This window comes from Pseudoliparis swirei, chromosome 7, assembly GCF_029220125.1.
Source record: "Pseudoliparis swirei isolate HS2019 ecotype Mariana Trench chromosome 7, NWPU_hadal_v1, whole genome shotgun sequence".
Taxonomy (NCBI): domain Eukaryota; kingdom Metazoa; phylum Chordata; class Actinopteri; order Perciformes; family Liparidae; genus Pseudoliparis; species Pseudoliparis swirei.
In genome coordinates this window covers 17,316,625-17,460,803 of record NC_079394.1, presented here as the reverse complement: position 1 = coordinate 17,460,803, position 144,179 = coordinate 17,316,625, and the positions used below count along the sequence as shown (strand labels likewise).

The window sequence follows — 144,179 nt, the reverse complement described above, 5'->3', positions numbered from 1 at the left end:
ACTGGAGTCTACTACTCCACCAGCACCGGCTCTGTAAGCCCCTCCCACTCTGTAAGCCTCTCCCACACGACTCCTTCATGTCCTTCCTGCTCGACCCCTGTTGTCATCGCCCAGCTCGGCCCAACACCGCGTCTCTCCAGCCCCCCTGGACCCTGATCAGGGTGGGGGGGAGGGGGGGGGAGCTGCCGGGGAGTCGTGCTGCGGGTGTAAACCACATAAATGAGCCAGAGGAGCAGATAGGATCAGGCGAGGCCGTGGCGCGCTCGGCGCAGCTCCACGCGCTCACATCAAAGGCAGCGCTGAAGGGGGGGAGGGAGGGAGGGAGGGGGGGGGGAGGAGGACTGGGCCAAACTCTTCAAAGGCTCTCTGAGCGACGCTGATATGCGGCTGCACAACTGAACGATGATGTAATTGCAGACCTTCGAGCTAAATCCACCGCTGAGCAAATAAAGGTGGAGGTGTTCCCTTTATGCACGAGCACGGAGAGAGAAGTTTTATTTACACTTTTTTGGGGACATGGAGGACCTGGACCGGGAATGTTTTGTGTTTTTTCTTCTTAAAATCTGATCTCAGCAGATGTGTTAATCCCCCCTGGGCCTAAAGTACAGTGTGTGTGTGTGTGTGTGTGGGTGGGTGGGTGTGTGTGTGTGGACCACGGAGTCTTTCAAAAACGCCCCCTGATCATCAGGCTGAAAACTCATTGACAGCTCCCATGACACACACACACACATATATACACACACACACTCGCTGCAGGTATCTGTCGCCGATAACTCGGTTGTTGTTTCGGTGTATTTGAGGTTATTTGCCTCCTGATTGAAGTCCTCGTCTTATTTTTGTGATCCTCCTACTCATCTCAGAGGATGTAAAACGTGGATTATTGTCCCTCTACAAATGCTTGGCATATGAATGACTGATCGAGATGAGGTGTGTGGGGGGGGGGGGGGGGATTAACATTAGGGATGCGCCGATCCATATCGGCCGATATTCCCATTATCGGTTTTGATCGGCTTTCTCAAAACGGCCGATCAGATGACATAAAATCTGCAAGAACTATCAGAGACGTTTCAATCGCGGCGCACCGCAACGGAGACGATGCGCCCGGCGAGGGCCGGCAGAGGTCAGAGGTCCACGAGGGGATCCTCACCACCGAGCGGCGTCCCCGTCCCCCGAGTTGAATCTCTGGGTCAACTCAGCCGACTCTCACATGTCTGAGCCCCTAGAGACTGATGCTCACGGTAAACACATTGGATCGGGAGCGCGAGGGTTTTGATAAAGTTAGCGGAAGGATTTAAGTGACAACATCCGGTTTTGCAAAGTTAGCGGAAAGAACCACGTGAAACAACATCCGTTTTTCAAAATAAGATGTCGACAAATCAAACACTAACATATAAAATTAACAATGAACTGATTTTGTATCTTTATAGATCGTTTCTGAGATTTAGCTTAAATTATGCTAACATTAAAACATTTTTACTGTACCAAGGAAGAGTTTATAAAAATAAGTCTGACTTTTGTATGTTAAAAAAAGTCCTGTAAATAGATTTCCCCAAGAGTTCCAGGAAATGAATAATGTAGATGTGTTCCATACATATCTGAAATCCCCTAAAATAGCAATCAATCAATTTTTATGTATCAATAAGGAAATTTTTCAAAGTAAAAGTCCTAAATGTTTAAAGAAATCGGTAATTTCTTTAATGTTTGAGGTGCTTTATGGATGTATTTCCTCATAGTCCTAGGCAATAATGCTACACAATAAATAGAATGCTTCAATCGACACCGTGATCGGTGATCGGTATTATCGGATCGGCAGATACTGATTTAAGTGATCGGTGATCGGCACCAAAAAACCTGATCGGTGCATCTCTAATTAATATCCTTCTCACCTTTTTCACCCCTGACCCGTTTTCATGCCTGATTATATTTATATATATATATATATATAGCGTTATATATGTTTGTGGGTGTGTGTATATATATTTATTTATTATATATACTGTATATATTTGTATTTATTATACATATAATATATATATATATTATATATATATATATACTGTATATATATATTTATTATATAAATATATACTATGTATTTATATTTATATATATATATATATATTCACAATAAATGTAGATTGGTCTGATTATGAAAGCTTACAGCGTGGAGGATGTTAGCTTAGCATGAAGCTTAGATCTGCTTAGAAAGGACTTTTTATGGGAAGTCGCTTTCGGCGACATTTCTTTCGGCCACTAAGTTCGCCGGCGGCACCGTCTCTACGTGATTCCCCACCGCAGAGTCCTCGTGCCCGACCCTTTTAAGCCGTTTCCTTCTGGCAACCGCACGCCGCACATATTTAGGGTGAGCGTTCTTATTTATTTATTTTTCCTCAGCGTTGCCTCGAGGAGTCTGGTGAGCTGCTGATAATTATTGTTTTGCAAAAAGCCCGAGTTAGGAGCGCCCCGGCAACAGGGGAAGCGGGGGGGGGTCAGCTTCAGAATTCTAAATTAGAGTGTGAGATTGAGTCTAGAGTTGTGGCAGTTTAACTTTTTTCTTTCTTTTTTTATTATTCGCGTCCAAGGAAGAAAGAAAAATGGCCGGTCGGCCTCGGGTCGCAGCACATTTTTAAAATAAGCTCCAGTTGGCATGGACGCAGTTTGTTCTCTCGCGAGTTGAAACGGGCACGGGAAAAAAGCTGAGGGGAACCGCCCCCCCTCCCCCCCACAAAAACAAAGCCTCTCAGTGCAGCTTAAAGCACATCTCACTTATAATTGCGTCATAATGAGTTCGAGTACATGTCTTTGTCTCATCGGCCTTTCACCAGTTCTCTCTCTCTCTTGTTAAGCATGGGGGGGGGGGGGGGGGGGTTATAAATGTGAGACCACACATGCTGTGTCAATGTTTGCGGGAATAATTAGAGACGATGTGGGCCGATAACGGAGGAGAGCAGTAACCTGAACTCACTTTGTTCTGCTGGAACCGGCAGCAACACAAAAAGCCTTTCAAGGACGCACACAGAGCGTAGTGCGCAGAGACACACAGAGCGACAACACACAGAGCGACGCACACAGAGCGACACACACACAGAGCGACACACACACAGAGCGACGCACACAGAGCGACACACACACAGAGCGACGCACACACACAGATATAAGTAGCGACGCACACACAGCGGCCCAAAGTGATGCCCGATGTCACTCCGAAGGCCCTTTTTTTTTTTTAGAGCTACCCGTCGTATGCACCCCACCCCTGCCCCTCGCCGACCCCACTCTCCCTCCCTCCCTCCCTCCGACACATGGCCCCTGGCTTAGAGGGGCCATTTCTTTTTTTGCTATTTTAACGAGAGGATATCCGGCCCACTCCTCGGCATGCTGGGGATTCCTGACGCGAGTGCGAGAGGTCGGATCCCAGAGGTGACTTTCAGCCAGCCGTCGGACAACTGTTGGATTAGCGGGCGACACTTTGACTCTCATCCAATGGGAGGGAGCCATTATTTTGAGCTATATATATATATATATATATATATATATATACTTAGTTTACATTATAAGCATTCCAATGCTGCTTGTATCCAGCATGACTTTATATTTATTTATATTTATATATTTTATATATTTATATATATATATTATATATATTTATAAATACAATATATAAAAATATATATATTTATAAATAATATATATATATATATTATATAAAATAAATATTTGTATGTATATTATATATATATATATATTATATATTATATAAAATATATATGTATATATATATATATAAATACATACATATAATATATTAATATATATATTTTATATACATATACATGCACATGACTGACATTTTTTTTCTTTAGCGCAGTGGGGAAGAGATGTGATGAATGTCCTAAAGATGGCCGTTAAGTCTGAGCCGCAGTCTTCTTCTTCTTCTTCTTCTTCCTCCTCCTCCACCTCTCTGGTCTATTCATGTGCTGTGTACTTATAATCTGACCCTCTTGTTGTATTTACGGCTCCTCGTCTGTGGTCGTGATTGCAGACTTTTTTTTTTTTTTTTGCTTTCTTTTTTTTCCGACAAAACCAAATTGCCCCCTAAGAGTCTCGCTGGGGGCCAGGGGCCAGAACCGGGGGCCAGAGCCGGGGGCTGGAAACACGCCGCGTAGCATCACGAGCGGTTTGCTCCTCTTTATTATGATTTTATTCATTTAGGTTTTTTTACCTGTGGATTAGACCTAGTGTCAATTTCGGATTTTCCTCCTCGTCGTGTCCAGAACGGACATCATCCTCCAGGGGGACGGGGGGGATGGGGGGGGGGCAGAAGGGGGGGTACAGACTCCTCCCCCCAAAACATAATTGCGCAGCCTAAAGCGATGTCGCTGGTTGATATCTGGATGCCGGGGATGCCAGAGGCCTGTGGCGGTGTCTCGGGGGATGAATGGAGGCCTCTGTGGGGCTGGTGACAGGCTCCTCCGGGGCCGGGGCCCTTCACGAGGTGCTGGAGGTCGGGGAGACTTCAGGTTCTCTCTCATCTTCTTCTCCTCCCTCCTGTATTCTGGATGTTTCTGACCTCCCAGAGCAGCGTTCTGTTTTTTGTTTTTTCTCTGAACTGTTTGAAGGTCACGTCCACGAGAAGGAAACAAAAGGAACAACACAGAACCGCTTGTTCCTCTAGAGGGTCATTAAATACAGAACTGGTAATTAAATATGGGCATTAAGATGAAAATCGATACCGGCCTCGACCAGCAGGGCAACGAGAGGACGAGTTCATGATCGATGCTTTTTATTTATTATAGATGAGTCACGTTAGAGGAGTCAAGTCTGAGAACAACGGGAGGAGAACGCGTTGTGTCTCCAAAGGAGGAGGAGGGAGAGGAGGAGGAGGAGGAAGATGAGGAGGAGGAGGAAGAAGAGGAGGAAGATGAGGACAATGATAAAGATGAGGAGGAACATGAGGAAGAAGAGGAGACGAGCGGCTCTGTGTTACTAGTGAAATGAGGAGAGGCTGTAAACGGGCCGAGGAGGGGGAGGAGGGGAGGGGGGGGCTTCACATGCCCTCCAAGTTCATCCCATGCCCCTCCCTCCGCCCCTTCTTGAAGATTCACAGAGCCTCTTTGATCCACATGCTGTCCTCCCAGCTGGGGGGGGGGGGGATCTCCCGTTTCAAGTCACAACATTCCTTCCCTGAGGACCCGGAGGTCACGACCTCTGAGCTGCAAACGGAATTTCATCTGCAGAAATAGACCGGGGCTATTTGAATATGTGTTATTCGTCTTTCACCATCCTCCGAAATCTAGATGTTCATCTTCACAGAGGGCCCCCCCCCCCCGAGACCCTCTGTGCTTTTTAATATTCTCTTCACGACGATTTCTGAGTTCAAAGAGACAAGGCGGGTTGTCACGACGATGACGCAGTAGTCACACACGGTGCCGGCTTCCTGCTTCTTTTTTGTTGTTGTTGTTTTTGATGTTTTTGTTGTTGTTCTGGCCTCCAAAGACCATATTTTCCACGGCAAAAAAAAAGAAAATAAAGTGTGTGTGTGTGTGGGGGGGGGGGGCAGCATGCAACCTGCAATCCACTTTAGATGTGTAGATGCCCCCGGAGGTCACAGCCGGCAGTGCCTCCTTGTTTCCAATAAAACAGATGTCATCACATCACATGAACCTGTAGGTTTCATAACATGGAGTCATGAACTCCAGGCACACACACATGGATGTGGGAGGGGCTCGCTGGCTCTGATGTGTGTGTGTGTGTGGGGGGGGGGGGGGGGCTCTGACCACTCAGCGATGGAACGGCTCTGAACTGTAAAATAATTTTTCTTTTTCCCGAAGCGTCGGTCCCGGTAGCTCATGGCAGGAAGTGCTTGTTTAACCCTTGAGTGTGTGTGTGTGTATGGGGGGGTTATCCCCAGGGTCTGCTTATACTCTCTCTCTCTCTCTCTCTCTCTCTCCGGCCCTGACCTCTGGCGAGCGCCCGGCGAGGCCGTGGAGGAACAATACGCCGTTTGTCCGCTCTGCACTCGGCCTGCTGCTAAACAAATGTTTCGGAGGAATTCTGGTGGCTTGCCCCCCCCCCCTCCCCTCCACCCCCCCTGATCCCACGGTGACTTCATAAACTCTCTGGGAGCAATCAACAAGAAACAATCAGCTATGTAGCGTGGGAGCTACACGGCTATCCGGGGATTGTTTCCACAACAGCTCCAGTTTACTCTTCTCTCCTCTTGCCCCTCTTGTTCCTCTTGCCTCTCTTGTTCCTCTTGTTCCTCTTGTTCCTCTTGCCCCTCTTGTTCATCTTGTTCCTCTTGTTCCTCTTGTTCCTCTTGTTCATCTTGTTTTGATCGCTGTGTATTTATTTGTATGTGTGTGTGTGTTTGTGTGTTATTCGCATAACTCAAAAAGTATTAAACCGAATCGCATGAAATTTGGTGGGATGATTGGTTATTATCCGGGGACCATTAGATTATATTTTGGGATCGATCGGGTCAAAGGTCAAGGTCATGAAAAGGTCAAAATCTTCTTTTTACCATAGCACGGTCAATTTTTATCCAATTGGCATGCAACTAATGCCAACATGTTCACATGACATCAAGCTCCCCACACTCTCATGCCAAGTACCAAAAAAAGTGGCTGCGGCGAAGGTATGTCAGGGTTTTTCCTGGGTCAAAATGGGTCTTCGGTGCTCCCAAAAAAAAAATCTTTTTTCTTTTCCCCCCATAAATTATGGAAGCAATGCTTGAGGAAATCATTTTGCTAAAATAGATAGGCTAATAAATTGACAATTAGAGATGCACCGATCAGGTTTTTTGGTGCCGATCACTGAAATCAGTATCTGCCGATCCGATAATACCGATCACGGTGTTGATTGAAGCATTCTATTTATTGTGTAGCATTATTGCCTAGGACTATGAGGAAATACATATATAAAGCACCTCAAACATTTAAAAAATTACAGATTTCTTTAAACTTTTAGGACTTTTACTTTGAAAAATTTCAAATTGATACATAAAAATTGTTTGATTGCTATTGTAGGGGATTTCAGATATGTATGGAACACATCTGCATTATTCATTTCCTGGAACTCTTGGGGAAATCTATTTACATGACTTTTTTTAACATACAAAAGTCTGACTTATTTTTATAAACTCTTCCTTGGTACAGTAAAAAAAATTTAATGTTAGCATAATTTAAGCTAAATCTCAGAAACGATCTCTAAAGATACAAAATCAGTTCATTGTTTACTTTTATATGTTCGTGTATGATTTGTCGACATCTTATTTTGACAAACGGATGTTGTTTCACGTGGTTCTTTCCGCTAACTTTGCAAAACCGGAGTTGTCACATAAATCCTTCCGCTAACGTTATCAAAACCCTCGCGCGCTCCTGATCGAATGTGTTTACCGTGAGCATCAGTCTATAGGGGCTCAGACATGTGAGAGTCGGCTGAGTCGACCCAGAGATTCAACTCGGGGGACGGGACGCCGCCGGTGGTGAGGATCCTCGTGGACCTCTCACTCTGCGGCCCTCGCCGGGCATCGTCTCGCTTGGTGCGGCGATTGAAACGTCTCTGATAGTAGTTCTCGCAGATGTTACGTCATCTGATCGGCCAAGTTTGATACGCCGTTTTGAGAGCGCCGATCAAAACCGATAATGGGAATATTGGCCGATATGGATCGGCGCCGATCAGATCGGTGCATCCCTATATAGTCCAGGTGTATTGGTGCACGTCGGGCTGTTTAGTGACCAGCAGCTGGCCGCTCTGTCCATTCACCTCACAGTTGCGTATTGACCAGACAAGAAGACACGCTTATTAACTCGATTACTATTGATCAAAACAGAACGAGGGTTCGGCTGTAGCCTACTTGAAACATACTATTGAGAACATATTCGCTGACATGCACGTGATGAACACATTTTTTTTTTTTTTTTCCATCGCGGACTTTTTTTGCCTTAGGCGCTCGGGATTTGTCATAGGCGCTCGGGAAAACGGCGTAGGCGCGCGCCCAAATGTTCTCTATGCAGGAAAAACCCTGTATGTGCTCTACCGAGTGCCCGTTCTAGTTTTTCTTGCGTTTACTCTTTTCACCCTCTGCAATGCTCATACAAGATTGCTCTTTGTAAAACTGGAACAGACAAAACAAAGAGAAACATGCCACATAAAGCAATGTGGTACAAGGATAGCAATCATAGTTTAGCTGCAATTCTCTAGCTGTGAATTCTTGTGACATTTATAAAATGAATTAATAAGTTCAACATACTTTCGAAATAGTCTCAATAGCATTTATACAACACAAATAAGATACCTGCCTGGATATCTCTCCCTCTCTCTGTTCACATGACGTCAGTAAACAGGACAAGGCTGTGAAACCACGGATTTCGTGAGTTTTTTGTTTATTTTCTTCGGACCAGTTGCGACGTCATGTTTTTAGCAGCGCTAATGTCGACGTGGTTAATTTATCACCAAACAACGTCAGGGGACAAACACCGTCATGACCTGTGTGTCTGATGCTGCGGGTCAGAGGAGAAGGAGGTGCACCCGTTTAGCGTGGCGCGAGGAGCACTGCGCGAGCACTGAGTGGAGGAGGAGGAGGGAGGCGGGGGCTCGTGAGCGACGCGGAGCATGTCGGGGTGAAATTCTCACAAGAACTCAAATAAATGCCCCGTCGGATATCAAAACACATTTGGGGGGACTTGATGACAGAGAGTCATTGTTATTCTTAAATACTGATGAATGAAAATAAAAGTGGGCTCCAGCAAAAAGGGCCCTTTTCTCATCCAGGGCAAAAGGGCTGGTGCTTGAGCACCACTAGGGCTCTATCTGGTCACGTGCCTGACTCACATCCACCACCGAGGTGCGAAAGAACCTGTATCCGGGGGAGGCATGTTATTGTTTTGGGGGACCCAAAGTATAGTTTACCTACTCATTCGCATGCGCCCCCCCTTCACCTGCTCACACCTGCCGCTGCGAGTACTTTCCCTCCAAATCGTTTTTTCTCTTAAATTCCTGGCGCCTCCGCCAGGCCTCAACTTGGCCCGGCACCTTTTTTCTTCTTCTGCCTTTTATCTCCGCTGATGGAACCAGCCATTGAAGGCCCCCCCCCCCCAAAAAAAACATTCTCTCCGTCTCTTTACTGCGCGCCTACACAATAGCCTCGGCTGAGCTTGAAGCTGGATATGTGGGAGGAGTTATGTTGAGCATCCTAGAATCTGCCCGTGAAAGCCGGCGTATGAAACCCAACCACTGTGACCCATGAAATTTAAAGATGGTCGTCGATTTGAATCCGGCCTCTTCGGCATCGCGGGGGGGGGGGGGGGGACAATTCTTCCTCGGATATATATATCGTACAGCGTTTCGTTTTCGAGAACAATGACGTTGAAGGTGTTGAGAACCTCTCTGCCGGCTGGATCCTCTCCATAGCAACCAGGGCGCTGAGGCTCATGGGTAATGTAGTTGTGGAAGTGCACTTGCTTTCTCTCATTTACCCCTTCATCCTCTCCACACACACCTTTCCCAGGCCCTAAGCCCCTCCCCCCCCCCCCCCCCCCGCTGAGCCCAGCTGCTCTGCCAGGCTCTCCATTCCCTTTTGTCCGTGCCACTGACCCCCGAGCGGCGCTGCCTCTAGGGGGCCCCGGACGCTTGATGTTGGACATTTTTGGAGCGCCGGGCCCCCCTCACCCAGGCAACCAGGCCCCTTTTTCTGAGCCCCCTTTACCCCTCGCTGTTTGCCCAACCGCTCCTTCTTCCCCACTCCACTTCATCCTCCTCTTCTTCTTCTCCTGCTTGCTTGTGCTGCTGGTGGCCCGGCTTCCTACGGTGCACCAAAGCCTCCTTTTCTCTTTCTCTCTCTTGCTCCCATTTCTTTTGAGGGAGGGGGGGGGGGAAGCCCCCCCGTTTGATCACATTAGGGAGAAGAGAGAGAGAGATCAGTGTTGTGCTTTTGACATTCCTCTCTAGTTTCTGACGGCGCCACCGATCAGCTTGGCCTCTTTTTTAATTCATCCTTTTTTTTCTTCTTCTCTTTTATGTTTTTTTTCTCAGGCCGACCGTTGTGAATCCTTTTGATTCGACTGAGTGGGCGGAGCTTCGGTCCTTATTTCACACTTCACTCTTGATGTCGCTCTGCCGACAAAAAAGAAGAAGAAGAAACAGAAGTGTGTGTCAACTTAGGCGATCATAGATGTAGAAAAACATGCTCTTAAGTGAGAGAGAGAGAGAGAGAGAGAGGGAGAGAAGCTTCATTCAGAGGAGGCCAATGAAGAAGAAGAAGGAGAAGGAGGAGGCCTCTGGAATCTTGTTTTATTTACATGCCACAATTAACCACCACAGCCGTGAATGTAGGTTTAGGTCATTTCTCCCTCACAAAGGTTCTGGACTGAGAGCCGTGAAGCAGAAAGCAGCTGATGTAATGGGTTTAAGAAACATCTCCAAGGGGAGTCAACCCCTCCCCCCTCCCTCCCCCCCCCCCTAAACCCCTTCAACTCCTCTGAAGCCGTCGCCACCTTTTTGGTCGCCGTTCAAATAATCCGGCCACTTTGATCCCGACAGCCTGGAAGCTTCTCTACTTCTCTTCTTCAAGAAGAGATTGTGCTTTAAAGCAGCAAGAACAACAACAACAACAACAAAGAGGATCTACACACACACACAGAACGATATATAAATACATGAAATGAAAGACGAGAGAAAAGGTTTGTGATTCACTGATTTAGTGTTTTTTGGGGGGGGGGGAGGAGAGCGAGGGGGGGGGGGGTGAAGGCAAAGGGGACGAGGGAGGGAGGGAAGGAGGGAGAGGAGGGGGGGGTGTAAAGAAAAGAAATCCCATCCTTGACACACACATACACACACACTGAGTCTCTGTGCAGCGTGAAGCACAAAAGAAACCTGTAATGCCTCCAGATTCGTTCTAGACGAGTATCAAAGACTTCTTCTCCTTCTCCCTCTTCTTCTTCTTTTCTTCTTCTCCTCCCTTTTTCTTCTTCTTCTTCTCCCTCCTTCCTCTTCTCCCTTCTTCTTCTTCTTCTTCTGCTTCTTCTTCTTCTCCTTCTTCTTTTTAGCTCAAACTCAGGGTTTTTCCTCCATAGAGAAAATTTGGGCGCGCGCCTAAGCCGTTTTCCCGAACGCTTATGACAAATCCCGAGCGCCTAAGGCAAAAAAAAGTCTGCGATGGAAAAAAAACAACAACAAAAAAACTGTTCATCACGTGCATGTCAGCGAATATGTTCTCAATAGTATGTTTCAAGGAGGCTACAGCCGAACCCTCGTTCTGTTCTGATCAATAGGAATCGAGTTGATAAGCGTGTCTTCTTGTCTGATCAATACGCAACTGTGAGGTGAATGGACAGAGCGGCCAGCTGCTGGTCACTCAACAGCCCGACGTGCACGAATACACCTGGACTATTGTCAATCTATTAGCCTATCTATTGTAATCTAAAGTGGAAGCAAAATGATTTCCTCAAGCATAGCCTCCATTATTTATGGAAAAAATTAATTAATAAATACATAGATGTCTGCTAATTACGGTGACATGACAACACAGACAAGACCCATTTTGACCCAGGAATAACCCTGAAACTACAGCTGTGGCTTCTCTTTCTTTCAATCATTTTATTTTAAGTTTTTACAAGTTACAAGTTACACCAGACAACCAAAAACTACAACTAATAAATAAAAATTACATAACAACCAACTATTCGAACAATCAGACAAGGACAAAAATAAAAACACAATCACAAATCATTACTACTACATTACTATAACCATTCATTCACAGAGTCACTTGGGTCCCAAGATTGCAAAGCCTCTTCTTAAGCCGTGGCTTCTCTGTAATATCGTTTATTATTTTGTGTCATCAAATAAACGATCAGAACCAATGGCACGGTACCGGTCGGTCTAATAAGACTCTTTTACGAAGACTACGGGCGTTTGCAGAGGGCACCCTAAAAAGCTTCAGGTCTCCGATTCTTGCCATCCAAGATCGTCCCTTTGAGGAATTAGAGTAGGAGGCCAGGTAAAGAACCCGAATTCCAGCTCGATCCACCTTGTACTCCGAGGAAGGGAAACGTAAGGCGGGAAACGCAAAGCGGGAAACGGAAGGCGGGAAATGTAAGCATGTAGGGGCGGATCCTTCCACACCTCCTCCCCACTCATTGTCTCTAAAGGTGCGTTTGAGACCAAAATTATGAACGACCGATTTCAAATTGGTACCGAACACATTCAACGCGTAGTTCACCGGTCCGTCTCTCTTCCCCCCCCGCCCCCCCGCTATGGAGTGCAGCGTGACCTTTTAGCCGTCCGACCCGGAAGCGGCGGAGGTGAGCACTTCCTCCCAGGGGTGTATTTGGAGCCCCCAGTAAGTGTTTCCTAAAGAAAACAATTCAGGAGGCGGCCGTAATCTGAAACCAGCGCAAATCCCCCCCCCCCCCCCCCCCCGTGGCCGGATTGGGGTGGTGGGTGGGGTGGGGGGGAAGGAGAGAAGGGGGGAGTCGCCGTTCCTGTAAGAAAACCCCACCGCCTGCGCTCATTCATTTTAAAAACGTGTGAACATGTGCAGGAACCGCGAGTCCCGTTCACATTCCTCTCGGGTTTAGCTCCGCCCCCGGCCACGCCCCCCTGGCCACGCCCCCGACACCGGCACGCATGGCCAAAAAGGTGTGTGTGTGTGCGTGTGTATGAGTGTGTGAGAGAGACAGCTACAGTGGGAGACTAGTGTTGTCATCCAGCCGCTCCTCAGAGGAGAAACATTCTGTAAAGGTCAGGTTCATATTGTCCACACATACACACAAACATACACAAACATACACACACATATACACACACACACCTTTGTGAGAGTCCACAGTCTCTGATTTCATGTTGCGGCTCCCTCTTTGATCGGCCGGCCCCGCTGTGCATATTTGGCGAGCGCCTTGGTGGCGTCTGAAGTGTTTGCCCATTCCCTTTTCATCTAACGTCTCAAAGCGCCGGGCTTGAGGCGGCGTACCGGGCTTGAGGTGGCACTCCGGGCCCTTATGATGGCGCTCCGGGCCCTTTTGATGGCGGGCCAGCCCCGCTTGCCTCGGAGCCATTTCATCTCCCGCGAGGCCGCGCTCTCTTCTTCTGTGTCGGAGTTGAAGGGTGACCGAGCCGAAGGGCGAGAGCGCCGGTTATATTTGGGCCGCGTGGTACTGAGCACCGTGAGGTTTAATGCGGGCCTCGAGTTCTGTGGCCTGAAAGACACACGTCACCTTTTCTTCAAGAAATGTAAGAAAGATATCTCGTGCTTTTATTTTGAAGGTTTCGAATTAAATGTATTTATGTTATAATATTAGAGAAATTTTCTTATGTAGGTGGTTTGATGACTCGAGAATGATCCTCGTGAGGTTTCCGTGGTGACCAGCTAAACCCTGCCGCCATGTTGTCCACTGGGGGGGGGGGACATGCTCTAATCCCATTCCAGCGGGCCGAGCAGCAGCTTGCGTCGCATTCCACAACTCCGGGGGCTTTTTGGGGAGAGGGGGGGGGGGGGAGAAGAGAGCGAGCAGCATTCCTCGGGGGGGGGGGGGGGCATCAAAGACGCCGCCACGACATCAAAGGCCCCTCAGAGCCGAGGTGTTGATGACTGCAACCCTCCCCTCAGTCCACTTTTAGCAACCTCAAGCCCTCTAAGACACACACAGACACACACACACACACAGATACACACACACACACATACACGCACTGAGTAGCCAGTATCCCCCCCCCCCCCGGCTCACCCGCCGTTCTGTAGCAGCTATTAATCATAGCTCATTAAGTATAGTGACTTCTTTTAGTTGTTTTTACGGTGAGGGGGGGTGTGTCACACATGGGAGGTTTTATTTCTTCTTTATTCAAATAATTCCTGCTCTCGTTCGCCTCCTCGTGTAAATGTCCTCGCCGTACCTTTACTTTAGACAAGGGGGGGGGGGGGGTGGGCGTCAGTTGTTTCCCCATCCCCCCCTCCTCCTCTTTTCCAAGATGGTGGCACCCCAGCCCAGCGTTGACTCCCTGTCTTTTGTTCCGCGTCACTCCGGGGTTTAGAGACTAGAGAGCTGAAAGTGACACCAGAGACACACACACGCACACGCACGCACACACACACACGCCATTGACGGGTTCGGGACTCTCAGAGTTAACGGAGTCACCGGCTCGGCGTCCTGCTGGTAGCTGTCAGACATGGACATGATCTCAGGTGTCGTCGCTCCACTGGAATCCCGACACTTGTTTGCTTTGCCCGTTGCTATGGGGATGGCGTGGAGGTGATTTTCAGGGGGTGGGGGGTGGGGGGGGGGGGCGGCAGGTGATGACAGCACTGAGGCCTTTTCCTCGAGGCGTCCTTGACTCGAGGAAAAGTCATCCTGCCCGCGTTGACATGGGAAGGCGGATATCGTACATCCGGGGCTTTTATTGTGAAAGGTCAGATTCCGGTGTGCGCTTCCTTGTTGGAGTTGAAAGGAGTGATAGAGGCTGTTGTTGTTGTTGTTGTTTTTGTCCCATGAATGTGTGCACAGCTCAACTCTTCTTCCAAAACAACAACAACAATCTTTTTTGAAAATCGAAATTTCATGTTGATTTTATTTTGACATGCAAATGCATTGGCCTTTTTTTCAAAATAAAAGCTTTTTGTCTGAGAGGAGTGATATAGGCTGTTGTTATTGCTGCTGTTGTTCCATAAATTTGGGCACACCTCAAGCTTTTATTTTGAAAGGCAGCTGGATTTGCATGTTAAAATAAAAGTCAACATGAAATTTCGACCCCCGTTCTCCGCACAAAAAATGTTTTGGAAGAAGGTCGATTTTTCAACCAATCACGTTCCGTGTGCCGCGTTGACAAATTCAGCGTGAATGGTGGCATAAAAAAATCTACGTTTCCACAACGAGAACATTGACATTCACAAATGTATCTGCCTTTTTTTTTCAAAATAAAAGCTTTCCATCTGCCATCTCTTGACACACATGGCTCCTAACAACATGACAACATTACCGCAGATTAATTTTATTTTTGACGGTGTGTGTGTGTGTGTGGGGGGGGAGACAAAAGGGAGGAAGTCTTCATTATCTGAGCGTAGGAGCACAGGGATCCCTTTACGGCACTCGTGTTACAGGAGGCGGAGGCTCGGCCACCTGTAGGGCCCTCCCAGCTGCTCCCCTGTAACTGGACCCCCCCCCCCCCCCTCCTCAAGGCTACCGCCGCTTTGAAGTTATTTACAGTGGTGGAGAGGGAGAAAGAGAGAGAAAGGGAGAGAGAGAGAGAATGCTTTTAGGTTAGTGAGTTATTTGCTATACATAGAAGGCTGCAACTCAAACCTCCGGCTCTTTTCTTCTGCCCCCCCCCCCCCCCCTGTTCACTCTGACATTGAGCCCTGAGCAGGAGAACAGTCGTGGTCGACACATGGTGGGCGATGTGACGCAAATACCTCCATAAGCCAGAGATTTGTTATTTCTGGACTACAAAAGAGCCGCTCGACGTTCTGAAGGCCAGACCTTCAAAGTAAGAGTCTTGACCCCGTCAAGCTTTTTCTTCTGTCGTGGATTTCTTTCTCTCTTGAAAGAAGAGGGCGATAGTTCATGTCTTCTGTTTTCATCTCTGCCAACAGAGTGAGTTATGATGCTCATAGAGACTCTTATTCTGACATGATCACAGGGACGGAGCATTCTGCCGCTTTCATCTGTCCGGGTTGTGAAATCAGAATGACACAAGAACGATGATGATGATGCTGATGATGATGCAACAGGAGAGTGACACAGTGCACACGTTCAAGGTCAAGATGAATGTCGTGGCTTTTCTCTTTAAAATCACAGAAAACCTTGCTGGACAGGGGGGGGGGGGGTCGAGATAAAAGAGACGCGAGCAGGGTGAAAGCCGGAGGGGTCATTCCTACGACCTTTTGACCTGCGGCTTTCAATCAATCGGGACTTCCCCCCGTACTTCTTGCGATTACGTGTGTATCGAAATAGGAAACGGCTGTGAATGAGGTGTGTGTGTGTGACAGCTACAAAGGAGGTCAAAGGGGAGGAGTCTCGGTTCTGGGTTCACATATTTGGGCTTGAGGTGTCTGTACAGGTGGGGGTGGCTCGTTGGTGTTCTGAGCTCCCCGGTGTGAAGCGGCGAGGATGCCTAGATGTTGGGTAGCGCGTTGGATCGATTCCCATCGTCAAAAATAGTTTTAAAAAATAGTAAAAATAGTTCAAAAAAAATAAAAGCTCAACAAACTTACTGATACATCTTTTTTCATGTGCAAATACAGACTTTAGTAATAGCAAAAAAGTATTTATAGTATAAGAAATAGTAAAAATAGTGATAATAAAAAAATATCAACAAACTTGCTGATAATTACTGTTTCATGTGCAAATACAGAGTAATAGTTAAAAAAAAATTATTTAAGATTTTTGTTGTTGTTGAAATAGTAGAAAATATTTTTTTATAGTAAAATCTTTTCTTTTTTATAGTAAAGAAATTAAGTTTTTATAGTAAAACAAAATGTAATTAAAAAAAAAGATCAACAGACTTGCTGATGGTTACTTTTTAATGTGAAAGTGAGGATTTGTAACACACACACACTGCATGCAAGGGCAATATGGCGCGGTGAGGGCAGGGAAGGGCGACTGGATGAAGGAGGTAAATGGGGGAGGGGCTGTTACCACGGCCACCAACAATTTAGAGGGGATAAGAGAGAGAGAGAGGAGGAGGGGGTCGGCGGGGTAGAAGTGGCCGTGGTGTGATCAAAGGCTCGGCGAGTTGTGTCACACACAGAAGGAGAAGAATGGCATTGATGGTGTGACTCGCATTCTGATTTCCTTTGAGAGCTGTGTGTGTGGGGGGGGGGGGGTGTTGATCCCACTACAAAGGAGAGGGGGAGTTAAAGTATCTACTTTATTTAGTTTTTAAATGACATTTATTTGAGTTCAGTTTTCAAAAACATCGTAAAAAATCGGACTTGTTAGAAATGACAATGAAATATCGTCTTGACCACTAGGAGGACGGCGTCACGTTAGAGGAGCATCCCACATGAGGAGGAACCTGCTCTACAGGTGTGCTTTAAGGGGGGGGGGGGGTGCATAAGTGGGCGTGGCCTACTTGAGTGACAGATGGAGTTCAAATCCCCCAACCAGGATTTCATTGAGAGTGTGGCCTCTGTAAGGGGATATTCATGTGAAAGCCCCCCCCCCCCCCACACACACACACACACACACCCTCAGAGGGCAGGACCGGGCCGAGGTAGAACCGAGAGCCGCCGCCCCCTTGTGGTCGCTTCAGGGGGCGCAAGGAGAGTGTATGTGTGTGTGTCTGTGTGTGTGTGTGTGTGTGTATGTGTGGCTTTGACCAACTTCACCGGATCGCCGACTCTCTCACTCCTTTTTCCATTTCGCTCCCCATCAAACGCCACGCAGACATCAAAGATTAAAGAAAAGAAGAAACAAAATCCCCCAAAATAACAACATGGTCCACAACAACAACAACAACACAATGGCCCCTGTTTCGAGCTCCAAAACGTTCCCCGTTGGATGTTGTTGTGTAACGGAACTCTGGCGGCTGATGACAGTTCCCCGTGAGCCCGTCAGACTGCGTGGTTATCCTCCTCCCCTCCTTCTCTTCCTCCTCCTCCCCCTCCTCAGTCAGGCTTCCTGAAGGCCGGGTATCAGTTGTGTGACGATGCGTTCAGGTTCTGCTCAGTGAAAATGAGTTTCTTCACATGTCGTTGTGTGCTGGCTGACTGGGGGTGAGTGGCCATCGGGTTAACAGGATAAGTGGCCTGACGGGCAGCGACGTCTCTCATTCCCAGGAGACTTGAACGCACCTTTCTCTTGATCGTGTGGCGGGACGCGGTACTGCACGCACTCAATTTTCATTTTTAATTTCTGCCGCGCTCAGCGAATACTGTGGCGAGGCGTTTAAAGCTCTTCAGCGCTTGTGTTTCTCGTTATGGAGAAAAGGTGATGAGTGGATTATGAATGCAGTCCCTCGTAAAGAAAGAGATAGAGAGGGGGGTAGACCAAGTCTGTAAGCCGCTGATGCCGGGACCCTCTTCTATTCTATTCTTCATGTGGGCCCTTGAAACGCTGTGCATGCTCTTTTTATTATTTTTGGGAGGGGGGGGGATGTCACACGTCTTTTCAAAACCTTTTGCATCAGTGGTTTAACGCCGAGAAGCTGGCAACACATTATTGACCTTTTTTTGCAGCGGCCATCTTTTTTTATTTTTACATATAAAACATAGAGACAGTAAAACCCAATGGATGTTTTTATTATTTCCGACAGCGCTGCATTCCAGCTGCATCGTATCAAAGGACTTAAAAACATATTTACAGATTATTTGTGGTGTTTTTAAGTTGGTGCTGAGCCCTGGAGGAGTGCCGCTCACCTGTCATCTCCTCCACAGATGCATCCTCTGGGCCTGTGCAACAACAACGACGAGGAGGACCTGTACGAGTACGGCTGGGTCGGCGTGGTGAAGCTGGAGCAGCCCGAGCTGGACCCCAGCTGTCTCACCGTGCTGGGGAAGGTAAAGAAACCAGCGCCTCCGACCACCGGGGGGGGGGGGTTGGATGATGTGATGCATTCAGGTGCCACTGTCGGTGAGTCATGCAATGAAATGAGAGAAAATGCTGATGTTCTGGGGATTGAAGGCTGTGCCTCTGATGAGGAGCTTCATGCTGAAGGATTGAAATACAGGGTACGCTTTATTTATTTATGTATATGCTGAAGTGATGATAATTGCTTTCAATATATATATTTATATATATGTCTATATATATATTTATATTCATGTCTATATATATTTATATATATATATATTCAATTCAATTTATTTGTAGAGCCCATTTTCTCAAATTACTAATTTGCCTCAGAGTGCTTTACAATCTGTACACATAGACGTCCCAGAACCTCACATTGGATCAGGAAAAACTCCCAAACAACCCTTCAGGGGGAAAAAGGGAAGAAACCTTCAGGAGAGCAACAGGATGGACAGGTGCAATAGATGTAATGTGTACAGAATGAATCATTACACACAAATTAAAACACAGTAACGACACAATCAATGAATATGACAGAGTGTATGAATAGTTGGTCGTAGGCATATTCCATGATCCAGACCTCGATGATCCATCAGGCAGATGGAGGTAGAGAGGAGGAGTGGGCGGAGTCTCAGCAGGGCCATGGCATAGTTGGTAGTCGGCATATTCCACGATCCATACCTCGATGACGTCTCACAGAGTCCATCGGGTAGTCAAAAGGACTCCGGGGAGGAAGCAGAGTTAGTAATGTGCAATAGAGAGATGAAACTTTATCCATAAGGAGAGAGAAAAGAGGAGATAGGTGCTCAGTGCATCCTAAAACGTCCCACAGCAGCCTATAAGCCTATAGCAGCATATCAAGGGGCTAGACCAGGTGAACCTGATTCAGCCCTAACTATAAGCTCTGTCAAAGAGGAAAGTCTTCAGTCTACTCTGAAATGAGGTGACTGTGTCTGCCTCCCGGACTGAAGGTGGAAGCTGGTTCCAAAAGAGAGGAGCTTGATAACTGAAGGCTCTGGCTCCCATCCTACTTTTTAAGACTCCAGGACAGGGGTCGAGAACCTATGGCTCTTCCGGTGATGGCATATGGCTCCCAGACAATTTTGAGTTTGAAAAAAAAAATCTCCGCCCACCCCCCTGTAATTTTCTCTATCGCGCCAGATTACAGCAGAAGTAATTTAAGGTCCCTTTCTTAAAGAGCACGTCTTTGTTCTTTTATTAAACTAAACATCTGTTATTGATCGTATCTACACAACAGCATGTCATTTCTGTCTACATGTCGCGTTAACACTTCTCGGCTCGCCGTCTTGCGCGCCGCAGAGCACCGATTCCCCCCCCCCCCCCCCCCCCGTAGCATCATGCAAGATTCAAGATTCAAGATTCAAGATGTTTTATTTGTCACATACACACACAGGGTGTGCAGTGAAATGAAAGTGGCAATGCTCAGCAGGAATGTGCAAGGGCAACAAGTACACACTATTTACAATAAAAAACAACACAATATTTACAGTAAGTGTGTGTGTGTGTGTGTGTGTGCCTAAGAGGGGCAGTTGTGTGGGTCTATGGGGGTCCTGGTGAGGTCGGAGTTCACAGTCCTGATGGCCTGAGGAAAGAAACTCCGCTCAGTCTCACTGTTCTTGCAGCGTGACTACGGAGGCGACTGCCTGACCGCAGCAGCTGAAACAGTCTGTTGTTGGGGTGGTGAGGATCCTTCATGATCCTGCCGGCTCTGGTTCTGCACCTCCTGGTGTACAAGTCCTGCAGGGTGGGGAGTGCGCTCAGCCGAACGCACTACTCTCTGCAGAGCCTTCCTGTCCTGAGCGGAGCAGTTGCCAAACCAGGCTGTGATGCTTCCTGTCAGGACGCTCTCTACAGCTCCAGAGTAGAAGGACTGAAGGATCCTCTGGGAAACTTTAAATTTCCTCAGCTGCCTGAGGTGGTAGAGGCGCTGCCTTGCCTTTCTCACCAGAGTGTCTGTGTTTGTTGACCATGTCAGATCCTCGGTGATGCGGACTCCCATATACCCGCTCACCCTCTCCACAGTAGTCCCCTTAATCCCCAGTGGTGAGTACGTCCTCTGTTGTTGTAACCTCCTAAAGTCCACAATCAGCTCCTTAGTTTTGGTGACATTCATGATGAGGCTGTTGTCCTGGCACCAGAGTGACAGATCAGCAACTTCCTCCAGGTAGGCCTTCTCGCCGTTGTCGGAGATCAGGCCCACCACCACTGTGTCATCCGCAAACTTGATGATGGTGTTGAGCTGAACCTGGCCACACAGTCATGTGTGTACAGGGAGTACAGTAGGGGCTGAGGACGCAACCCTGGGGGATCCTGTGTTCAGGGTGAGGGATTTGAGGTGTGTCTGCCCACCCTGACCACCTGTGGCCTGGCGGTCAGGAAGTCCAGGATCCAAGCACACAGGGGGTGTTCAGTCCCAGCTCAATCAGCTTGCCGGCCTGAGGGGACTATGGTGTTGAAAGCTGAACTATAATCAATGAACAGCAGTCTCACATAGCCCCCCTTCTGGCTGTCCAGATGAGAGAGTGTGGTGTGCAGTACCTGGGAGACAGCATCATCTGTGGATCTGTTTGGGCGATAAGCAAACTGCAGCGGGTCCATGGAGGAAGGGAGGAAGGCGCAGATGTAGTCCTTTATCAGCCTCTCAAAGCATTTCATGACCACCGAGGTGAGGGCCACCGGTCGGTAGTCATTCATACATGCTGGAGAAGCATTCTTGGGCACAGGGACCAGAAGTCGCATTCTTGGGCACAGGGACCAGAAGTCGCATTAAAAGCAAGATATATTTAATTTATTATATGTTAAAAATACTAAATGGCTCTCAATGAAATATATTTAGAAATATTTGGCTTTTATGGCTCTCCCAGTCAAAAAGGTTCCTGACCCCTGCTCTAGGAACTACAAGTAGCCCCACATTTAGTGAGCGTAGCTCTCTAGTGGGGCAATATGGTACTACAAGCTCCTTAAGATATGATGGTGCATCACCAATCAAGGCTTTGTAGGTTAATAGAAGAATTTTAAAGTGATTCTTGATTTTATAGGGAGCCAGAGCAGAGCAGCTAATGCAGGAGTGATGTGATCTCTTTTCTTAGTTTTAGTGAGAACACGAGCTGCAGCATTCTGGATCAACTGGAGGGACCTAAGAGACTTATTAGAGCAGCCTGATAATAAGGAGTTGCAGTAATCCAGTCTCCAAGTAATGAACGCGCGAACCAATTTTCTGCATCTTTTTGAGACAAGATGTGCCTGATTTTTGAAATATTACGTAGATGAACATAGACATATATATATATTTATATATATGTCTATATATATACTTATATATATATGTCTATATATGTATATATACACTACCGTTCAAAAGTTTGGGGTCATCCAGACAATTTCGTGTCTTCCATGAAAACTCACTTTTATTTATCAAATGAATTGAAAATTGAATAGAAAATATAGTCAAGACATTGACAAGGTTAGAAATAATGATTAATATTTGAAGTATTAATTTTGTTCTTCAAACTTCAAGCTCAAAGGAAGGCCAGTTGTATAGCTTATATCACCAGCATAACTGTTTTCAGCTGTGCTAACATAATTGCACAAGGGTTTTCTAATCAGATATTAGCCTTCTAAGGCGATTAGCAAACACAATGTACCATTAGAACACTGGAGTGATAGTTGATGGAAATGGGCCTCTATACACCTATGGAGATATTTCATTAGAAACCAGATGTTTCCACCTAGAATAGTCATTTACCACATTAACAATGTATAGTGTGTATTTTTGATTAATGTTATCTTCATTGAAAAAACAGTGCTTTTCTTTGAAAAATAAAGACATTTCTAAGTGACCCCAAACTTTTGAACGGTAGTGTATATATATATACAAACATATATATCTATATGTTTATATATATATATATTTATATATATGTATATATTTATATATATTTATATATATATACACATATATAAATATATATATATATGTATATTTATATATGTGTATATTTATTTATTTTTATATATATACATATATATATATATATATATATCTTTTGATCTCTTGGCTCCCAGAGACAATTAACGGAAGGACGATTTGGTTTTTAATTTTGTTTCTCACTTCCCATCGCCCGGCTGGGGGTGGGGGTGGAGGGTCGGGGGGGATGTAGCTGAGTTGAATCCCCTCCCTTGTCTCCCCCCCACCCTCTCTCCGAGTGGTGTTCTATCATGCTTTAATTAAGTGTTCCTCTTAATGGAATGTACCAACATTCCCCGGAGGTTTGGGGGGGGCGTCTCATTTATCCTGATGACAGAAAGAGAGCAGCCATTCCTAATTTCAGGAGGCCTCGTGCTCATGGTGCCTGGCTCACGCATACTTCTGCCCGAGACACTGAAAGACAGCCAAATTACATCGCTGTGTTCGGGGGGGGGGGGGGGTCGTTTTTAGGTGGCGCGCGCTCCGAAAGGGGAACTCCGCGGGTTTGTTGTCGGTTCCCGGGGAGGAGCGCCAGTGTGCACACAGCACGTGGAAACAGAAGCCGTTTCTCAATTCAAAGTCCACTGAGTACAGACTTGTGTTCTTTTGGAGTCTGGACTTGGGAGTCTGGTCTTGGGAGTCCAGACTCCGGAGAACGGGAGGACGGTCTTTCTGCGATTGGAACAGCGGCTTACTTGATGACGTCACCACATCAGCTGTTCTTGCTCCTGAGTTTACTCCAATTATTCACTGTGAATTATTTTTTACAGTCAAACAAAATATGACAACCCTGCTTTTTTCATTATTCTTTAAATATAATTATTTTATTTTGAATCGTGTGTGTGGATATATGTTTTTATATTTATTTATATACACACAATTCTAAATAAATTAATCATACATATATGATTGTATATATATATTGTGTAAAAAATAAATATATAAATATATAGTTTATAAATATTTAGATTATATATAAATATGTCTATATATATATTTATAATAAATTTGTTATATACATATTTTTATAGATATATATTTTTTTGTGTATATATAGCTATATTACACATGTAATTGCAAACAATTCGGTCAAAAGTACAAAGACAGCACTATAGTTCAACGTTAAAGTTTAATTAAAATATTAAGTTATGAATCTTAACCCTCAGTCAAACTGATGTAACGTTATCTGTGAATAAATAATAAGCTCTTTGTGCTCGTTAGATCCTCCAAACCGAATTATATCTCATGTTAAACCGCTACGGAGACGTCAGAGCCAGCGGAGCATTTAAAAAAGTCCTGCCGAGATCAGGCTGCTGTCAACGGCCACACAGCGCGCTGACCGCCCGGCGCTCCGGAGCTCAGTGGTCCAGCGAGCAGAACCTCAAATCTACGGCGCAGATCTTTATTAGGCTGAATCATAACAAATCGTCCACAGATTTGATTTTTAAACTACTAACTTCTCGCCTGAAAACATCCTAACATTACATTTCTGACTCAACAACAGTAGTATTTATAAAAAGTCAACTGTCAGTAGTTTATTTTCTCCTCCGCTATTGTTTCCGGTTGCTGGTGAAATGCATTCTGGGATATATGGTGGCCAGAGTACGCACAAGTCTCCTCTGATGCATCCTCCGGAAAGTGGGAGGATCAAGTCACATCCGGGTATTTTGACCGTGCTTTGCGAGAAGCGAACTTTGAATGTGAACATGTACCCGGGCTGCGACTGATGACGTTTCACGAGCCCACGAGAACACAAGTAGAGGAAAGTACGCACAAGTACGCATATTGAGAAACGCCGAAAGCCTTTTGTCCACTTGAAGTCTGTTTGAAGCCCGAGTTGCATTGTGGGTAATGGAGGCACCCGTGAAGAAGAATGAGCAGGGGTAAAAATAAATAAAAGGGGGGGCCAGACGGTGTTTACCCACCGCGGTCCACTTACTCTGCCCACCACCACCATGCCTGGTCGCTATGCCCACTTGCCCCGCCTCATGCTCGGCAAATCCCCCCAAGAGCCCAACAGGGTCTCGTCTGGTCAGTTTAGACTCCATTCACTCCAGGATCACGCAGAAAGAAAAAAGTAGAACAATTGTGTTTATGCCCCCCCCCCCTCCTAGAGGAAAAGGAAATATATACATAAAATAGAAACAAAGACTTTCTTCTTATTTTTTGGGGATTGTCCTCATTGATTGATCGGATTTATAATCAATATATATATATATATTTTTTAACTTAATGCTGCTTGGTGACTCCAGGGTTTGTTTATTGTTGGTTCACCCACCATCATCTCCTCAAGAAGCCCCCCCCCCCCCCGAGTAGAGGTGGGAGGTCCACGTTGGGTTTGTCACTTATTTCCGTGACGCCTCTTCACACACACGCACTGACATCTTTTAGCAGCTCCTCTGGAACATGAAATCATGCCACTGGCCCTCGGTGGTGGTGGTGGGGGGGGATATCTCATCTTCTAAGTGCCCCGCAGTGTCAGTCCGATGGCCTCGCGGGGCCTTTAGCTTGCGGCTTCTTTTCCCTCCCTTTCATCCTCCTCGGGCTCCCATGACATCATGGGGGGGGGGGGGGGAGTGAGGGGGGAGAGGGGGAGGGGGGCTTCTTGAGGAGATGATGGTGGGTGGTTGTGATTTGTGTCTCGCAGTCACAAATTTTTTTCTACGTGTGTGGGTATGCGTGTGTGTGTGTGTGCATGTGTGTGTGTGTGTGTGCGCGTGTGTGTGTGTGTGTGCGCGTGTGTGTGCCCCTGACCTCCGTTCGGTTCTACCTGAAGTCTTTTCCCTGACTCCTCCCAGAAAGTTTTCGCAGCTCAGGCGACCGTAGAAAAAGAAGAAGTGCATTCTGGGTAGAAAGTGGCCGCGTGTCTCTTTTCTACCGTGGAGCCAACAGCTGCTGCATCTCAGTGCTAAGTGGCTGCTGGACCGTGTCTGGCATCTCACAGAGTGTGTGTGTGTTTGTGTGTGCGTGTGTGTTGTTGGCGGGCCGATTCTCCGTCCTACACACCGGGGTGTGTGCTGCAGGTCGCCCCGGGGCCATGGCGGTGCCGGGTGGGTGTCAAGCCGCAGGGCGTGTTGTAGAGGAGCTTCAAGGCCGAGGACCGGCTGCTTTTTTTTGAGGGGGGGGGGGGAATTGCCAGTGTTTTTCTTTCCCCTCCAGAGTGTTTTGTTAAATTGCAGCGAAGCCACAGTGGCTTTCAGATTTTCTTTTGGGATTTTAATAACAGTCATCGCTGTCCCCCCTCCTCCCGCCTCACTTCCTTTCAGCTGGAGAACGGCAAATAGAAAAAGTTGATTATTATCTTTGAGGTTGTTTAAATGGACTATGAAGGAGGCTGAGGATGACGATGATGTCATCTCGCTCTTCTTCCTCATTTAATAACTTTGATGCTTCCAGAAAGTTTCTTTTTTAATTTGATGGCCTCACTTCCTCCTCATTTCATCTCCACACACACTCATCGTGAACCTGCAGGACATTCGCATCCACAGTATATTTCAGTATGTATATTTTCTATATATATATTTATTATATATATAGATATATGCACGGTGGTGTAGTGGCTAGCACTGTCGCCTCACAGCAAGAGGGCCGTGGGTTAAATTCCCGGTCTGGGCGGTCCTTCTGTGTGGAGTTTGCATGTTCTCCCCGTGGCAGCGTGGGTTCCCTCTGGGTTCCCTCTGGCTTCCTCCCACAGTCCAAAGACATGCAGTCAGGTTAATTGATGTCTAAATTGCCCATAGGTGTGAATGTGAGAGTGAATGGTTGTGTGTCTCTCTGTGAGCCCTGGATGGACTGGCGGCCTGTCCATTGTGTCCCCTGCCTTCGCCCTATGTCAGCTGGGATCGGCTCCAGCGCCCCGCGACCCTAATGAGGATGAAGCGGTATGGATGGATGGATGGATTTATTATTATATTTAAATATATATTCGATATATTTTTTTTGGAACAAACGTTAAATTAAAATGTAAAAAATGTGATTATATATTTTATTATATATATTGTATTTAATATATATATATATATATTTATTTATTACATTTAAATATATATTCTATTTTTGGGGGATCAAATGTTAAATCACAATGTAAAACATCTAAATATATATTTCATTTTGGATATCTTATTATATATATTATATATTATATAATATTTATATTTATATATTTATTATATTTAAATATATATTCTTTTTTGGGGGGGATCAAAATGTTAAATCAAAATGTTAAAAAATATATATATTTTATTAAGTATATTTTATTATATATTATATATATATAATATAGCCATGGTCACTGGAAAGCTCCTTGTGTCATGTGGCTTAAAGTGAGCCGTCCCTGGGCCGAATTACCCGGCTCTCAATGGGGGGGGGGATCTTATGATGAGGGAGTCCTCTCTCTCTCTCTCTCTCTCTCTCAGTTCACGCTGAGCGTCAGAGCGACAGGGTGTGCGTGTGAGGGCTGCGGAGCGTTGTCTGTGTGTTTCTCTCTTTTCTGTTCTTTCATAGTTGTGTGTATTTAGTTTATGTGGTTTATTAGTTGGGTTTCACAGTAGTTTAATTTGTTTGGTGATTAGTTGGGTTTTTCTCTGGGTGTCTTCCCGCTGCCGGTGCCTCACCGGGCTCGGGGCGAGGCGGAAATGTTTGCCCCGGTTCCCCCCCCCGCTGCTCACGAGGAGACACAGGATTAAAATCTCCGGTGACTCCTCGTGCAGCGTGGAGGAATTGGCTCGGGCAGTCGGGAAGAAAGTCGGGTTCAGCAGCGTGAAGTCCGCCGGCAAGATGAACGGCTCGGTCGTGATCTTCCTGGATCAGGTGGGGAAGGTGAGCCGAGTGGTAGAGGAGGGTCTCTCGGTGGGAGATTTGTTTGTGCAGGTGTTTCCGCTGGATCAGCCGTCCACCAGAGTCCTCGTTTCAAACGTCCCTCCGCTCATCTCCGATGAGTTTCTCAGCAGAGAGCTCTCCCGGCACGGAAAACTGGTCTCCCCGATGAGAGAGATCTCATCGGGGTTCAAGGAGAGCGAGATGAAGCACATCATGAGTCACCGTAGATCGGTTTATATGATACTCAACGACCGGAGCGCGGAGTTAAACCTGCGCTTCAGCGTCAGAGTAGATGATTTCAACTATAACGTCTACGCGTCTTCATCGGCGATGAAGTGCTTTCATTGCGGAGAGGAGGGGCACACCGCGAGGGTCTGCTCGAAGCGCGGCGACCCGGCGCCAGCTGGTCCGGGCGGCTCGGGTCCGTCCGGAGCGCCGCGTCGCGCTACACCAGCGTGGGGCGCCGCGAGTGCGGCGGCTGCCGCAGCTGCGGCAGCGGGGATTGCGACCGCGGCGTCTCTGAGAGGAGACGCTGCCGGAGCGCCGGCTGGCGCTGCGGCTGCGGAGCCGCCGATTCCAGCGGAGAGCGCGGCGAGCGGCGTCACTGCTGCTGTATCTGACACACATGTGGTGAGTATGAATGAGGGAGTGAGTGATGGGGGTGATGGTGGTGATGGTGGCGATGGGGGTAAGGGTGGCGAGGGTGGGGAAGAGGGTGGGGAGGCTGGACAGGGCAGTGAGAAGCAGGCTGTGGGTGGGGTCGGGAGCGACGAGAGGAAAGGGAAAAAAGGAAAAGCGGACCAAGAAAATGGAGGGGATGTGGGTGGATCTGCCAAGAGCAGTGGGGTAGAGGCTGTGGGTGAGGTGGGAAGTGGGGAGGAGGAAGGAAAACAAGAAAAAGAAGGGGAAAACAAACAAAAAAAGATTTAAAAAACAAAACAAAAAAATATTGGTGATGGTGGTGATGGTGGCACGGGCTTAGAGGTGGAAGTGGGAAGTGGGGTGGAGAATAATGAGGAAAGTGAAAAAGAGGAGGAAAAGGGAAAAAAAGATGAGGGCAATGGTGGTGAGAAGCCCATAGAGGGGGTAGGACAGGTGGGTGGAGTCGAAGAGGTGGAGGAGGACGGTGCAGGGGAGGAGGGGGCGGAGCAGGTAGAGATGGACGAGGAGGAAGCAGGGGGCAGAAAGGGGCCCCAAAAAGGAAAAAGAGCGGCCAGAGCGCCGGCAGCGAGGCCAAAGCCAGCAGGGTGGAGGGGAGGAGGAGCAGTCAGGGGGCGAGGCCGGTGGAGGATAGCAGTGATGAGGAGGGGTCAGAGGACAGCGACTCTCCTCTGATTTTAACAAATAGTCAGGAACAAAAGCTGTATACAGCCGACGAAATAAGTTTGTTTCTACATAAAACAAAAAACAACAAAAAAGTAGAGGTCAGGGATCACTTCCTGACCTCGTGGCTTTTGTACAGTCGTGCCACTTCCACATGAGAAAAAATAAATTAGACAAACAAGAGGTTTTTAGAATTAAAAAGTTTTTACCCAAAGTAAAGGAGTGCATCCAGCAGGGGGAGGTGGAGAGCTCCAATGTGTGTTTTAATTAATTTGTTGATTTTAAGTTTTATTTGTTTTTTAAGCTCTTTTCTTTTAATGAACACATTCAGAGTCGGAGTTTTAAACGTAAATGGAGCGAGGGACAGTAAGAAGAGAACATCAATTTATGAATTTAACAAGATGAAAGCCAACGATGTTCTCTTCTTACAAGAGACGCACAGCGACAGCACCAACGAGGCGGACTGGAGGAGGGAGTGGGGGGGGGAAGTCCTCCTGAGCCACAACACCAACCTCAGCGGAGGAGTGGGCTTCCTCTTCTCCAGGGCCTTCAGCCCGCGGTCACTGGAGGTCAGACACATCGTGGAGGGGAGGCTGTTCTTTGTGAAAGCACGGTTCGACCTTTTTAATGTTGTTTTAATTAATGTCTATGCTCCAACAACTGGGACAGAGAGGAAGCTGTTTTTATCCAAAGTTAATGATGTTTTAAATGACTGTGCCTCGGAGGATTTTGTATTCTTGGGGGGGGATTTTAACTGCACAGAGGATGATTTTAATGACAGAAACCACACAGAGCCACATCCAGCTTCACAGCAGGTGCTGAGGAGGCTGGTCCATTCTCATGGCCTGGTGGACGTGTGGAGAAGGATGCATCCGGACTGCCGACAGTACACATGGTCCCACGTTAGGGAGGGAAGGATCTCCTCAGCCAGGTTAGACCGTATTTATGTTTTTAAGCACCATTTTAATATTTTTAAAATGTGCAGCATTGTTCCGGCTGGTTTTACTGATCACTCTTTGGTTTTATGTCATGTTTTTATTAGGAATTTTTTACCCAGGAGCGCATATTGGCATTTTAATACAGTTTTAACTTTCGATAGGATTTTTAGGGAGGTGTTGTTTTATTTTTGGGGCATTTTTAGGCTGAGGAAGAGTGAGTTTAATAATCTTAGGCAGTGGTGGGACCGTGGTAAGGTAGAAATTAAGCTCCTTTGTCAGCAGCACACTTTCAACGTCACTTTCAACGTCACCAGATCTATGAAGGACCTGGAGACTGAGATAGTGGACCTAGAAAGTTTAAGCGAGTCCACAGGAGATCGAGGACATATTGAAGTCCTCAAAAGTAAAAAGGCGGCTCTCGCCGACCTGTTCGAAGTTAAAGTACAAGGCGCACTGGTCAGGTCCCGATTCGAGACCATCGCGGAGATGGACACTCCCTCTAGCTTCTTCTTCGGCCTGGAGAAGAGGAGTGGGCAGGGGCGAGTGATCCACTCACTGCTGACGGAAGCAGGGCAGCCGGTTGTGGAGCCAAGCCAGATCCGGAAGCGAGCGGTGGGGTTTTACTCCTCCCTTTATGCCACTGAGTATAGGGAGGAGGGAGAGTCGACGGAGGGGCTCTGTGGGGAGCTGCCTCAGGTCTCCGAGGAGACTAATGAGGAGCTCGACAGACCCATAACCCCCCAAGAGCTGAAAGCTGCCCTGCAGGCAATGCAGGGAGCGCGCCCGGAATCGACGGCCTCCCGCTGAATTTTACAAGAAATACTGGGATGTCCTCGGAGGGGACATCCTAGACGTCTTCAACGAGAGTCTGGCCTCTGGTTCCATGCCGATGTCCTGCCGGAGGGCAGTACTAACGCTACTGCCAAAAAAAGGAAACCCGCAGGACATCGGTAACTGGCGCCCTGTGTCTCTGCTGTGTGTGGATTACAAGCTTCTGTCCAGGGTCCTCGCCTCCAGGCTGAGGGGAGCTATGGAGCAGGTCCTCCATCGGGACCAGACCTACTGTGTGCCCGGCAGGTCCATGGTGGACAACGCCCACCTCATTCGGGACGTTTTGGAGGTCTCCAGCTCGTTGGGTATGGACACTGGTCTGATTTCTCTAGATCAGGAAAAGGCTTTTGACCGCGTTGAACACGGCTTCCTCTGGAAAGTTCTGGGGAAGTTTGGGTTCAGCGCTGGCTTCATAGCTAAGATCAAGGTGTTGTACAGTAATGTTGAGAGTGTGCTGAAGATAAATGGCAGGCTGTGTGCTCCTTTTAGAGTGGGTAGAGGGGTCCGGCAGGGCTGTGCTCTGTCCGGGATGCTCTACGCACTCTCCCTCGAGCCCTCCTCATTAAAATACGCTCTAGCCTACATGGTTTGGTTTTACCTGGTTTTAGTAAGAGAATGATTTTATCGGCATATGCCGACGACGTTGTTGTTTTTATTAAGAATCAAAATGATGTAAACCTTTTAAATCAAATAGTACATGATTTTAGCACGGCATCATCAGCGAGGGTGAACTGGAAGAAAAGCGAAGCCCTCGCTGTGGGGAGTGGCGTGACCTCCCGGTTCTTCCACAAAAGCTCATATGGAAAAAGGACGGTTTTAAATATTTAGGAATATATCTGGGGAAACCGAGCATGGTCCAGAAGAACTGGGAGGGCGTCACAGAGAAGATAGAGGGAAACTTTCCAAATGGAAGTGGCTGCTCCCCAGATGTCTTTTAAGGGTAGAGTACTGGTTTTAAACAATCTTATTGCATCCCAACTGTGGCACAGGTTGACCGTTTTAGACCCTCCCTCTGGCTTCTTAGCCAACATACAAAAGAAGATGGTGGATTTCTTTTGGGAGGGTCTACACTGGGTGCCACAGGGGGTGCTGTTTTAGCCAGAGAGGAGGGGGGACAGGGCCTTGTCCACCTGGCCAGCCGGACGGCCACTTTTAGATTACAGTTTGTTCAGAAGTTTTTAACGAGTCCGGGGTTTTTAGTGTGGCGAGACGTGGCCAGCTGCATCCTCAGACGTGCTGACAACCTGGGGCTGGATACTGCTCTGTTTTTAATAGACTCCAGCATTTTAAAGTTAAGTGGGCTGCCTCCTTTTTATCAGGGTGTTTTTAAGTCGTGGGCCCTTTTTAAGCACGAAAGGTGCCCACAGTCTGACTCTCTGTTCTGGTTGTTGAGAGAACCATTAATTTATAATGCAAAACTGGACATTAGCAGCAGCGTCACCCCTGGACTAACGGGGGCGCTGCTGCGAACAAAGACCCTTTCCCTGCAGCAGTTGGTGGATGCAGTGGGGCCGACGCTGAGCAACCCCCCGGCCCTGGGCTCCCTGCTGGGGATGCATTCCGACCGGGTGGCGAGGAGGCTCCTGGAGCTGTGGAGGCAGAGGCTGACCGGGTTGGAGAGGAGCCTCCTCAACGACTACAGCCAGCAGAGAGCAGAGCCGGACCCTGCAGACCCCTTCCCAAACATCTCCCTCAGCCCGGGGCTAGGGGGACTCACCGGCCCCCTGCTAAGAACGAGCCACCCAGAAAACTGCACACTGAACAAGGCAGACAAGAAGACTTTGTATTTTAACCTCGTGAAGAGTATCAACAGGTCCAGACTGTGCAACAGACCGCCCACTGTGTGGTCAGAGAGACTTGGGCATGGAGGCCCTGGCCCGCAGTGGGGGGTCCTATACAAGCCTCCCCTGAAGAAAAGGACCGCTGACCTCCAGTGGCGGATTTTACACGGTGCTGTCGCGTCCAACGCTTTTATTTCAGTCATTAATCCCGCTGTCCTGAGCCAGTGCCCCTTCTGTGACCTCCGGGAGACTATTTACCATGTTTTTAATGAGTGTAAGAGACTTTTGAGTTTCTTCGCTCTTTTAACATTGGTTTTTAGTCATTTTAATGTGGCTTTTACAGAGAAGGTTTTTATCATGGGAGCTGCCTACAAAAAGACGGAAAAAGAAAAATGGCAGCTCCTTAATTTTTTATCCGGCGAAGCCAAAATGGCCATATATTTGACAAGAAAGTCCCGGGTGGAAAACAGAGAGGGGCAGGAAGCCAGGGCAGTGTGGCTCTGCAACATCAGAGCCAGACTCTGGCTGGAGTTCAGATTTTATAAACACATTGGAGACCTGGATGCTTTTAAACAACGCTGGTGTTTTAAAGATATTGTTTGCTCTGTGGTGGAAGAGGAGCTGGAGTTTGCACCACTTTTTATGAGGTAAAACATGTTTTATTTGTTTTTAAAGTTTTGTTTTTTAGTTGTGGTGTTTTTTTATTTTATTTTTTTATTTTAATTTTAAACAACCTAATTTTTTTAAGCACTTTATTTTTAAGAAGCTATGTAAAAGCTGAGAAAATGTGAAATAAAGTGTTTTTCAAAAATCAAAAAATCTCTCTCTCTCTCTCTCTCTCTCTCTCTCCCAGTACCCGGCTGTTTGCCAAGGTCCGCAGGCCCCCTCAGAGATGCCCCCTCACACACACACACACACACACACACACAGACAGACACACATTTTGATAGCACAGTCCCTCTTGTATATTACCGGTTATGCAATGGGTGGTGAATGGCCGCCCGCATTGTGCGCTGAAGCAGAGACACAAACGGGGGGGGGGGGGGGGTCGCTGGTGGTTACTGGTCGCGGGAAGATGAGGTGAGGAAGAGGAGGCACACTGGTCAGAAACACATAGCGTCGTCTAGACGGGTTCTCCGGTTCTCTGCTGCGGTTCGTCTTCCTTTTTCTTCTTTTTTTCTTCTGTTGTTCACTCGGGGAAGTTTGTACCCTAAATTCTCTCTCATGCCTGGGAATCAGCGGGAAGTTTGTTTAACCAGAAGTCTCCCCCTCCCCCTCCTCATTGCACATGGACTAGTCCAGCGCAACATACGGGGGTCTTATATTTTATTCATATTATATTTTATGTTGCACTTTTTGTTGTTGTTGTTCGAATCTTTCATTCTCGATTCTTTCTTCCTCTTCGTCACAAGAATGTTAAAACGTGCATTTAGAAAACCACTGTTGCATAATCATCACCATCACCACAATCTTCATCATCATCACCTTCATCATCATCAACATGCTCATCACCATCATCTTCATCATCATGTGTTGAATCATCACCATCATCATCATCATCAACGTGCTCTATCATTCTGCATTAAAGGCTTCTGGTGAATTTGCATAATTAAAACAAATAATAAATACAACAACAACAACATCAACACAACTCACACATCTGTTGGTGTCCGTTAAAACTTTTTTCCAAATCTTTGCTGTTTTGTGAAATATATCAGCTAAACCATTTAAAGGGACAGTACATGATTAATTGAAGTGCACTGTGACTTAAACTCAAAGTTTAAGATTTGGACGCTTGTTTTTTATTTATTTCATTGTGGTAACGGGTCGGGGGGAGGCTGTGTCATGTCCTTCTAAATATATATATTTTTTAAGAGGGCCATTTTGCCCATCAGGCAAGTCGCTGCACCGTGTCGCCCAGAGGAGATTCTTCAGGAGGGAGATCTCCTCCAAGAGCCTCATGAGAGACTTCAATTATTAACTGAGAGAACATCAAAGAGGAAGACTAGCACAGTTACATGAGAGAGAGAGGGGGGTAGAAGGGGAGGGAGAAGGGGGAGAGAGGAGGGAGAGAGTGGGGGGGAGAGGGGATAGCTCTTCTTGCCTCTCTCTTTCCTCCCTCCTTCTCCTCTTCCCTACCTCCTTCTCCTCTCCTTGTCTCTCTTTCCTCCCTCCTTCTCCTCTTCCCTACCTCCTTCTCCTCTCCTTGCCTCCTCACTAATTTGTTAATCTATCACAGATTAAGCTTGTCTTTGTCGTACGAGAACGGGTTCTAGTTCAGATAAAGACCCCCCACACACACACACGCGCACACACACACACACACACACACACACACACTGGATTCAGCAGGAGACAGTTGTCTTCCTTTTTTCATTCCTTCAGATGGAGACTTCACAGACCTCAGAAGATCCATTTCTCTTTTTCTTTTTCACCTTTTGTTCTTCTGTCTCCTGAGCGCGACTTCTCACACGCGCAGGCGCATTAATGCACCGTCAGCTCCTGTCACGCGCATATGCAGCCATCACGCTTCTTTTTAGTTGTTGTTGTTTGTTGTTTGTTGCGTAATGCAGTGCAGGTTCACGTTGAGTATGACATCAGTGGCTTGTTTACTTCTGCCGGGACTCCTTTTTTCCCCCTCGTTTCCCAACTTTCATTCGGGCAGAGAGCTCCCTCTGGTGGCCGGCATGTGAACGTGCGGTTGACGTTTGTTCTTGTTGTTGTTCTTATTGTTCTTCTTCTTTTGTATAATATATGTTTTTCTAACTGTGTATTCTTCTGTGTGCAGGCGAGGAGAGCCGTGCAGCGGGGCGCCACCGCCGTCATCTTCGACGTGTCGGAGAACCCGGATGCCATCGACCAGGTTGGTGCAGACTGTTTGGCTGTGTCTACTACCGGACACTTGAGCACTTGGAGCACTGACTTTCAGTGCTTAGGGCGCCACACTGACAAAACCAGCAGAATTCAGTGCACTGAAAGTACCCGGATGGCGCACTGCAAACGGGCAAAAGATGCAGTGTCAAACGATGGACACTACTGGCCCTAAACGGGCGCCATCTTGGCTCCGTAGCGGAAGAGGAGGAGCCCTTTCGCCAGCTTTTCATTTTATTTCTAAAACAATGGCGGACGAGATGGCTACGGTAGCACAAGCGGTCGACCACGGAGACTCCTGCCGCGATTGTGGAGGTATCACAGTTTCCACATGGGGTGGAGAAAGGGGTAAACAAGGGACACAAAGAGGGCAAGAAGTGCATTCATTTTGTCAGTTTAAGTTTCGCGGGTATCGCAAGCAGATTTGCGTACGTCACTCCCGGCTTAATTTTGCGGGTGCCGTGAACAGATTTGCGTCCGTCACTTCCGCCAAGTGGTTAACCTAAGTGTTCCATTTGATACAGCACTTATCAGACGGAGTGCACTACAGATGTCAGTGCACTGTATTGCAGTGCACTTCGTAAAGTGTCCGGTCGTAGACACAGCCTTGGTCTCCTCACTCTTGGAGGAGCAGTGCGCATGCGCCTCTCACACGGGACTGAAAATGGATATCCGAGGGTTCAGCTTTCACTCGAGTGGCCAACAACTCTTGTTAAGCCCATAATTGCACAGGTAGCACACATCACCTCAACCCACGCCCTCGGCAGACACTCTGTGAATGTGTCTGCGACTGCATGTTTTTTTTGGGGGGGGGGGGGGGCAGTACATTCATCGGCGCGCGCATCCTACGTTCAAAGAGACACAAAGTTGGGCCTTTTGTCGCAAGAATTCTCCCGCGGTATTCACCCCGCACCCAGGTCTGGACCTGCAGCTTTATTTGGTGTGTGTGTGTGTGTGTGTGTGTGGAGGGGGGGTCGGGGGGGGTTGCTTCTCTGCCGCTGAGTCGTAAAGCGCCTCGCTGAGAGATAAAAGGGAGAGCGCTCGCACAGAGCGACCACATGAAAGGCGGTGCGAGGGCGGCTGTGTTCAAATTCCCCCGAGAGGCTTTTCCAGTCAGAGCGGCAGAGACACGACCCACAAGGCCGAGGGGCAAAGGGGGAGGAGCCTAGCGAGAATTGAGCTTTCGTGAAGTTATGCACTCCACCTTGTTGTTGTTGTATTTATACTCGTGGCTCCTCTTGGGTTTTGGTTTTGGGAAAGAAGTTGAGTTTCACTTTCTTCAAACGGTGATACAATAAAGTTTATTTTTGTTCTTAAAATGGACTTTCTTCTTCTTCCTCCTCCGGATGCCGTTGTTGTTCGTCAGAGATGTCGACTCGACAGATGAAGGGGGGGGGGGGGGGATAAATTCCAAAGAGCAGACAAGTCGAGTGACTGAAAAGCTAGGGTGACCAGATTTGAGTTTGTGAAAAAGAGGACACTTCGTCTCGGGGGGGGGGGGGGGGGGTATAGACTGAAATAATATCGGCATCATAATTATTATAACTATGAGGATTTTGTTTATTATTTATTTTATTTAGTTGCCTATTTTGTGGAGCCCCTCAGGACTTGGTGTCCTACGCACAGCGCGTAGTGCGCGTTATGGGAGCGTCGGCGCTGGTTGTAGTGTACAGCATGCCGCACAAACAACAATGAACTAGTGGAGGCGGCAAGGTGCTCCGTGTTGCCAGATTGGAAATGGTGACGTATCGTACCAAAGGCTCAACATGGTTGTATTTGGAGGATAATTATCGTGTATCTGGCAACCCTGAGATCGGTCGACCAATGACTGTTCTCTATACCGTCAGAGCTCGCGCAAGAAGGTGGAACGTAAGGGAGATACCATTTCCAAAACTTGTAAGGGGTAAATAGTAGTTTGTGAAAGACCCAGAGAAACACAAATATCCGACGAAGCAAAATCCCGGACGTTTTTGGAATCCCTGCCGGATGCATTTTTTAGGTCTCAAAAAGAAGACATGTCCGGGGAAAACCGGACGTTTGGTCACCCTAGAAAAGCGGGAACACGCCCTCCTCTACTGGCAAACGGTGACCGCAGCTCCATGTCTGGAGCCTAGAGGTCATTTCCTCTCGAGAGGTCACGCCTTGTCTTGTTTCACGTCTCATGAACAACGCTGTACAGACTTTATATCATTCGGAGGACTCTGCGTCACTGCTTGTGGTTTCATCTCCATATTTCAAGGTACGGCGCGGTTGCGTTTTGGCAAAGTTGGAACGTGATTCCACTAGGGGGCGCCACCCGCCTCGAACCAGGAGGCGCTGAGATCTACCTGATGCTCCACGGGACATTCTATTCTATAGAAGCTCGGGAACTCACTTTTGTGTGTGTGTGTGTGTGTGTGTGTGTGTGTGTGTGTGTGTGTGTGTGTGTGTGTGTGTGTGTGTGTGTGTGTGTGTGTGTGTGTGTGTGTGTGTGTGTGTGTGTGTGTGTGTGTGTGTGTGTGTGTGTGTGTGTGTGTGTGTGTGTGTGTGTGTCAGCCACCGTAGTTGGAGAAGTTTCAGTTGGATGTAATCCCTAACCTCGCCACTAGGTGTCGGTTAAATCCTTCAACCATGAATGTTACATTTTTAAAGAGATACTCCACTGGTTTTAGTTTTGTACATCCATTTAAGTTGTTTTTTGGGGGGGAAGGGGGGCTCACAAGTATATATTAAGAAGCATATAACAAAATATAAAAATAACAGATATTCTGCTCAATCTAACCAGAACAAAAATACCCTCAGAGATCCTAGACTTCCCACAATGCCACATGTTTTCCTTGACCCCTCTCCCCCTCTCCCCCTCAGCTCAACCAGCTGGGCGAGGACCCTCTGAAGCGGCCGGTGGTTTACGTGAAGGGCAACGACGCCGTGAAGCTCATGAACATCGTCAACAAGCAGAAAGTGGCTCGCGCTCGCATCCAGCACCGCCCGCCGAGGGTGAGCCTCCACCCGCTGTGTGTGTGTGTCTGTGTGTGTGTGTGTGTGAGACTAATCTAAGGCATATGGGAGGACCCCAAGCACCGAACACTTTTTTTTTAGACGTGAAGACAAACGAAAAAGTCCATCTGTGAAATGTGACCCTATTCCTTTCTTCTCCACTGCCCTCGAGGCCGAGGACCTTCTTCTTCTTCTTCTTCTTCTTGTTACTTGTTCTTCTTCTTGTTCCTCCTCCTTCTTCTTCTTTTTGTTCTTCTTTCTTCTTTTTGTTGTTGTTCTTCTTCTTCTTCGTCTTCATCTTTCGTCTTCTTGTTACTTGTTCTTCTTCTTCTTCTTGTTCCTCCTCCTTGTTCTTCTTCTTCTTTTTGTTCTTCTTTCTTCTTTTTGTTGTTCTTCTTCTTCTTCTTCTGCAGGAGATTGATATCAGCCATTCAAAGAGGTGTTTGTTTGCTCTGAATATTTGATAAGAGGAGCCGAGCATACTCTGAGGTCAAATAACTTGACATAATGAAAAGCTCCGAGAGAAAGGACGGGTCCGCTAAGAGGCGTGTTTCTCTCTCTCTTTTTTTCTCTCTTTCTTTCTCTCTCTTTTACTGATATAGAATAAAACAATCTAGGCTATTCTCAATGAGGTCACCGCCCCCTTAAAGGGGAGGTCGGGGTGCTTCATAGTCGGTGTGTTACGGATGAAGGTCCGCGCGCCCCCTGGGGGAGATAAGGAGTACTGACGCAGGAGTAATGCACCTCTAGAAAACATATTTTAGACGCCTGAAAGACTTTATCTATTTTTGTTTAGCTGGAGGTGAAAGCTCGATGCTGTTTTCGGGTCGTAGATACGTTTATTATTATAATTATTATTATCATCATTAATATTATTATTATTATCATTATTAATGTTATTATTATCATCATCATTAATATTATTATCATTATTAATATTATTATTTTCATCATTAATATTAATATCATCATTATTAATATTAATATTATTATTATTATAACAAACATAGAACAATAATGAACAGTCCAGGATAAGACGCACTAGAACAGTAAATGCGGTCAGAAGAACACAAGATACACACAATGTGAAGCTACAGCACATTAAAAGTAATGCATACTATTAAAAGTAAGTAATACAAATAAACAAGAGTAATACATTTAAGATAAAGCAGTGAAGATATTCTAAATATTAAAAAAAAATTCAACTGCTTTCCTTTTGTTTCTCCAGCAGCCTCTTTTCTTTTTTAACAAATCGTCTTCCGGAGATTATTTGACAAAATATGTATCGTTTCTGCCCCTCCCCTCTCCCCCTCCCCCCCTTCTCCACAGCAGCCTACGGAGTATTTCGACATGGGCATCTTCCTGGCGTTCTTCGTGGTCGTGTCGCTCGTCTGCCTCGTCCTGCTCATCAAGATCAAGCTCAAGCAGAGGAGGAGCCAGGTCAGTGGTCTGCTCGCCATGGGGGGGGGGGGGGGCTCTGACACAGGAACACACACAGACGATGCAAACCCTCGCTTGTTGCTGTTGTTTTTGTTGTTCCGGGCGTTGGGCAGTAGCGCCGCTGCTGTTGATTGATTTCCTCTTGGCGGAGGTGTGTGTGTGTGTGTGTGTGTGTGTGTGTGTGTGTGTGTGTGTGTGTGTGTGTGTGTGTGTGTGTGTGTGTGTGTGTGTGTGTGTGTGTGTGTGTGTGTGTGTGTGTGTGTGTGTGTGAAGCCTTCATGGCGCTTCCTCTCCGGTCTCACTGTAAACAATAGGAACTTCTGGGTTCAATGAAGGTGGATTACGAACTGGAAGGACTGCTGTGGTGCGTGGCGCGTGGCTCAAGGGTTCCTGTTGTTGTTGTTGACCCTCTTCTCCCCCCCCCCCCCCCCCACACACACACACACAGAGCTCGATGAACAGAATGGCCATCCAGGCGTTGGAGAAGATGGAGACGAGGAAGTTCAAGGCCAAGGGGAAGGTGCAGCGCGAGAGCGGAGGCTCTGATTCGCTGAGCAGCAGCTCCACCGCCGACTGCGCCATCTGTCTGGAGCGCTACGTCGACGGGGAGGTGAGCGGCCAGCCGGCACCTGTTGCTTCAGTTAGTTACATTTAATGATGACAAACTACAGACATTCGGCCTCGATTGTTCGACGTGTCCGTGTGTACGGGAATTATTGCGAAATTCCTTTTTAACGGCAGCTGCTGGATGACGTGGAGTATCGACAGCTCTGGAGCGCTGAGGTTATGTTATGAAAAGTGCTATTTGTATTATTATTAAAGTGTCATGGCCATATTACCACTGATTCAACAATACAAGTGAGTATCACTTGTATTGTTGAATCAGTGGTAATATTTCTGTTTAAAAAAGAATACAAGAAATAAAAGTAAAAATGATAAATAACATAAAAATACTATTTACATCCCAGACATCCGCAGCTCGCTTGCATTTTCTTCCTTATTATTATTATTATTATTATTATTATTATTACTCTTCTACTTTTGTTTAAAGTAATGTACAAATAGTTTGAGGGTAGAGAGTTGACAACGAGCCGAGGCGTTTTGTTTGTGGCGTGATGTGAAGGGAGTTTCTTTTGTCTCTGGTCTCTGGTCTCTAGTTTCTAGTCTCTAGTTTCTAGTCTCTGGTCTCTAGTTTCTAGTTTCTGCTCTCTGGTCTCTAGTCTCTAGTTTCTAGTCTCTAGTTTCTGCTCTCTGGTCTCTGGTCTCTAGTCTCTAGTTTCTGGTCTCTAGTTTCTGGTCTCTAGTCTCTAGTTTCTGGTCTCTAGTTTCTAGTCTCTAGTTTCTGATCTATAGTTTCTAGTCTCCGGTCTCTGGTTCCTAGTATCCGGTCTCTACTTTCTGGTCTCTAGTTTCTAGTCTCTAGTCTCTGGTCTCTAGTTTCTGGTCTCTAGTTTCTAGTCTCTAGTTTCTGGTCTCTAGTTTCTAGTTTCTGCTCTCTGGTCTCTAGTCTCTAGTTTCTAGTCTCTAGTTTCGGGTCTCTAGTTTCTGGTCTCTAGTTTCTGGTCTCTAGTTTCTAGTCTCTAGTTTCTGGTCTCTAGTTTCTAGTCTCTAGTTTCTGATCTATAGTTTCTAGTCTCTGGTCTCTGGTTCCTAGTATCCGGTCTCTACTTTCTGGTCTCTAGTTTCTAGTCTCTGGTCTCTAGTTTCTGGTCTCTAGTTTCTAGTCTCTGGTCTCTAGTTTCTAGTCTCTAGTTTCTGGTCTCTAGTTTCTAGTCTCTAGTTTCTGGTCTCTAGTTTCTAGTTTCTAGTTTCTGGTCTCTAGTTTCTAGTCTCTAGTTTCTGGTCTCTAGTTTCTAGTTTCTAGTCTCTGGTCTCTGGTCTCTGGTCTCTGGTTTCTAGTCTCTGGTCTCTGGTTTCTAGTTTCTGGTGTCTAGTTTCTGGGCGGCGGTAGGAACCTGATGAGGGTTCACCGGGGTCGCCCTGATGACGGTTCTCTGCCCCCTTGTGGACATTCAGTCGACCCTCCTTCTCTCTTTGTTGTTCCTCATCTCCAGTTTGAGTTCTGAGCCGTGACAGCAACCAACATAGTATGAAAAAAAGGTAAAATATGCCTGAAAATGTAATTATAATGTAGCTTATAATGAATAATAAGTCACAGAATATTAAAATAACTTAATAATTAAAGGTAATCATAGCTCAGTGTCACGTATCAACTTGTATCATATGTTTCACAAAAATACTTTTAATGCATTAAAATCATCGCGCTCCACTTTATTTCCTCTTTAAATTACATCGATGAACAGTTAATAAAATAATAAAATAAAACGTCTCAAACATTTGACATTTTAAACAGATCCATCGTGATCGTCTCTGTTCCTGAAGACTTATCGATACGTCGCCTCCTCGTCTCGTTCTAAGCTGCTGGTTGTTCATAGTGGAGTCTGACCTTTTGACCCCCCCCCCAACAGGAGATGCGTGTGATCCCCTGTGCTCACAGGTTTCATAAGAAGTGTGTCGACCCCTGGCTGCTGCAGCACCACACCTGCCCCCACTGCCGGCACAACATCATCGGTGAGTCGGTGCTCGGCCACAGGAAGTGGTCTCTGGTTCTGGTCTCTGGTCTCTAGATTCTGGTTTCTGGGCTCTGGTCTCTAGATTTTTGATTCTGGTCTCTGATTCTGGTTCTGGGTCTGGTTCTAGTTCTGGTCTCTGGTATATAGTCTCTGGTTTCTGGTCTCTGGGTCTGGTTCTAGATTCTGGTTTCTGGTTCTGGTCTCTAGATTCTGGTTCTGGTCTCTGGTTCTGGTCTCTAGATTCTGGTCTTTGGTCTCTAGATTCTGGTTCTGGGTCTGGTCTCTGGTTTCTGGTCTCTAGATTCTGGTTTCTAGTTCTGGTCCTTGGTTCTGGTCTCTGGTTTCTAGTTCTGGTCTCTGGTATATAGTCTCTGGTTTCTGGTCTCTGGGTCTGGTTCTAGATTCTGGTTTCTGGTTCTGGTCTCTAGATTCTGGTTCTGGTCTCTGGTTCTGGTCTCTAGATTCTGGTCTTTGGTCTCTAGATTCTGGTTCTGGGTCTGGTCTCTGGTTTCTGGTCTCTAGATTCTGGTTTCTAGTTCTGGTCCTTGGTTCTGGTCTCTGGTTTCTAGTTCTGGTCTCTGGTTCTGGTCTCTAGTTCTGGTCTCTGGTTCTGGTCTCTGGTTCTGACTCTTCCTTGTTTCTCCTTCTCAGAGCAGAAGAAGGGGAACCCCAGCCCGGAGTGCATGGACCCCGGCAACCTGGCGCACGGCCGCCAGCGTGTGGTGCTGCCGGTCCATTACCCCGGCCGGGTGCACCGCGCCGGCCAGGTGACGGCCTACCCCACCCGGACCAGCATGGACCCCCACGGCAACCCCATCACCATGCTCACCATGGACCAGCACGCGGCGGATCCGCAGGTCCTGTACCCGCCCCAATCGGCGTCCGCCTTCCTCCGGAGCTACCACCCGGCGCTCCACCTGGACCACGCGCTCAACCCCCACCACTGCGGCCTGGAGCACCGCGGCCCCCCCGCCTACCCGGCGCCGCCGCACCACGCGGCTTTCAAGCGGCCCAAGTTCCAGGGACGCAGCTTTTCCCGCGCCGCCTGCTTCTCGCAGTACGAGACGATGTACCAGCACTACTACTTCCAGGGATTGACTTTCCCCCAACCGCCGGGCGGCGATGCCGGCCAAGGGCCCGCCGGCGCCGGGCAGCTTGGCGTCGGGGCCCACAAGGGCCACCACGGCCGGGCCTTCCAGCAGGGTCTGCTGTACCCTACGGTGGTCCACATGGCTCCCGCCTCTTCGTCGCGGATCGCCGGCGGCGACGGCGCTTCCGGCCTGAGCTGCTACCACGGCCACCGCTCGGCGTGCAGCGGCTACCTCGCCGACTGCCCCGGCAGCGACAGCAGCAGCAGCAGCTCGGGCCAGTGCCGCTGCTCCTCCAGCGACTCCATGCTGGACTGCACCGAGGTCAGCAACCAGGGCGTCTACGGCAGCTGCTCCACCTTCCGCAGCTCGCTGAGCAGCGACTACGACCCGTACGTCTACCGGAGTAAGAGCCCGTGTCGGGGCTCCGCTGGGGAGGCGGCGGCGGCTCTCACCGCAGTTCCCGCCGAGGAACCGTCGCCGTCCCCCGGCTGCCTCCAGCTGCCTCCGAGGGCGTCGGGGTTCAGCTCGGGGGACCGCCTCTCCAACTGCAGCAGTCGCTCATCACTGGAACACAGGGACAATGGCAACACGAGCACTACCTCAGGCCGGGGGGGGAAAGGGGCCCTGGAGGAGTCGGGGGACCCTGGGGGGGCGGCGGCCTGCAGGTGTTGCTTCGAGGCGCTGCCTCCCAGCGTGGAGTGCAACAGAGGGCAGGACTCGGACCACGTGGGGCCGATGGCCACGGGGCGCTTCCACCGGGCGGTTGACTTTCAGAGCTCCGCCTCCAAGAACTACTTTGCCCCCGAGCGCCTCATGCGGCCGTCCTCGGAGCAGGCGAGCTACGAAGGGCTGCCCTGCTGCTTCTACAAGGAGATGAAGGCTCACCGGGCGGCGGCGGCGGCGGCGGGCCGCTACGTCGAGGACTACGCCATCAACGTGCAGTACGCACACGCCGACTCGGAGGCCTGCTGCGAACCCAACCAGAGGATACCCATAATCCCCGAGGACACGGACTGTGAACTGGGCGCGGCGGCGGAGACCCCGAGCGGTCTGCCGCCCGGCGGTGTCGCGGCGGAGGCCGATGTGCGGACACGGGAGGGTTGCTTCGCCTCGGGGGCGTCGGGAGGTCAGGCAGCGCACCCTCAGGAGGAGGCAGCGGCGCCGGTCGAGGCAGCGGTGGCCCGGGATTTGTTTTCCGCGAGCGCCGCCGCATCGGGAAGCAGCACTTCGCAGACGATGGGGGTCCGGGTCTGTGAACTTGAAGGGACTTGAGAGTCTGTGTTTGGTAGCCGCCGATCAGCCATTGAAACCCTCAGCTGCCTCGTCTCACCTCTTCTCTCCGAGCGCTGAATGTTAGCATCTTCGATTTGTGTGGATTTCTACTGAGACAGCGTATCACGGTCATTCCTGTGGGGGCCGCCAGTGTCTTCAGGCACCAAGCGGTACTGCACGCGTGGATGGAAGGTTGTCAACTGAACCTTTTGTTGTTGTTTTTTTTTAAGTAGGTCGTGACAGGCTGCCGGTACTTCGGCGCTACTCAGCGTGGGGCCCATTTCTTGTGAGAATTGTTTTTAAAATATTTTTATCAAGAAAAAAAAAAAGATATCTCTAATACTCCCGTCTTTTTTAGATTTCTTTTTCTTTTTCTACCCCCCCCCCCCCCCCCCCAAAAAAACTTTTAATTCACAAACATCTACATGTATGCACACATGAACACTGACTGCCTATAAATTCTCAACCACACACTCTAATGGGTTGTATGGACTTAGCTACACCACAACAGAAAGACATGATTGTTTTTTTATTTTATTTTATTTTTAAAGCAGGGAAATGGGTCTTTCTAAAGGTGTCTGTGACTCTGAGGAGAAGAAGCTATACATATATAGATATATTTATATATATCTATATATATACATACAGTATATATAGATATATATATGTATATATATTACAGAAGAAGAAAAAATGCATAGAAATGTGAATGCAAGGCTGACACTGGTCTATTCAATGTAATACAGAATTTGTTTTATGCATTGCATTTCTGTCCAGAGGGAAAGCTGACGGTGTCTCGGGGTCACTACATTTCTCCTCTAAAAAGTGTTTTCTTCTTTTTGTTGCTGTCATACACCCAATTGTTCCTCAATGAGGCATTCTCTAAGAAATATCTAGAACACAATAATAATAATAAAGGTTCAAGCATGTAAAGGCCAAAGGAAAGTAGCTGGTAAAGACTCATATTTCATATTTCATAAGGTTTTCTTATTGTACTGTGACTTCTTTTTTTTTAACGATCACAGCGTATCCGTTTGAATCATATCGTGCTGTAAATAATACACAATGCTTTTTTTTCATTCATGCCTTTCTGTTTGTCCTGCAGACTGTTGTTATACTGTTTCTATGAAATATTCACATTCTGAAATAACAATATTTATAAGTTAACCCAGTGCTGTAATCAAGTGAGAATCTAATCTTGCCTTTTGCATAGAGAGATCTGTACCTTACTGCAAATATAACATTTTGGGGTACTTGAGTCACTATTTAATTTTTTTAATTGTTTCTAGCACTTAAGAAGATTTTTAAAAAATGTGTAAGAAAATTAATATTTTTTAATTTTTTAAGAATATAATTATTTTTTCCGTAATTTTACCATTTTACAAATGTTTAAACAAAAAAGAAAAAGGAACGAAAAAGAGGCTAGAAATCAATCCGTGTATATTTCTGTACCTGTATAGCAAAACACATTTCATGAATGGAAATATGTTCTCTGAATATTTATTTACTAATATATTTATCTTTGAAGCCATGTCTGATGTTCAGTGTATGAACATTTGAGTTATTGGGTTGCTTTTTATTTTTTGAGAAAAAAAATCACTAACATGACTTTGTATATACATGGTAATTGCACACAAGACGATTAAATCTTCTCTGACCAAAAAACTGATTTAAAAAAACTTTAGTACCATACAGTTTTGTAATTAAAGTGTACAAAGATCTGTAAAATATACAGTTTTATTCAAGTAACTCATGTTGTCGTCTCTTTTTCTTGTTATGGCTAGACTTTGTATAGTTTTGTTTCTTTTTATAGGTGCTATGAAAGATCTCGGCTTGAAACCAGAGCGAGGAGCATCTACTCCGCCGTCCTGCGTCATTCAAAATAAGAATTTGCGAACAATCCAGGAAGTGACGCAACTGCGCAGTCGTACGAGGCACGGCTGATAAATTTGTAAAGCACATTTCAACGAGGCAAATATAAAAAAATAATGCAAAAGAAAACAAGATATAAAAACAATTCATTAAAACATTTTAAAAGTCAAAAAGTAAGAAATAGAATAAGTGTCAGGTAAATAAATAAAATAGTCGTGAGATCCAGAAATGTATTTATATGAGGGCTGTCAGCGTTAACGCGTTATTCTATGCGATTAATTTGGCCGCGTTAACGCACTAAAATATTTTAACGCAATAATTTTTATTTTTTTTTTTTTTAACCGCGGCAGTACGGTTTGACACTGTTTCCGTTTTTAAAACAATTATTTCTCCGCGAAAATAAGGAGCAGAAATCAGTTTAACTCGTGGATGAATCAGTCGGGTTTCCTCCTGCTCCTCCTTCCTCCCGTCTCCCCCTCTGATGCACAGAGGAACGAAGGGGCGACGTGTCGGGGGACGCGGCGCGGAAAGAACTCGTCACACGAAACCTTCAACGTGATTTGTCAATCCGTTTGTCTGTCAACATTTCGGGAAAAAAACAACCAATGAACACTCAGTAAATCACAAAGGACCTCCCACCTCACAGGTTAGGCTCATTTAGCAGCCTGTCAGTCAGAGAACCAGAGAACACGGCGCGAGGACAATGAGCCTTATTACAGAGCTGAGATTGTTCTGGAATGTTTGATGTATAACACGTGGGGGGGGTGTCACATGCAAAAGACTTTAAACGGTGAATTTAATTTATTTTGTAAAATGTATAAAATGAGCCCAGCCTCCAGAGGGTGAACGTGACATATTTGAATGTCAGTCAATTTACCAAGGCCACTGGTTCTGCTGTTCAGTGTTAAAGATGACAGGACCAATGGGGTCTCAATATACTTCTTTTTTTTTACTAATCTGATGTTTCACTGAAGAAACAATTTATCATCCACGATATTAAATACCTCACTGGCACTGTATATGTAGGAGCCTCTTTGAAAACACAGCTCTGTGTGAAGTTTTGTCTTTAAAAAGAAGGAAACAACTTTTAAGCGCGATTAATCGCAATTTCAAAATGTGCGATTAATTAGTTAATTTTTTTTAATCGATTGACAGCCCTAATTTATATACTTTAATCTGGTTCAATTAAAGGCAAACAGGAAAGTATTCAACCTGTCTTAAGAGGATCTGGGGGTCTGGGGGGTCTCAGCAGACCTGCAGCTTTCAGGGACCTGGTTCCAGAGATGTGGAGCAGAAGACCCGAACGCTGCTGCTCCATGTTGAGTTCTGACTCTTGGACCAGGAAGTAGACACGTCCCAGCGCACCTGAGGGGCGGGGTTTCATAAGGTCGTAGCTTATGATTTAGTGTTCGGCATCAAATCATTCAAATTGAATCTAGAATGTGTAAAATGTATCTGGAATCATTAATCAATCAATGGACACAAATGTGCAATGATTTTAATAAATTCTGTATTTAAAAATAAAAAAAACGATAGTGACTTTTTTCCATAACACTCAGGCATCAGTGACATGTTCTGATATTCATTACACTTTTATGGCAACATTTTTTTTCAAACATTTGAATGTCCATTCTCACAAACAATACAACTTATATAATAATAATGTTTGCCCTTTGTAGCTTTAAAAAACAATAAGTTCAGATACTGAGAAATTGTTTCAATTTATATTCTTTTGAAACCAAGTGCACTTAAATAGTTTCCCTCACTCACCAACAGTCACAACATATGTTTATTTATTTGTTCTCATTTACACACATTGCTCTACTTTAGATGAAATAAAAAGACAAAAAACCCACAAAGGGACTGAACCAGCAGGGGGCGCTGTTCGTCCAAATCACATTGAAAAAAGGACAAATCTGCAGGAAATAAACCAGTAAGCCATTCAGTCATTGAGGCGCTCTGGGTCTTTTCACGCGGGCATCAGAGCGGGCAGCCCTGAGGTCCGGCGGGCGCCCCACAGCTTGAAGCCAGAGTGAAGCGCCACGACTCCGCCGGTGAAGTTTTGGTGCTTCACGCAGCAGAAACCGGCGTCCTCGATCAGGTGGTGGAACTCCTCCTACAGAGGAAGTTCTATTATTATCACATTAGAAACAAATAAAATAAGATTGTACCAGTTTCTAAATGATGATTTGCTGCTTTCCTCTGCAGGAATTAATTAATTTATTATTAATTGTATACAAACACTTGAAGACATTTTGGACTTTCCTGTCCGTTTATGTCCATTACAGTCCCAAAATAATACATTTATCTTTTTTATTTATAGCACTTATCTTTGAAGTGCTTCACAAGAATATTAATTAGTTAAACCATAAAAACCAAAGTTTTTGAACTTTTCAAAGTTCAACATCTACAAATACAGATTGAAATTCTTATGAGTCCAATTCCCTGAATTGTGCCATAATATAATAAATATTAAGATAATAAAACAAAGAATAGCTTGTGGTCGCCTGATAGCCAAGAACAGCTTATGTGCGTGATGAAAAATATTGTGTTGCAGCTCTTGTGTAAATTAAATAGTCCGAACTTGTAATGTATAATATAAACAAATCTGAGAGTGGCAACGTTAGAAATTAAATTAAATATGTATTCCTGCTCACCTGGTCGGGGAACTTGCGGATGCTTTCCACCAGGTACTGGTACGACTTCCAGTCTCCAGCGATCACTTCCCCCAGGACGGGGATCACCTTGAAGCTGTACTCGTCATAAAGTCTGTGAACACAGCAGAGCACGTTGTCATAGCGACGAGTCAAACCTGGAACTCCCAAGACCAAGGAAACGGTTCGTTTAGAAAGATCTGATGACGTGCTATGAGGGACCGAACCAGCAGAGGGCGCTGTTCACCCACAAAGGCTGTCGAGTTTCTTAAATTTAAAGTTTATGGAAGGAAACCCATTCACACCAATCTAATTATATAGAGATCTATACACACACACACATATATATTTGTGTATATATATATACACACACACATAATATATATATATATATTAGTGCTGTGAAAAATAACGCGTTAACTCAGTTAATTCAATTACAGGTTTAACTATTTTATTTTTTTTAACGCATTTAACGCATGCGCAGAATGAGCTTCCAATCCGTCTGTTGTTGGTCGTCTCTCCAGCAGCATGTCATTCTGTCTCTTCGTGTCACGTTAACACGACTCCGATCTCCGTCTCGCGCGCCGCAGAGCTCGGATGCCGGCGTGTGCGCACACATCGGGACGAAAAAAAGTCACTTGCACCCCCCCCCCCCCCCCGTCAACAACTCTTCTCTCGGCTCGCGGGGCAGAGCTCCGATGCTGGCGCGCGCACTGGTGAGCAATGCAGGGCTCTCAAGTGTCACGCATTGAGTGTGAGACTCACGCATTTCGGTCTTAACTCACGCACTCCCGCCACACATCGTATTTCTCACGCTGAAAAAAAACCTCTCGGCTCTTTAATGTTTTAATGCAGGGGTGCTCAATATGTCGATCGCGGTCGATCGTGGTCGCCGCAGAGCTTCGATGTCGGCGCGCGCATCGCTCTGTCGCGCGAGCCGAGAATTGTTGACAGGGGGGGGGGGGGGGTAGACGAAAATTACAGGGTGACGGGTGGAGATTTCCCCTGTTATAATAGGGGAAACACTGGAGTTGATAAGCGTGTCTTCTTGTCTGATCAATACGCAACTGTGAGGTGCGCGAATGGACCGAGCGGACAGCTGCTGATCACTCACTCAACGAACAGACGGTGCGCGCGCAGCGCAAAAAATTTTTGGAGCACCGAAGACCCATTTTGACCCAGGAAAAACCCTGAATGTATACATGTGATTAATCATGATTAATCCACAGAAACCTGTGATTAATCTGATTAAAATTTGTAATCATTTCACAGCCCTAATATATATCTTTTAATATTTTGTTGAGCATTTTTTCAACAGCATACTTCTAAAAAAAATTTAAAAAATAATAAATATCCCCGCTCCTAGAATTTGGTGAAACCGGACTCTTATTTTGAAGAGCTCATGTATAAGCTCTTCTCATTGGCTGCTCACCTGGACAACACAGGATTGGTCACCTTGCTGAACTCTAAGCACATGAACCTACCGCCGGGCTTCAGGACCCGGAGGGCCTCCTGCAGCGCCTGAAGAGAAACACCAATCAGGATTAAGTATTATTTAATCACGTCTGTTGTCGGGCAGAAATACCTGATCTATTGATCGATGAGGTTAACTATTCTATTGATCTATAAGGTTACCTGATCTATTGATCTATAAGGTTACCTGATCTATTGATCGATGAGGTTACCTGATCTATTGATCTATAAGGTTACCTGATCTATTGATCGATGAGGTTAACTATTCTATTGATCTATAAGGTTACCTGATCTATTGATCTATAAGGTTACCTGATCTATTGATCGATGAGGTTACCTGATCAATGCGGGTGACGTTTCGAATGCCAAAGGCGATGGTGTAAACATCGAACTGGTCGTCCCCAAAGGGAAGCTCCTCGGCGTCGCCCGCCACCCACGACAGACCTGGTGCAAAGAAACGGAGAAGGGTTAGACCTTAACCCCCCCCAAACCACCGTGAGCGTTGTCATGGAAACCCACAAAGCCATCCCACATCCAAACCGCTCACCGGCGCCGATGCCCGCGCCGTCGGCCTTCCGCTTGCCCACCCGGAGCATCTCTTTGTTGATGTCGCAGACCACGGCCCGGGACTCCGGGGGGCCGGCCTCGCCCCCCGCGGCGGCGTAGTCGTCGGTAACGTGGCGCCACAACAGCGTCTGCGTGGACAGCGCCGCCCGCCGCTCACGCCGAGCGCGAACGTATTCCAGGAAGCGGAAGGCGATGTCACCTGCGAGGGAGGCGGACGGGGTGATCATCGAAAATATATATATGTTTTTTTATGTGTTGGTGTTTTTGCAGACAGGCACGTTTACCTGTTCCGCCCGCCACGTCCAGGAGCTGCACGCCGGGCTGCGGGTGCATGGCGTGCAGCAGCATGTCCTTCCACAGGCGATGGATCCCCAGACTCATGGCGTCGTTCATGGTGTCGTACTTCTGCGCCACGTTCTCAAACACCTTGTACACTGAAAGGGTCGAGAGAGAGAGAAGTGAGAAGTGAGAGAGAGAGAGGGGGGAGAGGGAGAAGGGAGAGAGAGACTGACTATTTCACGTGCCAATATATTTCTGAGGTTTTACTTCTGATGTCACTTTTCGTGCTCTTATTGTGAAATTCTCTGTGTTCTCTGCTTAAAACATCATAATTTAAAAATAAAAACCACTTAAGACAATATTGTATATGTATATATATATATATTAATATATATATATATATTAATATTAGATAATATATAACCTCAGTAAAAACATATATTAAATTGAATTCTTGACAAATTACTACAAGCTATTTTTATGTTGTGCTCTTATTGTAAAATTCTCTGCTAAAAACATCATAATTTAAGAATAAAAAACAGTTTCCCACACTTAAGACAATATTATATATATATATTATATATATATCCTCAGTAAAAACATACATTAAATTGAATGTTTGATAAATTACTGTCATTTTTATGTTTAGAGCCACTTGAGTGCACCCATTTCCAAGCAGTAACTTCCGTTGACAAATATGTGATCACGTGACGTCCGGAGCTTTACCTTTCTTCGCCTTCTCGCTCTCCGGCACCGTTTCGTAACCGAAGTGTGTGCTTCTGTCTCCGGCCACATCGCTGGAACAGCGACAGGTCGTCGGTGGCCGGCAGCAACCGGACGGACCGGCAGCTCCGGCGGCGGCGATACCGACGTTCCTGTGAGAAGAACGGATCGCCCTCCGCAGCAGCGCTCTCATGGATGCGGCCATGTTGGCTGCTTGAAGACGTCAGAGAGACTGCGCGCCGCCTTGACGTCATTCACACGCGACGCGCTGCCGCGCAGCAGGAGTTTCGGGTTATTGCGGTGTACATTAACGAGCGATTTTTGGGCAATACAAATATATTATATATATCACATGCTCCCTAAGAATGCTCAAATAAACATGTAGGCATAAAATAATAATAAACACATGCACTGAGAAATTATTATAAAACACAAAAGTAGTGCAAAAATAAAAGATTATGGGACAAAATATATAACATTTAGCCTCTAAAATATAAAAGTTACAATAACATGAATATTTGTGATCGACAGGTGTAGTGTGTAGTTTACAGCATATATATATATATAACATATATATAAATGATATATATAAAAAATAATATGATATATAGCATATATATATATAAATTAAAAAAGTATGTCATATATAATAATAACATATATAGCCTATTAATATATATATTAATAGTCTATATATATTATTATATATTATATATATAACATGTATATATATTAATATGCTATATATATGTTATATATATAGTTTATTTATATATATATATACATAAATAATACACTCCCAATATATTAACAAACAAAAATACACCCTATATATAAAAAAAACATATACATGGATAAATATACACCATATATGTTGTATATTTATCCATGTATATGTCTTTTTTTAATATATTGGCGGTGTATTTTGAACATTGAATTTTTGTACATATATTGTTCCTCAGTATAACTTCAGTTTAACATGTTCTGCCACTTTGTTTGTACCAATGCTGCCAATTTTTAACTTTTTACTGCGCTACATTTATTTTAGAACTTGATTCAGATGAATAAAACAAAACATAGTGAACTAATAACCGGTAAAATCACAAACTACCGAGCAGCAAATAAAACAATTAGTAAGTTTCACTTTTACCTGCTGCAACAATTTAATTGATGAACTAATAATGCATCAATAATTAGAAATTGTGAACATTTTCTGTACTCTTCTTTCATTTTAGAGGTACGTGGAACTATAAGTAACTATATTATAACTATATTACATAATTAATTTACTTATAAAGGCAATGAGACTAAGAGGCCTCAACTGAGTTATTCTTCTAACTGAAGAGAGGCAACTATGCCCATTTTGTGTTTAAATCATTTATAAATATAGTGTATAAAATGTCAACTAATGTTGTTGAACTCCCCTTTTTTTACCATAAATCGAATATATTACTATCGTACAATTAATTTGCATTGATTCTTATATAACATTCATATGGGGAGCAGTTTAGGGCTGAGTGCTTTCCTCAGGTTCACTTTGGCCCAAAGTCCTCATGTTCCAGGAAGAAGGAGCCGGTAACGATTACAGAGCATTTGAATGTTTATGATCCAGCTTTAATCCGCTGTGAAACAGCACGAAGCTCCAGATAGAAGCATCAAACCAGCCTGCACACATGCATGGAGGGGCATCTGGAACTGAATATGGTGCTTCAGAGTGACGCCATAGAAGGACCATTTCTGGTTCCCTGTAGCACCTCTCAAACCAGGATTCTTTAAAGAATCATTTCCTTAAATAGTTATTTAAAGGACCTATAAAGGTGTCTCAAAGAACATTTAAAATGGTTCTTTAAGGCACCATATCTGGTTCCTCAAAGAACCTTCAAACCAGGGTTCTTTAGAGAACCATTCCCATGAATAGTTCTTCAAAGAACCTATAAAGATGTCTCAGAACCTTCAAAAATGATTATTTAAGGCACCATTTATGGTTCCTAAAGAACCATTCAAACCAGGGTTATTTGAGGAACCATGTTCTGAAAGAGTTCTTCAAAGAACCTATAAAGGTGCCTCAAATGAAAGAATGGTTCTTCGTAGAACCACAAAGCCTCTTAAGAACCCTTTCGTAACCCTGATGTTCTGTGTGCTCTAAACAAGGATCCACACCGTCCCTGCACACAGTGAGTCTCTTTCTCACGACTCCATGAGGCCTCTCCTCCTCCACCTGACTGCAGCTCCCTGAGTGCAGAGGCGGATATCGTCCTCCATTCTTCTCTCTGTCTCGGCCGCCAGTAACCGGACCCGGCTGGGCTTTGTCCCCTTGTCCTCTTTAATGGTGGCCTCAGGTTCACAGGGGTCCGGTTACATCGCCTCTTCCTTGTGGGAGAGAAAACGGTCTTTTCTTTCTCACTCGGGGACCCAGAGGTAGATGAGGAGGATGAGAAGGTCTCCGTGTCTCGCTGCTGGGTTCATGTTTCAGCTTCACAATAAAAAAGAAAAGACATGTTGAGGTCAGTGGGAGGAGCCACAGAGACGTGATCGGCGTTTCTCAATTCAAAGTAAACGAGTACAGACTTGTGTTCTTTTGGAGTCTGGACTTGGGAGTCTGGTCTTGGGAGTCCAGACTCCGGAGGACGGGAGAACAGGAGAACGGGAGGACGGTCTTTCTGCAATTGGAACAGCAGCTTACTTGATGACGTCACCACATCAGCTGTTCTTGCTCCTGAGTTTACTCTAATTATTCACTGTAAATTATTTGTTTGTCCAAAAAAATATGACAACCCTGCTTTTTTCATTATTCTTTAAATATAATTATTTTATTTTGAATTATGTGTGTGTAGTGAATGTGATAACATAATTCACCCTTGTTCCTGGTGTAGTTCGTTACACAGTGATTAATGTAATGAGGCACACACATCAGTGTGACTGTTCCGGGATCGCGGTCCCTTTAAGTGTTGTGTTGCTGTTGTGACGTTGAGCCCCATGCGGGTTTGGTACCTGGGCAGCGCCATCGTGTATTCATTCGTTTTTGTGTTACGGAATAAACGAGACACACACTTGTGTGCTCAACTTGAGGAATTGTGTTTTGCCTTTTAATGCAACTTCCACACTGGTGACCCCGACGCCTGTTTGCTGGACGTATTCGCAAACACGACTCGACCATGGCCGCGACCGCTGTTACCCTCAAACTCCCCGAATTCTGGGAATCTTCAGCGTCGTCATGGTTCGCTCAGACGGAAGCGCAGTTCGCGCTGCGGGACATTACCACGGATACAACACGGTACTACTACGTTGTGTCAGCTCTCGGTAACTCAACGGCGACCAGTGGTGAGTCTCCTGAAGCATCCTCCAGCTACGGAGAAATATGCGCGCTCAAAGCCCACCTGCTAAAGACTTTTGAACTGTCCGACGCTGAGAGAGCTAGCAGGCTGTTCTCCCTTCAAGGGCTAGGTGACGGCAAACCGTCCGAGCTCATGGACCGCATGCTGGATCTCCTGGGTGAGCACAGACCCGATTTTCTTTTCACCCAACTTTTCCTGCGTCAGCTGCCTTCCCAAGTCAGAGCTGCACTGGCCAACACCGCCATCACTGACTGTCGAACACTGGCTGAAGAGGCTGATACATTTTTTCTGGCGAGTCAAGAGCACTGCGTCATGGCCGCGCTTCTCCCCACGCACGGCGCTCCGGTGACAATGGCGGATTCCACACTTGTCGCAGCAACCTCTTCTCGTCGGCAGCAGTCTTCCGGCCCACAGCAGTCTTTTTCAGGCTTGTGCTTCTATCACGAGAAGTTTGGACCGAAGGCTCTTAAATGCCGCTCGCCATGCAGCTTCGGCGGGTTGGGAAACGCCAGGGCCGGCGCTCAGTAGTGGCCATGAGCGTCGGCCGCGTAGGCAAGCTGCTTTTTATCCGTGACAGCATCTCCGGACGACGGTTCCTTTGCGACACGGGTGCACAGAGGAGCGTCCTGCCTGCTTCCCGTTTGGACATGGTGACCGACAGCCATGGCCCCCCGATGGAAGCGGCTAACGGGACCCCCATCCGCACGTATGGAACGAGGTACATTGACTTGTGTTTCGAAGGGCGTCGATTTGGCTGGGATTTTGTCACGGCAAAAATCGCCATTCCCCTCCTTGGTGCTGATTTTTTGTGTGCGCATGGACTGTTGGTGGATGTTAAGAACCGCCGTTTGATCGACGCTGTCACGTTCTGCTCGTATACGTGCACGCTCAGCGGTGCTAACTCCATACAACTGTCTAGCATGCTCTCACCATCGGATGACTTCCACCGTTTACTGGCTAGTTTTCCGGCACTCACTCAGCCCACTTTCTGCGTCGGCCGTGAAGCATGGTGTGGAGCACCATATCGCCACTACTGGTCCACCCGTCTACGCCCGTGCTCGGCGCCTCGACCCGACCAAGCTTGCCGTTGCTAAGGCTGAGTTTTCCAACATGGAACGCCTCGGCATAGTCCGCCGATCCGACAGCCCGTGGGCGTCACCCCTTCACATCGTCCCCAAATCTGGTGGCGGCTGGCGCCCATGTGGCGACTACCGGAGGCTTAATGAGGCAACGACACCTGACCGATACCCAGTCCCGAACATACAGGATTTTTCAGCACACCTGGCCGGTATGGTGATTTTTTCTAAAGTGGACCTCGTCCGGGGCTATCATCAGGTACCCATGCACTCACTGGACATTTCGAAAACAGCAGTGATTACGCCGTTTGGTCTTTTTGAGTTCTTGAGGATGCCATTCGGCCTTAAAAACTCAGCCCAATCTTTCCAGCGCCTCATGGACTCTGTTTTACGTGACCTGCCTTTTCTTTTTGTGTATTTGGACGACATTCTGGTCGCGAGCACGTCCAAAGCTCAGCACCTGTCGCACCTCCGAACACTTTTCGAGCGGCTCAACCAACATGGCCTGATTGTTAACCCTGCCAAGTGCCAGTTTGGTCTCTCCACCATCGACTTCCTGGGACACAGTCACCAAGGACGGTGCAGTCCCTCTCCCATCAAAGGTGGAGGCGGTCACACAGTTTCCACGCCCGCTCACCGTGAAAGCCCTGCAGGAGTTCCTCGGCATGGTCAACTTTTACCACTGTTTCATCCCTCGAGCCGCTCAGCTCATGCAGCCCTTGCACGAGGCCTTGAAAGGTAAACCCACGCACGCTGTGGACTGGACTGAGGGCTGGGACAAGGCATTTGCTGACACTAAGGCAGCCCTGGCGCAGGCCACCATGCTGGCACATCCTTCAGCCACAGCCTCCATCGCCATCACCTCGGACGCCTCTGACTACGCTGTCGGTGCTGTCTACGAGCAGTGGGTAGGCGGGGCCTGGCAGCCCCTTGCCTTCTTCAGCCGCCAGCTGCGCGCTAACGAGCGTAAGTACAGCACTTTCGACCGGGAGCTGCTGGGTCTCTACCTCGCCATCAGACACTTTTGTTTCCTGCTGGAAGATCGACACGTCACCGCCTTTGTCGACCACAAGCCACTGGTTTTCGCCATGGCCAAAGTGGCCGAGCCGTGGTCCGCCCGCCAGCAACGTCATCTGTCCTACATTTCCGAGTTCACCACGGATTTACAGCACGTGGCCGGTAAGGACAACCAGGTGGCGGACTGCCTGTCACGGGCGGTGGCAGGGGCAGTCCATCTTGGTTTGGATTACAGCCACATGGCAGCGGACCAGACCACAGACCCAGACGTGCACATCCTGAAGACCTCGACTACAGGTCTGAAAATAGAGGATGTGGTTTTTGGAGAAGCCGGCACCACGCTCATGTGTGATGTCTCCACAGGCAGTCCTCGGCCGATCGTTCCCACGGGGGGGAGACAACGCGTCTTTGATGCCATCCACGGTCTCTCCCACCCCGGTTCGAAAGCGTCGCAGAGGCTGGTGGCGGCGAAATTTGTTTGGCGCGGCCTCAAAAAGGACGTAAGAGACTGGGCTACCACTTGCCTTGAGTGCCAACGGGCCAAAATACATCGCCACACTAAAGCCCCGCTAGAGTTGTTCCCAGTGCCAGAGAGGCGTTTTGACCATGTTAACGTGGATCTGGTTGGCCCTCTGCCCTCCTCTCAGGGTTTCACCTACCTGTTGACCATGGTTGACAGGACCACCCGTTGGCCCGAGGCTGTGCCACTGACATCGTTAGCATCGGTCGAGATGACACGGGCATTTATCGGCACCTGGGTTGCCCGTTTCGGCACCCCTTCGGACATATCCTCTGACAGGGGCGCGCAGTTCACGTCTGAGCTGTGGAACGCGGTGGCCCAGAGCCTCGGAGCGAAACTCCACCGCACGACCGCATACCACCCGCAGGCTAACGGACTCTGTGAACGATTTCACAGGTCAATGAAAGCTTCTCTTCGTGCCGGCCTCAAAGACAGCAACTGGGTCGACAAGCTCCCGTGGGTGATGCTCGGCATCAGGACTGCACCGAAGGAAGACCTACAGTCCTCATCCGCGGAGCTCGTCTATGGCCAGCCACTGCGGGTTCCAGGGGATTTTGTTCCCCCCTCCACCGTTCCCTGGTCTGCCACTCTCCAGCGGGCCACGCTACGGGACAATGCGAGGCTTTTCGCACCGGTCCCTACTTCCCATCACGGCCTCCCTCAGTCGCACATCCCCGCTGGGCTTCAGACGGCTGAATACGTTTTTATTCGCCACAACGCTCACAGGGGACCGCTACGGCCGCCCTACGAGGGTCCATTCCGTGTTTTGGAGACGGGTGACAAACATTTTATGGTGGACATGGGTGGTAAACCGGAGCGACTCTCCATTGACCGCCTCAAACCAGCTCATTTGGACGTTGCTAGGCCCATTGAATTGGCCCAGCCCCCACGACGCGGGCGTCCTCCAGCTCTGCACCCACCCGCTGCTCTCCTCCCTCCCAAAACTCCCACACTCCAGTCCCCACACTCATGTCATGGTGGTACACCTGCCACAGTAGTGTCTCCTCGACCCCCTGTGAAGCACAGCCGTGCTGGCCGGTTACTACGACCACCTCGCCGATGACCTTTTTCTTATTTGGTGAATTCTGGGGGGACGTGTGTAGTGAATGTGATAACATAATTCACCCTTGTTCCTGGTGTAGTTCATTACACAGTGATTAATGTAATGAGGCACACACATCAGTGTGACTGTTCCGGGATCGCGGTCCCTTTAAGTGTTGTGTTGCTGTTGTGACGTTGAGCCCCATGCGGGTTTGGTACCTGGGCAGCGCCATCGTGTATTCATTCGTTTTTGTGTTACGGAATAAACGAGACACACACTTGTGTGCTCAACTTGAGGAATTGTGTTTTGCCTTTTAATGCAACTTCCACATGTGTGTATATATATATATATATACACACACAATCAAAAATAAAATAATCATACACATATAATTGTATTAATATTGTGTACAAAATAAAAACATGTATTTATATTGTTTATACATATTTAGATTATATATAAATATGTATTTATATAATAAATATGTTATATACATACATATATATTTATATATATATATACATATATGTGTATATATAGTTATATTACACATGTAATTGCAAACAATTCGGTCGAAAGTAAAAAGACACCATGAGTTCAACGTTAAAGTTTAATTAAAATATTAAGTTATGAATCTTAACCCTCAGTCAAACTGATGTATACTGAATAAACTCTTTGTGCTCGTTAGATCCTCCAGACCGAATTATATCTCATGTTTAACCGCTACGGAGACGTCAGAGCCAGCGGAGCATTTAAAAAAGTCCTGCCGAGATCAGACTGCGGTCAACTCAGCCGACACTCGGATCTCCTTGGTCAACTCAGCCGACATTTACATTTCTGTGCACCTATAGACTGATGTTGACGGTAAACGCATTCGATCGGGAGCGCGCGAGGGTTTTGATAAAGTTAGCGGAAGGATTCACGTGACACAACATCCGTTTTTCAAAATAAGATGTCGACAAATCGTACACTAGCATATACAAGTAAACAATTAACTGATTTTGAATCTTTATAGATCGTTTCTGTGATTTAGCTTAAATTATGCTAACATTAAAACGTTTTACTGTACCAAGGAAGAGTTTATAAAAATAAAACTCAGACTTTTGAATGTTAACAAATTCCTGTATATAGATTTCCCCTACAGTTCCAGGAAATGAATAATGGAGCTGTGTTCAAGACAGTCCTGACTTCCATTATCCTGGGAATCAGACACATCTACGGTCCCAATTGGGAGATATTTCAAATTAAAAGTCCTAAATATTTAAAGAAATCGGTCATTTCTTTCATGTTTGAAGTGCTTTATATATGTTTTTTCTCAAAATGCCCGGCATTGACTGACGCAGCTGTGTTTAGGACAATCCAGACTTCCATTATCCTGGGAATCAGACATATTTACTGTCCCAATTGGGAGATATCTCAAATTAAAAGTCCTAAATGTTTAAAGAAATCGGTCATTTCTTTCATGTTTGAAGTTCTATATATATGTTTTTCCTCATAATGCCCGGCATTGACTGATGCAGCTGTGTTCAGGACAATCCATACTTCCATTATCCTGGGAATCAGACATAATTACTGTCCCAATTGGGATATATTTCAAATTAAAAGTCCTACATGTTTAAAGAAATCGGTCATTTCTTTCATGTTTAAAGAAATCGGTCATTTCTTTCATGTTTGAAGTGCTTTATCTATGTTTTTCCTCATAATGCCCGGCATTGACTGATGCAGCTGTGTTCAGGACAATCCAGACTTCCATTATCCTGGGAATCAGACATATTTACTGTCCCAATTGGGAGATATCTCAAATTAAATGTCCTAAATGTTTAAAGAAATCGGTCATTTCTGTTTAAGAAAATGTCATTTTTCTTTCATTTGAAGTGCTTTATTATGTTTTTTTCCTCATATGCCGGCATTGACTGATGCAATGCTGTTCAGGAACATTCAGACTCATTATCCTGGGAATCAGACATATTTACTGTCCCCCAATTGGATATCTATCAAAAAAAATCCTAAAATGTTTACGAGTAATTTAGTTAATGTTTGAGGTGCTTTATATATGTTTACCCGGAAAAATCTGGGAAATAATTTGGGAATTGTTAATAAAACATGATTTACCCTTCAACTTCCATTGATATGCATGCAAACTAATACATTGTTTCACACACACACACACACACACACACACACACAGACACACACACACTGACAGAAACACATAGACACTCACATACTTACACACACACAGGCAGAGACACACACATACTCACACACACACCCACACACACGCATACTCTGCAGACTGACCCTTGACCTCCCAATTGTCTCTCAGATATAATCCTACTGCTTTATATTTAATATATTATATTTACCTAAATATAATACTTTGAGGTCATGGGGGGAATCCCCTCCAAAACTTTCACAAGAGAAAATTGTCACCGTGCCAAGAACCCTTGTACGATCCTTAAAACCAGTCTTTAAGTACATTTTTCATACTTTCAATCAACTTAAAGATCTGGATTCTTTTCAGATTCAAAAAGGGGCCTCTGAATATGAATACCCTAACGTTTTGGACCGATAGCTCTGAGCTAAGGGCCCCAAAAACAGGTCAACGGGTCAAATTGGGTAAACATGTCAGAGCTTAGCTTTCTTTTCCAGGTTGTAGCTACTCCCAAATGGGGTAGAATACAATTGAAATTGTTCATATAGTACAAACATTTGAGGAGTTGTTCACCTTTAAAGGAAGGAATTTGTTTTTTTCGGGTTTTTAAACCCTTCCCAAGCAGGGATACTAAGTGCTATATGTTGCCAGCCTACATGGTTGGACCCCATTTGGGAGGGGCTACAACCTGCAAAAGAAAGCTAAGATCTGACATGTTTAGAAGAAGAAAAAAACTAAAATCAGCCCAAACTCACAACAGGGTCTCAGATTTGTTAAACCACACACCCTCTTCAAATCCTGGATTTCAGACAGCCAATTAACTCTTGTGGGTGTTTCGGAGGAAATTTCACCCCATCACCTCATTGTAGGCCCTGTCCTGAGTGTCTGTGTTCAATTTGGGATTTCCAGGACAAATATTTAGGAGATTATGGCCATTTTTGCACTCGTCAAAAAATATGCAAATTTAAGAGAATAAGGCCCAATTTGACCCTTTGGACCTGTTTTTGGGGCCCTTAACTCAGAGCTATCGGTCCAAAGCTGTAGGGTATTCATATTCAGAGGCCCCTCTTTGAATCTGAAAAGAATCCAGATCTTTAAGTTGATTGAAAGTATGAAAATTTAACTAAAAGACTGGTTTTAAGGATCGTACAAGGGTTCTTGGCACGGTGACAATTTTCTCTTGTGAAAGTTTTGGAGGGGATTCCCCCCATGACCTCAAAGTATTATATTTAGGTAAATATAATATATTAAATATAAAGCAGTAGGGTTATATCTGAGAGACAATTGGGAGGTCAAGGGTCAGTCTGCAGAGTATGCGTGTGTGTGTGGTTGTGTGTGTGTGTGAGTATGTGTGTCTCTGCCTGTGTGTGTGTACGTATGTGAGTGTCTATGTGTTTCTGTCAGTGTGTGTGTGTGTCTGTGTGTGTGTGTGTGTGTGAAACAATGTATTAGTTTGGTTTGCATTCATATCAGTGGAAGTTGAAGCGTAAATCATGTTTTATTAACAATTCCCAAATTATTTCCCAGATTTTTCCGGGTAAACATAAAGCACCTCAAACATTAAGTAAATTACTCGTAAACATTTAGGACATTTAATTTGAGATATCTCCCAATTGGGACAGTAAATATGTCTGATTCCCAGGATAATGGAAGTCTGGATTGTCCTGAACACAGCTGCATCAGTCAATGCCGGGCATTATGAGGAAAAACATATATAAAGCACTTCAAACATGAAAGAAATGACCGATTTCTTTAAACATGAAAGAAATGACCGATTTCTTTAAACATTTAGGACATTTAATTTGAGATATCTCCCAATTGGGAGAGTAAATATGTCTGATTCCCAGGATAATGGAAGTCTGGATTGTCCTAAACACAGCTGCATCAGTCAATGCCGGGCATTTTGAGGAAAAACATATATAAAGCACTTCAAACATGAAAGAAATGACCGATTTCTTTAAACATTTAGGACTTTTAATTTGAAATATCTCCCAATTGGGACCGTAGATATGTCTGATTCCCAGGATAATGGAAGTCAGGACTGTCTTGAACACAGCTGCATCATTCATTTCCTGGAACTGTTGGGGAAATCTATATACAGGAATTTTTTAACATACAAAAGTCTGAGTTTTATTTTTATAAACTCTTCCTTGGTACAGTAAAACGTTTTAATGTTAGCATAATTTAAGCTAAATCTCAGAAACGATCTATAAAGATTCAAAATCAGTTAATTGTTTACTTGTATAGGCTAGTGTATGATTTGTCGACATCTTATTTTGAAAAACGGATGTTGTTTCACGTAGTTCTTTCCGCTAACTTTGTAAAACCGGATGTTGTGTCACGTGAATCCTGCCGCTAACTTTATCAAAACCCTTGCGCGCTCCCGATCGAATGCGTGTACCGTCAACATCAGTCTATAGGTGCACAGAAATTTAAGTGTCGGCTGAGTTGACCAAGGAGATCCGAGTGTCGGCTGAGTTGACCGCAGTGAGATACGGCTGCTGTCGGCGGCCACACAGCGCGCTGACCGCCCGGCGCTGCAGAGCAGAGCCTCAAATCTACGGCGCAGATCTTTATTAGGCTTAATCGTAACAAACCGACCATAGATTTGATTTTTAAACTACTAACTTCTCGCTTTAAAACATCATAAAATTACATTCCGTGACTCAACAACAGTAGTATTTATAAAAAGTCAACTGTCAGTAGTTTATTTTCTCCTCCGCTACTGTTTCCAGTTGCTGGTGAAATGCATTCTGGGATATATGGTGGCCAGAGTACGCACAAGTCTCCTCTGATGCATCCTCCGGAAAGTGGGAGGATAAAGTCACATCCGGGTATTTTGACCGTGCTTTGCGAGAAGCGAACTTTGAATGTGAACATGTACCCGGGCTGCGACTGATGACGTTTCACGAGTCACGAGAACACAAGTAGAGGAAAGTACGCACAAGTACGCATATTGAGAAACGACGTACGTCTCACTGTGTCCTGAAACAGGACATTCTCCATCACATCATTCAAGTCTCAACTCAAAACTCACCTGTTCAAACTGGCATACTCCCTATAACTGGATCCTGTACACTGCACTTGTTTTTATGTTGATCTTCTGTTTTAATGGTGTTTTTATCTTTCATACTTTTATCCTGTATCCTGTTTGATTTTATTGTAAGGTGACCTTGGGTGACTTGAAAGGCGCCTCCAAATAGAATGTATTATTATTATTATTATTATTCATTGAGATGATGTATATGTTGATCATCGCCAGCCAGCAGACATGTAAACCATCTGCCACTGAAGCTCATTATTTGGGTTCTTTTGAGGAAACATGCGCAACACGTCGCATCACCACCAGGGGGAGCAGGAGGACCGTTTACAGGTTCTTCTTCTGTGGTTTCCTGGATGGGAATGTGTGGGTTTCCCAACAATCTCAAAGTGACCTGAGGCCTATACCAGGTTTATGTTGGGGCTTGCCCCCCCCCCCTCCACCCTCCCCGCGGTGCCCTCATCCAGAAGAAGAAGAAGAAAAAGGAGAAGAAGGAGGGAAAGGGAAAAGAGGGAGGGAGGAGGAGAAGAAGAAAAAGGGAGAAGAAGAAGAATGAAGACTGTTTTTTTTTACTTCTTCTTCTTCTTAGAGCCGAGAAAGTCACCTTCCAAGTTTTTGACAAATTGTGAGTCATGGTTATTGTTGTGGACTGTGTGTGTGTGTGTGTGTGTTGGTGTGTGTGGGTGTTGGTGTGTGCGTGTGCGTGTGCGTGTGTGTGTGTGTGTGGGGGGGGGGGTGCAGATGTCCCACCATGCAAAGCGCTGCAGTCTTTTCAAATGAACTCCAATGAGCTGCTTTTCCAACACGATGCCCTTTCTGTAATATTAATATTAATATTATATTAATAGTGTGAAATTATGAAATTATTATTATTTTAAAGAGGGGCGGCACGAAGAAAAGAGCCGACAGCAGCTTAAGAAACATGCATACAGTGTTTATTTTTGCAACCATGGAACACATTAAATAAACTACAAAGATACTTCACTTAACAACAACAGAAGATTATATCCCACATAAAAAACAACAATAACTTACTGTATAAATTAAAACCATTTTCATTTAATTTTTTTATATTTACAAACTGCATGAAAAACAAAACAATGTGTCGGGGCGGGGGGGGGGGAGCTGTGGTGTTTTCGCTTCAACGGAAAAAGAAAAAAAACGTGGATTTGTGGTTTAACAAACATGGCCGCCGTTAAGATCTGAACTGTCAGATTTTGTTTGATTTCAACTCACATTATACCCCCCCCCCCCCCTCGCTACGTATGAGTTACAGTCGACTGTGGCTCCATCTCCCCCCCCCCTCCTGATTGGAGAACCCTGGTTTGAAAGGTTCTTTAGGAACCATAAATGGTGCCTTAAAGAAGCATGTTTTTAAGGTTCTTGAGACGCCTTTAAAGGTTCTTTGAAGAACTCTTTGGTTCTCTGTCTCTTCTCCTCTGATCCCGATTCTTGGAAGAACATAAACATTTTGACGTGAACGCCGCATGATGTCATAGGATACAACCTTTTTGACCTTAAGTGCCGTTTTCGCTCTTCTTCCTCTGTGCAGTGAAGCGGTGAGTGAGTCCGACATCACGTCGTAGAATACGATCTTAAGTGCACGGACGTGTTTGAGGCTCGCTCTCTGTTCTCTGTTCTGCGCTGTGATTGGACGATTTTTTTGAAGGGCAATGACCGGCGGAGTGGCTGTGGACCTTTAAGTAGTTTAAATGTCCCGTCGGGGGCTTTTTGTTTTATCTCCGTTTGGTGTATAGTTATTCTTTTGGCGCTTGACATTTTTTGGGCCTGAAATCGTCTCCAAAGCAAAGTGGACGAGGAAGCCGGGACACAAAACTAAAGAACGATGATTTCCACACTGAATTACATGATATACAACACTATAACACCCCCCCCCCCTGATACCCCTCCCCTCCCCTGTAATCAAAGAGACAACTTAATGTGAACAATATGTTCAGTAAATGTCAGAAATGAGAAATTAAAGATTTTTCTATTTCGTCCCAAAAGGCCCCAAAGAGCCTCGTGTAATTATTACCTGTCCAGGTCTGAGACGTGTTCACTTGAGTTAGAAAAGAAGAAACAAAGAATATAAAGCTTCAAATCACTGGACGAGACGTTTAACATTTAATATGAGCAGGAATCCTAAAAGGGCACGAAAAATATAAAAAAAAGAAAAAGTGCCGACTCATGTGAGACAGAGGCATGAAGAGAACGGGAGATCCTGAAGGCACTTGAACGCCACACAACCGGAAACACTCTCCCACCCACCCACCACCGAGCTCTCTCTCTCTCTCTCTCTCTCTCATCTCTCCATTTTAAAGCAAGTGATTCATCCCCAAAGTGCTGTGGTATCTACCTCCTCCTCATGAAAGTTAGTTTAGTCCAGTTAAAAAAAGAATATTAAAAAAATAAACAGTTTGCATAAAGGCAAATAAATACAACACTCTTTGGATGGGAGGATTTTTGGGGGTGGGGGCTGCAAGTGTTTTGTCCTCCTTATGAGGCAGTTTAAAAGAGTGTGTAAAACACTGTTAAGCTGTGTGTGTGTGTGTGTGTCTCCGTCCTCTCCTTGATGCTCGTGAAGATGCGGTTGCCAGGTAGGAGGTAAAACCCTCCCTGCATCTTCAACTGGAACAGTGAAGTTAGCCGTTCATTCTTTGTTGTTGTTGTTGTTGTTGTTGTTGTGACTGCAGTCTGGAAAGTTTTAGTTTGTTGTGGTTTGTTGTGGAGGTGTGTTGATCATCAGGGATCAGAGAAGCTTGTTAAACATTACGACCCCTCGCTCCTTTGTCCTTCATCAGCTCTCCCCCCCCCCACCACCTCTTTGGTGCCGAGCTCATTGGCGTCCTCTCAGTCAGTCGTCGTTAGCCACTGGGTGTGTCGGCGTAGTTTCATTGTCCGGCCCCCTGCCGTCCGACGGGGGGGGGGGGGGGGGGGTTGTCAGGCAGCGTTTGACGGGCAGCTTTTCTCGGTCGACGTTGATTCTTTAGTTGCCCACCAGGGGGCTGAGGTCGCCGTGGTGGTTCTTCAACTTCTTCTTGAAGAGCGAGATGGTGGAGGGGCGGTACAGGATAATCCACGGCTCGGAGGACGCCGCGCTCGGGCCGCAGCCGTCGGAGCCGCCGCCCGCCGGCACGCTGGGAGACCTTCAGAGAAAGAAATGTTTTGATAAATGAATAAACTATTTAACAAAGTTATGTTTTAATGAATGAATTATTAAACAAGACTAAGAATCTGAGAATCCAACTAATGTGTCTCTTTCTTTTGTTTTATTTTCTTTCTGACGTTCGATGCCTGGTTGATGCCCACCCCCCTCTTTCCCCCCCACTCACTTGACGGTGATGTGCAGCAGCAGCTTGGCCACCATGGCCACCACGGTGAGCACGAGGAGCGCGGCGAGCGCGTAGATGGTCCACACTGCCACACGGGAACATGGCGTTAGATCGTGGTAATTAAAAAACTAAAACCGCGCGGAGGGTTATTCAAAGTGTGTGGACGGAGGTGTGGTGCATTGTGGGTGTTGAACGTACTCGCGCCGTGGCCGCCGCCGGTCTCGCCGCGTCCAGCCCACTGACCTGGCATGCTGCGCTCCGGCTTCCCGGGGCTGGACGTGATGACGTAGAGGATCTGGGAGGAGCGTCCATTGGAGGTGCTGTTGGATCTTTCGGTGACTCCACCTCCTCCTACACCGCCGGCCAGCCGGGGCCCCGGCGTGCTGGAGACGTCGTTGTCCTCCCCCCCGTCTCCCTCGGCCTCCATTGTTCTGGTGTCTTGGCTTCTCAGCGCTGGGGAGACAAAGAGCAAAGCGGAGGGATTTGAGCAGTCGGCGTTGCACCGTCAACCAGAACCCCTCACGGTGGGGACATGGCGGTGGCGGCGCGGCTAAACGCTCCGCCGCGGTGCCGAGATCTCCGGTGACCTCTGTGAGCTTCTGAGAGAAACGTGTGGAACAATGCAGATGTGTTTATTGGTATGCGTCCGTGTCACTGTCTCCTCGCTTGTTGCGTAATCACCTTATTACGCAATGATAAAAATAAAACAATACAATAAAAACTAGAATGGGCACTCGGTAGAGCGCATACCTTCGCCGCAGCCACATTTAGGGTTGACCGCGCTATGGTAAAAAGAAGATTTTGACCTTTTGATGACCTTGACCTTGACCTTTGACCCGCTCGATACCAAAATCTAATCAAATGGTCCCCGGATAATAACCAATCATCCCACCAAATTTCATGCGATTCAAAGAAGATGTTGACCTTCTCATGACTTTGACCTTTGACCCGATCGATCCCAAAATCTAATCAAATGGTCCCCGGATAATAACCAATCATCCCACCAAATTTCATGCGATTCAAAGAAGATGTTGACCTTCTCATGACTTTGACCTTTGACCCGATCGATCCCAAAATCTAATCAAATGGTCCCCGGATAATAACCAATCATCCCACCAAATGTCATGCGATTCGGTTTAATACTTTTTGAGTTATGCGAATAACACACAAACACACACACATACAAATAAATACACAGCGATTAAAACATAACCTTCCGCATTCTGCGAAGGTCAAAATCACTCAAACAATATTTTAGATTTATATTAACATTTTAAGCACCAAGCTTTCTTAAAGCTTGTTTAAAGCTTTTTTTTAAACAGGTGTTATGTTGATAACCTGTTTTTTTAATAACTGTACTTCATACTGTATATTCTACCACCTTATGTACAGTGTGTTTTTTATAACACACTGCCATTTTCATTAGTGAAGGAAACATATTAATATTGTAGTGCATGAACATGTGTTGTAGACGCCAGTAAATAAAAGTCTTCTGATCAATACTGTAAACACCCTCCATTGCCCCAGCGGAACCCGGAAGAGGAGAAGCTTCGCCGTCCCGTCTCGAGCCGAGCCGATGACACGCCCCCTTTCATAGACTCCTGCGGGACTCGTCGGAAACGACGTCGCGAGCGAATATCTCGCATTAAGCGCGTGGTTGTTATGAAAACGGACGTCTTTGCCCCCCCCCCCCCAAACAAAACACTCGCGTGCCGTAAACACGTGACATCGTAAAAGAAAAAAGAAAGAAGAAGAAAAAGAAAGAAATGTTTTTCAATCAATGTTTTAAAGCTGTGGGAGAGTTTCTTTTCATAAAACAACAGAGAGCTATTTCAACTCCTTTACGTGTTCCCGGGCGTCCTGAATAACATCTTCTCTGTCTTTCATTTACTCCTAAATATAGACGCCATTTATTTAAAACCACTGTGTGATTTTGAAAAGAGTTTTATTCTTCCGGACTGTGAACGCATCACACTTCAACTCTTTCATTATTGTGTTTCTTTCTGACGCGTTAATTAGCAGTGAGAGAAATTTATTAATCTGGGACTGGAGTCATCTATAAAGTCCGAAAACGTTTCTTTTCCTCATTTGTCCCCAGACACATTAAAGAAACGGTGAGTTCTAGGGCTGCAACTAACGATTATTTTGATAATCGATTAATCTATTGATTATTTTTTTAGATTAATCGATTAATCGGAAAAAACAAAAAAACTGTAATTTTCAACCATTTATTCAAAACAGGGTTCGTACGGTCATGGAAAACCTGGTAAAGTCATGGAATTTTTAAATGGCTATTTCCAGGCCTAGAAAAGTAATTGAACAAAATAAAATCCCAACATTTTTGGAAAAGTAATGCAAATTTGTTATATTCAAATGTTAATTCACACGGTATATATAGATAGATAGATAGATGTATACTTTATAATAATATAATAATTTGCCACTTTTTCTACATTATACTTCTTGTGGAAATGCCACATACGTGGTAACATCTAACGCCCTGGTGTCTGGGTTCATAACATCACCCGTAGGCGCACACAGCTCCGTGAATGTCACTCCGACTACGTGAAGGACTTCCGCTTCCAGCGCCACGAGAGCAGCAGCAGCCAATTAGATTCACCAACAGCGGAGCAGCTCAGCGCTGATTGGCTCTCACAACGCAGCGTTCTGTCTGTCCTCTCCCTCCGCTCTTGTTTCTCCTGCGCCGCTCAACTCAACTTTTTTTTTATACTCCGCGACTTATTGAGTGCCGTAATAATCACGCGACACAACAAATCGATAATGAAATTCGTTGCCAACTATTTTAATAATCGATTTTTATCGATTCGTTGTTGCAGCCCTAGTGAGTTCACGTCTCCTTTAAGGGAGCAAAAATAATTAAGATATTCAAAACGGGCCCAAATTCACAGAGCGTCCTAAAAGCTGAAAGTTGTTCATCATCAGCCTCGTGAGGGAGGACCGGAGAACCTTATTTTAGGATTTCATCAAAGAGAAAATCCTTTCATAAAACACCAGACGATTGAAGTTTGAGGACAGACTTTTTAAAAAGTCATATTTAGATATTGTCGAGTTCATATGGATCCAGTGAGCAAACAACACAAAATCAATTTGCCGGTTTATTAAAAAAGTTGTCGTCTTTACAATAAACTTCATTAAATATGTGAATAAATTGTGTCTTTGTGGCCGTTGCTGGATTATGCAGTGACATTGAACGAAAAAATATAAAAAGCAGAAGAAGAAGAAGAGGTGCTGACACATGTGAGACAGAGACATGAAGAGAACGGGAGATCCTGAAGGCACTTGAACGCCACACAACCGGAAACACTCTCCCTCTCTTTCTCTCTCTCTCCCTCCCTCTCTCTCTCTCCGTATGTCTCTATCCCTCTCTCTCTCTGTCTCCCTCTGTTCCTCTCTCTCTCTCTCATTCTCTCTCTCTCTCTCCCTCTCTCTCTCACTTACTCGCTCTCTCACTCTCTCGCTCTCTCTCTCTCTCTCCCTCTCTCTCTCTCTCATCTCTTCATTTTAAAGCAAGTGATTCATTCATTCAGAAAACTTTAGGACTTATAGTGGCGAGAAGTGGTACTGCACCCAAAAGCGAATAGTGAAACCAGCCCATCCTGTGTCCAACCTCGGGTTTAAATCACCCGTAACTAATTAGAGATATTATTTGATCCAGGCTGGTTCCAGTCTTCCATGAATGGCGGTGGGATGTTGAAGCATTGTGGGATTCCACTCCCCCCCCTTCTTTTCACATATAGTTCAACCTGACTGCGATGTTCCCAGAACTTCCCACATGTTCCCCATTTGCAAACAAAATACCGCGCTGCAAACCCGAAAAACGCTCCGCCGTCATCTGTGAGCATTTATTCTGAAATGCCACAGAGGGGAAGATTTAAGATGTATTTAGTGCCGCTATACTTCTACTTTACACTTTGTTGGGCTGTTGTCGTTCTGCCTCCGTTTCTTTTAGCCGCACTTGTCTCTCTATCTATCTGTAAAAAATAAATATATATATGAGGTGACCTCTTTTTTCTCAGATTCCATTCCTCGGCGACATGACGCTTCACGCAAAAACAAGAACCCGAAACGTGAGCAGTGAAGGAGTCCAGAGGTCGGAGGAGGTTGACCTTTCCAATATTGTTTTTACTATAACGCCAGCGGCGAGAAAAATGACAGGGGGATTACAAATGGAGGCAAAAAGAGAGAGAGAGGGAGGGAGGGGCCAGAACAGATTGCCTCCCAGTGTGAATGTCACCTCCACAGTCACGCCGCCCTAAATTAATCTATGCATTTTTTATTTCGGTGTATTCAGACTCTTCACGCGGCGACTCTTAGAGATCGTACGCAGTAACATGAAAACAAGGAACGCGTTTCATTGTTTCACATTAGTCTGGAGCGACATCGAGATTACTTGCCGTGACGTCGCCGTCTCTCCGCCGGCTGTACGTCTGCTCAACAGTGAGATTGTGATCAGACGGGCGATGTTTTGCATGCAGGCGGCACAAAAAAAAATGTGTTGTGCAATCCACCAAGGAGGCACGGCAGCCTGCTGCAGCTCGATAAGAGAGAGAGTTCCTAAAGAAAACAACACATTATTTAAATGTGCAGTATATCACCTGGGGGCTGTGAGACATTGACTAGCAAATGAAAAGAGAAAAGGGCCCCGCCAGTGGCGTGACAACTGCCTCGCCACAGCTAAGAGGTGTTAGCCCACGAAACCCAGGGCGCCATGCAAAACCCCATCATGGAGCTGGTGAGTCAGAACACGCACCTGATCATGCAAATGTGGCTCTCAATGGAGTTGATGGGTGAATTCTGGAGTTTAGGATGTTTGCGGGAACTCAAACCGAGCATTAGAATAATTCTTTGTCACAGACACGCCCCTTTTTCAAAGAAAGGGTGTGTTCATAAGACTAAGGGGTAAGGGTCCAAATAACCGAACCCGAAACGCCCCAAAACAGTGATTGTGAACTATGATTGTTGTGCAAATCCGCCCTCATGAGGAACCCTGGTGGGTTATAGAGGGAAACCCTGGACTATAAAAGGGATTCTTAGTAGAAAGCCTGGGGTTGGTTCTTAGTAAAACACTTGGAATATATTAGGGATCTTAAAATCTAAAAGGGTTCTCTGTAGAAATCCCTGGGTGGGTTATTGTTAGCACCCTTAGAAGAACCCAGAACCCACTCTGAAGATCCACTCCAGAATATTAACCTATATTTTCGGATCGAGACCATGACACCACAGAAGGGTTCTCTGTGGAACCTCTCGAAGAGAGTTTTGGGTAACACTTTTCACAGATGGTTCAAGATATTTCCCTATAAGTTGGGCTATGGGTATAACCCTCTGTAAGGGTTTCAGGTGGAACCTTTATAAAAGATCCTACCAGGAACCATATGGGGTTCTCCCATGGGGAACCTTGATAGACACAAACTCAGCAGGAATACCAGAAAGCAGGTGAAGCACTACCTTGGTAAAGCAGAGCAAATCCCTGGGCCTGGTTGGTGCGATCCGAGAAGAAGTACAGGACGACGTAGTCGCCCGTGACGTTCACCAGCTCCCTCGGCGGGCTGCGCCAGTCGAAGCGCGCCACTACGTGGTTGGTGTAGCCGTCCAGGATCTCCACCATGTCCGTCTGGTCGGAGATCTCAAAGAAGGTGAAGTTGAAGAGGATGGCGTAGGATCCGGGCACGTGGACGGTCCAGTAGCAAACGCGGCCGGCCCCGTACTTGTCGGGGAAGTCGGGGGAGTAGATCACTCCGGACGGAGAGGAGTAGTTTCCACCGCAAGCCCCGACTCGAGCTGGAAGGAGGAGCACAAAGAAAAGAGCGGTTGTCAGCGTCGCTTTGAAAACTCAGAAGCTGTTAAGCCCGATGTTCACTGGGTTTATTTGGTCTCATGCGTTCCATGGTCGCACGGAATGGGGATGCATCAATCGGACAAATCGGATTGGCTTCACCCAAAGGCAATAACTCCGTCAAAATGTTGATTTCCAGTCATCATGGAATCGTGGTAGGTAAGATCACAGTTTTAGTGAAGGAAGGAAAGGCTGTTGGTGACAAGGAAATTGACTAATTCTAGCATCGAACTTAAAAACCCTCTTAAAAAAAGGCAACGGACTCCTTTTCCCATTGTGAGTCTGCTACCATTGCAGGATTTTGACGATGACCCGGCCAAGTGTCTCGATGATCAGCGAGGTCGAATGATTGTCGTCTGATGCTGGAGTCCGGTAGCTTTCGGAAGAGCGTATTGAAATGCTCTCCCGAAAACCGCCGGAGCTGATCACTCCCTGTGACTGCTGCATGAATGCAGATTGGTACTTTACCTACCGACGGCCAAAGTCCAGAGCACTCGTGATAATAACCACAGATACAGATGTATGAGTGCAATTTATTCACCTTTTCTTACTTTGGAAACCCTACAATTAAGAGTTTATTGTATTGAATTCAGAGTCAACACTCACTGTCGAAGATGATGACCCAACCGTCGCCACCGCAGGGCTGGGTGTGGTCGCCGAAGCAAACGTGGTTACACTCCATGCTCGGCGACTCGCCGTGATCTCGCTGGTCCACCTCGTTGCCACAGAAACAGGCATACCCGGACTCCATGCCGGCCAGCTGCGGGAGAACAAACAAAAAAAGGAGGGAATATGCAAATTGTCGCATCAGCAATTAAAAAACAAACTTTGGGTAACACGTCCCATCATGCATTTCATAATAAATCCATTTGGCGCGGTTGAGGAAAACCAGTCCAACGACCGAGAGACGCACTTTGTGGGTGACAAAGAAAGAAATATTAAAGATGTAATTGCTCTCCCTGTAAAAACTAAACACGATTACATCACAAACTTTGCATAGACAAATTAAAAGCGCTTGACAATACGCGACACATTCAAATAAAAGTACTTTTACGGGTTGTTTGTCTCATATCAACTGGATGTGTGTTACTTAATAAACCTCTCTATTTAAATGAAAGCGCCGTGAGTCTGAAATGCGGGGGTGGGAATGCAAGACGTCAAAAAGTAACCGTCATCTCGACCTCGCCACCAACGGACCTCTCGTTCTCAAAAGGGCTATTGTCCCTCCTTCAAAAAGGAGTCCATTGTCCCACATTCTGGGGCCCCGGAATGAATTCACGCCACCGAAAAGGTGCTGCATCGTTTCCCACTCGCTGTCTTTTGTCAGCAAATCGGAATTTCTGGAGCGCTGAGACATTATCAAGCTACATCCTTGTTGCGTTATTCTGCCCAATGAAGTAACGCTGACTTGAATACTTGTTGAGGGAAGCAGACGAACCGCCTGACTCATCGGGCATTAATCTTTGTCGGAGAAATCACGTGGGACGTGGAACATTTTCGAAGGGACGTGGAAAACTTGAGGGACGCGGAGAACTTCCGAGGGACGCGGAAAATTTCGGAGGAACGTGTAGAACTTCCGAGGGACGCGGAGAACTTCCGAGGGATGCAGAGAAATTCTGAGGGACGCGGAAAACTTCCGAGGGAAGCGGAGAACTTCCGAGCGACGCGGAAAACTTCCGAGGGAAGCAGAGAACTTCCGAAGGACGTGGAATACTAAACTTCCAAGGGACGTGGAGAACTCCCGAGGGACGCGGAAAACTTCCGAGGGACACGTAGAACTTCCGAGGGACGCGTAGAACTTCTGAGGGACGTGGAGAACTAAACTTTCGAGGGACGTGGAAAACTTCCGAGGAGTCGCAGTTTCGCACGAGCATCAAAAGCGGTGGCGATCCGAGGGGTGGGTAGGCAGACGATGCCAGTCTGTCGGCCACTTCCTGTTACTTCTGCTTAATGGGTGGGGGCAGGGTGCCGGGGGTCTGTCAGTATCTGTCAATGCAGACGGAGATGAACACCTGGCACTGTTTATAGCTGGGACAATGGGCACGCCAGAGACGGCGAGGGGGAAATAAACGCAGTGAAGAGGAGGTGCCCGACGGGATAATAACCGTTAATTTCCAGCTGTTGACCTCGATATCTGCGATGATTCGTCTTCCGCTGGTCGGCTTGAAACAGGACGTTTGATGGCTGAAAAAAGAGGGTAGAGACTGCACTCGGCACCACGGGGGCGATAACTGTCAGGAAATTGCCAGTAAACGCAGATGATTTACATAAAAGCTTGACTATACCGCCGGAGGGACTGACTGGCGACTTGTTCGTCGTCCAATTAGGGGACGCTTTCCAGTCAATAGCTTGCATTGTTTTCAATGTTTTTTCCTTCAAAAGCTGGTGGCTTTTAATCCGAGTGAAGGTATGATGCAGAGCATCTCTTTAGGTTGCAGGTTCAAATCTCACCTTGTACCTCTGCTTCCTGCAGAAGCTGATACAGTTCTGGATAGTGAGCTTGTTGGAGGTCTCGCTGGTGCCGGACAGGGTCGGCGGGTCACCGCTGTCTCTGAAGCAGCCCAGGTTCCCGGGCACTGTGTCGGGAGGCAAGGAGGAGGGGGACAAAATAAAAAAGTTAGCGACACACAAACAAATTGGATGCAATCCGTCCTCATATTACATTACATTACATGTCATTTAGCAGACGCCAGAGTACAAACTAAGAACAACAAGAATACAGGAAGTAACATTTCCTCAACATAGTCGAACTACAAAAGTACCATAAGTAAGTGCTATTTAATCCAGATATAGTCGGAAAAGGTGTGTTCTGCTGTCCTGATGTCAGTGGGGAGCCCCACCACTGAGGAGCCAGGACAGCAAACAGTCTGGATTTGAGTGATTAGCTCGAGGTGCAGGCGGTGTGACCATATCCCGGATAGGCGGGGCCCGATCCCGCCAGGACCAGTGTTTTGAACCAGTGGAGAGCGGAGGAGCGGAGTGGGAGGCTGAAGACCAGTCGAGCTGCTGCATTCTGGATGAGCTGCAGGGGTCGGATGGCCTTAGCAGGTAGACCAGCCAGGAGGGAGTTGCAGTAGTCGAGGCGTGAAATGACCAGAGCCTGGATCAGAACCGAGTAAGAAGAGGACGTATTCTCCTGATGTTGTGCAGCATGTACCTACAGGAACGCGTCGTCGCAGCGATGTTGGCCGTCAGGGAGAGTTGACTGTCGAGTGTCATATGCATGGAGTGTCATATGCATGTCATATGCATGGATTAAGCATTTTCCTGCGTGGGTCAGTGGTCAGCAGGCCCGACTTTCAATCAGGGGGTTGGCGGTTCAATCCCCGCCTTAGTCGATGTGTCCTTGAGCAGGACACTTAACCCTGAGTTGCTCACTGTAGCTGAGTCTACGGTGTCTGAATGTAACATGAGTGTAAGCTAAATGACATGTAATGTCTTTTTGATGTTAAACTCAGACAAAACCGAAGTAATTTTACTCGGCCCTGAACACCTCAGAGATCAATTATCTGATGATGTGGTTTCTGTAGATGGCATTGCGCTAGCATCTATTATAGTGTATCAAACTGGAGTTCCCATGCTCGATATAAAATGAGAATCTGAATCCGATAGATACGTTTAACAATATTTAATGGCAAAAAGTCTAAGCAGTAAATTGAAGCTACGATCGTAGGGCCGACCGGAATATTACGCCACAGACTAACAGCAAAGTAGCTGATAGGGAACTGTCTTGTAACCTTCCGACCGTCTAGAGAACGAACTCACCCTTTCGACCCGTATTCATTCGTAACGGCATCCACACCTCTTAATCCTAAAAGTTAGTTCCATTGGTCAGTTCAGCATGCTACACTCTAGTTGGCTTACGGCCAGGTCATAAACAGGTAATAAAACGGGTCATAAAATAGCCGGGTCAAACGTCATGATCCCGCGACCAATATTACTTCCGGTCACCTATGTGATGAAAGTTCCCTTTCACAATAAAAGTCCCACGTGTCACTCTCCTGCTTCAAGCAACGTCACGGACTTCAACCGGCTTCCAACTCATGTGTCAACATTGAAACAATAAACTAACTTTCATTCTCATGCGGCATACATATAATCATAAACACACATACAATTATAAACATTACTTCTGCCATTGACATATACATAGAGTAGACATTACCCCTATGCTTCATAACACATCAACAACAATATCAATATTCTCCCTAATATTTCCTATGATAATATCTTGCTATATGTATTAATTTAAAGCACAAATGATCCCTATGTACATGTGCAAAGTCAAAATGACCTATTACAACTTAACACATCCAACACCACAGCAAAGAATCTCGGCGTTATCTTTGATCGCGACTTGTCCTTTAACTCCTACGTAAAGCAAATCTCAAGGACTGCATTCTTTCATCTATGTAATATTTAAAAAATCAGGCACATCTTGTCTCAAAAAGATGCAGAAAAATTGGTTCACGCGTTCGTTACTTGGAGACTGGATTACTGCAACTCCTTATTATCAGGCTGCTCTAATAAGTCTCTTAGGTCCCTCCAGTTGATCCAGAATGCTGCAGCTCGTGTTCTCACTAAAACTAAGAAAAGAGATCACATCACTCCTGCATTAGCTGCTCTGCTCTGGCTCCCTGTAAAATCAAGAATCACTTTTAAAATTCTTCTCTTAACCTACAAAGCCTTGATTGGTGATGCACCATCATATCTTAAGGAGCTTGTAGTACCATATTGCCCCACTAGAGAGCTGCGCTTACTAAATGCGGGGCTACTTGTAGTTCCTGGAGTCTTAAAACGTAGGATGGGAGCCAGAGCCTTTAGTTATCAAGCTCCTCTTTTATGGAACCAGCTTCCACCTTCAGTCCTGGAGGCAGACACAGTCACCTCATGTAGAGTAGACTCAAGACTTTCCTATTTGACAGAGCTTATAGAGCGTATTCACTCACGTGACCACAACAACCTTTGGTGGCCATGTTGGGGTCCATGCACCGCTTTGTTTTGCTTTATTTTATGCCGCTCTTCTTTAGAAATGACCATTATATCCTGAAGGAGACACAATTTCAGTTCAAAGCGGTGTGCCTTGTGATTGTGGTACTGTGCCTCACTGTTGGATGTGGGACTAATGATTCAGAATATGGGTTTATCAGCTCAACAAGACAGGCTATTACTTCAACTTGTTATGCATCTACTTCGGCTTCACTCGGCGTATGAGCGTTACGACTGTTCTCATGTGTTTCTGTTGATACATCGGGTTGTGGGCACGTTTCCATTGACACACTCTCGTCAATAATCTCTTTTTGCTTTTTCGCCGAGTGAAAATCAATGTTTCACTTGCGCAAAAGGAACTGTGGATGGAAACTTGGGAGGAAGCCATGAACATGGCAACTCCGTCGGGCAATGTCTGCCTTTACTCTGTGATTCATTTCAAGGTAAAATAAAACACTGGCTACATGGGAACAGCACTCATCACGGCCAGCCAAACAGTCACTGCTGGTCCTGAAGGAGCTGGAAGCGGCTTCATCCAGACACTCGTCCTGGAGGCGGAGCTGTGCGACTACGGATCATATATGAACCCAGACACGGGGCGCTTGATGTTCCGACATTTGTGGTATTTCCACAGCAAGTATAACGCATAAATATTTGTTAATGTCCCATGGTCGATAGCGGAAATGAAAACTGTTTTACAGGAATGTGACCGGGCTATGTGCTGGTAACTAGGGGTAACTAGCGAATACCACAAAGTGTTGAGCGAGTAAAATCAGGTAAAAAAGCGTTGCGAATATTCAATTCCAACCGTTGAAATCTTTCTTTGGTAATGCAGAAGGACATGAGGTTGCTGGGCTCTCGCATAATTAAACAGCGGACACGATAGCCAGGTCAACTTCTTCTGACATTTAATAAGTGGACCCCAAGATGGCGCGATTGAGATTCTGACGTCACGTGAATACGCTCTATAGTTAGGGCTGAATCAGGTTCACCTGGTCCAGCCCCTAGATATGCTGCTATAGGCTTATAGGCTGCTGGGGGACGTTAGGATACACTGAGCACCTCTCTCCTCTTTTCTCCCTCCTTGTGAATGCATTTTCATCTCTCCATCACACACTAATAACTCTGCTTTCTCCCCGGAGTCCTTTTGACTTCACGTCTCATAGGGTCATCGGACGAGACCTCAGATGTGAAGTTTTGGGACAGGGATGTTTATGTGTACAGATTGTAAAGCACTCCGAGACAAATTTGTAATTTGTGAAATTGGGCTATACAAATAAACTGAATTGAATTGAATGTAATAAAAAAGGGTGTTTTTGTCATTTGGATTATCATATGCAGGATTTCCCCATAAACTAATTGTGTTGTGTGTGTTTGTGTGTGTGTGTGCGCGTGCGCGTGCGTTTGATATGCCAATAAATATAGAGAAAGAAAAAAAAGGAATTAGACCAATAGGAGCATCTGGATGGAGGCCCAAGCCAACACCTCCGGTCTTCATTCGAGGCAGGTGTAACCTGAAGCCCATTAGCACCGTGATGTTTCCAGTATAATAACTTTGTTGAAATAATTTTTACAAATTCCGTTCTGGAACGCTAACTGAGGAAAAACTTTTCACACAACATTAAAAAGGAAAACACGTCTCCAGATGCTTCCACGTCTCGGGTGGATTTGTATTTTTTGACACATGCTGCGGCCGCATCACATCGATGACCACCGGACATGAAGATTCTATTGGATCGCAGAGCGTCCCCCAGGAGGAAGACGGAGGATGATTCGTGCCGTAATCCGCGGTGTACTTATCGCTGTACCGTGCAATCCAGCGCACTGATTTAACTAGGGTTGGGTACCGAAAATCGGTTCCTATACGACCGGTGCCGACCGGACCGAAACGCAACACACATTTCGGTGCTTCCTTTCGGTGCCTGAGCCGATTGAAATTGAAAAAAAATATTATTTTACGATAGTCTATCACTTGACTTGTGATACTCCGATTGATCGGCCGCCGATCATGATCGGCCGATATTGGTAAAAATGGCTTGATCGGCCAAAAGCGTTTTAACCGTCTCCTGTGCTGCCCGCGTCAAGCTTCCGAGTTCATGGGAGTGTCAGTGGGGGCCCTAGGTTGGTGATCGGGGGAGATCAGGGGGAGATTCGGCCGGGACCTTCCTCTACCGCGGCGGGGTACCCGACGAACCAGATGCCGTGAGCCTCTGCTCCCTTTGCGGCGCCTCATTCGACCAAGACCTCAGATCAGACGAGACAACCCGCTGAATTTTAGCATATTACTAAGCGGAGGAAAATAAACTAACAAGGATTCCCTCAGTCGCAGCGAGCGAAGAGGAAACAGCCCAGCGCCGAATCCCTGTCCGCTGGGCGGATTGGGGACATGTGGCGTATGGAAGATCGCTTGCCCGGTGTCGCTCGGGGGCTTGAGTCCTTCTGATCGATGCTCATCCCATGGACGGTGTGAGGCCGGTAACGGCCCTCGTCACGCCGGGGTCCGGTTTTCTCGGAGTCGGGTTGCTTGGGAATGCAGCCCAAAGTGAGTGGTAAACTCCATCTAAGGCTAAATACCGGCACAAGACCGATAGTCGACAAGTACCCTAAGGGAAAGTTGAAAAGAACTTTGAAGAGAGAGTTCAACAGGGCGTGAAACCATTGAGAGGTAAACGGGTGGGGCCCACGCAGTCTGCTCTGGGATTCAACTCGGCGGGACAGGGACGCCGCTCGGTGCGTGAGGATCCCCTCGTGGGACCGTTGCACTCTGCCGGCAGGCCCTCGCCGGGCACATTTTCTCCGTTGCAGTGCACCGCGACCGGCTCTAGTTCGGCTTGGAAAGGCTCGGGGCGAAGGTGGCTCGTGGGCTTCGGCCGCGTGCTTTACAGCGCCCAAAGCCCGGACCTCGCCGCTTCCCGGGGCCGTGGACATAGTACTTACTGTGCCCTCTCTCCCCGCGTGCGGAGGGACAGGGCCCCCTGCTCCCGGTGCGACTGTCGACCGGGGCGGACTGTCCTCAGTGCGCCCCAACCGCATCGTCTCGCCAGGACGGAGATCGGCTCTCTTAAAAGGCGTCAGAGGTCTGCGACGATGTCGGATAAAAGATAAAAGATTACCATTCCCCTGCCATTCTTTGATTGGCAGTGATCTGCAATCGGCCGATCATGATTTTGGTGATCGGTAATCGGCCCCAAAAATGCTGATCGGAGCATCTTTACACTTCACTCTTTGCGTGAGCCCGTGCCGAGCACATCAGCGTCAGGCTGGGCGCGATGGGGAGACGGTTCCCCTGAACACGTGGAGACCGGTGATGACCAGAGCAGCCTGAACTCAGAGTAGTACTGGAACGTTGATTAAAATCTTGCATTCATAAAAGTAGGCCAGCAAATAATAAATTAGCCATTATAACGATGTTTAAGCTAGCTCGTAGCTAGCGCTAGTGCGAGCTAGGAGCTAGTGCACGCTACGAGCTACAGCGTGACAGCCTGTTGTCGTCAGTGCACCATGAGAACGGCTTCTACAGGAATCTGGCCGAAGAGGTTTTTCATGTCGTCATTGTCAATCGTCGTTTTGTGCTTCTAGTTTTTTAAGTATCGGTTCAGGCACCGTTTAGGCACCTGTATCGTTTTAAAAGTACCGGTTTAGCACCGGTATTGAAAAAAACAACCCGATACCCATCCCTTGATTTAACACAACGTCTTTAAACTCAAGGTCGTAGATCAGAAGGTGCCAACGAGCCTCCGGCGGCCCGAATTAAGCTTGTGATTTGTTTTTCGCTCTCGTCTCCACGGTCATGAGGAGAAACGGATTTGACAAACAGAAGTAAAAGAAAAACAATCTGTAAGTGGCTCTCCGGTCTGACTGGAATGTTGTGTCATCCGACCCTAGGGGACAAAAAACATTCTCATTAGGACAAGACAAGGGGGGGGGGGGGCGCAAAGAGTCCAGAATAGTTGTCGGTGCTCGGAGACTCGACGTGGACACAAAACATCAGAAGCATTTCACTCGTTCTGAGTGATGAACAAACTTCCAACGCAGAGCTCAGACCTACTGATGCTGACAGGTTGGTTGTGTTTTTATTAAATTTCTCCTGGAGATGGAAATCAAATCACGGCAGAAAAAGAAAAGAAAAACACAAATCAGATTTCATTCTTTTTTTCGTGGAGAAACCAAATGAACGCAAATGCAATTTAGCAGAGAGCAGATGTTGGAGATGCTACAAGAATGTTCGCCACGGACGGGCAACGTGAGGGAGGGGGGGGGGGGCTTCAACCAGTTGATAAGCCAAGCCAAGTGTGCGGGGGAGAGTTAAAAACCGTGGTTGGGAACCCAGGGCAACTTTCCTCCGAGCAAGGCACGCGGACGGAGCACAGCGGGGGGCTCGACGGTCGAGATTTAAAAAAGGCGGCGGCTCCTTTTTCATGTTGCTTTGACAGGAAGATTGCAGGCCAGCGTCAGCGTATCAGTCTTTGTCCTCTCGCTGCGTCCCGGAGGCCGTCTGAGGAGCAGCAGGTGTGGGGGGGGGGGGGAGGGAGATCACACCAGAGCACTGCAGGTTTCTTTTAGAAAAACAATTGTTGGATGGACCTGGAGACGGAGAAGGCCTGCACATAATAATAATAAAAAAGCTAAAAGAAAATGTGCTACAGTGTTTTTCTTAGAAAACAACATCTGCCGTGCAGCCGCGACAAGTGCAAATATGTCTCCACGCACAATAAAATAAAAACAACACAGTCGACACACTTCAAAGCCGCCCAGTGGAATTCAGACTGTTTAACAAGCCACAGGGAGAAACGGAGGAAACACAAGGTGCTCCAGCCGGCCCCGACCCTCTGGACCCTCAGGACAACACAGCAGGGGGGCCGAGGAGGAGGAAAAGAAAACAGAGAGAACTCAACACGACTCCACTGCAGCCGGAGCATCACAAACACGGCAGACAGCAAAAACAACAGAGTTCACGTCCGTCTCGTCTCGTGTGGCGGAAAAGAAGAAGCTTTTTCTTTTTTTTAAAAGAGACATAATTAGGGTTATAAATGTACTTTTAGAGAGAGAGAGAGAGAGAGAGAGAAATAAAGCTAATAAATGAATGAGAAAGACATGGATGGAGGTGGAGAAATGTTTTTTTCTTTTTTTTAATGGCACATTAAAGCCCCATTATGTAGTTTTTCCCTTTTAGCGACCCCTTCAGTTTTTGAGGTATTTAACGTTTACTTCAGTGTCGTAAATACCCAGTTACGATATATGCAGCCTCGCATACACTTGTATTGAGTTGGGATCATGTGTTGTCCTGTATTATAATTATAATTATTATTATTGTTATTATTTGTACGTGTCACGGGTTATAAAAGGTGACGAGGGGGAGGTGACGCAAGTTTTTTTTGTTTGGAGCGCACTGACAGGCGGCGGTCTTGTGAGCGGACTCAGAACGGCAGCAATCCGGCGACTGTTTCTATTTTGGATTTATACCAACGGGCGGGATCACTAATAGAAGACTGCGCAGGAACACTGTGAACTGGGCCCAGCACCTACCGGACTAGGGTGAAGTAGCGCGGGGATTGAACGCGGCGCCTCGCCACGTTTCCGCCTGGTCGGTCAGCTGTTTACCGGCTTTTGGGGGGAGGGGGGTGTGTGTGCGCGTGCAGTCATTTACTTTTGTTTTGGGGGACTGCAAAGACTTTGGGGACTGTCGGGATCCGGGGATTATACGTCGTTTTGAGTGGGTTTGATTGTTTGTAGTGTATGTGTTCATTTTGGGGGCTTGCAGATGCATTGAATTTGATTTAATATAATAACATTTGGGTTTCCGCATATCGACTGTGTGTTTTTCTTTTACGACCATTTGAGCAGAGAGAGTTAACACCAGAATTCGCAGATCCGCCCATTCCCTTTTTTTTAGCGTATTGTACCTTTTCCCCTTGATTGAGTTGCTAAGGGTGAATTGTTACAACATAACCAAAAGAATGACAACATTTAGTTTAGATGAAATACCGATCGCGTTTTCAGCCTATATACGTTGTTTTCTAAATGTTTGAATGTGGAGTACGTGTGATCGAATACAATATTGTTGACAACACCAAAAAGCTACATAAAAAAGCTACCCTTATTCTGTAGCTGCGAGCGTGGAGTGGCACTATATGACATTGCGTAATCACTGCCAGAAAGCAGGTCGAAGTACATCCGCCCCGGATCGGGCGGCTCCAGAATCCTACATAGCGGAGTTATTTCCCTACAGACCCCCGATGGCAATGGCGGAGACGCAAATCGCCATATTAAAAGTCATTGTAGCGGCACAAATTTTTTCAAGCTGTTATTTTAAGGTACAATTGTTACATAATGTTACTTTAATACGTCTTTCTTTTCAAAATAGATTTGCCGGACTTAGAAGATGAGGTGAGAGAGAGAGTGAGAGAGAGAGGGAGAGAGAGAGAGAGAGCGAGAGAGAGAGAGAGAGAGGGAGAGAGAGAGAGGGAGAGTGCATGAGGCCTGAAGGAGTAATAATCACACTTGAACAGGTTCTCACGGCGACGATAATCCCCGTAATCTACAAGAGAGACGAGAGCTTAAAAAACCTGTTTAATAAAGCAAATTAAACTGCGTGAATCAACATATGAATACAACAAATTTCCAGGACTTTTCCAAAACATTTCACAGACTTTTTTCCATTATATATATATATAAATATATATGTATATAAACATATATATATATATAAACATATACAAATATATATCTCTATATATATATAAACATATATATATATATGTACATATTAGTGCTGTGAAAAATAACGCGTTAACTCAGTTAATTCAATTACAGGTTTAACTAGTTGGTTTTTTTTAGCGCATTTAACGCATGCACAGAATGAGCTTCCAATCCGTCTGTTGTTGGTCGTCGGGACGAAAAAAAAGTCACTTGCAAAATGAGCTTCCAATACACCACTTCAATCTGAACTCTGTCCGCTCTCATGCAGACGGTCTGTTCATCGGTAATGATCCTTCCGCAGGTTCACCTCCGGAAACCTTGTTACGACTTTTACTTCCTGTAGATCAGGGTCTCAACACGTCGATCGCGACCTGCCAGTCGATCGCGGCGTAGTGTTGGTAGATCGCATGACATTACAAAGATTGGCCCGCCCCTGACATGTTCTCTATAGCACGTCTTTGTTCTTTTATTAAACTAAACGTCTGTTGTTGATCGTATCTCCACAGCAGCATGTCATTTCTGTCTCTTCGCGTTGCGTTAACACTTATCGATCTCCGTCTCGCGCGCCGCAGAGCTCCGTGCGCGCGCATCGGGACCGAGCAAAAAAAAAGTCACTTGTCAATCTGTCCACCTGTCCGTGTCCGTGTCGGTGAGGTTTCAGCTTTGCAGCGGTGTCCCCGCCGTCCCTTTCATCACGGCCCAGTTCATGAAGAAAACCCACAGTCAGTTTGCCTCAGCAGCTGCTAGAGCAGGGGTGGCCAACCAGTCAGAGACTAAGAGCCACATTTTTTACTGTGTCACCGCAAAGAGCCACATCATACACATATGTGTGCGCGCGCACACGCACACACACACCTCTGATCAGCCAGATTTGTTGTAAATGTCACACACCAACATGATAATGACAGAAATGGACTCCTACAGTACTAAGACAACAGGTCTGTCATGTTCAACAATGAACATTGTGTACACTGTCTCACACACACACACAAACACACATTATCTCAGTTCAACCAAGTCCACAAACAAAAATAGAATAATTTACAATAGCGTTTTTCTTTTACTATGCATGTTGCATAGTGGGACTTATGGGATTCCTTGCCTTGAACAATCCTCTTCAAATCTGGCTTAATTCCGTTGTTGCCACTCGAGCAATTCCTTCACATGGTGTCAATCAGAACAGGTGTCCGAAAATCGAACGGTGCACTTGGGGGGGGGCTGGAGTAATCAAACGCCCACCAATAAACCACTTTAGCCGAAGAGAGTGTTCGACATTCGGATGCGGTTCTCCCGCAACGCTGCTCTTACACCGTGTCCGCTGAATTGAGGGCGGCTGGAGAAAGCGTCACCGTAAACTACTTTAGCCATAGTGCGGGACATCCAGCTGCCCATAATGCGGCGTTCATGGCGTAAGTGCAGTGTTTGATTTTCGGACACTTTCATTCGCGTAACCCACCGTAGAACGGCCCGCTCGACATTCGGATGTGGTCTTTCCGCGTTTGGCCCACGAGTTTGAGACCCGTGCCCTACTGGGAAACTTTGCGTTTTTTTCATCTCACGCATGCGCGTTTGACGAAAAATACCGTATTGAACTCAAGCATAGCGAACACGCACATACAAAAAAACACAAACTTAGATATGAACGTAAGAGCCGCATGACACCAGGCAAAGAGCCGCATGAGGCTCGCGAGCCGCGTGTTGGCCACCCCTGTGCTAGAGGAAGACTAGAGGCCTTTAGATTGTATCATGGTGGAGTTAATGGTTGACAAACAAGAGAAAAATGTTCTGTTTAACCCCATTTACTAACATATTTTACCCTCGGGGTCAATTTGACAATTAAAACCTCCAGAAAATTATTAGAATTAATATTGCTTCCCAAGTTTAAGTGTGAGGTACTTTATATTTGTTTGTTGACTACCTAAATAGCCCTTTAAATAAATAAAAAAGTTGATATTTCTTATATGTTTGACACAGTGAAAAACAGCCTGGGGTCAAATTGACCCCAAAGAACACCGACATTAAACATTGAATGGGGTCAAATTGACCCGAAAGGTAACAGGAGGGTTAAACATTCTGTTTAGGATGAAGATGTATTCATGTTCCATATGGAAGAAAACTGCTAAATAACTGCTGAGTTGCAGCACCATTGTATAGAAGAATGTATAAATGTATATATCCGTCTTTTGTCATAAATCTCTATGTTCTCACAAAATATACCGAGAATATCGGTAATATGTGATTAATCATGATTAATCCACAAAAACCTGTGATTAACCCGATTAAAAATTTTAATCGTTTCACAGCCCTAGTATATATATATATATATATACACTACCGTTCAAAAGTTTGGGGTCATCCAGACAATTTCGTGTCTTCCATGAAAACTCACTTTTATTTATCAAATGAATTGAAAATTGAATAGAAAATATAGTCAAGACATTGACAAGGTTAGAAATAATGATTAATATTTGAAGTATTAATTTTGTTCTTCAAACTTCAAGCTCAAAGGAAGGCCAGTTGTATAGCTTATATCACCAGCATAACTGTTTTCAGCTGTGCTAACATAATTGCACAAGGGTTTTCTAATCAGATATTAGTCTTCTAAGGCGATTAGCAAACACAATGTACCATTAGAACACTGGAGTGATAGTTGATGGAAATGGGCCTCTATACACCTATGGAGATATTTCATTAGAAACCAGACGTTTCCACCTAGAATAGTCATTTACCACATTAACAATGTATAGTGTGTATTTTTGATTAATGTTATCTTTATTGAAAAAAACAGTGCTTTTCTTTGAAAAATAAAGACATTTCTAAGTGACCCCAAACTTTTGAACGGTAGTGTATATATAATACATACATTGACCGCAGTGCAGCTGCATAACCATCACATCCTCTTCCCGTGTTGAGATGTTGGTCCGACATCACTCGCTTTTGTCTTCTGACGACATTGAATGTTGTTTTTCTTTTTCAGCCCGAAGCTGAAGACAAAGACACAGTTTCTCTTTCATGGTAGATTTATTTCTCTCAGATTCCTTTGACATCTCCTGAAATGTAGCTGTGATGTCACTGATGAGCCACAAGAGAGTCAAGATGAATGAATGAAGTACGTCAGACCAAATAAACCTCGATACCCACCGCGGCCCTGAAATCATCCGCCGCTTCATTAACGTCCAATTACAGTGTACACAGAGACAACAACAACAACAACAAGAAAGTAGTGCTTCCACATGCGAGAGGCGTCGTTAAAACTTGGAGGTCAAACGAGGACAAGCAGCACTTTAAAAAACACAGGTATGTGGACGCCTCGGAAAACACTCTGACACACACACACACACACCTCCTCCATGGCGTGCTGCCTCTCTTTGTCGTTCAGTATATTCGACACATGAACACATACAGCTGATGCATGTCATCCGGCCTGTGATTGGTTCACATCCACGGCCAGAAAAACATGCAGGAGAGAAGACTGAGGAACACGCCCCCCCCCCCCCCCCCCGGTGTTGTTCGGGTTCATGCTCTGCTGTTCTGTGGACATCATAATTATCTCGCCCGTGAAACAGGAAAAGTTCTACAGTCAGACAATGAAGAGCTTATGATTGGACGGGATGAGAGAAGTGTTTTGTCTCGGGAAAGAGAGAGAGAGGGAGAGAGAGAGGGAGAGAGAGAGAGGGGGGAGGGGGAGAGAGAGGGAGAGAGAGATAGACTCCACTGTTTCTTGTTTATCACGTGCATGTTTACTGTATCTTTTTGTCCTTTTTATGCCATTTAAATCTCTCTTTCTCTCTCTGTCTCTCTCTCTCTCTCTCTCTGTGTGTTCCGACTAGATGGAGATGGAGGAGATCGATGGCCTCCAGCCCGAGGGCCCCGGGAGAGTGACTAACCATCTAATTAGAGGGAAGAGGGAAGAGTCGGAGCTTTAAATGAATAATTCTTCTTCTTCTTCTTCTTCTTCTTCTTCTCTCTTTATTACACCTCGGTAAACATTGTAAAAACGAGTTTCAGTCTCAGTCGCTAGTGTGAGGTCTTCTTCACTGCTGCAGGGTGTTCATCGAGTTAAAGTAAGTTTAGAGTAAAGACGACAGAGCAGGGGACGCATAGGGGCGGGGCTACGAGGTAACTGACAGGTAACGAGCGCGGCGCAGTGGGAGATTTCTCGTGTGTTTTTAAGTCTTATGACTTTAATCCCGTTCGCGATTTGGTTTCTAATTCGTAGAAATCGTCTTTGGAGTTGTTGGGGTTGTCGGCAGTTCTTTGAGAGCTCAGCGCCACCTTCTTCTGTTACTTCTAGTTGCAAGAAGCCAAGAAAAAAACCTTTAAAACAGAGATGGCGACGGACAAAATGCAGAATTCAAGGCTTCAAAAGCAAAATAGGTGACGTCACAGTGACTGAATCTACTTATATATAATATACCCTGTGCGGTCAATCCAACACTGAAGTGCAGACAGCAATGTCTCAACTACTTCATACTAAACTCTCGCTGGGGGAACATATTGCAAACATGTTAGCATCACATACTAGCACGCTAATGTTAGCACTTAGCTCAAATAACTGCTGTTCCTAATAGAGGTTGTTTTATCACAATTAAAAACCACGCAATTAGGTATAATAATGTTATTCGGGGTTGTCGGCTGTACTTTGAGAGCTCAGCTCCACCTTGTCGTGTTACTTTTAGTTGCAAGAAGCCAAGAAAATAAAAAATAAAAACAAAGATGGCGACGGCCAAAATGCAGAATTCAAAGAAGACGGCGTCCACAAACAAAATGGGTGATGTCACTGCGACTGAATCTACTTATTATATATTATATACTGTCTGCGGTCAAACCAATACTGAAGTGCAGACAGCAATATCTCAACTACTTCATGCTAAACTCAGAGCTGCCAACTTTTAAAAAAACCTTGGAGTGAGATTTTGTCGGGGGTGACGAAAATGTTGCCGCGCACGCAGCCACACACGTTGGTGGCTCAAATATCAGGACATTTGAATTAATTTGGCATTGTCCCCATGTTGTACCCATGTTGTACCCATGTTGTACCCATGTTGTCCCCATGTTGTACCCATGTTGTACCCTGCATTCTGGCCTGGCAAAGGTCTTTTACGAGGCATCTTTGCTACCTTAAAGAATTAAAATGTTTTTAATAACTCTACTGTCATTTACAAAAACATGCCTAATTCTATTGCACAAATGTCCTGTCTTTATGTTAAATTCTTTATAATACATCTTACTTGTTCAAAGTGCTGTTTGGAAACATTTTGAGAGGGTCCTTTTCCTAGGCCTGCAAATAAAAAGATAAATGCTATGTGGGCAGCCTTAACAAACAATGCTCTGATGTGTTGAGCATGCAGGATACCAAGAGGTTAACAAGGTGCTCTCCTGCTGCTCCTTATGACAGCTGAGTTTACATCACCACACAAAATCACACGCACAAACACAACACATTATTTATTTCAAGATTTAAGGTTTAAGAGAGTGAGTACTTAATTGAACCACATGTCATTAACAGGGCTCTCAGGTTTTGAAGACAAGCAAGAGTGACATATCTATCCCCCCCCCCCCCCCGTCTGATTGAAAATCTTCTTCTGTTGCTAACTTCGGGACTCTTTGGGGGTAAATAAGATAAGCTCCTTAGCGCCATCTATCGTCGCGGAGTTTGAAAAGGAACCAACGCGCTTCGGCCCAAATCAGAATTTCTTTTGCCGTGAGAAATTGGTTGTGTGGCGTGAGAGCGTGTGAAAACATGCAAAAGCGTGTGTCACACGGCGAAACCGTGAGAGTTGGTAGCTCTGTAAACTCTAGATGGAGGAACATATTAGCATCACATACTAGCACGCTAGTGTTAGCACTTAAATAACTGCTGTTTCTAATCGAGGTTGTTTTATCACGGTAAAAAAATCATGTTAACCGTAGGGAGACATTCTGTGAGTCTGAATTATCTTTCACAATATCTAATCATAAAAATGACTTTCATGGCTCAGAGCGACGCTACTCTGCATTTGGCTTCATTCCTGAGAGCTAACGTTGAGCGAGCCGGCCTTCATCTCCCTCCTCTAAGCACTAAACAACGAGCGTCTACTTGTTCTCATTAGCAAACGTTCTACACAACAGACTCGCCTCGTAATCAATACCTTTAATTCCCTAATGCCCCCCCCCCACCCCCACTCTTGGAGAGGAGGAAGGAAGGAGCCGGAGAGATTAGAATCTACCTGACGTCCCCGCTGCTTTTTTTTTGTGTGTGTGAGTTTTGTACTCTATAATTTCTGTCTTGAGAGTTTTCCTCACATGACACTGCAAGCAGGTATTTCCCCCTCAGGGCAGGTGTGGGCGGAGCTACGAGGAGGTCAGAGGTCAGAGCTAAAGGAACAATGAGTGTGTCCAAAGCTCCCTAGAAATGTGAATTGACACACGGAAGAAAAAAAAGATACAACATTTACATGATCTATATTCTCAGAGGAATCAAATTGGAGTAACAATATATATATATAAATATTATATATATACTGTATATATATAAATATATTTATAATATATATATAAATATATATGTATATATATATATATATATTCTCCAGTGTGTCAAGCTGAAGGTTCACTTCATCCCGTGTGGATACTAAAGACTCCATTGTTCCAGTGTGAAGGTTTTAAATTAAAAAAAACTCTGAATTAACTAATTAATTTGGGTGGAAAGAAATAATCTCTCCGGTCTAATCTCTGTATTGCCGAGCCGCGGGCGGCGTGGCTGGGGTTTGATGTGTGGCTGATGTTGACTCTGGTTTCTCAACATATTAGTTTTAATTATCTTTTTATGAACGTAGTTTGTATTATTGGTTGGAGCCACGTGACGAGATGATTATTTATTATTTTTCCACTCTATTGGATCATCTGTTGGAAATATGTCTCTTGACTTTTTAACGAGTCGTTTTTGAAACTTTTCTTTTCCATTTATTTATCGTTTTAAACAAATAAAAAAGAACGAATCGTCACAACAGACCTCATGCCGAGCAGCGACTTAAAAAAGGTTTGAAATGACCTGGAAGGTCTAAATCAAGTACGTGGAACACACACACATACACACACACACATACAGGAACACACACACTTACACTCTCACACACACACATACATACATACACACACACACAGGCACAAACACACGCACACACACTCACACGCACACACACACATACACTCACACACACAAGCACCTGGAGAAAAAATTGTAATTTGTGAAAATGGGCTATACAAATAAAATTAACTGTGTGTGAGTGTGTGTAAGAGTGTGTGAGAGTGCGTGTGTGTGTGTGTGTGAGAGTTTGAGTGTGAGTGTGTGTGTGTGTGTGCCTGTGTGTGTGTAACATTTCAACCTGTTGGTGGCACTGGAGGTGAGAAGGAGTCGCCCCGGAGGAGTAATGTAGAACATAATCCTGTTTCTGAGGGTGTATCTGAGTGTTTCCGTGTGGTGGTATTTATTAGATTTATCATATTTCATAACGCTGGACATCTCACAGCTTGTGCTTGAGCAAAGAAGACGGACGTTTACAGCAATTGAGGCAATAAAAGTTAAATTAATTTAAAAAAAGAATGAATAAAAACCATAAAACCAGCCATTGACCGCTCACATTGACCTCTTCTGTGTGTCTCTACTTCAAAGAGACGTTCAGTCGCTCTATTAATGAAGACGATATCTCACCACACCGTTGTTTCTTCTTTCCCTCACCAATAAAAACCAAACGCATAAATACCGACTTTGTTGCACCGCCTTGGGGGCGTGGCCGCCGCCGCCTGCTAGGCGTGTGCGCGCCGCCCCCGGCGTGGAGACGATGGTTCCCGCGCTGACAGACGAGGTTCATCAGGTGTTCCCTCCATTGTTAGAATGAAGCTCCGCCTCCTTAAAGGGAGCTCCTCCAAGTCATCGAGTCTCTTAAAACTTCAAGCGGCAACATTGACGGCTTCTTAACATCGAAATACCGTAAGACACCACAGGAGAGTGACGGTAATCGACGAACACGTGATGAGACGTGATGACATGTTTCTTATTGTCAACCACAGTCACGCTTATTACATTTATATGAGAACATTATGAACATATTAAGGGAAACATTTTCCATCTTGTCCTCATTATATTTAAGTCAGTGGTGGAAGAGTTCAAATAATAATGTGTAAAGATTACTGAAAGCCACTGGGATGAACTTTTTAAACAGTTATTAAACTAATCCTGATGACTCTCTATGACAGGAGAGTCAAACTCATTTGGGTCACATCAGCATCATAGCCGCCCTCTTAAAGGGCCGGAAACACTTTATAAACTCCTCGAACATAGTGTTAAATAACTCTCTTTGCATTTGATTATTGTTTATTTGAGTGTAGAAATATTGAACATAAGAAAATGTCTCTAATATTACAACATTAATCCATTTAATTTGAAACTTTTAAAATAAAAGCACAGGAAATTTTTCTTCAATTTCTTTAAGAAAAGGTGATCACATGTCTTTCAAGCCATCAGGGGCCTCATAAAATGATACAGCGGGCACATGCGGCAGTTGTACACATAGATGATGATCTATGTGTACAACCTGGACAGCGTGAACTTTATAGGGATTACGCAACGTGCCGGTCAGGTAAAAGTAAAATAAATTAACTTTATTGCGCCCACTAGATGTTCCTGTTTAACATTTAAATGAATAATAAATGAGTTTCGAAAGAGTGTAGTGGGAGGAGCCTGTGCAGAGGGAGCAGTGGAGCAGGTTTTCCTAGCCGCTCTGAGCTCCGGGCGTGTGGATCAAAGCGTCTTTGTCTCGGAACAACACAGAAACCCTCGTGGCCTTTGGCCCGGACAGTTTCTCTCTCCACGTCAACCAAATTCAGGCGAAAACGATTGTCGGCTTAAAGGAGCCACGCCGAATATACGCCGCGCACACGCCGCGGACACGCCTTCAAATGGTGACCACGAAGTTCAAACAGTCTCTCACAGGGTTTTCATCTTGTCACCAGTCAGTAAATATGAATAAATGTTTTTATTTATATTATTGAGTTTCTTCTAGAGCAGGAGAGTCAAACTCATGTTCACCATGAGCCACATCAGCATCATGGCCACCCTCTTAAAGGGCCGGAAACACTTTATAAACACCTCGAACATATTGTTAAATAACACACTTTGCATTTGATTATTGTTTATTTCAGTGGAGAAATGTTGTACATAAGAAAATGTCTCTAATATTACAAAATAAATCCATTTAATCTAAAACCTTCAAAATAAAAGCAAGGGATATTTTTCTTCAATTTCTTTAAGAAAAGGTGATCACGTGTCTTTAAAGCCGCCAGGGGCCACAGAAAGTGACCCCACGGACCACTTTTAAACACCTTTTGGGTTTATTAGTTTTAGATTTAGCATCTGTGCCTTTGTTGTCTGTATGAATTTTTGGTGGCCAATGAGTTTCCCCAATGAAGATTAAGAAAGTTTTCTAATCTAATCTCATGTTAGCGGCCTGGTTATGAGGAGGGCCTCAAAAAAACAGCATCCGCCGCGACACACATACACACACACACACAGCGGGAATTTAAATTTGTGCCATAGTTGATTATTTTTGCATGACCCCAGATGACAGGGAACCCAGCTGAGTGGGTCGTCTCATGTCTTTCAATCAATTAGGGGGTTGGCGGTTCAATCCCCGCCCTAGTCGATTGTGTCCTTGAGCAAAGCACTCGACCCTGAGCTGCTCCCTGTAGCTGTGTCTACGGTGTGTGAATGTAACGTTAGCTAAATGACATGTGATGTAATGAATGACCGGCCCGGCGTTGGCGAGCTCCAGGTGCCACCAAACCACGCGGCATCAAACCACCGACCACGTGACATCAAACGTAAGCAAGAAAAAAAAAGCAGACAAAACGAAAAACGTCTCAGACCAAACAAAAAGCAGACGGAATGAAAACAAAGAGCGTCGCTGCCCGTTTCCCTGGCACGCCGCTGTGTTTACAACCTGTCTGAGAGAGAGGAAGGGAGGGAGAGAGAGAGCGAGAGAGAGCGAGAGAGAGAGAGAGCATCGTCATTCTCTCACTTTGCAGCCGAATCTTTCAAAACGTCGGTGATTTCAGAGCATGCACCGGGGTGTGTGTTTGTGTGTGTGTGTGTGGGGGGGGGAGGGGCAGCCATTGTTTTCACACCTCGCCCTCCTCTTCTTGCGTGACGGGGACGCTGGACGTTAGTCCCCATTGCGTAGAAGCCGCCCTGCAGTGCGATGCAGGCCACAGGACCACGGAAGATAATTGACACAAAAAAACATGGCTGAAGCATCGCGTGGCAAACCCATCGGGAACAAAAGATGGCCTTAATGTCATGAGATACGAGGGGTGGAGAGGTGGAGGCCCCGGACTCCTCGCGGAGACTTTGTGGGCGAGGTCACGTGAACACGCAAGCCTTTCAAACCGGCACCGCTCAGAAAGGAACATGGCTCGAGGGGCTAGGGGCGGGTCGACCTACTTATAGATATATATTTTGCTTTAAATGCAAGGAGCGGAGACGTTAACCGACTGATATCTAGAACTGCAGCTTGATAAAGGCGTTTAACCTCTTGACCCCGTGAAGGTAAATAAAATGTTTATTTTAGTGGATCTGCAGCCGCCGTCATTTATCTTTTAAACTGCGTTCAGCCACCAGATTCTCTCAGTTGACAACGACACTTGTGACATAACCTGCCGTGCAAGGTGAAACAGGACTGTTGATGTAACATTACGTTGCCATGGAAAAATCAGCGACGCTCAACAGACGCTTCGTTACGTCTGAAACCTCGTCTGCAGGAATTACAACGTTTGGCATCAAAGATCACGGTTGAGTCGGCTTTCAACAGCGGTGGTTAAAAAGGTGCAAGAAAGAAAGTCATGGGATTAAAGTCAAGCGGCTCCTTGTAAAAGAAAAACGTGTGCCAAACCGGTCGAGAAGACGGAAGAAGACAGAAGAAGACAGAAGACAGAAGCATGAAGATCTCACAAGTTCACAGATGTGGACACGAATCGAGCAGATCTAGAGACAGACAGGTAGATCTCATAAAGATCATTAATAATAAAAAACATGTCAAAACAAGCCACAAAGCCTTAGAGGAAACACACACACACACACAGACACTCTCACACACACAGAGGGAATGATTGACAGCTCGCATTAGAGTGAGAGGCAGGCCCGGGCACGGCAGGAGGCGGGGCCACGGGGGCAATTAGAGACATTTTTTAAGATGATAATAGCTGTGAACAAGCCAAACGGCTGATGAAAGCTCCCCGAGGCTCGGCGACGCAACGAAGACGGAAGCTTCCGCGGAGAGAGTGAAGCCGGGGAGAAGGAAAGGAGAAGGCGAAGGTGAAGGCGAGGGCAAAGGAGAGGGCGAGGACGAGGGAAAAGGAGAGGGCGAGGGAAAAGGAGAGGACGAGGGCAAAGGCGAAGTCGAGGGTGAAGGAGAGGGTGAGGGCGAAGGTGAAGGCGAGGGCGAGGTCAAAGTTGAAGTGGAAGGTGGCAAAGGCGAAGACAAAGGCGAGGGCGAAGACAAAGTCGAAGTAGAAGGCGAAGTCAAACCTGAAGTGGAAGGTGGCGAAGACGAGGGCGAAGACGAAGGCGAAGGGGAAGACATAGGCGAAGGCGAGTGTGAAGGAAAGGGCGAGGGTGAGTGCGAAGGTGAAAGCGAGGGCGAAGGCGAGGTCAAAGTCGAAGGGGAAGACGAAGGCGAAGTCAAAGTTGAAGTGGAAGGTGGCGAAGGCGAAGACAAAGGCTAGGGCGAAGACGAAGTCAAAGGCGAAGTTAAAGTTGAAGGTGGCGAAGTCGAAGTCGAAGAACAGGGCGAAGGCGAAGTCGAAGGGGAAGACAAAGGCGAAGGCAAACTCAAAGGTGAAGGCGAAGACGAGGGCGAAGACGTAGACGAAGTCGAAGGGGAAGGCAAAGGTGAGGCAAAGGCAAAGTCGAAGGTGAAGGCGAAGACGAAGGTGAAGGCGAAGGTGAAGGCGAAGACGAAGAGGAAGTCGAAGGCAAAGTGAAAGGCGAAGTCAATGGCGAAGTCGAAGACGAGGCCGAAGACGAAGGCAAAGTCAAAGGCGAAGTCGAAGGGGAAGGCAAAGGTGAAGGCAAAGATGAAGGCAAAGTCAAAGGTGAAGGCCAAGACGAAGGTGAAGTCGAAGGGGAAGCCAAAGGCGAAGGTGAAGGCGAGGGCGAGGACGAAGGTGGGCCCTTACTCTGGCAGGTGGGGATGTTGCAGTATCTCCAGTAGATCCCGTCGTCGTGGTCTGCGATGTAGCACCATGGCTGAACGTCCCCGTCGGGGTTCCTGCAGACAAACAGAGAGAGAATTTAAGACCACGTCCGCACTGCGCTGGTACACTGGATTATAAATCTATTCATTGTTACCACTCCTTCATTTTGGCAAATATATTTGGATACAAAAAGGACCCAGAGGAAACATTTCCTTCTGTCTTTGAGGACCTTTTCGTTTCTTCCCCTCTTCAAACCGCCGTGGTACTTCTTCAGCTCGTGAAAAATAAATGATAATAATAATATTAAAGAATAATGTAATATTTCTACAGCCGAGAGGCATTCTTCAGTGTTTTAGGGGGGGGGAAAGCAATTCCTTGTAATACATGTCAACATGTCATTGGCAAATATATTTGAAAACACAAAGGACCCAGAGAAAAGGTATCGTTCTGTCCTTGAGGACCTTTTTCTCTTCAAACCGCCGTGGCACTTCTTCAGCAATAAATAAATTAACATACACTACCGTTCAAAAGTTTGTCGATGAAGATAACATTAAATGAATCATAAATACTCTCTCGACATAGTTAATGTGGTAAATGACTTATCTGGTGTTAATGAATTCTCTACATAGGTGTATCGAGGCCCATCTCCAGTGTTCTGATGGTACATTGTGTTATTGCCTTAGAAGACCAACGGAGGGGTAGAAAACCCTTAAACCCTTTTGATGTGAGCGCAGCTAAAACAGTTATGCTGGTGAGAGAAGCTATAAAACTGGCCTTCCTTTGAGCCACAAGAAGAACAACATTAATATTAACTATAAAAATCATTATTTATAACTTGATTATATTTTATCTTCATTTTATATTCATTTGATAAATAAGTGTTTTTGAACGGTAGTGTAAATATATAAATAATACAAATTCTTAAGAATAATGGAATATTTCTGCAGCCGGGAGGAGTGTTCATGTGTTTTAGGGTGGAGGGGAAGCAATTCCTTGTAACACACGTCAACATGTCAGGTCGCAGGACTGTTTGCCGATTGGCTGCAGAGAATTCACACAAATCCGACGTTAAAATAAAACCCTGCGGAAAACAGACGACCGCGTGTTCAGATCCGTCTGCTCGGTGTTTTGGGGGCGTCGCGTCGTAAGGGATGAAGAGAGGTGGGAGAGGAGGGGGGGAAGGAGGGAGGGAGGAAGAGTTATGAGGGCAAGAAACAACAACACAAAGAACCCACTGACGACCCCCGCAGCTGAATCCTCAACCACGTTTCAGAGGGAAATTATCTCCGCCGTGTCAATCATCCCCCAGCAGCGCCCCCTCGGCGCTTGTTGGTTCAGCCTCTTCCTCCGAGGGGCTGAAGGCATGTCAGTCAAAGGGCCAATAGGTCTTTGATGGGAGGAGATGGTCGGGGGGCGGGGGGGCTCTTTGTCCCCCCGGGGCCAGACACAGACTGGTCGATGGGGCTAAGCTTTTGTCTGAGGCTGCATCATCGAGCCACTTTTAACCCGTCAGAATGAGGCCAACAGGCCGCCACCGGGGATTTAGCATTTTCAGTTTTCACCAACGAGAGGAATGCCTCAAGAGCTGCAGGCTTCATATCTCTTCATACATCGTGACGCTTGTTGGCGAATTCGTACATCAAGAAACTTGTTTGCGACTTCGTACATCTCAACCCTCGTTGGCGACTTCGTACATCGTGACCCTCGTTGGCGACTTCGTACATCGTGACCCTCGTTGGCGACTTCGTACATCACGACCCTCGTTGGCGACTTCGTACATCGTGACCCTCGTTGGCGACTTCGTACATCACGACCCTCGTTGGCGACTTTGTGCATCAAGAAACTCGCTGGCGACTTCGTACATCGTGACCCTCGTTGGCGACTCTGTACATCGTGACCCTCGTTGGCGACTCCGTACATCGTGACCCTCGTTGGCGACTTCATACATCTTGACCCTTGTTGGTCGACTTCATACATCAAGAAAATTGTTTGCGACTTCGTACATCACAACCCTCGTTGGCGACTTCGTACATCAAGACCCTCGTTGGCGACTTCGTACATCCCGACCCTAGTTTGGCGACTTCGTACATCGCGACCCTCGTTGGCGACTTAGTACATCTCGACCCTCGTTGGTGACTTCGTACATCGCAACTCTCGTTGGCGACTTCGTACATCAAGACCCTCGTTGGCGACTTCGTACATCCCGACCCTAGTTGGGCGACTTCGTACATCCCGACCCTCGTTGGCGACTTAGTACATCTCGACCCTCGTTGGCGACTTCGTACATCCCGACCCTCGTTGGCGACTTCCAAAAGAAAAGAAAAGAAGTCAGATGACTTTTCATTCCCAGACCGTAACGGTCGGAGACCTTTTCACCGACACACCTTCATTGTAGCACCTTCATTAAAAAGCCCCGCGGTGCTCCGCTCTATCGTTACGCCTTTTGTGAAGGGCGTTTCCATTTCTTTTCTTCTCAGATCAAAAACACCATCCGGAGTTTCCTCCTCTCTTTTCACTCTTGGGATGAGGAATTGACAGACTGTTTTTATAAAAAAAATCTATTTTTAAGGTTCAACTCAAATTGAACGCTTCTCTCTCTGGCGTAACGCTCATCCTTCTCTTTCGAGCGGCCTGGTGGTGCGGCTACAATTCGACACCTGTCTGTTTGGCCTGAGGCTACTACGGGAACTAGTAGTATATACCCATTCTCTATTTCTCTATCTTCCCCCCTTCTTCTTTTCATCAACGGGTAATAGCCCCATTTGAAATGAGACTCCCAAAGACCTCCGTACTCGACTCATCTTCAGCCACTTATGTCATTTACTGCACTTCCCTCATCGCCCTGAGGAGGCGACGTGAGTTAAAACCATTGGAATCCCCCAAAAGAAGGAAAACCATCCTCTTCAGACCACCCATCCCACGGGCCTCTTTGATCAGTAAATGATGAGTTGTGCCCCTCCGAGCTAAACTCCTGGTCACCGTCTTACACACACACACACACACACACACAAACACGAACACACACCCTTTTAGCAGAAGCATGGGAATATCACCCACAAGGCTTTGGTGAATAGGTCGGCCCACATGACAGAGAAACATAATCAACCCTTCCCCGAGGTGCCAGTGTGCGTGTGTATGTGTGTGTGTGAGGTTCAACAGTGCAGATAAGAGTAGACCTTGATGGACGGAAATCCATTAGTTTAACCCGGCAGCACAGAAGAAAGACTTTTGGTCCTTGTGGTGACACTCTGATAAAAGTTGCTTCCAGTGTATGTGTGTGTGTGTATGTTTTGAGAGAGGTGGGTGGGGTGGGGGGTTGCATTCACATCCATGTGCGTCAGAGCCAACTGGCTCAACTGGCTCCGAGTAGAGGAGCTTGTTGAAACTCTCCCGTACCCAGAGGTAGATCACAGAAGACGTTTGGACACTTAATTGGCCTTAATTACGCCGACACACACGTTGGCACATAGCCAAATGCAGCCTCAGAACACGGGACCCTGCACTGGAAGAGCGTCTCGCATCTGAAACACGGAGAAGGAAAACAGCTGTTCCTGACCGGCTGCGGATCAAAAGGACTCATTTCCACGGGCCTTTAAATCAGAAACTTTACGGGCACCTTTGAAAGAAAACGCCCAACGCTGAAGTAATGACGTATAAAAAAATATCCCCAAAAACATTCCCATCAAACTGTATGTGAGCAAAGGCTGGAAACGACACGCTTCCAGCTGAATGCGAGATTCTAGAGCAGGAGTGTCAAACTCATTTTCACCGTGGGCCACATCAGCATCACGGCCCACATATATATATTAATACATTTATATTAATATATATATATATATATAATATATATATATACCTGCTATTGTCTTCCGTCAGTTGTACCAGCTGGGGGGGGGGGGAACCTGTATGAAACCCCAAAACTGATCCATCGTTGACGAGCCACTCATCGAACAAAGACGGTACAAGTCTAACCATTTTTATTATTACACTTTATTATTTACTCCTTTTATTTAGTTTAATGTTCAGTGCTCAGACAATTTAGGAAAGTTTTCCTTTAAACTTTTCCTCTAGCAGGAAGTAGATCCGGCTGCATTCAGGCGCATTAAAAATCGCCTGAAAAGATTGCGCAACGAGATCTGCAGTTTAAAAATACATTTTATTTTGGATTCTGGCTCAATTCATTGTGATTGACTCTGATCCACACACACACACATACGTCTGTGTGATGTGGGAGACGCTCGTGATGCCAAAACGTTTGCACGGCAACAAAAAAAAAACTACTTTAAAAACTTGTAATTTGGGTGAACCGACAAACGTAAAAAATAAATGAAAAAAGCATCTATAAGGGGATCATTTTTATTGTTCCCGACTACATGAGACGACTATAGCGCTGAATCGTTCGCTCCACACAGTTCGTCTTCCAGAGGGACACTTCCATTAACTTCCTGGGTTTAACTCGCTGACCTCAGATCTGCTCCTGACCTCTCGGAGATATTCATTACAATCAACGTGGGGACATTATTCACTGTGACACTTCTATTACCTCATTATGTAAAGAGGGAAAGCATGAGAAGCATGGCCGCTCATAAATTGTACAGTACACACACACACACAAACACACACACACAAACATACAAACACACACACAAACACACACACCCCTACACACACACTTACACACACTTACACATGCACACACAAACACAAACACACACACAAACAAACACACACACACATAAACACTAACACACACAGACACACACACACTGATATCTGATATCAGCAGGAACAGTAAACAAAATATAAATCAGTACTTTTTGTGTTCTTTGCATGAATCTTGTTAGGATCTGGAGTTTGTGTCTAGTTTTGTGTCTTGTTTTGAAGTCCTTGTGTCGTCTGTCTCCCTGTGATTGTCTGCCCTGGCCCTGATTGTTTCCTTCTGTGTGATTGCTGGCCCCGCCCTCATTGTGTCCACCTGTGTCTCGTTCCCCGTTGTCCAATCCTCTCACCTTGCCTGTGTATGTAAACCCTGTTCGTCTCATTCCCAGGGTGGCTTCGTACTGTTTAGTCTGCGTTTTTGTCGTTCCTGTCTGGTCTGGTCTGTGATTTTTGTAATTAAATAGTTTGTGCAGTAATGTCGGCGTTTGGGTCCTCTCTTGCTGCGACAACCGTGACCACACATGACAAATCTCATGACGTTTTTAGAAAAAAGGTCAAAAGTTACTTAAGGGGAAAAAAAGTTCAAAACTTTAAGACTTAAGAGCGGATAAAGTTTAAAGTTCTAACCCGGCGATGATGAAGCTGACATGATTCATTCTGGAGGCTCAGACACGAGAGCTGCTGGTCCTGAAGCTTTGTGCTCGTCTTCTTTGCAATGTGACAGTTCCCTGCTTGTTTTTTTATAGCAGCTATAAAGATGAAATGTGGGGGGCTGTTAGGGCTCTTTCTCCACCAAGGTGGGTTTTCTTTTTTGGGGAAGGGGGGGGGGGCAGCGACGGGACAAGGAGTGAGCTTGTGGTCCTCGGCTTCTCTGCTTCACTATCCACCTGCTCCTCGGCCTCAGCTCTCGTAAAAATTAAAAAAACAATTGGCCTTAGGGTCAGATATGCCCCCCCTCCCCCCCACCGTTTTTATCTGAGAGTTCCCGACGGGCGGGAGGAAGACGAGAAAGAGTCCTTCGAAGGTCAAAAGAAGACGATGCGCTTCATGCAAATGAGGAGATTTGCGTTCCAAATTGAGTGTGTACGGTCCTCACGATGCCGCCCCACACATAGGCCCCGCCCACTCTGCACAAGGAGGATGTCTGAGAGGGAATCCCATCCGTCGGGGGGGAAGGAACTAAAGCTGTGAGCCCTTCAGCGAGTTGGAAAAAAGCTTCTAACTACATCGGTGGCCTAGAAAACGGAAACCACGAAGACGTCCATGTTATATACACGATGCCCTCCTGAATGTGCTGAGAACGCTGAGGACGCTCTCCAAGGCGCTCTGCGAGGAGCCGACTCATAAATCTTCCGAAATGTCATCAAAGTTCCAGTAAAAAAAATCTAATCTGTGTCCGTTGCCACTTCAAAAAGTATTACAACCGTGACTTAGAGGCTTTAGGCCGAGGAGGGAAGGGGAGAAGGAGGAAAGGGGGGAAGGGCTTGGCAATCCGGGCCAAGCCACTGTTCTGGACGTCTCGGTGAATTTGAACCAGACTCCAGAGAGCGCTTCCCTTCAAGGACACCGAGTTTGGACTGAATCGTGGGGCTCTCACCCTCTCTGAGAGAAAGAGCCACAAACCTGCTCCTCAAGCAAAGAGTGCTGCTCAGTCTGGAAGTTCAAAGCATCCGTCACACATCCGGCATTCGCCCGGAGTTTAAAAAAAAATCTGGTGCTATTCTTATAAAATGTCATAAACTGCGAAATAACATTGTCATCCTTCACATGGGGAGCCGCTCCGGTTCGATGGATATGCAGCGCGATGAGGAGATTGTCTTCCAGTTGCAGGAGGATGACATGCTTTTTAAATGTCTAATTTCTTGGTACACTTTGACCATGAACTCTATCTGCAGGCCGGTAGGGCGATGTCATATCAACACCTTCTGATCCTGGGGTGACCAAACTATGCCTGTATTTAATAAACTGCACTATTCGTACATTTCACATTCGAGTTTAAACCCTAAATGTCAAAGTTCAATATTTTACTATTTACTCATTTTTAACGGGCCTTTTAGGACATGAACAGAAATTAAATGTTGGCCAGATTTACAGGCTTGCACATAAAATCATAATATTTAACCCTTGTGTTGCCTTAGGGTCATTTTGACCCGAATCAATATTACACCCTCCCCCCGCCTTTGGGTCATTTTGACCCGATTCAATGTTTCACCCTCCTGTTACCTTTATATTTAATAACATATTTTACCCTTTGGGTTCAATTTGACGCCAGCAATTAAAACCTCCAGAAAATTATTAGAATTAATATTGTTTTCCAAGTTTAAGTGTGAGGCACTTTATGTTTGTTTGTTGACTCCCGAAAGAACACCGACATTAAACATTGAATGGGGTCAAATTAATCCTAAGGCGGGGGGAGGGTGTAATATTGATTCGGGTCAAAATGACCCTAAGGCAACACAAGGGTTAAAGTGGGCCAGAAATGTAACAGAGTGGGACCTCCGGGGAAAATAATTTACATTAGATTACACCGACGCTTTAATCCAGAGCGATTTACAATCACGTAACATTCATACGGCGTGGACACAGTATCAGGGAGCAACTCAGGGTCTTGCTCATGGACACATCGACTTAGGCGAGGATTGAACCGCCAACGCCCCGATTGGAAGACGGACCTTCTGACCCCTGACCCATAGTCTGATGCCGATAGTCCAAATAGTTTTAAGACAGACTTAAATCCTGGATAGTTGTACTTTTTAAAAGGTCTCCAAAAAGTTTGCCCCAACTTTAGAATAAAGGGTCACAACACACACATAAGTCGACCCCGAAGGTCGCGGCCATATCATCTGACATTAAAACTATGACAACAGTTGGTTGTGCATCCAGTAAAACCTTTCCACGTCAAAGTGGACTCACCTGCAGTAGTTGTGGCTGCCCAGCCCCCCCTCTCCGTTGGGGTATTTAAGGGTGTTGTACGGGTGCTGGAAGGTCTCATTCCAGAAGAGGCAGGGTTTCCCCCCATGCAGGCTGGTCTGGTTCTGGAAGCCCCTGTAGTCCTCTCCGTTGGCAGTGTAGCACTCTGCAAAGAGCCAGGAGAAGGAGAAGGTGAGAGGAAGCACTTCAGTGAAGGAGCGTCTGAACGAGAAGGAATTCAAAAGCCTTTGAAAACGTGCTGGTAATAAAACAAAAGGCCTTTATTGAGAATCTGGACTCTTATGCGCTTGTTCAAATGTTTTAATGTGTTGTGGGATGGATCGCAGACAAGTCCTTTTAGGAGTGATGGGATTAATTAACGACGACGGCGCGGGGGAAGAAGAAGAAGAGAAACGACCCCGCAGATATACAACGGGAAAAAAAGCAAACATGGCTTCAATTTACAGGAAGTGTACGACAACCATGTGGCCGAGTCGGAGCGAGGGAGAGATTTAGTTTCACCCCCCGAGGCAGAACCATGCCTGGTGGAAGGGAGGGAATTAAAATAAACAACGGCGTCCGTGGCGACCGTTCCAAGCTCTTCCCGCGTACACGCATCAACACGCGTATTTTTCTTCAAACGGCCAGGCGTGGGCACGAGGAACCGGTTCAACTGGACGTCCATCGATCAAACGAGTCACTCGCTCCATCCCATGGTTTCTTTCTTTTGGTCCTTTTCTGTCTTTCACCTTTTTCAACTCGACGACAGACGACTGTGTGTCAGTGGTTAGCAGGTCCGTCTTTTAATCAGGGGATTGGCGGTTCAATCCCCGCCCTAGTCGATGTGTCCTTGAGAAAGACACTTGACCCTGTAGATGTGTCGAAGGTGTAACAGACAACGAGCTCTCCCGGGGGTCGCTCGGCTTCCAATGCATCACTAACTAGTTAGAAGACCTAAACTTTAAATAAATAAATACGGTATTTATAAAATAAACCTTCATCTTCCCATAAAATAATTTAGTTCAGTCAGAAAAACTACATAGTTAGGTTTCGGAGAAAGATCGTAAAATACTTAGTTAAGTTTAGGAAAAAATCGTAAAATACTAAGTTAATTTAAGGAAAAGATCGTCAAATACTACGTTAGGTTTAGGAAAAGATCGTAAAGTAATAAGTTAGGATAAGGAAAAGATCATAAAATACTAAGTTAGGTAAGGAAAAGTTAGTAAAGTTAAGGAATAAATCTTAAAATACGATAACCTTAAGTTAGGTTCAGGAAAAGATCGTAAAATACTAAGTTAGAATAAGGAAAAGATCTTAAAATACTTAGTTAGGATAAGGAAAAGATGGTAAAATATTAAGTTAGAACAAGGAAAAGATGGTAAAATACTTAGTTAGGATAAGGAAAAGATCGTAAAATACTCAGTATTTTAAAATAGTAAGTATTTTACGAAAAGATCGTAACATACTGAGTATAAAAAAGGTTTATTCTATTTATTTGATCCGTAAACTGCGTTATTTCATTATAAGGAGTTCAGAAAGTGTATAATGTAGAATAAGCTCTTGTGAAAGTTCCGTGTCTCGCTGACTCCTCGAGACTTTCCAGCGCTCTGTAATATTTACGGCCGTCGGCTCGCACGCATTCCAGCCTCCAACATCCCCCGCAAGAAAATACCGCACTTACTCCTCAAAGTAAATCAAAGGCCCCACCGCTGCTCTCAGTGCGTCACCCAACAGAAGACGCTTTTAATTAAAGTTGTTTCCGGCCGTGTTGTTCAGTCGCTGACGGGGAAGTTCCACAGCGGCGGTGTCGGGTTCCCCCGCGGTTACAACCACGCCACTCGATTGTCTCTGAACGGTGAATTAATACGACCGTGTCATGCAAGGATATCATCAGGCGTGGCCGGGGGTGTACCACCATGCGGGGACAGGGGGTGTACCATCAGGGGGGGGCAGGGGGCGTACCATCAGGTAAGGACAGGGGACGTACCTTGAGGCGGGGACAGGGGGCGTACCACCAGGTGGGGATAGGGGGAGTAGGGGGAGTACCACCAGGCGGAGACAGAGGGTGTACCATCAGGAGGGGACAGGGGGCGTACCTTGAGGCGGGGATAGGGGGAGTACCACCAGGCGGAGACAGGGGGCGTACCTTGAGGCGGGGACAGGGTGTACCACCAGGTGGGGACAGGGGGCGTACCTTGAGGCGGGGACAGGGGGCGTACCTTGAGGCAGGGACAGGGGGTGTACCTTGAGGCGGGGACAGGGGGCGTACCTTGAGGCGGGGACAGGGGGCGTACCACCAGGCGGGGACAGGGGGTGTACCACCATGTGGGGACAGGGGGCGTACCACCATGCGGGGACAGGGGGCGTACCTTGAGGCGGGGACAGGGGGCGTACCACCAGGTGGGGACAGGAGGCGTACCACCAGGCGGGGACAGGGGGTGTACCTTGAGGCGGGGACAGGGGGTGTACCTTGAGGCGGGGACAGGGGGCGTACCACCAGGTGGGGACAGGGGGCGTACCACCAGGCGGGGACAGGGGGTGTACCTTGAGGCAGGGACAGGGGGCGTGCCTTGAGGCGGGGACAGGGGGCGTACCTTGAGGCGGGGACAGGGGGCGTGCCTTGAGGCGGGGACAGGGATGTACCACCAGGCGGGGACAGGGGGCGTGCGACCAGGTGGGGACAGGGGGCGTACCACTAAGCGGGGACAGGGGACGGCCGGGCTGCATCCCAAGTGAGTCCACGTCCTTCAGGAGAGCGATGGGGACTGAGATGACTGAACACACTGCATCAACGAGCATAATGACTTTGTAAAATGTCGTCTCCCCCCCCCCCCCTCACCCCACATGGTCCTCTTGGAACGAGCTGCTGCTGCTGGCAGCCGTCCCGCCACCGCCGGCGGCCAAGTCGGCCTCCAGGACGAGATGGTAAATACGGGGGGGCTTCTCCATATGCAGGAGTTCGGGTGTTCCAGGTGGTTTTTTCAAGGCACAATTTGCTTGTGGTGTGGATGTGAAGTAGAGACTCAGAGTTAAAGACCAACGGTTCCTTTTTCAGAGCGCTTGTGGGCGACCGCACATCGATCAGCAGAAAGAGGAGAGGAAGAAGAGGGTACCTCTTCATCCTCGCCCCAGAAGAAAGTGAAGAACCCCATCACCACTCCCACTTTCCCCCAAAGTCCCCCCTCCCTTTTCCTCGTCACCAAGCAACTGTTGCGTTCTCGTTCCACACACACCCCTCACACACACACACACATATACAAACACACACACACACAGGGCCCGGGTCGCTTTCTTGTGGTTTCATCAGAGGCCGTGATGGGAAACAGAACCACCACCGCATGAAAGACGAGAGAAAAGGGTGTGTGTGTGTGTTTGTGTGTGTGGGGGGGGGGGGAGGGCTCCAATAAAACATCTACAGATCTACAAATAGCAGATAAAAAAGTCTGGGAAATGGAAGAGAAGGAGGACTCGCCCTCTGCGCTCACAGATTACGACGAGAGAAGAAATACTGAAGAAAAGAAAAGAGAGAGAAGGAAAACAGCGAGGATCATGGGAGACTGATCGCCTGTTATTATACTGCTTTGGGATTTGTGGCTAATGACTTCCACATTGCAACTTCAAATGCACTTGATGCTCTGAAAGAAGGGGGGGGGGCTTTTGGTCATGTGACAAAACACAAACAAACAAACAAGCTAACAAACAAACGCTCGTTGCCAGGTCACACCGGAGATCTTACGCTACGGTGGGGGGATGAAAAGCAGCGATAATTATAGACGGGCGCTTCCTCGCCGACGTGGAGGAACTTTCTCCTGCTCCTGCTCCTCCTCCTCCATGGATAAATATAAAAAATACGACACGCTGTCGGTCAGAAACATGCGCCGAATGGCGGTTATACGCGGAAAGAAGACGGCCAGAAACCTTCATGGAGCTTCCAAAGTCCACCAACAGAAAGACGACAGGAACTCCAGATTAATGGACAACCAGCCGCAATGTGTGTCCCCCACTCCGCTGTTTTCCTGCTAGCCATTAGTGTTGTGGGGCTCATTAACGTCACTGTAGTGAAAACACAGCCGGGGCCAGATGTAGCAAGAGGGGGGGGGGGGGGTCGAAGGACGACACAGCTGGCTGCAACGCAAGTCTGGTCGTCATTCCCCCGTCCCCCTCTTTTCCCCCCCGGCAGCATCCATTTCCACATCAAAACCGCATCAGACTTCAGAGGAGCGCTGCTTCGCGTTAATGGCAGATCCAGCGAGACTTCTGTGAATGAAGCGGCTGCAGGAGAGCAGGAGGTCAGGGGGTCGCGGCTCGCCATCCATCCTCTCCCCTCCTCTTTAAAGCGGGTCACGAACAGATGCCTCGAAAGACTAGAGGCCGACATCGGGGTTCACCAGTCCCTCTCTTCATTAGATGCTTTTGTCCTGTCGGGTTGGAGCCCCAGAAACCGAGAACCATCATTCAGTCCAAAAATAGTCTCCGCCGCCGCCGCCATTCTTCCTCAGGGTTCACCACCACAGTAGCCACAGAGCCACATGAGTCCCCTGCCAGAGCTGCTGCTGGGTAGCACCTATAAAACCCCTGTTATTGAGCTCTGTAATGGAAAGAGTCGAATCTGCACTGCCAAAAAAAGAAGAAAAAATAAATCTGTTTAAAGTTGTATGTTGCAAAAAAATAATAACTTTATATATATGTTTTGCTCTCTGGTCATAAATTTGAGTATGATGTCTCAGAGGTATTAATAAAATATTATTATAATAATTGTGCAAATGTGCAGACGGAGATAAGACATTCAGCTTTTGTAGGATTTCCCGTAGCGGCTTTGAACGCACCGCAGACTGACCCAAAAAGGAGGGTCAGTGTGAGTGGACTGGGCTGGACCGGGCCGATAATTTAAGAATTTATTTGGCGGGCGTTCAGGGAGTGACTGATGGGGCTGCAGACTATGACGTAAAAGAGAGATTCAGGGACTTCCTTGGGACGCCCTGGGAAGAAGAGAGAAAAAAAGCCACGGGCAGATTATGGGCATCGAGGGGCCGGCCAAGCCAAGTGGACATGAGGGCGGCCGAGGTATAACGTTCAATTCACCTCCCTCTGGCAGCTCCTCTGCGTTTCCTCAAATCATAATCCACATCTGCAGAACCCAAAATAAATAAATAAATAAAGTGCCCGTATTCATGTTTGGAAATATATATTTGTTTCTTTCCCCCGAAGCTTCCGTGATCAAGGAGAGCGGGAGTTCACAGGGTTAAAAAGACAGAGGGGGAAACCCCCTGACACGGAAAAAACCCCTGTCTCTAAACCAATTGTGACACCAGAGTAAACAAGACTTTGAGTCAGAGCCGAGGACCCGTTAGCTAAAAAAAAATGTAGCCGGCTAGTTTGAGCGCCGCATTGAGACCGAAGACTGAGCGGTGGAGGTAATGAAGGAAGAGACGTGAAAGAAGAAATTAGAGGAGAGGAGAGACGAACAGAGCGAGTCAGGGAGGGACGGAGTTTTCATGATCCCACAGATTGTTAACCCTCTAATTTTATCTCTTTGTATTACCATTATTCACTTAATGGCAAAAGAGACAAACATACTTTTGATTTTCTACATGTTCAACAAATGGAAAATTCACTAGGGTGACCAGACGTCCTCTTTTCCCCGGACATGTCCTCTTTTTGAGACCTAAAAAATGTGTCCGGCAGGGATTCCAAAAATGTCCGGGATTTTGCTTCGTCGAATATTTGTGTTTCTCTGGGTCTTTCACAAACTAGTATTTACCCCTTACAAGTTTTGGAAATGGTATCTAATGGACTGTCCCGCATGGGGGGTGGAGGGGGGAGGGCACTCCCATCTCGATCTGATCTTTTTCTTTCTCTTTTGTTGTTGTTGGTAAAACGATCCCTCAAGTCAACTCGCATTGCCCCCCCCCCCCCCCCCACCCCACCGATAAACGCCATCAGTGGGAAAACACTCCTAGTTTCAAGTTTTTTTTTTATTGTCACATCCCCTTTTATACAAGTATAATCGGTTCGTGAAATTCTTATGTGCAAAACACCCGACAGCAGTAGCAGACTAAAAAAAGAATAAGAATGAGAATAAACTATACAATATCCACACACAAAAAAGAAGAAAGTATTAACAATATATATATAAAACAGTGTAATAGAATATACATCATGACAATATATATATATAAAACAATGTAATAAAATATACACTTTTTTGAGACTATATATATATATATATGTATATACATACAATGTATATATACAATATATATCTATATAAACAATGTAATAAAATATACACCATGGCCATAGATATTCACAGAATATGTTCTGGTGTGTAGTGTTAATGAGGGTCTCAGTCCTTGTTCAGCAGCCTGATGGCCTGACTGAAGAAGCTGTCCCTCAGTCTGTTTGTGCGGCACTTGATACTGCGGTATCGCCTGCCTGACGGTAGAAGGGTGAACAGTTTGTGGCCGGGGTGGTTATTGTCTTTCATCATCCGTTTGGCCCTGGCCACGCACCGCCTGGTGTATATGTCCAGGATGGAGGGAAGCTCACCTCCAACGATGTACTGTGCCGACCGCACCACCCTCTGTAGTGCCCTACGCTCCAGGGCGGTGCAGTTCCCGTACCAGACGGTGATGCAACCTGGCAGAACACTCTCGATGGCACTGGTGTAGAATGTTCTGAGGATGGCGCGGCCATGTTGAATTTCCTCAGTCGCCTAAGGAAATACAGGCGTTGTTGGGCCCTTTTCACCACGTGAGTGGTGTGCGTGGTCCATGTGAGGTCCTCGGAGATGTGCACGCCGAGGAACTTGAAGCTGCTGACCCTCTCTACTGCAACCCCGTCTATGGAGATGGGGGTGTGCTCTCCTCTCCGCTTCCTGTAGTCCACGATCAGCTCCTTGGTCTTCTTGACGTTGAGGACGAGGCTGTTCTCCTGGCCCCACTGTACCAGTGATCCAACCTCCTCCCTGTAGGCTGTCTCGTCGTGGGTGATCAGCCCCAACACTGTTGTGTCGTCAGCAAACTTGATGATGACGTTGGAGCTGTGCATGGCCGTGCAGTCGTGGGTGTACAGGGAGTAGAGGAGAGGGCTCAACACGCATCCCTGAGGGGCTCCCGTGTTGAGGGTCAGCGGCTCTGAGGTGGTACCGCCATCCTCACCACCTGGCGGCCCGACAGGAAGTCCAGTATCCAGCTGCACATGGTAGAGTGCAGGCCTAGACCTCTGAGCTTGGTGTCGAGCTTGGCGGGAACAATAGTGTTGAACGCTGAGCTGTAGTCCACAACCAGCATTCGCACACAACAGTTCCTCCTCCAGGTGGGAAAGGGCGGTGTGAAGTGCCATGGCAATTGCGTCGTCGGTGGATCTGTTTTGACGATATGCAAATTGCCATGGGTCCAGCGTGGCAGGCAACATGGAACAAATGAAGTCCTTGACCAACCTCTCAAGCATTTACTGACAATCGAGGTGAGGGCTACGGGTCTCCAGTCATTCAGGCAGGTTACCTTGGGGTGTTTGGGGACAGGCACAATGGTGGACATCTTGAAGCTCTCAGGAACAACAGCCTGGGACAGGGAGAGGTTGAAGATGTCTGCGAAGACTCCTGCCAACTGGTCTGCACATGCTCTGAGGGCGCGCCGGGATGTGGTCGGGACCTGCTGCCTTCCGGATGTCCACCCGCTTGAAGGCTCTGCGCACGTCGGCCTCTGAGATGATCAGCAGGCTGGTCTCCTCGGGCGGCGCTGCCTTCGCGGGCTGCCGTTCACGCCGAACCGAGCGAAGAATGTATTTAGCTCGCCTGGGAGGGAGGTAGAGGAGTTCTCTTCACCGCTGGTTCTCCTCTGAAGTCCGTGATTGTCTGTAGCCCTTCCACACACCTCTCACGTCATGGCTCTTGAGCTTCTCCTCCACCTTGTTCCTGAACTCCCGCTGGCAGAGCCGATGGTCTTACGGAGGTCGAGCGGGCTCTTTGTATTCCGCCATATTCCCGAGTCAAAGGCGGTGTTACGCGGCGGAGTGCAGCGCACATCGCCATTTATCCACGGTTTCTGGTTGGGATAAATCCGAACCGACTTGGTAGGAACAACGTCATCTATGCATTTCTTGATGAACCCGGTGACTGAGGACGCGTACTCACTGACGTTGTTGTCCGACGCGACCCTGAACATATCCCAGTCCGCACGTTCAAAACAGTCCTGTAGCATAGACTCCGATTGGTCCGACCAGCGTTGCACTTCCTTCACAGCGATTGGTTGCTGCTTAAGCCTCTGCCTGTAGGCGGGAGTAGTTGGATGGAGCGGTGGTCGATTTGCCGAGCGGTGGGCGGAGGAGGGCTTTGTATCCATCCCGGAAGGAGTGTAGCAGTGGTCTAGAATCCGCTCCCCTCGTGTTGCTTTTTATGTGTTGGTAGAACCGGGAGAACTTTCTTCAGGTTCGCTTTGTTGAAGTCCCCGCCACAATGAAAGCAGCCTCGGGGTGTGCCGACTCCTGCTCGCTGATCGCCCGTAGAGTTCCTTCAGCGCTATGTCCGTGTTAGCTTGAGGCGGAATGTACACAGCAGTTACGGTGACTGCTGTAAACTCCCATGGGAGCCAGAATGGTCGACACATGAGCATTAGGTACCCAGGTCCGGGGAACAGATGCCTCGAAGACTAGAGGCCGACATCGGGTTCACCAGTCCCTCTCTTCATTAGATGCTTTTATCCTGTCGGGTTGGACCCCCAGAAACCATCATTCAGTCCAGAAATAGTCTCCATTCTTCCTCAGCCACACCACCACAGAGCCTGCCAGAGCTGCTGCTGGGTAGCACCTATAAAATCCCTGTTATTGAGCTCTGTAATGGAAAGGGTTGATCTGCAGTGAAAGAAAAAAAAATAAATCTGTTGTTTGTTATGCAAAAAAAATAATAACTTATATATATATTTGCTCTCTGGTCATAAATTTGAGTATGATGTCTCAGAGGTATTAATAAAATATTATTATAATAATTGTGCAAATGTGCAGACGGAGATAAGACATTCAGCTTTTGTAGGATTTCGTAGCGGCTTTGAACGCGCAGACTGACCCAAAAGGAGGGTCAGTGTGAGTGGACTGGGCTGGACGGGCGATAATTTAAGAATTTATTTGGCGGGCGTTCAGGGAGTGACTGATGGGGCTGCAGACTATGACGTAAAGAGATTCAGGGACTTCCTTGGGACGCCCTGGGAAGAAGAGAGAAAATACGGGCAGATTATGGGCATCGAGGGCGGCCAAGCCAAGTGGACATGAGGGCGGCCGAGGTATAACGTTCAATTCACCTCCTCTGGCAGCTCCTCTGCGTTTCCTCAAATCATAATCCACATCTGCAGAAGTAATGAAGGAAGAGTGAAAGAGAAATTAGAGGAGAGAGGCAGACAGAGCGAGTCAGGGGAGGACGGAGTTTTCATGATCCCACAGATTGTTAACCCTGCTAATTTTATCTCTTTGTATTACCATTATTCACTTAATGGCAAGAAGAATAAACATACCAGGGATTCTACAAAATCAACAACCCACCGATAAACGCCATCAGTGGGAAAACACTCCTACCCACATAATTTCAGCCTCCTTCTCTTCCTCCTCTTCCTCCTCCTCCTCTTCATGCACTCACAGTGAGAATGAAAGGAGCAGTTTTCATCAGCAGCCGCAGTATTTTAAGACGGGTGCGATGTGGAGGACACCCACATAAACATGCACACAGGCTTCCTTTATTCCTCTCGGGTGGTGGTGGTGGTGGGGGGGGGGGGGGGTCATCAAGGCGATACCACTCACTCCCCCCTCTCCCATAACTGTAAGAAATTGTAAGTCTTTGTGTGTCCGTCAATTCACCTCACTCCTCTCAGAGGGCAGTAATCAATGTGTGGTGACATCGTGCAACCCCCCCAGGAGATGCTTTCCGCTGATGGACCCCTCCGACCCCTTTGCCCACCCCCCTCCCTAAAAAAAGGGGGGTCATCGTTGACTCAAAGCACACCTGCTTTCCATCGTCCTGTTTGTGCTCAGGTTAGCTGCTATCTGAGGAATGTAAATTATATGTGGTTTAAGTTGAAGCACACACACACACACCAGCTCCTCTGTCTCTTCTCTCTCCTGACATCCTGGTTGCGGTGAAAGATGAGGTCTGACTTGGATAAATAAATAAAAAAAGGGGGGGGGGGGGCGACAACAACAAGAAACACACCGCTCGCCGATCAAAAGCTCAGCTCTTTTTTCTCTTGTTCATTCTTAACAGATATCGTTATTAAAACAAGACATGACTCGAGAGGGGCTGAGGGGGGGAGGGGATCTGATTATCTAAGGGCTGTCTGCAGATGGTGGATGTCCATGTCCATGCCCGTATCCATGTCCATGCCCATGCCCGTATCCATGTCCAGGTCCATGCCCATGCCCAAGTCAATGCCCATGTCCAGGTCCATGCCCATGCCAATGTCAATGCCCATGCCCATGTCAATGTCCATGTCCATGTCCATGTCCATGTCCATGTCAATGTCCATGTCCAGGTCAATGCCCATGCACATGTCCATGTCAATGTCAATGTCCAGGTCTATGTCCAGATCCATGTCCATGTCAATGTCCAGGTCTATGTCCAGATCCATGTCCATGTCCAGGCCCATGTCCAGGTCCATACTTCAGGCTCCGCCCCCCTGCATCGGGTCATCTCGCTCAGATTCTGCTCTCCAGGTTTTGATTAGTCGTTTCCTGTCGTGGACGTTTCTGAGTCGTGTAATGAGAACATGTGTGGCATTTAATTTAAAAAGGGAGAAGAAGAAGAAAAAGAAGAACAAGGAGGAGGAACAAGAAGAAGAAAGAAGAAGAAGAAGGAACAAGAAGACAAAGAAAAAAAGAAGAAGAAGAAGAAGCTGCAACCATTTAAAACTAGAAGGAGAGGTCACGGTGACATCACGTTCTCGTCGGCTCGTCCTGTAGTTGACGCTTATGCCGAAATGGAAGGAAGTTGCTCAAGGACCATGACCTTTTCAGAGCCACCATGGGGACCAGGATCTGGGCTCAGGTTGATGTAGTTTGCGTGAGTGGAAGAACGAGAACGCATTCACACCGGGTCACAAAAGGTTGTCGGACAAAAAACCGCGACAGAGTGAACCTCCGAGGACACAGTAACAAAGGCACAATGGACCGATGCATACGGGGGACCACGGACCGGGAAGGGGGACCACTCCAGACCCCCTTTTATCCGGTCTCCAGTTCCTGATCTTGATTGTGAAAGCGATCCTTTTTCACTGTGGTTTGGTGGTGTGGGACTGGAAACCAGATGGCTCTGGTAAAAAGACAATCTGGCCTCATCCCACTGGCCTCCCTGAGAAAGAGGATCCATTACGGGAGGATCCATTGAGGGCCCAGCAGATTCTGTTTCACGGCATCACCCGAGTGTGACCGCTCCCTCGGTTGTCGTTGGCCGTAGGGGGGGGGGGAAAGGACCCGCGGCGGCCCTTTTTTGTGTTCACCTCTGGGAAGAGACGCATTCACCCTTTTTCGATGCAGGACGGACAACCGAATCGGGGGCCTCTCGCCGGGCTCGGGTTTCGCCCCCTTTTGAGTTCAGGCCTCTTTTAAAGGGATATCAGTAGCTCGGAGGGACAATGGCCGCTCGTGAGAAGGTTGACTGAGATGTTCGCGTTGGTAAAGTCGGGTCCAGAGAACCGTTGCCGGGGGCATCGCCCACTCCGTCTAATGGACATGCATTTCCATACTGACTACTACAATCGGGGAGACTTAAACAGTAGGATCGAGCCAGAGCCTTCAGGTCTCAAGTTCCTCCTCTTTTATGGAATCAGCTCCACCTTCAGTCCTGGAGGCAGACGGTCACCTCGTGTAGAGTAGACTGAAGACTTTCCTCTTGATAGTCTTATAGTTAGGGCTGAATCAGGTTCTATAGGCTGATAGGCTGCTGGGGGACATTTAGGATACACTGAGCACCTCTCTCCTCTTCTCTCTCTCCTTATGGATGTTTAGGATACACTGAGCACCTCTCTGCTCTTCTTGCCCCCGTCCACTCAGCCATGTCCACTCGCCTTAGCCCCTTTGTCAGATCAGCGAACCGTCTGCGGCTGTCAGTTTTCCTTCTTCGGGGGCCACAACATTTTCTGCAGCTGGACACAACCCAGACCTCGGGGCCCGGCCGTGAAATCACTCTTCCCGTTTTTTAAAAGTGGTTGCCCTTAGCTCTACCGCGGTGGAGGCGCGGGGGCACCCGGCCCAAAGCAGTAAAAAACTGTCCAGGTCCGCCCGGACCGCACGCGGTCCTGTCTCACACAGCAGCGGGTCAATACCCTCCCGTTGTTTGTTCTCTCGGTCACGCATCTCCTGGCTCCTTAATAAAAATCTCCCGACCAATCAGCTGGCAGGATGTCTGGAACACGTCTAAATCTAAGAAATAATAACAGTTCATTCGCCGTGATCACACTAATGTCTAAAGTGTGGCTAATAGCACGTTCAAAAAGACAGACAGGAAATCAAAGCGAAGCCCCCCCACTCTTCCCCCACTCTGCCCCCCCCCTCCTTGAAATGTATTAGCGGTTCAAGGGAATATACAAGTTGTGTCTCATTTTATAACGCTGTATTTTATGATTACACGTCACATAGCGTACAGACTCCAGCGTCGAAGGAAGAAGTTATATTTCCGTGTTGTGTTTTTCACGACCCTGCCCCCCCCCCTCCTAAAACATTGTTTGTTTGAGAGTTAATAGAATTCATCGAAGAACACAAGGCTCTCGACTGTATTTCATTACTGCTCCCTCACTGTTTGATTTACTTTACCCCCCCCCCCCCCCCGCCCTGGAGAGTGTGTTCCAGTTGATGGGCTCAGGCTGCTGCAGAAGAGAGAGAATGTCATGTGTGGACGTCGTCCTGCATACGCAAATGTCAAGGTGCACGGGGAGAGAGAGGCCGGGGAACACGGAGCATACATAATGATATTAAAATGAGGGAGAGAGAGAGAGGGACTATTGTGCTTTTCACGTGCCAAATTATTTCGGAGGTTTTTCTTCCGATGCCGTCACTTTTCGTGCTCTTATTGTGAAATTTTTCTCTCTCTGTTCTCTGCAAAACACTTCCAATGTGTGTGTGTGTGTGAGAGAGAGAGAGAGGGGGGGGGGGGGTGAAACTTGAGATGAAAGGGGAGTCGTGGACGAATAAGTGACGTTGCGTTCAGGGACCTCCTTCCAAAACCAACAAGTCACAGCTCATTCAGAAGAAAGAAGAAAAGAAAACACACTTTTCATCGTGGTCTCGATCTTTGGGCGACGCGACCTCACCAACCACACGGGCGCACTCTCACCCACCTCCACGTTGTTTTCTCCCAGCCGAGGCCCTGACAGCTTAATACCATGTTGTCTCACACACACACAGAGAGAGAGAGAGAGAGAGAGAGAGAGAGAGACTTTGTTTTTTCGGGGGGGGGGGGTTCCCCGGTTTTCTCTCGCCGCACTGCAGTGACACGTGCCCGCCACACGGCGAGGGAGGCTTTGCATGCCGGGGTCAGCCCGGAGCAGGTGGGTCTGCACGAGGTGAGGAGGGAGAGAGAGCTAGAGAGAGATGGAGATGCACTGTGATAGAACGTGAGCCTTTGAACAGGACAGGACGCAGCACAGCGGCGGTTATAAGCACAACGTTTTTTTATAATAGCCGGCTCTGTTTCTCTGTCTTAGCGGTGGTGGTCGGGGGGCAGTCGGATTCCCTTGGCGTTGGAAGAAGAACAAGGGCGTCGCCCGCAGCTTGACCTTCCCCCCGGGGTTCACCACCCGGAGGTCACCAGGAAGTGAAATGGGCAAGCAGCTCCACACAGAAGCACACAGACCTGGAGCTCTCTCTCTCTCTTTTCCTCCCTCTCTCTCTCTCTTCCTCTCTCGCTCGCCAACTCGCTCTCCTTCTGTGGCCGACTGCAAGCCAGATGCAACTTTAACTTTTCGGCCAAGTATATGAGGGAATTCTTCAAAAACGTTGGCCTGTCCTCACAAGTCAAAACATGTGGAGCACCAGGAGTGTCGGGATCCAGGAGAAAAAAAGGAAAATGCTTGTCTCTATTTTCTTCTATTTCAGACTCTCTACGTCTGGTTTCTCGAGTGGATCTCTCTCTCTCTCTCTCTCTCCCTCTCCCTCTCCCTCTCTCTATTCAATTCAATTGGCTTTATTGAATGTTGCAATAACAGTATTGCCAAATGGACTCTAATTGGACTCTAATTCATGAAAATCGGCGACCCCCTGTATCTTTGTTCTGTCCAAGTCTTAAACGTATTATATTTAAAGCGATATGGATCAGCAGGGAGACTGAAACCAGCATTTTTGTGTGATAATAATAGCGCCTCAAATATCTAAATAACTCCAACTGACATGTCCTGTCAGCCATCTTGCTTCACCAGCAGTGTTCTGGTGTAACGGGACTTTAAAATAACTTGAACTATATTATTGCTATTAAAAAGCAACTTGAAGCACAACGGAGAAATATATAATATAATATATATATAATATACTGTAACTCTGGTCTGTGGCAGTGGAAGGCGATTTGGGGAGTTGTTTTTTGTTGTTGGTGTGTGTGCCTGTGTGTGTGCGGGTGTGTGTATGTGTTTGTGTGGGTGTGTGTATGTGGGTGTATGTGGGTGTATGTGTGTGTATGTACTTGTATGTGTTTGTGTCTATGTGTGTATGTGTATGTGTGTATGTGGGTGTGTGTGTGTACGTGTATGTGTGTGTGTGCGGGTGTGTGTGTGTGTGTTGTCATGAGGGCTCCATGTGGGAGGATTCAGGCCAATGGAAAACCAACGTGTGTAGTTGTTGCTCTTAAAACAAGACGTGTAAGTTTTCGGAGCAAATTAAGAATTTGTTTTGTTGAATGAACTTAACATTGAAAGTAAGATAAACTCCTTAAAAATGAACCTGGCTGCCTTAAAAAGATAAGTTACTTCAACAGGATGCTGAGTCGAGTCAACTTGTATATTTTCACTCCTAAAAATTATAAATGTATTCAACATGAAGATTTAGTTCAAACTACTAACATGTTTATGTTTGGACAGCTCAGCATATCTGTGATAGTTTTTCGTCTCAACTCGGATTTAAGTTTGTACAACTTAAAATGTATTGTTGGTAGTACTCAAAAAACATGTTGATTAAAATTAAAGTTTGAAGTTCAATTTTTAATCTTTCCCGCTGTCAGACCAACTTTTTTTTCTTAGTTGAATATCTCTAATTGAAGTTCAGACAACTTTAAGGTTCTTAGCTTGTCTAACTAAGGCAGGCAGGTTACTCATTATTTTAAATTGAACTAGCATATTTCACGTTAGCCGTCTGTGATTCTGCATTTCCAGACACACAAACATCTCGAGTGTCAGTTGACATCCTTATAAATATATAAATATCTACATTTTATATAACAAAAAGTGATTTAAAGAAACACACTGCAGTCTTTCCAGAATTAAAACGCACATTTAAAACAAGCAGTATAAGGCGTAACAGAAAAGTTTAGGGAGGTTTTCCCCGTCTGAAAAGTCAGAATAAAAAACAGTGACACCATGAGTGTTTCCTCTTTACTCTCAAAGAATAGGTATTCTTTACAAGGCACCTACAAAAACACTATTTAACTCTTATTACCTAAATATCAGCCTTTTTTAATGAAGTAGTTACTCATCCAAGTGTAAACAGAAATGAGAAGCAGAGTAATCGACAATCGATCATGTTTATCAGAAGCAGATCAATCTTCATGCTTTTTGTGTGACTAGTTAGCTTGAGCGCTACAAAGCCACCTCGAGCTAACCACTCTACATCCAGACTGTTTGCTGTCCTGCTCCTCAGTGGTGGAACGAGCTCCCCACTGACATCAGGACAGCAGGAAGTCTCTACATCTTCCGCCGGAGACTGAAAACACACCTTTTCCGACTATATCTGGACACAGATTAGCACTTCAGTGGCACTTAAATAACTCTTACTTATGGTACTTTTGTAGTTCGACTATGCTGAGGAAATGTTACTTCCTGTATCCTTGTTGTTCTTAGTTTGTACTCTAGGTTAAAATGCACTTATTGTAAGTCGCTTTGGATAAAAGCGTCAGCTAAATGACATGTAATAGTAATAAAAGAGCTAACTCTTCGAACATAAAATAAGGTTGATTGTAGTTCACTAAAATGCTTTCTACAAGAACAAAATGTTTCAATTAGATGAAAACATTATAATTTAACTTCTTCCGATACTCATTATCACTGAATGGAGCTTGAATGCACCGTAATGTAACTTAATGCTACCTCGGTACGTTAGCCGTTAGCTCCGTACTATTGAGCGAAGCTTTGCTGCTAATGGCTAACAGCTAACTGCGTTAAGGAGCTCTTCTGACAATTTCATCGGATTACTAGTTTACGCACACACTCACACACACACACACACACACTTCCTCCAGCATGTGTGCCTTCAGTGCAGAAACCAACCAGGAGGGGAGAGAGATTTTTTTTTCCATCTCTGAACCGGAAGAGCTGAAGGGACCACACGGCCCACATCTGAGACCCAGACCCCAGGCGCCTTTCTTCCCACAATGCTGATCACCCCCCCCCCCCCCCCCCCCCGCCGAGAACAGAGAGTGGTACTCGTGCACGTTAAACTAGTTCAGAGAGCAACCCTCCTGATCACCTCTGACAACACAAGCTCATGTTTTCTTCAGATGGCGGTGGAAGACGGTCTGTTATTATCTTCTGAGACCAGACGATTCAGAGCACCTCTCTCTCTCTCTCTCTCTCTCCCACACACACACATACACACACTCACAAAGATCCCTCTGTCTCAGGGTTCTTGGCGGCCATAAACTGCTCTGTACGAACTGCTTTTACAAGTCGAGATATGATTAAGTCGAGACAGATATGGTGATTGGCCGTGTGAGGGAGAGTTATGTGTTGGGCAAAGACAGGCCGTTGTTTGTGTGTGTGTGTGTGGGGGGGGGGGGTGTAAGGGGGATCAGATAGAGGATGTGGGACCTCTCGGTTTGGCACTTGACGACGCCGCCCCTTTAAAAGATGAAAGCAGGGCTGCCGTACGTTTCAACATTCACTCAAAAACACGAATCGATGACGCGTGTCGTAACAATTAATCATAAAATTATAAAAAGGCAGATTATCTGAACGTTGGTGGCGTTCGGCTTCCTGACTGTGAGACTTTGAGACTTTCCGCTGTTCTTCTTTGTAATCATTTTGAATGGGATGGTTTTGGGTTTGAAGGTGTTATCCACTTATCATAAACAATAATGAACAGAATCAACGTTAAACTTCAGTTTTTGATCCGATACGAACGAGAAATCTGCAAAGTGTTGAGAATAAAAAGGAGATTTTGACATTTCATGACCACCGGGCGTTGTCCATGTGCCGAGTAGCTCGGGATGATAGGATAAAAAAGCTCCAGAACCTTCAGAACCAACTCTCTGGAGGATCTGCTCTGCTGGAACGACGCTTTACACTTTAAAAAGTGACCTTTGACCCTCAATAGGAAGCAGTGATTGATATTAAAGATGCTTGTTGACAAGGTGCAGAAGCACACAAACCAAAACACTCAAGGATCCCGACATGGGAATGTTGAACAGCTTCTGGCAACCGTTTCACACACACACACACACACATACACACACACACACACACATACACACACCCTCTGACAATCCCACGTCGGGCCTTCGTAAACAACAGAAGCCATGCCGGCGCCGGCATCGAACCGCTACGATCCAAAAAAAGCTCCGTGCGAGCTGCTTGCTCAGGAGGTTCTCTCGGTTCCCCGGTTCCGTCTACACCGGGTTCTAACAAAGTGAAACAATATATATATAGGTTAGCATTTTGGGGAAATACGCTTCCTCGCTATCTGTATTGATAGCGCTTTCATATTTCACGATTAAATAGGAAGCTACAGCTAGCAGCTGGTTAGCTTAGCTTAGCACAATGACTGGAAACAGCTAGCCTGGCTGTTTATACCTATACTGGAACCTTGAAAAAGGTCACCAATCAACATGTTGTATCTCGTTTGTTTAAAGGGTCGGTGAGGAAAAAGCATTTCAAGGATCTAGAAGCAGGAAATGTAGCACCCGGCGGCTCACGTTAGCTTGGAAAGGGAGGAGTGAGCGGAGGGTTACACGGTTGGTACACAATGTAACACACTGTACCTTTTAAAATAAGAGTTAAAAAAAGTTCAAACTGGGGGAACTTGACAATTTCTTGGCCTCAAAGTTGTCGTGGCCTGGTAACCGAGCCAGGCTAGCTGCGCCCCTCCAGCGAAGCTAAGCTAACCAGCTGATGGCTCTTCAGATCCGAGAGGTCAAGTCACGCTCGTCAAGGTTCTTACACGTTTTGACCAATGGATTTCCATGACTTTCCCATGACCATGCTTCCTTTAGCATTACTCGTTAATGTCTCCTCTCTCGTGTTTAACATGTCTAATGTGTTGCCACCACTCAGAGGAGCCAACATGGTTAAATCTACACTTCTCATTGTAGAATATCCCGACCACTTCCCAAGCTACTGTTGCTATGGCCAGCGAACTTTCCAATTACGGTGCGTTCATTTGCAATGTGGAAAAATGTAAATTGCGCCGCCAGTATGTGAGCGTATGAGTGTATGCCGGCTTATATTTTGAGCGTCTTTCTTTCAAAAACATATTAATTATTTCAAACTCGCCGTAAATGAACATGTAAATATAACAACATTCCCATGACTTTTCCCCCAACTTTTTCATTTCTAAAATTCCATGACTTTTCCAGGTTTTCCATGACAGTACGAATCCTGCTAGTGCACTGGGAGCATGACGTGTGCATGAAGAGCCCCATTGTCATATTCACAAGTGTTTCAGACACAAGTCCCTGAATGCATCTCCTCTCCCGCTGTGTTTTAAGGATTCGTATTTGCACACGGCCCCGAGGATTCTTGTGATCAGGGTACAGGTTCACGACGCGGTTCATCACTCAACCGGTCCGACAGATCGAGGAGTCACTCTGCAGATCAGCGCCTCCTCTGATTGGTTCACCTCCTGTGGAACGTGAGCGTCTGGAAGACGACTTGTTCCCGCTCGTGAACTCTGCAGAGCGGTTTAGTTTGGTCCTTTCTCCAGCAGGCAGCTCTAGTCAGGTAGATTTGAGTTATGGTGCGTTCAGGGCCAACACATCAGGGCCAAACACAGAGCAGCGAACGAGAGACATGAAGTTACGGTTGTACCCTCCAGTAAATGTGGCCCAGCCAACTTAAACTAAAACATAAACTAAGAACCCCTCTTTCTTTCTTTCTTTCTTCCTCTTCCTCCCTCCCCAGTGTTATGAGGGGAAACACCATTGCTTTAAATACTTTGTTAATACATAGGTACACATGGGAGTACTTACGCACCAGCCCAGATGGTGGACCCTCTAATTTTGAAAATCCAAACAGGCTGTAATTAAGAGACAGAAAAATTAAAAAGGAAAGCACCGAGGAGTTGCTGCTCCGACATGAAACGACCAAATTACAGTGAGGAGGAGCTCGGTTAGGGTGGTCATCTTTATTAGATCTGCACGTGGAGCTCAGTGTGTGTGTGTGTGTGCGGGTGTGTGGGGGGGTTCGGCTGGGACTTTGAAGACAGACATATTAATATGAATCTGATGATATCAGATGAGTTTATAATTTGGGGGGAAGAGGGGGGGGGGGGCTAAAAAAAGACACAATAGCAAATATTGCGCGTGCTGTGAGAGGAGTATGGTGATGACGCACACGCACAAACACACACACACACACACACACACACACATCGGGAACAGCTAGACCCGCGCGGCTTGCGGCCGGAGAGGCTCAGTGCGTAAAAGCTGCCGGTTTTGGGGGGTTACACACACGCACACACACATACGCGTGCGCGCGCGCATCCGCGTTAACGCAACACAACGTCAGTTCCAGATGTGCTTAGAGCCCCGGGGGCTTCTGGGAACACCACATGTCCAGCCGGTAGAGGTGCGGAGGTAAACACGGAGCTGGAGTCCCGTGGCTCACGTGACATCACAACACAGCCAAACGGTGTCCTCCCCACTTGTTTGTGTGTTGCTGTTTCCTCCACATCACACACACACACACACACACACACACACACACACACATACATCACACACACACACCCTGCCGCGTGAAGACAGTCAATAAAGTTACTGTGACCAAAAATGAAACGATCAACCAACTCTCGTGCGTACATGCCTACCCGTGTGTGTGTGTGTGTTATATTTCCTGACATGGTATAAACAGCCGCCCCCCCCCCCTCCGAGCGCAGACTTTGTTGTAAAGAAACCCAGAGATCTTCTAATCCCGGGACGCACACGCGTCCACGCAGGAGGGAGGTGGAGGAGGCGGTGGAAGAAGACAACATATACAAAATCAAGTTGTTAAAAAATATATATACTTACCGGTGTCGAACACCCCGAAAGCCGCAGAGGAAGTCGCCCCCGCGAGCAGCAGCAGAGCAGATGTGACGGTCCAGGGATCCATCGCGGGACTACCGCAGAAAAGAGTTCGGGAGAGACCGGCTCTCAGGTGAGGCGCAGCAGGGGGACGCGCGAGCAGACCGGCGAGCTGCTGCTGGCTTGCTGGCTGACTGGCTGACTGGCCGGTCTGTGCAGGAGTCGCTCTTACAAGTCCCTGAACTTGAAGCTCCTCCAGCCGCCGCTCCACACTGACACCAGCGGACGGGCTCAGATAGGAGAACCAAAGGATCCGATTACCACCCACGTGACCGGAAAAAGAGGAATAGAGTCAACCTGCATCGCTTTGGGGCAAGCAGAGGAAAGGAGGAGGAGGAGGAGGAGGAGGAGGAGGAGGACTCAGTAGTGGCAGGTTAGTAAAGTCAGGCATGAAAACGGGTCAGGGGTGAAAAAGGTGAGGATAGGCGCGCGGGGGCGGGGGGGGGGGGGGACTTCAGCGAACATCGATGTTGGCCGTTGTATGATAATCTATAGGTCCTCCATTCTGACACCAAGTCAGTGATCGGGCCCTATAATACTATAATAATAGTAATATTGTGTATAATATGGTCATTCATGAACCAACTTCCTTTTTTGTTGTTGGCGTGAACAAGTCTTCAAGTCTTGTGCTCTGCTGAGCCACGAGTCTGTTCCTCGAGTCTGTTCTGCCTCTACCTGGTTGTCACGATCTTCTATACCATAACTGCCATAAATATCATGATACTGATACAGTATACCATAAATACGATACTGGTATATTTATCTATAATAGTAATAAATAAAATATCTGTATGGTTCACTTTTGACCAACTTTTTCAACACTTAACAAATGGCAGTAATATTAGTATTAAAGCCAGATATGAATGAAACTACATGGAGCCGTCATAGCATTGATGATCCACTATGAGGCCGTTAGTCTCTGACCAGAGGATACCGAGTTCATCAGGAAGAGCAGCTGTAGAGTTACAGAACTTTACAGACTGAACTTAAACATTTCACTTCTGGCATCTTTTTTTATTTTTATTTTTAAAGCCGAAAATTCCGCCACTTAAGGCCCCTCGCTGTGAGCGCTGCGCAGTACGTGCAAACAGCTTGACACGGAGCAGCGCGTGCGCTCTGATCCCGCGCTCTTTTAATGAAGTCTCGATACTAAAAATATGCTAAATCACATCGCTCTTAACGTACGGGTACTTTGTTAGCATCGCTACACCGTGCAGCGTGACAGCAGCAGATGTAGCGGACTAACATTCAAGCTAACCTGAACCACCAAACGCTGAAGAAATCTTGACGCTGATTGGCCGAGACGCGACACGTCCCATCACAGATGTTTTATTGCGAAGAGCACCACTCCACATATTCTCCGTGTCCCACTCCAATCTCATGAACGCCGGCCAATTGACCCCCCCCCCCTCTACCCCAAAACAAAAACTCTTCGCATCTACACAATTCACGTAAGTCACCTATTTTGGTTTCAAAACGGCGAATTTCGCCGAAAGGTGAGGGATTCTCATGCCTGAAAGTATATAAGATGATTTTTGGATTCCAGTATTAACAATAACTTCTATCACTTTGCAGTCGTTACTGTTCGGCCCCATATTAAATATATATATATATATATAGTATATATATTAATTTATATATTGTATATATATTTATTAATTCATATTGTATATATATATTAATTTATTAATTTAGATATTGTATATATATATTTATTAATTGATATATTTAATACATATAATATATATATTTTATTTATATATAATACATATAATATATATATATATATATTTAATATACATATACTCATACGAAAAGAGGCCTGTCAGGACAGATGGGTTCATAAACGAGTGTGTCATCATGAAGAGTCTCAGCACTGTCTGGGTTTTAATTTTTTATGTTGGGGTCGAAATCTAATTGAGGGGGGGGCATTATGTTTTGGAGGCCCCTGGGCTATAGACATACAGTACAATACGAGGCAAGTCAGAAGCAATACGTCATTTTAATAGCTATGGTAGAATGGTGGTGGTGGGGAGGGGGGATCTGCCCATGATGCCATAGAGAAGAGGTTACAGTTATACAATAGAGATTAATGAGGATGACGTGGGTGGGATTACTTGATTTGTGAGGAATTTTCAAAAAGCAAATGAGATTTATTTTGGGTTGTGATCAGACATGTGATGAAGAAACATTTAGGTTTTATTTTCTATTTGCCTGCCTAATGATGTGAATGAAGAGAGGCCCATTTCACAAGACTTGTTGTAGTTATTAGATTCTAATCCACAGAGGAAGAGGCCGAGGTGTTTTAAAAATGTCCACCAATGAAAAGTTATTTCTTCTGGAAACTCAATAAAAAAATTAAAAAAATGAAAAGCAGAATGTGAAATAATAATACAAATTGTTCTCCCTTGATGAATTTTTTTCTTTTAGAATTGTACATTAACATACACAAAACATTTCAATACTTGTCCTTTGATCCCTGTATATCATATTGTGCATTATCATCATTGAAGTATATATATATATATATATATAAATCAAAGAATTGTCCATGAAAGCTTTTCTTTATCTCACTCACTTGCTATAAACAGGTGTGTGTGTGTTTGTCTGTGTGTTGGTGTGTGTGTGCGTTAGTGTGCGTGCGTGTGTAGGCGTGTGAGTGTGTAGGTGTGTGTGTGGGTGGGTAGGTGTGTGCATATGTGTGCGTGTATTTGTGTGCGTGTTTGTGTGCGTGTATGTTTGCGTGTATGTGTGTGTTTGTGTGCGTGTCCATTTCTCACCCCCGTGTCACACCGGCAGTCTCCTCTGAAGTGGGAAACAGCTCCATCTAGCGTCTCCTCGCAGCACTGCGCAATACCGTGAGGAGTCAGCCAGCGGCCGGAAGACAAAGAGCATTACACGCATGTTCCTTTACATTATTCTCTCTTTAGAGAACCCTGGTTTGAAAGGTTCTTTGTGGAACCAGAAATGGTTCTTCTATGGCATCACCCTGAAGAACCATTTTCGGTTCCAGATGCCCCGTCATGTTTCGGTGTGTACTGTTATTGATCTAATATAACACTCACAGGAGCCTTATTTTGAAGTCCTTGTGTCATCTGTCTCCCTGTGATTTTCTGCCCTGGTCCTGATTGTTTCCTCCTGTGTGATTGCTGGCCCCGCCCTCATTGTGTCCACCTGTGTCTCGTTCCCCGTTGTCCAATCACCTTCACATTGCCTGTGTATTTAAACCCTGTTTGTATCATTCCCCAGTGTGGTGTCGTACCGTTTGGTTCGTGTTTGTCGTCCTGTGCACCTGTAAATCAGGATTAAATATTGGTTTGGAAGTAGTGTTGGTACTTTGGTCCTCCTCTCTCTCGCTCTCGCTTTGACAACACATGACAAGATGCCCCGAAATCCTGAAACTTGGACACCTTTGTTTCTACTGATTTTGATACTGTTTACATTGACTTTTAAGGTTTTTCTCTGAGTCTGAACTTTTTGTTAATATTCTGTTTAACCACAGTGTGGAAGTTGTTAGGGATCTGCATGTTTTTATGTAAACTTTGTTTTAATGCAATAAATATGATTTGTTTGCCACAAAACATGGTGTTTCCTATTACTCAATTTTCATTTGAAATGATGCATACCTTGAGGTCATATTAACTTCTAACTTATATAAGAGTTGAAATTACTTATTTGGACAAGTGAACAGAATGCATGATGATAAGTTATATATATTTTGAACTTACATTGCTAAATTGACATTACTTCTTTGGACAAGTGAACAGAATGCATGATGATAAGTTATATATATTTTGAACTTACATTGCTAAGTTGACATTACTTATTTGGACAAGTGAACAGAATGCATGATGATACGTTATATATATTTTGAACTTACATTGCTAAGTTGAACTAAGTTGTACGATAGTCAAGTGAACGTACATAGATCAATCCAAAGCTAAAGTGAACTAATGATCATGAGTTGTAACAAATTGTAAATCCAATCTGACTCCACTTGAAAGTCTAAGGCATCAATTGTACTTTTTAAGTTGAACCACATTGATTTTTTTTACAGTGTGGAACCAGTGATTTAAAGACGCATACACACATACTTATTTCTATACACTTGAACATTGGATAAAGCCGTGTTCAGAAACATCTTCTCATTGTGTAACATATGAGTCAAAGGGGAATCTCTCAACAGACAGAAAAAAAGAAGAAGAAAAAAATTCTGCAACGTTTATAGTAATTAAACGTTGTATAAATCAGGTTTTAATGATATATACGAACAAACCCTGAAGTGGAAACCTTCAGAACTTTGAGAGTAGTGACATTGGAAAGTCGAGGGTCTCGGAGGTGAAGATGTCTGAGAAAACATATTTTAGGAAAACCGCTTTTATTAAAGATATATGCAACAAACAGAACATTAAACTTCCCCGAACATTGAGACCGTTATATGAAATGTTTTTGTTCAGCTCAACACATGATTAATTATCGAAATGGAAACTTTTGGTTAGTTTAGGGGGAAATCTACAGATCCAATAGAGAAGAGTCAGAAAAATGAACTCCTACTTTAGTTTGTGAGTTAATGCTTCTTTGAGGTGAATAAAGACTTCATCCACCACATAACCTGATGTATTGTACTCTCCTTATTTTATATGTATATATAATATTAACTCTTATGATCTTCAACCTGAATTGGGAGTCCTGTCATTAAACTCCCATCTTCCTGGAATCCTATCAGCCTGTAATGCTCTGCTAGCAAAGCTTCCTTTGTCTGTGTGTGTGTGTGTGTATGTATGTGTGTGTGTGTGTGTGATCACATATTGAGCATGTCGACACATGCTACTTGTCCACACTTGAGTTACTGTACTTCTTTGCTCTCTCCAGATAAACAGCAACAACAAAAAGTCCCTTTAGCCCCCCCCCCCCCCCCCCCCCACTTGCTTTGTTATGCAAGACAATTGGTGGTGGTCTCGGCGAGAATATAATAATCCACTTGAGATGTATTGGAGCGTACTCCCGCGACATCCCCTGGACGTTGTGCATGGCTGAATTACAAGTTGGCCGAGATGCTTTGAATTCACAAATCCAGGAGCCAGGAGAGACAATGTCATGTCCTTGTTTTCTCTACACATCAGCACCATGGCCTTGAATTTAAACGCCACATTTCGTGGACAAAAACTCTGCGTCTCCCTCTGCGGCTTTGCCGTCGATCTTCGGTTGCATCGAACCCGAAGCTCTCAAATCAGCTGACGTTTCCATTTCCTTTGAGAGAGAGATCACATTTTTTTAAAAAGGTCCATTCACTCAGATGAAAAAGAAAAATGAAAAACCGCAGATCGTTATTTTATCCTTCTTTGACATTTCTGCCACCACTTCAATGCAATGGGATTCATTTTGTGGAGCTTCGAGCATGAAACATGACATTTAAACAGGCTCAGCCAACCAGAAGTACCTGGGGTATTAAGGATAACTCAGTGTTACACAACTACTTTGATAATCAATGGATTTGATTCGAGGCACAGATTTGAGTACTCAATTGTGATGAATTGATGCCTTTTCTTCTTATTCGATAGTATAACTTTGGGGTTTTCGACTGTTGGTGAGACAAAAACAATGGTGTGAATAAAATAAATCACTCTGACAAAGTGAGGTCTCACTATTTTCTGGCATTTTACAGACACAAAAACAATACCTCATTAATCAAGAACATAAATGGAGACCTTATCAGTCCTGACAATCTGAGCTGCACCTTGAGTAAGAAGTAGTTCCAATGAAAACTGGTCAGAGTTAAGAACTCAAAGTTATAGAAGAAAACAACTAGTAAGTAATAGAGTAAGTTAATGGTTATCTGAGCAGAGAATGAAGTCACTCTTCCTCTGTGTTTTGTTATCCTAGCTTTTGTGTGCTGTGTTTAAGTAGCGTGCATTCAGTGTGTGTGAACCTGTGTGTGTGTGTGTGTGTGTGTGCGCGCCGCTCTCAACGCTTACTGATAATCATAAGAACAAAACACTCAACCTCAAGTCGACACCGTCAACACTAATGCTGTTGTTTGCACCATGAGCGATGTTAGCTGCTACCTATGAGCTATTAGCTGTTTGCTGCTAGCTATTAGTTGCTTGCTATTAGATGTTAGCTGCTACCTATTAGCTATTAGCTGCTAACTGTTGGCTGCTAGCTGTTGGCTGCTAGATGTTAGCTGTTGGCTGCTAGCTGTTGGCTGCTAACTGTTGGCTGCTATCTGTTGGCTGCCAACTATTGGCTGCTAACTGTTGGCTCGGCAATCCCTAGTACGCTCCGGTTTAGAATCCGGCACCTTTAAAAACCTGAGCACACAACAGTTCTTTGATAAATCGGGTGAACCGATCCTTCAAAGCTAGTATGATACATTTAGGGGATTTTGTAGACGTGTGTGCGCCCTGAAGAAAAAGGATTGTTCGCCGCAGTGCGGAAATAAACTCTGCTGTTGGCTCATTACATTAATTTGACACAAAAGCACGCTTGACTCCTATGGGGGAGGAGTCAACGCGATTACTCAACCAAAAGCATCTGGTTGGTGTCTGAAGTCTGTTTTGACCACGACCAACCAACCAGCCAGCTAACCAACCAGCCAACCAACAAACCAGCCAACCAACCAGCCACAACCAACCAACTAGCTAACCAGCCAACCAACCAGCCAACCAATCAGCCAACCACAACCAACCAACCAACCAACCAACCACAACCAACCAACCAACCGACCAACCAACAAACCAACCAACCAACCAACCAACCAACCAACCAACCAGTCAACCAGCCAACCAACCAGCCAGCCAACCAACCAACCCCCCCACGTGGCCACATAGGCGTCTATATGACCCACAACCTAAGTGGTTGCTACGAACAACACACATTATGGTGTCACGCTCAACAAAGCTTTGTTGAGGTGGGCTGCCCTTGACGAATGGCTGCCTCTGGCCCTATCTGCAGCAGTAACAACCCTCCAACCCCCAACCACCATCTTCTCTCAACTCCTACCCCACCCCCCCCCACACACACACACACACACACACACACAGACACACCTGTGCAGGCCCCTGAGCTTCCCCGTGTTCAAAGCCAAAGATAAAAGCTAACGTTTACATCCAGCCACCTGCACGTAACCAGCAGCCACCACAACCCCTCTGCCTCCTCCTCCTCCGCCTCTCTTCGAGTCATCCGTCTTGCTTCGCCTCCCCGGGTCTCTAATTAGGCTCCGGGGTGGGGTGACACCCTCTGGAATGTTTATTGTAACATTGCTCAGCCTTTATCTCTTTTAAAAAAGGGGACACAAAAAGAGACGGGGGAATAATAAAAAGCAGGCGTGGTTGTTTTGTCGTCAGGAATAATTTTCTGTGAATAATCTTTTGTTACAGTTTAGTACAACTCTGGTCTCATTGTCATATTTCATGCGTCTTTTCTATCAGTTCTGGGAACTTTTTACCCTCCGATAGTAATTGGAGGTTACTATGGAGGTTATGTAGTCTGTCTATAAAAACCCCACATCACACGGAGCGCACACCTATGGTACTTTAAGTACATTTGCAGGTTAAAAGTTGAACCTCAAATTCTGTAAACTGTAATGGATGTTTACAGCTGAGAGTTAGAGTGGTACGTTCACTGTTGGCCTCTTCCTGGATACACTGGGGGGTTGTTCGAAAACACGCTGGACTGCTTGTGTATCTTGTATCGTGCCGTGAGATCGAAGAAGTTAACTTGGTGAGTAAAAGTTGTAGATTGTATCGGAACAGGATGCAGCGTCACCCATTGGTTTGTTTGGAAGCCTCAAGTTCGGCATTTAGGTCGATGCCATCTTGGAATCTTTGCAACCAGTGAACGATACCGACTATATTTGGATTGAAGAGGAGCGACGCCGTGGTGGAGACCTGTCAATCACAAGGTACCCACACCCTAAAGCAGTGGTCCCTAAACTACGGCCCGCGGGCCGAATCCGCTACATCTGCTGCTGTCACGCTGCACGGTGTAGCGATACTAACAAAGTACCCGTACGTTAAAAACGATGTGATTTAGCTAAATGCTGTCTGCACGCGCAGTGCTTACAGCGAGTGGCGCGCGCATCGCTCAGCCGTGATGCGCGCACACAGGTGAGCACACTGACACTCTCACTAGCACCCCCCCCCCCCCCCCGGCTGGCCCTCCAGCAGACAAGGGAAACGTTATGTGGCCCTCTCAGGAAAAAGTTTGGGGACCCCTGCCCTAAAGCATACTCTCCTCAATGTTGTATCGAGGAAGAATTATGCTGCGTTCACACCAAAAGCGTCATTCGCTTAATTTGCACCATTCACGCCTTAGAGGGGGCGTGGCTTATATCTGTGGCTTCACTCCAGGGAAACCGTTATCTTTTCCGCCATCCACCACGGAGGAAATAACCACTACTTGTGCTTTATACTTGTTGTGGACAATTTGCACAATTCGTGTCTTTCGCGCCTCCTGGTGAAAATGTGTGTAAATCGCAACCATTTGCGTTGGATCTACTCGCGCAAACATTTGCCACACTTTTGGTGTGAATGAAGCAATAACACTAGAGATTGAGCCCATAAACTCATGTTTACAATGTTTACTGAGGTCATAAATCAAGAAAAGCTATTTTCTCGTAGACTTATACACAATCTGACTTCTTTTTGCAGTCGCCCCCTGATGGCCATTAAAAAGAATGAAAGTCAAAGGCACTTCCGCATTGGCTTTACTGATGATGCCATGAGGATGATGGTGAATGAGTCCAAAACTGTAATTGTATTATCCTTTTATACCGGCGTAGATGAGACCATAAATTGATATAGAATGAAGAAACATGAATATCGAATCATGTAAACCGTTATCCTTTAAGATGTGATGACTTTGAATCAGTTGTTTTGTTCCTCCAGTTTGAACAGAGGAGAAGAGGAAGAGAAAACTCTTGAGCACCCGATGAGAATGGCTGGGTAAAACATAAGACCTGGTAGCCATCTTTTTAAACCACAGTGGAAAGCCAGCCATTCATGTTTCTCGCGCCTCGGTGACCTCAAAAAAGCAAAAATACCAAAAGACCTAAAAAGTTCCAAAACCAAACCCAAAACCAAACTCAAAGCATCACGGCCCTTGTAAACCGGAGCCTGGTCCCTGCGTAAGTGATTGTTCCATTTTTGGGAAATCCTATAAACGTGACTGATTTATTGGGTGATGCAGTACAAATGTATTTGAAGCAGGGTGGCAGCAGTAGTGCTAAGAAACTGTAAAAAATAAATAAAAAATAAATAAAAAAGATGACATATTGGCTGTGATTGTAGTTTATGTTTTGAAAAACACATTTAAACTAAAATGGGCCATTCCACTAAGAAGCAATATCAAAGATACGAAAACCAAAGAATGTGGACTATCACACTGTAAAATGTAGTTTATGATGTTCTTACTGGTCCATTCTTCATGGACTGGAAGAATGTAGAACTAAACTTTTCCAATGCTCGAGATTGGAGCAATACAACAAATAATGTGTACCCTTTACTGCCAATAAAAACCAGGACATTATGGCTAACATCATCACAAACATCCTTCTTCCTAGTCAGAAATATCTTCACGCTAACTCATCACGCAGTCCAGGAAAAGGGCCAGAGGCCGAGGCCAGAGGAATGCAGGCCGGCCCCTTCCCGCCATGAAACAATGTCCCCACAATGTCCGTCTGTTGGTGGGAACAATCCCGAGATGGGATATTGGTTGTGATAGTGACAATGACATCACATTTCATTCACACTTATTAGAAATGAGCCGCCAAGAGCAAAAGGAGCACATTTCGTGTTTCTGTTGGGCTGCAGTGACACATTCTGAATATCATACTTAGAAATGGACGGCCTTTGGATTATTCTGGGAAACCTTTGTTTTCGCGGAAATACCTAAAAAAAAATATATATATATTAAAGTGTCCTTTACACAAGTGGTGCATTTCTATTGAGAGTCCTCGGAGCCACTCCTTCAAAGAGGAGATGAAGAAAGTCACCAAACTGAGTCAACTCAGTTTTTTTTAAAAAGCTATAGAGCGTATTCACGTGACGTCAGAATCTCAATCGCGCCATCTTGGGGTCCACTTATTAAATGTCAGAAGAAGTTGACCTGGCTATCGTGTCCGCTGTTTGATTATGCGAGAGCCCAGCAACCTCATGTCCTTCTGCATTACCAAAGAAAGATTTCAGCGGTTGGAATTGAATATTCGCAACGCTTTTTTACCTGATTTTACTCGCTCAACACTTTGTGGTTAATTCGCTAGTTACCCCTAGTTACCAGCACATAGCCCGGTCACATTCCTGTAAAACAGTTTTAATTTCCGCTATCGACCATGGTGTGGAAGTTGCATTAAAACGCAAAACACAATTCCTCAAGTTGAGCACACAAGTGTGTGTCTCGTTTATTCTGTATCACAAAAATGAATGAACACAAGATGGCGCTGCCCAGATACCAAACCCGCATGGGGCTCCACGTCACAAACAGCAACACAACACTTAAAGGGACCGCGATCCCGGAACAGTCACACCGATGTGTGTGACTCATTACTTTAATAATTGTGTAAAGAACTACACCAGGAACAAGGGTGAATTATGATATCACATTCACTACAATGGGACATTAACAACTATTTCTGCGTTATACTTGCTGTGGAAATACCACAAATATCGGAACATCAAGCGCCCCGTGTCTGGGTTCATACTATGATCCGTAGTCGCACAGCTCCGCCTCCAGGACGAGTGTCTGGATGAAGCCGCTTCCAGCTCCTTCAGGACCAGCAGTGACTGTTTGGCTGGCCGTGCTGAGAGCTGTTCCCATGTAGCCAGTGTTTTATTTTACCTTGAAAATAATCACAGAGTAAAGGCAGACATCGCCCGACGGAGTTGCCATGTTCATGGCTTCCTCCCAAGTTTCCATCCACAGTTCCTTTTGCGCAAGTGAAAGACATTGATTTTCGCTCGGCGAAAAAGCAAAAAGAGATTATTGACGAGAGTCAATGGAAACGTGCCCACAACCCGATGTATCAACAGAAAAACATGAGAACATTCCTAACGCTCATACGCCAAGTGAAGCCGAAGTAGATGCATGACAAGTTGAAGTAATAGCCTGTCTTGTTGAGCTGATAAACCCATATTCTGAATCATTAGTCCCACATCCAACAGTGAGGCACAGGACCATAATCACAAGGCACACCGCTTTGAACTGCAATTGTGTCTCCTTCAGGATATAATGGTCATTTCTAAAGAAGAGCGGCATAAAATAAAGCAAAACAATGCCGTGCATGGACCCCAACATGGCCACCAAAGGTTGTTGTGGTCACGTGAGTGAATACGCTCTATATTGAGACCAGCCTTGTTTTTTAACCCCCCCCCCCCCCCCAAACACACACACACATGTCAAACCCGACAACGCTACAAACATCTTCTGACCGCCATCTTTTTCTCTTCATCCATTGAGGGGAATGCAACCCCGACATATGCAAAGTGTCAACTGCTGATGAGAAACACACGTTTAGCTTTTTGGCAATGTTCCATACAAGAGCTGAACAAAAAGATGAAAAGAGCCTCGATGTCACGTTTCAGAAACAGTTCTACGGTGTCACGTATCGCCAGTAACGGAACCAGTGAGCCGAGTTTCAGGCCACGGGATCCAGGAACATATACGTCCGTTTGAAGGCTTTCGAGCTGAGAACAAGGCGACACCCCGCTGCACAGTCGCCGCTAATACACCCCACATTGGGCTGACGTCTGGTACGTCTCCCGCTGCATCTCAGTCCCAACTATGACATGAAACTGTCGTCACGGGAGGCGGTGTCCTGCACGCCATCTTCTAAAACCCAATTTGGAAAGCGTGACAAATCCTTAGCCTGCAAATCATCCTGGAACTGAAGGAAGATTTCCGTTATATTCAGAGGATTACGCCGCCTCTACCGCCTCTGCTGCCACCTCCGCCGCCTCTACCGTTGCTACCACTACCGTCGCTACCGCCGCCGCCGCCGCTACCACCGCCGCGGCCGCTGCCACCACTGCCGCCGCCGCACAGGCAGACACGGAAGCAGCAGATTACTGCAGACTGTATTTTAATTTGTTTAAATTGGACCGCGTTACATTTGTAATCAGTGAACTTCAGACATGTATATATTGTGTTTTTTAAATGTTCTTATTAATATTGTACGGTACAGTATATTCAAAATGTTCAAGCTATTGCATGATCAACTATGCCTATACAGTTCACATAGATGGAATAAAATCAAATGTATAATTTTTTTCATTAACTGATTTTTTGTGTGCAAAATGTAAACAAATAGTGAACAAAAATGCTTATCACAATATCTCAGAGCTCATCGGGGCTTCTTTAGATCTCTTGAAACTGGAACAAGCAAATGTTTTTGACTGAACTAATCGTTTGTAATAGTTGCCTCTATTCATTTTCTGTTAATCGACTAATCAATCATTTGTTTAAGCTTTATAGTTTTCTGTTTTTATCAGGGCTGGGTATGGTAGAAATATAACAAAAAAATTACGATGCCAAAATAAAAGCACTTTTTTGGGCACTAAAAAGGAACGACTGAAGATTTAGTGAGCAAAAACCAAACACAGTGATGATCTATGTAAAGAATGGTGACACTATGTAGTAATTACTCCTAACCAGTGACCGCCCGGCAGTTTACAACGCCGAAAAACTAAGTGGAACTCCTCTTCCCTTCCACATGAATATGAACAACAACAAAATGAACCTGGTGATGGGGACGGGGAAACGCAGACGTACGTGATCTTCAACCTTTTTGGGTTCAGACTGAGGAGGAGACAACGGATGATGAATCACGGCGTAGAGAAATCAGAAGAGAGGAAAAAAACAAACAGACCTTTATAAAGGAATTGCATGTCCGCAAGGAAGTAGATGCACGAGAACACACACACACACACACGCACACCACCAGCGAATGTGTCTAGACAGCCAACGATACCCGCCTCGAGGGCCAAAGCATGTCGGCTAACGAGATACAGAAGTCTTGAAACTGAGCAAATGTTTACCTGAACGTGTGTGAGTGTGTCATCTGATACACTCGCGTTCAAATAAATAAGATGTAAACTGAACAAACACCATAACTGGAGAACAAAACCCACTGCATGTCGCAACGGCTGAATATTAAGATGTTCTTCATTTTATAAAAGGCACTAAAAATAAAAAAAGATGAGACGGAGGGAGGCAGGTCTGGACTCGCATCGCCCGATGTGAACTCACACAGCCACGAAGAAATCCATAGATTAACACTAGACATACGCATAGATGTCATTACTTCTTTATCATATCGGTACATCGGTCCAGTGGGGGGGGGGGGGGGATGTGCCTTTTGAATTTGCCTTTCTTCTCGGAGCTAGCTTCGGCGTAACGCGGCAAGTTAAGAAGGTCATTAAGCGTTAATGGTCGGGGAGGATTGCAGGAGCTTTATCTCTGATGGTAAGAACAAAGTGCTTGATGATCTGGGGGGGATTCTGGGACTGGATTTGATGGGAATTCCCAGGCCTGCTGGGGCAGTTCACTCGTGTCAACAGACAGGTGCTATCATAAATCTAGAGTCAGGGAATTACTCACTCGGCTTTAAATACGGAGACTTAAAGGTAGATGGGGATAAAGTTTTCCTTTGACAGATTACGTCTTGCGATTGAAGCTCCTCTCCTTTGGACCGACGCCGTGTAAACGTCTGGCAGTCACACGGGGCGAAGAATTAACGACTTGGGAAAAAAATGCTTGGCAAAGTCGGAAAACGGTGGATTCAGGTCGAGAGCAGAGCTTTACATTTAGCTCGCTCTTTTATCCAAAGCGACTGACAATCATGTCACATTCACACACCGTGGAGACATAACTACAGGGTGCAACTCTGGGTTAAGTGTCTTGCTCAAGGACACATCAATTAATCGGACCTGCTAACCACTGATCCTCAGTCGCCCTTAGGCGTCGGTCCACACGTGTGGACAGCCAGCTGTATTGTGGGATTTAATTAATAAAATTTTTTCAAACCCACAGTTTAGCTTACCTCCGGTCTAGACGCCAACGTGCCACAAGGCGTCGTTAAACATTTAATAAGAAACTCAAAAACAAACGTGTACCGGGAATCGGCTCGACGTCGACGTGCAAGTCACTTCATACAATCTTGCTAAAAATAAATGTAATATATGAGTAAAACTTATAATGCCGTCTGTCCACTTGGCAGTGAGTGAGTTGTGGGAAGGTGCAGCGGTGGGTGTACCGGGAGTTGCGTTAGCCGTTAGTCAAACCCGCCTTCCATTCCGTTAGCCATTAGTCAAACTCGCCTTCCGTTCCGTTAGCTAAACCCACCTTCCGTTCCGTTAGCCAAACCCACCTTTCGTCCCGTTAGCTGGCAGTATCAACGGCAGTAGAAAAACAAGCCATAAAAAACGCTTTTTTAGCAAGTGTGAGTCACCGGAACCACGAGTGGTTCTCAAGCACCAGCCATCACTAACTGGGCACCAACACTTGTGTGCATTGTGCTAAATGAGCTGTGGACAGACGGGGAGTTGCACCCTCACTCACCGACGTGAGCGACCGATCGTCTGATCCTCCTGGAACAGATAATTAGGGTCCGAGGACCCTATTGAAATTGTTAGGATTCTTATTTTTCCACTTTAACCGTATGTACCTATCATATCCCAAAACTCACCGAATTTGGCAAGCTTGGTAAAACTAGAGGTAGGACCCCTACTGCAAAATTCGTCTTTGTAAAATTGCTCTCCAGCGCCACCGTAAACTTTGACCGGTGACGCCCCTCACCCAGAATGTCTAATTGACTTGAGATTTGTCACAAGTCTACTTGGACCTGCTCTACAAAAAAGCCTCTCAAACCCCTAAGCTCCGCCTACTTAGATTTTAGGCCATTTTGAATTTTGTGAAAAACACATAATGCACATACATATAAATAGAACCTCTTGCCATGCACATGTTATCATTACATACAGTCAATACAATAAACAGTGTCTTTTCCTAATGCTTCACAATAAATCACATAATACAGTCAGAATAATATTCTCCCTAATATTTCCTATTATAATATCTTTCTATTTGTATTAATTTAATGCATACGACTTCCTCTATGTACATGTGCACAAATCTAAATAAACTATTACAACTTAACAGTTTCAAAGGGCTAAGGGGAGCAGAGAAGCCGGGTCCCAGGAAGGCTTCATCATCTTCAATGGGAAACAAACAACTCCATCTTTTCCGTGCCGAGGATCTTTACTCACGACGCGACGCTCGATCTGTGCATTAAAAAATCTTTTTGAAGACGATTTGTCTTCCCGTTTGAGGATTATCGCCACTAAAAATGATTCCTCAGGATGAGACAAATGAGCTTGTGAAAAAACTCAAACGCTAACAACATTCTGTATTTATGTCCTCCGTGGCTTCACCGCTTTGCATTTGAAATCGCTCCAAAAATCGGGGGGGGGGAAGAAATCACTTCCACACAGTTCTCGTGTTTACGAAAACACGAGTTTTCCGAGAGCCTGCAGTGAATTCATATGTGGTACGAGTTACGTAGTACATGAATCCCCCCCCCCCCACACACACAAGCTTTCCACGGAGGTTTGTCTCCACAGTTTCCACACTGCCGACTGATTGATTTGCTCTTTAATGGCTTCCCCTGTTGGGCTTCAGTCTGGGGATGAACATCTGTAGAGGGTGGGTCGGGTGGGCCGGTTGCTCCACTCTGCTACGCTCATCTGCGGTGGAGTAAAGTGAGGTATCGGCCTTTTTCTGTGGCCCGCGGAGAATGACGAGCTCCGTTATAAAAAGAACTGACTCCGAATGAAGAATGAGCCGCTGGTTCGCTAAGTGGATTACAGCGGCCTTAGGGGAAGAGGTTCATCCTCGGATGTTGCCTGAAAACGGGGGAACACGAGTAGCCGAGGGGTAAAAGTTATAGGCCAACTGTGTTTTGTTTTATGGTGAGCATGTCAGAGTTTCGAGGGGCAACTTTCAGCGAGTCATGGAAGGCGCCGAGGTTCAGCTCAGGGTCGCACGGTTGGACTTCCGAGCTCGGTTTGGGGCGAGACTCCATTGGGCGACCGCAAACTTTTGGCTCTTAGCGGGCACCGAGTCCCGGAAGGGAATCTCCCCGTTCACTGAGATGTTCCTCAGGCCGAGAGCTTTGAGAACCCAGCCAACCAACGGCAAGATTTATGTAACGCATTTGAGCAAAGAAAAATTAAAATTTGAAAAAGGGCAATGGTCGACTACACACACACACGTCACGATTGAAGAAATCGCATCCCATAAAACATCGTGGATTTTCTCCTCTGAAAAAAATCCCAAAGTTATTAGCTCTCGAACATCTCCCCTCAAATGTTTCTGGTAGCAACATTTCTGTTAAACTACTTTTGAAATATTAAGAGAAAGTTGGTTGGGTTTGAAATCCCTGAAGTAAAATCGCAGGAAATTGGAAAAGGACAAAGCTGCAATTATAAGTTCAATAAAGGCAAAATTAACTCTCATTGTTGGGGAGATATTACAGAGAAAAAAGGTGAAATTCCAATATCTTAGAAAACACTTCAATTATATTCTTTTATCTTGAAAATATAAACATCCATTTTTGGCCCTATTTCTCAATGTATTGGCAATATGTTTCCATACGGATCAATATATGCATGTGTATGTTTATGCTGTATATATTTACGCGTGAAAGATATTTTGGTGCATATCCGTTTTTGGTTGGATTTTGGCTTATTTATGTCACAAGCTAATGACCATTGATGAGAGATGATTTTTATTTATTAATTGAGCATTCATTTTAGGATTGCCTTATGTTTTGTTAGGTTGTAATAGTTTATTTTGACTTTGCACATGTACAGAGGAAGTCTTATGGTTTAAATTAATACATATAGAAAGATATTATAATAGGAAATATTAGGGAGAATATTATTCTGACTGTATTATGGATTTATTGTAGAGCGTTAGGGAAAGTTACTATTTACTGTATTGACTGTATGTGAAGTTAACATATGAATGGCAAGAGGTGATGTTTATATGTAAGTTGCATGGGGGTGAATGTTAGTTAGTATTTCAGAAATGTCGAAGCCTGTTGAACCCCGTGCCGGTGAATAACATACTGGACTTTTATTATGAAGGAACTTTTTAGTAGTCTGACCGGAAGTGACGTTGTGACCCGGGGTCGTGACGTTTGACCTCTTCATTTTGATAGACTTTTAGCCAACGAAAAGGTGATACAGGACTGAATAACAAAGGACTAACTTTTGAGGACAGCTGATTGGCTGCTGACGACTAATACCACTTTATGCTGGGGGAAGTCTCTTGCGTCTTGACCTCCGTTAGCCAGCAACACTCGCGTTAGCTTTACCTCGTACCTGTGGAGCCTGGATCACCACGAACCCACGACCCTGAGCTTTGATTGTTTGTTAAACTTTTGTTAAACTTCTTGCCATTAAATATTGTTAAAATTGCATCACATTCCAGTCTTGATTTCCATCGAGCGCGAGGGGCCCATCATAAACTACTCTTTAGTTTGCAAAGCAGAAAATATTAATATATCACAAAGTTGTGAGAGAAAAAAAACCTCTTGTGTCTTCTAACAACCTTAGAATTAGTCGAGTCAGCATCAAACGTTGCCGGTAACAAACTCAAAACGCTGTACTCTGTTTGGGCGAATGCCGTAATCCTAAAAATCCATCTTTAATTCAAGCTACGCCTTCAAACTAGGAGTTAACATCAGAAGATGCCGCTCCACCGTGAGGTGAGGGACAAAGCTCACCTGCAGAGCTGCAGCTGACACAAGTACAACAAATATATTAAAAACCACACACCCAAAACAAAAGCCGCTCCTGAAGGGCTTCCTTCATAATCTGGGGGACGTGGAGCACACGTGAGAAATTGGGGAAAAGTCCCAAACGGAAACCAGAAATGTCTTTCCACAGAACACATTAGAGTCAACTCGCGATTTGAATGTGATCATAAATTTTGCCGGGGTTGTTGGGGTTGAGCGGGTGTAAACACTCGGGGGTTAGATTCCCCGCGTGGGGAAAAAAAGGAAAACCCCTCCACTCGAGACTCTACCCGTTAGCTGCGCGTCGACGTGTCCTTGAGCAAGGCACTGACTTCCCTTTTCAGCAGCCCAGGAAAGGTCTTTGACTGCTTGCCTGTGGGCCTTCCCCCGCACTCCCATCTCTCGAAGAAGCCTGGATGTTGAGGTGGCTACAAATCCTCTGCAGCCTACTTCAACTGGACAGACCCTATCTTTCCAGCCTCGTTGATGTGCATCTGCTGCAAGGTCCGCATACCTTATCTTCTTGCGCTCGTAGGCCTCCTCCACCGCATTCTCCCAGGGCACCGTGAGCTCGATGATATAAACTTGCTTGAGTGAGGCCGACCAAAGCACAAGGTCTGGTCGCAGATTTGTTAATACTATTTCTGCTGGAAAGCGGAGCTTCTGGCCTAGGTCTGCCAGCATCTTCCAGTCCCGTGCCCCACTTAGCTGTCCAGTTTCTGGTCTTGAAGTGGTGAGAGTGGCCTGGCCCCCGCCCTCCCGGACAAATGTTGTTGCCGGCCTACGAGATGGTGGAGGAAGGGCATTGACGCTCATCCGTCGACTCTCCAGCACTGCCGCAAGACATTGTAGCACCTGGTTGTGCCGCCAGGTGTACCGGCCTTGAGTGAGGCCGGTCTTGCAGCCCACCAGGATGTGCTTTAGTGTAGCTGGAGTCGGGCAGAGGGAGCATGTGGGGTCTTCTCCGTACCACTGGCTAAGATTCTTGGGAGACGGCAGTACATCATAAGCGGCCCTGATGGTGAAGCTAGCCTTAAATGCCTCCATCTATATGTAAACGACCGTCTAAAGTTTGGAGTCACCCAGACAATCTGATGT

The 144,179-nt window shown here is 46.1% G+C and overlaps 3 protein-coding genes across 6 annotated transcripts; 1 reads left to right on the top strand and 2 right to left on the bottom strand.

Moving 5' to 3' along the window:
* Positions 1 to 18,346: 18,346 nt before the first annotated feature.
* znrf3 (zinc and ring finger 3) lies at positions 18,347 to 46,154 on the top strand. Of its 3 annotated transcripts, none has more exons than XM_056418899.1 (7): positions 18,347 to 18,490; positions 34,971 to 35,045; positions 37,898 to 38,029; positions 39,362 to 39,469; positions 39,918 to 40,079; positions 41,938 to 42,040; positions 42,694 to 46,154. In XM_056418899.1, the coding sequence occupies exons 1-7, from the start codon at positions 18,368 to 18,370 to the stop codon at positions 44,403 to 44,405; spliced, it is 2,415 nt and encodes an 804-aa protein (XP_056274874.1). In that variant the 5' UTR covers positions 18,347 to 18,367; the 3' UTR covers positions 44,406 to 46,154. The 3 variants fall into 3 exon arrangements, with proteins under 3 accessions (XP_056274874.1, XP_056274873.1, XP_056274875.1); XM_056418898.1 differs by having other exon boundaries at positions 39,359 to 39,469; XM_056418900.1 differs by lacking the exon at positions 18,347 to 18,490 and adding an exon at positions 30,379 to 30,706 and having other exon boundaries at positions 39,359 to 39,469.
* Positions 46,155 to 47,759: 1,605 nt separating this feature from the next.
* coq5 (coenzyme Q5, methyltransferase) lies at positions 47,760 to 52,178 on the bottom strand. The gene is made up of 7 exons (XM_056418918.1): positions 51,977 to 52,178; positions 51,256 to 51,405; positions 50,952 to 51,170; positions 50,742 to 50,848; positions 50,364 to 50,452; positions 48,935 to 49,046; positions 47,760 to 48,393 (listed from the first exon to the last, which is right to left on the bottom strand). Exons 1-7 carry the CDS (start codon positions 52,176 to 52,178, stop codon positions 48,247 to 48,249), a joined length of 1,026 nt encoding a protein of 341 aa, XP_056274893.1. The 3' UTR covers positions 47,760 to 48,246.
* A 12,893-nt stretch (positions 52,179 to 65,071) lies between these two features.
* kremen1 (kringle containing transmembrane protein 1) lies at positions 65,072 to 125,475 on the bottom strand. 2 transcript variants are annotated; one of them, XM_056419599.1, is made up of 9 exons: positions 125,234 to 125,475; positions 104,836 to 104,998; positions 97,246 to 97,337; positions 75,796 to 75,920; positions 73,951 to 74,104; positions 72,957 to 73,289; positions 67,689 to 67,943; positions 67,491 to 67,575; positions 65,072 to 67,304 (listed from the first exon to the last, which is right to left on the bottom strand). In XM_056419599.1, exons 1-9 carry the CDS (start codon positions 125,313 to 125,315, stop codon positions 67,145 to 67,147), a joined length of 1,449 nt encoding a protein of 482 aa, XP_056275574.1. In that variant the 5' UTR covers positions 125,316 to 125,475; the 3' UTR covers positions 65,072 to 67,144. The 2 variants fall into 2 exon arrangements, with proteins under 2 accessions (XP_056275574.1, XP_056275575.1); XM_056419600.1 differs by having other exon boundaries at positions 67,734 to 67,943.
* Between the last annotated feature and the right edge of the window lie 18,704 nt (positions 125,476 to 144,179).

Bases quoted from the DNA above. Each gene is read 5' to 3' on its own strand.
- znrf3 (XM_056418898.1), top strand. From the start codon at position 18,368: ATGCATCCTCTGGGCCTGTGCAACAACAACGACGAGGAGGACCTGTAC. The intron at 38,030-39,358 runs GTGAGCCTCCAC...CCTTCTCCACAG, and splicing joins TCCAGCACCGCCCGCCGAGG to CAGCCTACGGAGTATTTCGA. The intron at 40,080-41,937 runs GTGAGCGGCCAG...CCCCCCCAACAG, and splicing joins AGCGCTACGTCGACGGGGAG to GAGATGCGTGTGATCCCCTG.
- coq5 (XM_056418918.1), bottom strand. From the start codon at position 52,178: ATGGCCGCATCCATGAGAGCGCTGCTGCGGAGGGCGATCCGTTCTTCT. The intron at 51,406-51,976 runs GTAAAGCTCCGG...CGACCCTTTCAG, and splicing joins GAGCGAGAAGGCGAAGAAAG to TGTACAAGGTGTTTGAGAAC. The intron at 50,453-50,741 runs GTAACCTCATCG...GTTTCTCTTCAG, and splicing joins ACGTCACCCGCATTGATCAG to GCGCTGCAGGAGGCCCTCCG.
- kremen1 (XM_056419599.1), bottom strand. From the start codon at position 125,315: ATGGATCCCTGGACCGTCACATCTGCTCTGCTGCTGCTCGCGGGGGCG. The intron at 75,921-97,245 runs GTAAGGGCCCAC...CTCCCGACACAG, and splicing joins CAACATCCCCACCTGCCAGA to TGCCCGGGAACCTGGGCTGC. The intron at 67,944-72,956 runs GTAGTGCTTCAC...TTGTCTCCCCAG, and splicing joins ATTTGCTCTGCTTTACCAAG to CGCTGAGAAGCCAAGACACC.